This window comes from Antechinus flavipes, chromosome 2 (genome assembly GCF_016432865.1).
Source record: "Antechinus flavipes isolate AdamAnt ecotype Samford, QLD, Australia chromosome 2, AdamAnt_v2, whole genome shotgun sequence".
In the NCBI taxonomy this organism is placed as follows: Eukaryota; Metazoa; Chordata; class Mammalia; order Dasyuromorphia; family Dasyuridae; genus Antechinus; species Antechinus flavipes.
The window spans coordinates 273,792,194-273,936,372 of record NC_067399.1 but is presented as its reverse complement, the minus strand read 5'-3'; the positions used below and the strand labels follow the sequence as shown (position 1 = coordinate 273,936,372).

General features: G+C 35.6%; 1 protein-coding gene across 1 annotated transcript; it reads left to right on the top strand.

Annotated features, from left to right (window-relative positions):
• Window positions 1–53,229: 53,229 nt before the first annotated feature.
• On the top strand, window positions 53,230–136,621 carry INO80 (INO80 complex ATPase subunit). The gene is made up of 35 exons (XM_051977106.1): window positions 53,230–53,415; window positions 54,244–54,410; window positions 54,507–54,574; window positions 56,419–56,574; window positions 58,209–58,329; window positions 59,761–59,975; window positions 61,303–61,356; window positions 64,314–64,517; window positions 66,719–66,914; window positions 67,420–67,487; window positions 68,789–68,998; window positions 69,523–69,603; window positions 70,534–70,629; window positions 72,321–72,380; window positions 72,839–72,981; window positions 76,000–76,084; window positions 76,716–76,833; window positions 77,644–77,729; window positions 78,803–78,970; window positions 79,333–79,466; window positions 80,567–80,634; window positions 81,609–81,702; window positions 82,034–82,211; window positions 96,991–97,131; window positions 103,446–103,671; window positions 108,389–108,516; window positions 116,287–116,381; window positions 121,477–121,549; window positions 129,087–129,245; window positions 129,906–130,008; window positions 130,556–130,644; window positions 131,440–131,595; window positions 131,815–131,974; window positions 132,424–132,639; window positions 134,710–136,621. Exons 1-35 carry the CDS (start codon window positions 53,273–53,275, stop codon window positions 134,925–134,927), a joined length of 4,677 nt encoding a protein of 1,558 aa, XP_051833066.1. The 5' UTR covers window positions 53,230–53,272; the 3' UTR covers window positions 134,928–136,621.
• Window positions 136,622–144,179: the final 7,558 nt, after the last annotated feature.

The following is a 144,179-nucleotide window of genomic DNA, read 5'->3' as shown; positions in this document are numbered from 1 at the left end:
GCCCCCCAAACTTAGATTTCTAGCCACTAGATGCCCTTTATTAGTAAGTTAAGTCAATAAAAATGGCATATTTAGTTTATTTATTCAGTGCCATACTAATAAAACTTCTAAAAGATGCTTTTATACAATTAAAAAAAGTACTAAAGAAACTAATTACTGAGAAAATTTCCCATCATTTAAAAAAAAATTTATTGAACAATAGGTTATTCACCTCTATTGTTTCTGATTATCTCTTAATTAATCTGTTTAACCTCTTTATTATTTAAAAAATACTGAAAGGTTTTGCAAACTGCTATTATAAAATACACCCTAAGGTCTACAAGTCTAATTCCTCCTTAGTTCCTACTTTCTAAAAATTATTTACCTTGATAGTCTAGATATTTTATTTTTCCAAATGAATTTTATATTATCTTATTGGATTTAAAAAGGTATTCTTTTGATAATTTATTTAAGTCATGTTTGGTAATGGTAATTTATTGGATTAATCCTGCAGTTTTGACAAGGTTATATTCAAACATTTTCAAGTGATATTCATTAACAATATTGGTCCTTAGTTCCCTAGTGTTTTAGCTTTCCTTGGCTTGGGTATTAGGATTATATTTTTCTAATAAGACTTTTTATCAATTTTGGAGATATTTTTTCTTATATCAGTACAAATAATTTAAAAATTTTGAATTATCTTGTGAATCCATCCTGTATCTTATTTGTACATTACTATTTGCATGTTATCTCTCCTTCATTGAATTATGAGATCCTTGAGAAAGGGATTATTTTTCTGTCTTCCTTTGTACCCTAGGGACTTAATCTAATATATTGTACATTGAAGATGTTTAATAAATGCTTGTTCACTTGACAATTTAATCTTGTGTGAGTAGGGAACTGAAGGCCTATGAAATTTTCATAGATGGAAATCAAATTTGAGATACCATCAGAAGTGAAATTGCCCAGTACTCTCTAGGACAAGGAAAATAGGTAAGTTGGAACTCCCTAATCATGTGCTGGAATAGGAATGTATGTAATGAGATGAAGCGGCATGTACACACTGGGCTGCTTCCATTGAGATTCAGTCTTGCTAATTTTGAGTGACAGCTGATGTTGAAGTCAGACTCCATGTAGACAACTAGCAGTTGACTTTGGGACTGAGACCACTGGGCTTTCATGAAGTGCTGTTGTGGCTGCTATCATGCAGGTTTGACTAAAAAGTCAAAAACTTTTTATTGTAGAGCTGGTCCAGATCATTCTAGAGTCCCAAGACTGGCAACTATTGTGGCCCTTCTTAGTCTGAGAATTTGGAATAGAAGAATACTTCATTTATCATTTTTCCCCTAATTTGATTTTATATAGTTGATGGTTTGGAGCTTATGGACATACACCTCTCCCTATTGCCTTTCTACAATATACTATTATACAATACAACACATGATGTTTAGATTCCCTATCTACACTTAAAGAATTGGAAAGAAGGTAGTTTTAGGATATGGCAGGAAGTATATGTCTCTATGTAATAGTGCTGAATTTCCCCTTTTTGTTATGGTCAATAAACTATAAGGTCTCAGTATGAAGAAGATATGATTACTATGAATATTTAAGTATATATCCTTAGAGAATAAAGCTCTGATACAGGGTGGAGATTCTAGAGCAAAAGATTTAATATTTTTCATATTTTGAGCAGCATTTCCTTTAATACCCTAGATAATCTCAAACCTGGCCAGCTCAGGATTTGTCCAAGGGCCAGTGCTAGGGATTGTCCAAGGCATTTTCAAGTTAAACATCTTTTGGGAGCTAGGGGGATATTGCAGCCTTTATAAAGATTTTATCATTTATGTGGCAGGGAGGACCAAAGATCATGGTTCAAGGAGAATACTATATGTTGTATATATCTGAGAAATTGAACTTTTTCATTGGATCATTAATATGGTGACATGCTGCCTTTATATCGATTTAAAGAAGGCAGTACATGAGCCAATTTGGACTGACTACTTATACTACAAAAAATGATAAATATCATAAATACCACCTTTGTGGAATTTTGTTCCACATATCAAATGGGTCCTAGTAGCTAAACTCTAGTTCTATGTCCATTCCCAAATAAAGCCTTTTCCCATTTTTATAACAGTTGGAATTTTCAAAGCTATATAATCATCTTATTTCATCTTTACAATCCTTCTGTGAATACCACCTTTGATAAGCCAGATGAGGAAACTGAGGTTTAGAGACATTAAATGATTTGTTCAAAGTCCCACAATTATGGCAATGACAAAAACTGAAGAATTTTTATTCTTTACTGCTTCTGAGTAGCATTTTCTTGAACTACTTTTTGAGTTCTAGATTCTAAAATTGTTCTTAAGTATTTCCTCTGCTTTCTATAAAATATTTTATTTTAACCATTATATTCATATACAATAATCTATTTAGTCATTCCTTAAATGGATAGAGTACCCCCTTAATTTCTAGTTCTTTGCTTCAGTGTTACCATAAATGCATATAACTGCATTTGTTTTCTTCCCTTGATTTCTTTGGGGTATAGACCAAATAGTGGTATATTCATTAAAAAGGATATGCATACTTTAGTGCCTTTTGTGGAAAGTTTCAAACTATCTTCCAGAATGATCAGACTGATTCACAGGCCTATAAACAATGCAGTACATCTGTTTTCTGCCTATCATCTATTGTCTAAAGATGTAGCTATTATTTTTATGTTTTAAAATGTACAATTAGGCTGAAATATACAAATCATACTTGCTAGTGATTATGCTAGTGCATATCTTTTATATAAAATATTATACCGATTATTCATCCTTATCTTTTTCCTCTCTCTTAAATTCTGCTCCTACTCCTACCCTTTCTGGTATTTCTGTCTTTTCCATTTACATTACTATAGATATTTTCATATAGTTTTCTGCTACATATGTAACTTTACCATCAGTTCAAATATTATTTGATATTAGTTTTTTATGCTTGTATTAATTCAAATTTATAATTTCATGTGGTAACATAATTTAAGTCATTCTTTTAAAATTATTCTAATTTTTCAATTAACAATTTTTAAATTAATCTATCCCTTCTCTCTACTATTCCATAAACAACAACAAAAAAAAACTTCTAATCAATCCAGCCAGCTATATGGTCTGGTAAAATAAATCTTTACATGATTCGAGGCTAAAAAATTATATTGATGCATCTTTCTTTAAAGACATCACTTTTTTGGAAGGAGATTAATGATGTTTCACTCATTTTTGCATTGCTCTCCTGGTTTATCATAGTATTGATTAGAGTGCTAAAGTCCTCCAAAATTATTTTTCTTTATAATTTTATTAATAGGTACATTGTTCTCCTAATTCTGCTCATTTTGCTCTGTAATTCTTCAGAGTTCTTCCCAGTTTTCTATGAAAATGTCCATTTTATCATTTTGTCTGGCACAATGTCCCATTTCATTCATATTCCATAATTTGTTTAGCCATTCCCCAACTAATGAGCACCACCTCGGCTTTTGACCACCATGAAAAAGACTGCTATAAATATTTCTGAACATATGCTTAAAATTTTTTTCTCTAGTGTATAGGCCTAGTCATGGAGCATCTGGATTAAAGGATTTGCACAGGTTAGTATCTTTTAGAGCTTAGTTCCAAGACTACGCTTTAGAGCATCCCTCCAAGAATGGCTGAAACAGTCCACAGCTCTAACAGCTACTAAAGTACTTGTTTTCCCATACCCCATCCAAATCCCTTGTCATTTTCCTCATCATCTTTGTCAATCTGATAGGTATAAGCTGGAACCTCAAAGCTACTCTAATTAGCATATTTATATTTAGAAAATGTTTTCATATGGTTGTTGATAGCATGGATTTTTTCCTTTGAAAATTACCTGTTCAGAGATCATTGTATACAGCAACAAGAAGATTATATGATGATCAATTCTAGTGGACATGGTTCTTTTCAACAATGAGATAATCCAGTCCAGTTGCAATGATCTTGTGATGAAGAAAGCCATCTGCAATCAAAGAGAAGACTGTGGGAATTGTGGACCACAATATAGCATTTTCACTCTTTTTGTTGCTGTTTGCATTTTTTTTCTTTGTCATTTTATTTGATTTTTCTTGCACCAAGATAATTGTATAAATATGTATGCATATATTGGATTTAACATTTTTTTTACCATGTTTAACATATATTGGATTACTTGCCATCTGGGGGAGGGAGTGAGAGGAAGGTGAGGGAAAAATTGGAATACAAGGTTTTGTAAATGTTAATGTTGAAGTTATCCTTGCATATGTTTTGAAAATTAAAAAAGCTTTAATTTAAAAAACCTAACAAATAACTTAAAAAAAAAAAGGAAATGACCTGTTCATAGCCTTTGATCATTTACCTATTGAGAAATACTTCGTATTATAAATTTGAATCAGAGAAATTTGTTGCAAACATTTCCCTCCTTAGTTGTTTCTCTATTCATTAGCAAATTAAATTCATATAAAACATTTTTAATTAACTGTCAACTTTAATTTGTGATCTTCTCTATTACTTATTTAGCAATAAACTCTTCTATCCATAGATCTAAAAGGTAACTAGTCTACTTGTTCCTCTAATTTGTTTATGCTGCAACTTTTCCAAATAGATTTTGTGATATGTTGTGCTAAACATAATTTCTGCCAGGTTATTTTCAGTTTTTCCTGCACTTTTTGTCAACTGATTAAAATATTGAAGTCCTTCTGATTATATTTGAGGTCTTTGTGTTTGTGAAGACACTGTGTTTTCTGTATGTTGTATGCTTAATCTGTTCCACTGCTTTTTTAAAAATAGTATAAATCATTTTAATGATTATTTCTTCATAGTATAGTTTAAGATCTAGTCCTGATTAGACTATATCAACATCCACTTTGTTTTTTCTAATAAAAACTTTTTATTTTTCAAAGTACATGCAAAGATATTTTTTAACATTTACTTTGCAAAACCTTGTGTTCCACACCTCCCTCCTCTAGACAGCAAGCAATCCAACACAGGTCAAACAGGTGGAATTCTTCTAGCTATATTTCCACATTTATCACACTGCACAAGAAAAATTAGATCAAAAAGGGGGGGGGAAGGAGGGGGAATGAGAACAAGAAAAAAAACAAGCAAGTAAACAAGAGAAACCACCACCACCAAAGGTGAAAATACCATGTTGTGATCCACATTCAGTCTTTATAGTCCTCTTTCTGAATGTAGATGGCTCTCTCCCTCATGAGTCTATTAAAATCATCTTTCTTACTTTTTTCATTACTACACTTGAGATTCTTGACCTTTTGTGGCTCCATATATTTTTTTCTGATGCTATAAAATATTCCCTTCATAACTTGTTAGTACAACATCAAATAAATTTAGGCATATTGTAATTTTTTTCTTTTCAAACCATATGCATAATTTTCAACATTCATTCTTGCAAAACCTTGTGTTCCAAATTTTTTCTCTCTCCTTTCCACCATCCCCTCCCTTAAGACAGCAAGTAATCCAAATTAGGTTAAACATGTGGAATTCTTCTATACAAATGTCCACATTTATCATGTTGCACAAGAAAAATCAGATCAAAAATGAAAAAAAAAAAAGAGAAACAAAAAGCAAGCAAATAACAAAAGTGAAAAAGGTATATTGTGATCCATACTCAGTCCCTGTAGTCCTCTCTAGATATGAAAGATATCTCTCTAGGTATAAGGATAACATTCTGTAGGACTTGGCCCTCAGTTTCCCTCCATGTCCATGGGTTAATTACAATACAATGAAATTGTATTCACCCTGTTTTGCAGCTGCTGAATAACCTTGGGAACAAATATAGTTAAAAGAACATTGTCCTGGGTGGATTCTGGCTAACTCCACCAAGGACACGTTATCTATATACTAGAACTACCCATTCCAGGAGTACAGCTTCACTCTTGACAGACTCTGGCAGGACTGGCCCCCCTTCTGGATTTGCTCAAGTGAAGTCAATATTGCTGGCATTTAGCCTCCTTTGTTTCTTGGGCTATTTAAGTCATGATAGATCAATACCCAAATTAGAATCTCACTGATGGAGAGGACACTCTGCCTAGGACCCTATTGGTTGGGACTTGCAGAGCTGTGATCTAGGATTCTCCAGCCTGAGGTTGGGAAAGTTGGTGCTTTCCTGAATTGGTGATGCATTCTTTCTTCTCTTCCCCTCTAGTCTATGTATCTCTTTGTATTGTACTAGTTATATTAATCATAGGATGCATTTAGTGCTTTTGCTGTAAGAACTGCATTGTCAATTGTTTTCCTTTTTAAAAATAATTCATTGTTATTAAATATTTTCATGCAACCTGATATCTTAGGTCTTGTTGTGGGAGCAAGCCATTCTGTAGGAACAAATCGAAAATCTAACAGGGGGTAGATGGTTCTCTTCAATACGAGATCATTGGAACTAGCCTCAATCACTTCATTGTTGGAAAGAGCCACGTTCATCATAGTTGATCACATAATCTTGTTGCTGTATACAGTGTTCTCTTGATTCTGTTCACTTCCCTTAACATTAGTTGTCCAGGCTTTTCTGAAATCACCCGGCTGGTCATTTCTTACAGAACAATAATATTCCATAACATTCATATACCATAACTTAAGTCAGCCATTCTCCAGCTGATGGGCATCCACTCAATTTCCAGTTCCTTGCCACTATAAAAAGAGCTGCTACAAACATTTTTTGCACATGTGGGTCCCTTTCCCTCCTTTAAGATCACTTTGGGATATATAAGCCCAGTAGAAACCCTGCTGGTTTCAAAGGGTATTCATAGTTTGACAACTTTTTGAATATAGTTTCAAATTGCTCTCCAGAATGGTTGGATCCATTCACAATTCCACCAACAATGTATTCAGTGTCCCAGTTTTCCCACATCCCCTCCAACATTCATCATTATCTTTTCCTGTCATCTTAGCCAATATGTGAAGTGTGTAGTAGCACCTCAGAATTGTCTTAATTTGCATTTCTCTGATCAGTAGGGATTTAGAGCATTTTTTGGTAATTTTTAGTATATTGGCTTGACCTACCCATTAACAATATTTCTCCAATTTTTAGGTATGTATTTGTGAAGAGTACTTTGTAGTTGGATTTACATAATTGAAGAATGAATGTTGGTAGATACATTTATAGTTTATACATCCTGCAATTATTTTGAATGGAATGTCTCTATATCTTGCCACTTTATGTAATATTTTTCTTTGTGTAATATACAGAAAAGCTGATGATTTGTGTGTATTTATTTTCTTCAACTTTGTTTTTTTTTTAATTTTTATTTTTTATTTAATGATTACTTTATATTGACATTATTCCTTGCACTCCTTTCTTTTCTGATTTTTTTCCCCCTCCCTCCCTCCACCCCCTCCCCTAGATGGCAAGCAGTCCTTTATATGTTTGATATGTTGCAGTATATCCTAGATACAATATATGTTTGCAGAACCGAACAGTTCTCTTGTTGCATAGGGAGAATTGGATTCAGTTCTTCAACTTTGTTAAAGTTACTGTTAATATTTTAGTTGACTGTTTAGAATGCTTTAAGTTCACTATCATAGAATTTGAAAAAAATTGCAACAATTTTGTTTCTTTTTTCTATACTTATTACCTTAATTTATTTTTCTTGTCTTATTACTCAGAATTTCTTATACTATGTTAAGTGGTAGTGTTGATAATGGAAATTCTTGTTTTATCCCTGGTCTTATTGGAAAGACTCTAAACTTTTCTCTGTGACATGTTTACTCTTGAATCTAGACAGATATTTACTATATTTAAAAAGGTCTATTTTTATCATTTTTAATAATTAATGTAAATGGGAATTGAATTTTAATGAAAATCTTTATACCAAATTTATTATATTATAATAATATAATTTTATTTATGTTAACATAATTTATCCTGTTAATGATCTTCCTTATGTTAAATCAAACTTGAACTGATATAAACCCAATCTTGTCAGGATGTACTACATTTTTGTAGTTTACGTGTTAATATTTATCTTAAAATTGTAGTGTCAATGTTCTTTAGGGATATTTTAGGGAAAAAAAAACTTGTAGTTTTGTTTTATCTCTTCTTAGTTTAGGTATTGAGACAATATTTCTATCATGGGAAGAGATTAAAAGGGTACTTTTTAACTGAAAATAGTTCATGTAATAATACTGAAATTAATTTTTCTTTGAACATATGATAGAATTCATTTTTGTAAATCCTCTGCATCCTAGAATCTTTTTTCCTTTGGTAATTCATTCATGGCCTGTTCAATTTCTTTTTCTGATATGGAGTCAATCTAGTTGTTTTTTTGTTAATATACTTATTTTATATTTTATAATTACTTAGCTGTTCCAAGTTTATGATTTTGTTTTTAATAACTTCTTTAATTTTTTCAACTGTAGGGATTTTTCTTTTTTTATTTTTGATAAGAACTTGGTTTTTCCTCTGTTTTAAAATCACTCTAGTCATTTTTTTGTGTGTTTAAAAAAATGCCAAATAACTCTAGTTTTATTTATCAATCAATAGACTGATAAATAGGTCTTTTTGATTTCAATTCTAATTTCTTTTAATTTTCAGAATCCCCACTTTGTTGAATTTGCTTTTTAAAGTCTAGATACATTACTTGTTTTTAAAAAAATGATGAACTTTACAGGCACCATATAAGTATTTACATTAGCAGTGCTAAAGAGGAAGGGATTATATATGAAACAGTGCAATCATTCTTCACCTTGAGTCCACCATCTTTTTGTTAGGATATGAATAGTATAATTCACTGTATGTCCTCTAGAATCACGGCAAGTATTGCATTGATCAGATTTCTTAACTCTTTCACAGTTGTCTTTACAATGTTCTCCTTATATAAAATTGTTCTGCTTCTAATCACTTCACACAAGTTTTCAAAGTTTTCTCTGAAAGTGTCTCACATTTCTTATGATGAAATAATATACTTTACATTCATATGGCATAATTTGTTCAACTATTCCCCAACTGATGGATACTTTCTTTAGTTTCCAGTTTTGCCACTGATTTGCTTGATATGCCATCATTGGCTTGATTCTAATATTTTTGTACAAATGGATCCATTTCTCTTTCTTTGATTTAATTTAGAGGCCTAATAATGTTATTACTGGTTCATTGATATTTGGGGATTGTTCCAACTGCTCTCTCAAAATGCCAGACCAAAACTCCATCAATAGTGTACTAAAACATTTGCTTTCCCACTCCCTTCAACAACTGTTGTCATATTTGCCAACTTAAAGAGGATCAGGAACTTTAGATTTGTTTTAATTAGCCTTTCTCTAATTATTAGTGATTTGGAGCATTTTTTCATATGGCTGTTGACAGCTTGGATTTTTTTTTTCTTTTTGAGATCTGCCTGTTCCACATCCTTTGACCCATTCATCAACTAGAGAATGTCCCTTATTTTTCAAAATTGGAATCACTTCCTTACACAGCTTGGATATAAAGCCTTCATGAGAGAAATAACAAAAAGGTTTTTTTTCCTAATTTTTTCCTTCTAATTTAAACTGCATTGATACTATTTGTACAAATGTTTTATGTAATCAAATTTTATTTTCTGTGAACCTCTACATTCTTAATGATGACATATCCTCCTAACCATAAATTGGAAAAGTAGTTTCTTTTATGCTCTTCTAACTTGTTATGTGTATTCTTATATCCAAATTATATATCTATTTGGAACTTGTCTTGATCCATGGTGTGAGATGTCTAAACCTAATATCAAACTACTTTTCAATTTACTCAGCAGTTTTTGTTGAATATTGAATCCTTGCCCCAAAGAATATTGTCCTAATACTTTAAGACATAAGTCTCTTTAGATTTATCAAATACAATACTATGTTTGTTTGATTTTATATATTGTGAATCTTTTCTGTTCTATTGATCTATTTTTTTTTAAACTGGCACTAAATTATTTTGAAGATTAGTACTGCCTAATGTAATTTAAGATCTGGTAATTCTAGTTCTGTTGCCTTCATTATGCCCTTCATTATCCCACTTGAAATTCTAGTTTTTAATTCCTCCATATAATTTTCTTTTAAAATTTTTCTCTAGCTGAATAATCCTCTAGTAGTTTAACTGGTATTGGAAATGAATAAGTAAATTAGTTTAGGTAGTTTGGTCAGTTTGATTTAAGTCTACTCATTAGTAAGCATTTCTTAAATTATTTAAGGATGTCTTTAATTTCATAATATATTTTTTGTTTGTATTTATATAATTCCTGTTTCTTGGTGGGTAGATTCCCAAATATTTTATACATTTTGTGGTTATTTAGAATAGAATTTCTATCTTTTCCTGGTGGATTTTGCTGGTTATATATAAAAATGTTTATGATTTGTGTGGATTTATTTTATATTCTGCAACTTTTCTGAAGCTATTGTTTTTAATTAATTTTAATTGATTTTTTGGAGATCTCTAAGTAAACTATCCTATTTTTAAGAAACAGCATTTTTGTTTTCTCTTTGCTAAAGTTATTTCCTCAATTTCCATTTGTTGTCTCATAGCTATTACTAACATTTCTAGCATATCAAATATTTCCAATATTTCAATAAAAAAATTCTTGCTACATCTCATTTTAAAGGAAAGGCTAACATCTTATCTTTCTTACATATAACACTTTTTCTAGATTTACATACACATTACCATAATAAGGAAAAATATTCTTATATTTTTAATTTTTTTAACAGAATGAGTCTTATATTTTGTCAAAATCTTTTACCTACTGATGCAATTTTGTACTTTTTATTGTTCTCTTTATTAATGTTTATTTATTTATCATTTTCCTAATTTTGAACCAAGCCTGAATTCTTGTTATAAATACAATTTGGCCAATGTAAAAATTCTTTGATATGTTCCTACAAATTCTTTGTCAATAGTTAAACATTTTTTATCAACATTTATTAGAAATATTATTCCACCATTTTATTTTTTATTTGCGCAGAACTACTTTTATATATCAGTCAAGTCATCCTATCCTTCTTAAACTAAGTGATAAGTTGCTCCTCCTGACTTAACAAGGTGAGAATGTGTCTGTGACAATCAATCCAAAATTTGTAAATGTGAAGAATCTTTGCTCAATTTAAAATGTTTTAGAAAGGCATTAGAAAAAGTGAAATGACACTAGAGAGCAATCCCATTCAGAATTAACTTAGTAAGGCTCTGTGAGTTACAACATAAAATGCAGATCCAGATCCTGAAATTCAAGCCAATGGAGAGGAAAGAGTTTTTGGTTTCACTTTTCAGAATAATCTAATTGGAGTGGGGGAAGGTACAAAGGCTTTGATGTCTTGTCCACCCTGCCCTTGGTCAAAGGAGGACTTCATGAACTTTGGAGTTCTGGAGAATTCACCCTCTTCTCTTCAGAGTTCTAGGATTAGCTGGTGGCACTGTCTGCCTCAGGAGCCAAGGATAAAAGAAAGCAGACTTAAATTTCTAAAAATCCTCTAGAATAAAAACTACATCACAAGAGGAATATCATGAGCATTCAAATAACAGACTGTTTGGCTAGTGTGTTATTTTTTTTCACATAGCCTAAGCTCAATGCTACTTTCTCCTGGTCTTTGTATGTACATGAGAGACTATAAGACTTGAAGAGATGTTTTATACTAATTATTCTTACTACATTTCCATAATACATACTTTTCTAAAAGCTAACTAGGCCTGACTAACTAGTTTATATCAACTGATGTCAGGTCTGACTAACTAGTTGATATCAACTGATGATGTCAGGAAATATACCATATGAGACTTTTGAATTATCTTCTCTTAAAATTTCAACCACTCGATTATCCACTCTTTTCTTGTTCCCCACAGATATTTTTAGATCTCCATCTACCTTTAAAAACCTTCACTTGGTTCAACTATATTTTCTAATGATTTCCATGAATTTTCCCTTCCTTTTATACACACCACTTTTCCCCTAGAAAAAGCTGTCATTTCTTTTTCCATTGTCATATTTCTCACCCTTTTAAATGTCTTTTTATCTCCATCCTCATCTTCAGGTTCTTCATCTCTTTACTGCTAAATCAAACAGTCTTTTCCCAGTTCTCTGAAGCCTGACATTGGTTGACTATTCCCTCTTTCAGTTTTTTTAATACTGTCCCCTCACAAGTTTCCTTTTTCTGATCTATTCATTCTGTTTCCCTTGCTGGATTGATAGTCATGTCCCATCTGCTGCCAGTATCTATATGTATAAGGGGGCCCTGTCTTGAGCCCCCTTCTCTACTTTCTCTTTCACTGTAATCTCATTTCTATCAACCTATTCTACCAGGTCATCACATGCTTGGGGTAGAAAGACATTCTCCTAAATCACTGAAGGGTTTGAAGCCTTTTAGTCACCTTCAACCTGGTTTAGCCCATTTGCTCAGATGATTTTACCAAAATGTGGCCACTATGCATGTTAGAGCTTTCTGGAGCCACAGGTGAGAGTTGGGTGAGAAGTGGACATCAAAGGGGGATGCTGCCCTAAAAAGGGCTTGACTAGCCCTCACACCAGTGGTGTTAGTCCTTCCTGAACACCCCAAAATAGGTGGTGGGGAATGCTTGGTCAGACATTGAAAATGACTAGGTCATCCACTACTTTTTGGAACACCATCAGTCATCCTGACTTTTCTCTTGTTACTGGATGACTCTGGAAGGATGAGATTGATGGCTTTGTGTAATTTTGCATCACTTAAATCCAATTCACAAGCAAATCATGATATTACCCCATGATATCATTGGTTCTTTTAGAAATGAGGGACAAAAACTACTCTCATTACAAGTCTATATATCCAGAACTCCCGTTTCCTCTGAGTTCTAGAACTGTATCTCCAACTGTTGGGGTTCAAAGGAAACCCCCAAAAGGTTGGGGTTCTGACTAAAAGAATTTAGTAAAAAATCAAGGGGCAGCTAGATAGTGCAGTAGATAGAGCACCAGCCCTGAAGTTAGGAAGACCTGAGTTCAAATCTGACCTCAGATACTTAACATTTCCTGGCTGTGTGACCTTGGGCAAGTCACTTATCCCCAATTGCCTCAGCCAAAAAAAAAAAAAATCCAGGAGCAAGATAATTTTATAGGAAAAAGTGAAACAAGATGTAAAACCTGGCTTAGAGGTAGATTTGAGGAGTGGTCTGGTATGCACCACATCATTGTCTCAGAAACTTTATCACTGACCACAGATTGTTATCTGTTACCCACAATGTTTGTGGAACTATAGCATTCCCAAGGCCAGGGGACCTTAAGGTTATTGCTACATCTCCTCTAGAAGTTGTACTTCATCACAACTGTTTGAACATCTTAGCCTGATTCTTCTATAGGCACCTCAAACTTAGCATGTCCAAAACCAAACTCATTACCTTTCTCTCTAAACCTATACCTCTTTCTAATTTTTCTTATTTCTGGTGAAATAATTGTCATTTTCTTCTTCTTTTTTTTTTTTAAAGTCTTTTTCTTTTGTGAGGCAATTGGAGTTAAGTGTACATCACTAGCTAGGAAGTGTTGCATGTCTGAGGCTGAATTTGAACTCAGCTCTTCATGATTCCAGGACCAGAGCCCTGAACATTGTGCCATCTTGCTGCCTTGGAAGCGATTATAATTTTCTGTCATATAGATTTCCAAATCAGTTGTCACTCTCACTCAGCTGTACTCTATTTCTAAATTTTATCAGTTGCCAAATGACTTTTCTTGTAGCTGCCATGTTCTTTCAACTCATACCTTAATCTGCATTTAGCAAGCCCTCCTTCATATCAATCCAAATCACTTGCATATCCTGGCATCATCTCCCTGATGTTATGGTCCTCTTTGAGGATGAAGAACAATCTCTGTGCGTAAAGCTGAACTCCCTTCTTTCCCCTTCCTCACTTCCTTTTCCTCCCCCTGCCCACATAGGGTACCATATCCTTACCTACAGATGCTCTTAAAAGCATTTTTTTTTCTTTTGCACCTCTGAATCTTTCTAAGATACCTTGAGGTTCACTGGCTACATTTCTTTTTTTTAAGGACCAGGCCTTAAACCAAAACTAATCTTATTCTAATTGGCCACATATAGGTTCAAGGCCAAACCCATTTGATCATTGTTTGGATTTGACTCAAAGTGAATATAAATAGCTATCATTTCTGCAATGGCCAGCAATCCTGAGGGTCTTCCCCTCTCAGATTCAATGATTTAGATTTTTTTTTTTGATTAGATGAAAAAGGAGATTCTTTGCCTCAGTTGCTATCTAGCCTTACTCACTGACTTGGAGGGGGGATAGGAAGGGAGGTGTGGCCTCAATCAAACTGAGATCTATTGAAGACAGTAATTTTAAAAGGCCAAGGTCTCCCACTGCATCCAGGGCCATATCCAGTAATCTTGATTCATTCTCTAGATGTTCAGATGACCTGCTATTTTACCATGCCTCTCATGTATTATACTTGTAAATCCTTTTTTTAATCTAAGATTTTGCATTTCTTCCAATGAAGAGTAATCTTATTTGACTTAATATTCTAGTTTGTCAAAGTATGTCAGTTACTTCTTCTAATTTTGTTTAATAACTACCCCATCTAAGCCTTTCTCCAAGCCATTGAGCAAAATGTTATACAGCACAAAGTCAATCAGAGATTCCTGGGGTACTGTACTGGAGAAGTACTTTCAAGGTTAAATTGAACCATTGGCTACTCTTTGAGACCAGTCATTCAGAGTTTCCAATCTCCTATTATCTAAAATAATTATTTCCAAACCTTTTTAATTGCATTCCCTAACAGTACAAATTTTGAATAAACATTCCCAACTAGTTATAATTATCTATAAATTATTTATGTGTTAAATTATGTACGTTATAAAATTTACACAAAAATAGACATTTTAAAAAAGAATGAATAAAAGATGAAATAATATTTGGTCCTACAGTCAATAGGGAGCCAGAAAAGTTTGCTGAGTAAGGATGTAACTGAGTCAGACTTACATTTTAGAAATATCAAGTTAGCAGCTAAATCAAGATAAACTGAAGTGAATTAAAGGAGACTAATTAAAAAGTTATTATAACAGTACAAGTGAGAGATGAGAGTAGTGATTGTAAGATGGATAAAGCAACTGATTTGATATATGGAGTGAATGAGAGTAAAAAGTTGGGAATGATAGCAGTTATGAACCTGGGTGACTAGAAAAATGGCTATGCGCTTAGTAGAATCAAGTTAATTTAGAAGTTATGGTTTGCTGCTCAGCAAAGCATAATCCACTGCTCAATCCTGTTCAATTCATTCTGACCCAAAACTGAAATGTTATAAGTACCTATCACAGTTATGAAGTGATCTTAGAAAGAGGGTGTAGGGGCACTATGGAGAAGTAATGGTGGAAAAATTTTACCTGCACAGTTACTCAGGTGTATAGGTCTCAATTAGGTTATAACCACCCAAAGTGACCATATTCACAGCCATTGGAGGCTTGCTTAGGAGGTGCTGCTGAAGACTGTTTTGTGATAATAAGTAAAGTAGATAGTGTAGCTGTGTTGGAGACAAAACATCACAGGAGGTGCAACTCATTTTCCCATCTTTTACCTGGGTTATCACATACCTCTTGGGTGCCGCTCACTAGATCACTAGTCTACCATAAAACCCTTCATTTTTCCCACAGAACTTGCACAACAAACTTCTGCAAATTTTTTTTAACAGTTTAAGCAAATTTTATCTACAGCTTATAGCATTTTTCTAATCAAACCATGTAGAAATTCCATCAAATAAATAGGGAGAAGTATTAGATTACCTTAATGATGTTGTTATCAAGCCTTCCTTTTTTAAATACTCACTAGCCAATTTCTCTTTTTAATTTAGTTTTACCTTGATTAGCAAGAATCTATTTCTTCCTTCCACTTCCCTACCACTAAGAAAAATACAAAAGCAAAAGCAAAACAAAAAAATCACTATGTAATAGTCTAGAAAAAAAATTTCCACATTATCTAGCTCTTTAAAAATGGGTTCTAGAAGTGATGTGAAACTCCTATAGAAAACAAAGTGACCCAGAAAATCATGACTATGTTATGTTTTATTGTATTTTCATTTATTTGTTTAAGCATTTCAAAATTACATTTTAATCTCACTGGACCCACTCAGGAGTTTTGTGGACTGCTTGCAGCCAGTAGGATCATGTTTAAAACTTTTATTGTAGAATGTTTCCAGGGACTGAAATCAAACTCTTTGATTTATAGTTTATAGATTTCATTCTTTTCCCTTTTTGAAAATGAGGTATCTATCTACCTTGTTCCAAAACTTCTGTTCTCTTAAAGATCACTGACATTCACTCTTTGGTTTTTTGAAAGAGATCACAATGGTTGGCAAGAATTAATACCTGACTAAAGGTGAACTTTAAAAAAAAAAAAAGGAGCCAGTAAGTAGTTGATTCATTTTTGAAGAAGGATTAGTATGATATCAGGGCAACAGCTATGCTCAAATACATAATACTGGCAAGATATTGACTCACAAAGACCCAAGGAACAAAATTTTTGATGATCTCAAATATTTGGTTTTTGAAGTGAGAGATACTGGTGAACAGAATGATAATTGTATTTTTCTTAAATTCTAGTGCTTTACTGAAAATGTTCAGGGTACAATAGTGCTTTACTGAAAATGTTCAGGGTACAAACCCTGATCCTCAATAAGATACTCCATGTTCAAAAAAATGGGAGACCATGAATGAAGCTTATGTTAATGTTAACTTCTAATAGTTCATTTGTTTCATCTCTTCTGTGTTGGTTTTTTTACCAAAAGGTTAAAAAACAAACATACAAACTAAATACTGAAAGGCCTTTTTTTGGTCCAGCATCAATAAGTCTGTCACATTTACAATCTGAGCGAAATCATGATTTGAGTATTGACAAATGATTAAAAGAAACTGTCAATAAACAGATTCTAAGAAGCACTGAAAGACAGAAAAAAAAAAGCTTGGAGGCCATTTGCATTATTATATCTGTCTGAAAAGTCAAGATGCTCAAGAATCCCAAGTCTGAACTGAACTTTTTGTGATAGTGGTGGTTCTGAAAAACTTACTAGAGATGAAATAGACAATATAGAATGATAAACAGGCAGCATCAATTTGGCAATCTAAAATAAAAATTGATAAAGGTTGGAAATAAACAAACATTCATATCATAAAAAATTTCTGGCAGTACGACAGCTAGATGGCATAGTGATTAGAGTATCAGCCTTGAAGTCAGAAGGACCTGTATTCAACTCCAGCCTTAGACACAACCAGTAGCTGTGTGACCTTAGACAAGTGACTTAACCTCAATTGCCTTACCAAAGGGGGAAAAATTTTCTGGCAATGGCTAAGTATAGCTGACACTCCTTTTGGTACCCCAATTGCATTAGACAAATTAAAAGACCAAAGGCAACTTAGATTGCAAGGACAAAAGGCCATCTTACTGTCTTATTACGTATCCACTAAACCATCTGCCATTTTTGTTCTGCATACTTGGCCACTTTTCAGTAACTTCCTCAAGTGCCTGGTTGTTTGTTATAGTTTAATTACTTTTTGTTTTTGTTCTTTTGTTTAAATGTAAAGTTGAATAATCTGACCATTTCATAAAAGTCCTTGTATATGAATCTCTATCTAGTCTGAACATTTTCCTTTCAATTCTCAGTTTAAAAATTACTTAATTAAAATGTTTAATGTACACTCGGTGCCAATTTTGTTTCATGTAGAATCTATACAGTTTTCTTGTATTCATGAATGAAGGAAGCATTTATTAAGAATACTCATAAAAAACTTATAAATCATAAAAAATATTGCACTAATCACTAAGGAGAAAAATCAGTCTCTTCTTTTAAGGAACTCACACTTCAATGGAGACAACATACATGAACAGTCAGTTTCAAGCCAAATGGAAAATTTACATGGTCCTTAGGGTTCAATGACAAAGCAGATAGTAATTGTTGTTGTTGTGTACATCTCTGTGACTCCTTTTGGGATTTTCTTGGCAAAGATATGGTAGTGGTTTGCCATTTCCTTCTCCAGCTCATTTTATTGTGACAGTAACTTACTTTTCTGACTCTTCAGTAGCCATGACTAGCTGCAGTACTTGCCAGATCAGTGGCCAGGCTGCATGTCCACAGGATTTGTTTTACAAGATAATGGCTGAAGGCACTGGGCTAGAAGCATTACTCTTCCCAAGGCTCTTCAGTTCAGAGTCCTAGAGTGTCTCGATCACGGTTTTTGGGGAGATCACAGTCAAGGTGGTTTGACTGACTGGTGCAGGCTGCCTCCTGTCTCTCCCTGAGGATGTCTGACTGCTTTAGCTAGGCTAGTTTGCCTGCCAGTTGGGTAGCACTTGGTGAAGATGGCCAATCTGAGAAGGCTGGGCTAGAGGCAGGGCCATTAGTGAGGAGAGGGTTAGCAGGAGAAAACTTCTTCCAGGGCTCTTGTTCCCATCTTCTTCTTAATGGCAGATGATCAGTGGCTGCTGTTGGTGAAAAGAAAAGGAGGGCTCCTTTTCTATAATAACTTCTTCCCTCAATGTTGTCTACAGAAACCGAAATGGAAGCAGATTGGTTGGTTGGTGGTTCCCAAGGCTCTTGGATTCAGGATCCTGTGCTATCTCAATCAGAGTATTGGTGAGAAAAAAAAAAATAAAGGAGTAATAATGTATAACGAGTAGGCTGGAGCCAAACAGTGACATGCTTTAAATGTATTTTATCCTAGAGAAACTGAAACAAGGTTTTTTAAACAAGGTGGTAGCATAGACTATATGTTAGGAAAAAGCCTTAGGCAGCTGTGTGAAATATGGATTAGAGGAGGCTAGAAACTTGAGGCAGGGAGAGCAATTAGATGGGTGATAAGGGCCTGTACTGAGGTAGTTAGTTGTGAAGCATATGGAAAGGAGATGGATAAGAAAGATGTTATTTTCCAAATCCAAGTAGAAGTTGTACCTAAATGGATTTTCTTCTTCTTACCTACAGAAAACTAAAAAAGAAAGTAATGTGATTCTTTCTAGTACTGTTATTTCATCCACACATAAAACTTATAAGCTCCATCTGACAAATTCTTGCATGGATTATTAGTAGTTCAAAGAACACTATCATAGAGGTTGTAGATTTCACTTTTTAGCTTAGCAATCTAAATTTATTTAGTATATTCCTACTATACTTCTCTATCTTTTACACCCACATATATCATAACCACAAACTACCCTACATTTTCCCATACAAGTGTCTCCCATAAGTGCCATTAAATTCTTTATTCATTTTTTGGGTAATTAACAAAAATCTATTTTCTCTCAAAAAGAAAAAAACAACTTTTGCATAACATGTTCATAGTTAATATAAATCGGGTACACTATCTATGTAACTGGAAAATTCTCCCAGACATAAAGTACTCTGTAATATGTGTCTGTGTGTGTATTCAGCTAGTGGATATATACACATATACATATGTATATGTGTATATATCCACTAGCTGAATCAAAATCTCAACTAGATTCCATCTGTCCTACTACACTCAGATGTCTAAAACTGTCAGGCCTCTATTTATCTATAAGTAATTTTTCTCATCATATAATGTTTTCTACAAGATTTCTTTTTGCTTATTAGCTCAACACAGGCTGACCTTCCTAGAAATATACTACTCTCTAATTTCCCTAAATGTATATTGACAATTCCTTCTAAATCTTACCAACTATGATTGCCCCCAGAAAACAAATCTATCCTCTAAGGATCCTGAGGAACTCCTGGGACAGAGAACGCACAGGGAATCCTCTCCTAGGGACAGATATTTATAAATCCTGCACTTATCCAATAAACAAGGCAGCTCCCCCTCTGTTGTTGTTAGGCTTTAACTTGTATTTTTCAATAGTTTTCTAATGTTTATCTTTACCTGGCTGCCTTGTTGTCTGTGCACTAATGATCTGGAATTTAATATTTAAATGGATCTGAGATCTCAACCATGTGAATACTCCTCCAGATGAAAACAATCTATGCCATGTCTTCTCAACATGTGCAGTAAATCCACTCAAGATTTACCCGATGTCCTAGAGACCTTCTTTTGACTCTTCAAATTTCAGGGAGAGCAGTGCAGCACCTGGGTTAACAGCTCTTATTATCACAACATAATTGGTCTACTTCCTTTTGCAGTCACAAATATCCTTGATAACTTTTTTATAGTCAGTTCTTGCATATGAGATTGCATATCAAGCATAGGTAACCTATGCTTGGTAACAGATAAGAGTTCTCATCTTTTGTCTTTCCAAATAGAGTTGTTAGAATTACACAATCCTGATGTTAGAAGAGTTCGAAAAGGCCTTCTAATCCAAACAGAAATTGAACAGGCATTCAATCAACATAAAAAATAAGCAGCAGTCCAGCTTTTATTTGGAAAAAGCAACCCATTCCATTTTTGCATGGTCTTTATTTTTAACAAACTTTTCCTTGTATCTGGACTTATTTCTACTCACATTGCTCCTAGTTCTGGGTCCAAGAACACATTCCCTACCCCCCCCCCCTCACTTTTCCACACAACAGCCATTTAAAGACCTGTCAGTTATCATAGCCCTCTCTAATCTTTTCTAAGCTAACATCCCTACTTCCTTCAACTGATTTTGCATGTCAAGATTTTGATATCTTTCACTATTCTTTCCTCTAGATGTTCTCCAGATTATCAATTTTTAAAAATTTTGTAATTTGTATGGTGTTCAATTGAACACTATATGGGCTTACCAGGAAAAACAACTGTGAGATTATCATCTCTTTAATCCTGAAGGCTATACCTCTTTTAATGCAGTCTAAAATGGCAAGCATTTTTTTTTTCTATCTTATCCTAATGCTGACTTGTACTGAATTGTTAAATAGTTATAACCTCCTCAATTTTGTGCTGGGGAAAACTGATTTTTAAAAAAATGATCACATATAATAGCTTAAATTATCCCTGTCAAATTTATTTTTAAATAGCTTTTTATTTTCAAAATACATGCAAAGATAGTCTCCAACATTTACTGTTGCAAAACCTTGTATTCCAAATTTTTCTCCTTTGTTCCCCTATCCTTTTCCCTAGACAATAAGTAATCCAATGTATGTTAAACATGTATAATTCTTCTATACATATCTCCAAATTTGTCATGCTGCAGAAGAAAAATCTGATCAAAAAGAAAAAAAAGTGAGGAAAAAAAAAAAACCAAACAAAAAGGTGAAAAACCCATGCTATGATCCATCTTCCGTCCTCATAGTTCTTTCCCTGGATGCAGATGGCTTGCTCCATCACAAGCCTATTGGAATTGGCCTGAATCACCTCACTGTTGAAGAGTCATATCTATCAAAGTTGATCATCACATAATCATCTTGTTGCTGTACAATGTCCTCTTGGTTCTATTCATTTCACTCAACATCAGTTCATGTAAGTCTCTCCAAGCCTTTCTAAAATCATCCTGCTGATGGTTTCTTATAACAACAATAAACTATAACACTTATATCCCAAAACTGTCCCTATCAAATTTCATCTTAAATTTGATTCAATGACCTATATTCTTTTTGGACTGTGTTTCTGTCATCTAATAAGTTTGCTAGAGCTCTCTGTTCCTGACTTGTGCCAGCTTAGTTTCCAGCTTATTCCCTTATTCCTGGGTCCTTCCATCTGGCTTGTGAATTCATTTATAATAAAGAATAAATAATAATAAATAATAAGTTCAGGAGAACTTATTTTCCTTGGATACAGAAATATCATGCCCTCAATAGCCAATGTAAGTTCTTGTACACCATTTTCTTTGGATAGAGGAGATAGAAATAGAGCAATTCCCAAACAATCAAAGTCTCTCCATATCATATGTGCAATTAAATTCCAGTCCACTAATTTCAATTAAACATAAATTTAATAAAAACTGTTTGAAGTAAAAAAAAGTTAGGATAACAGATTATACTCATGGAGTCCACAATCTAACAAGAGAATATGATATACAAAGTAATACACGTTAAATGCATAATTTTAAACAAGCATTTTGTGGAATGCAAGAGAAGAAAGGCCATTACTAATTAGAGGAGGTAGCATTTGAGATGAGTTCTAACAAATAGGTATAAATTCAAAGAAGTAGAGAATCCTAGGCCTAAGAACAGTATTGACAAAGATTCAAAAATGAAGAAATATTCAGCATGTGTGGAGGATAAAGTGTGTTTCAATAGGGGTGGCATCTAGAAAAGCTAAATGAAAGAAAACTGGAAAGACAGGGCCATAACCAGGTGTGTAGGAGGCCTCTGAGGCCAGGAGAATACTTTTGTTAGAAAAACAACATATTTAACACCTCTCAGCAGGGCAATAACACCAGATGCTGAAGTAGATATAAAATTTAGGTCAGATATCCCTAACCTCATGGAATTGAAGGGCAAAAATACACCAACAGACAGCTAGATTGTACAATTCTCCATAATAAAAACATTCGATAGTTGCAAATAAAAATGCTATTTCAGTCCATGAAGGAAGATAATTGATGATTGGGGGGAGGGAGAGAATTAATGAAGTCATTTAGAGGGGGTGGCATTAAAGTTGGGCTTTTTAAAGGCTCAATTATGGGATAATAAGTGTAAAGGACCTTAGAAGACAGAAAATCTAACCTAATCATTTTACAGATTAAGAAAACGCAGGCACAGAGAGTTTGAATAATACTAGTAAAGTAAGCCAGAATTTGAATCCAGGTTTTTCTGATTCCAAATCTAGGGTTCTTTCCACTCTATCTGAAGAAGCACATTCTGAGCATTTACAAGCAGCTTGAGAAAGTCTGGGGAAAAACAGGACAGGAATGAAGAAGAAAGAAAAGACTGGGGAAAAACAAGGTAATACTTGCTGATTGCATGAATTTTCCACACTAAGCAATGGAGAATCACTTAGGACCTTGTCAGAGCAATGACATGATTTACCAGTTCAACATCACTACACATATGGATGACTAGTGTGGCTGGAAGGAGAGTGCAGAGGTGGAAAGACAGAATAGTCCAGGGAAACATTTAACTAGGATGATGCCAATGAGTTTAAAATTAAGGAAATGCTTATGAAAATCCTGTGGAGGTAGAACTGATTGGATTTTCTAAGTATTTATAAAGATAAAGAGAAAAAATAATAATTTAAAAAATTCCTAAAACCCACAACCAGTATTTCAAACATAGGATACTAAGTGGTTGATGTTGAGATGGGCAAAAAGTGAAGTTAGAAAGAGTATCTGGGAGATAAGTTTGACTTTGGCCACCTGGTATCTATAGGGTTGAAGACACACTTGTGTATAGAAGTTCTGCAGACTGTGAGAGATAAGGTGTAGAGCACATGAGGAATCATGGCCATCTGGGGGAGGAGGTAAAGGGAGGGAGGGGAAAAGTCGGAATAGAAGTGAGTACAAGGGATAATGTTGAAAAAAAATTACCCAGGCATGGGTTCTGTCAATAAAAAGTTATAATAAAAAAATAAAATAAATAAATAAAAATAAAATAAAAAAAGAAAAGAGATGTTAAACTCTCAGCATAAATCAGAGATGTAGGACTCCTGGCATGTCTCTCCAAAATCATTGTTAGGTTAGGAAAAGAATGAAATGGAACACAAGTCTCCTCACAGGCTGGGGCTGAACCACATTATTTGCACTATTTTGAGTTCCTACTCTTTGGTCAATCATTTTCTAAAGCTACTGGTTAGAAAAGAGGTGTCTAATACATTGTTGGTGGAATTGTGAATACATCCAGCCATTCTGGAGAGCAATTTGGAACTACTCAAAAAGTTATCAAACTGTGCATACCCTTTGATCCAGCAGTGTTTCTACTGGGTTTATACCCCAAACAGATACTAAAGAAGGGAAAGGGACTTGTATGTGTCAAAATGTTTGTGGCAGCCCTGTTTGTAGTGGCTAGAAGCTGGAAAATGAATGGATGCCATCAATTGGAGAATGGTTGGGTAAATTGTGATATATGAACGTGATGGAATATTATGGTTCTGTAAGAAATGACCAGCAGGATGAATATAGAGAGGCTTGGAGAGATTTACATGAACTGATGCTGAGTGAAATGAGCAGAACCAGGAGATCATTATATATCTCAACAACAATACTGTATGAGGATGTATTCTGATGGAAGTGGATTTCTTCGATAAAGAGAGCTAAACTCAGTTTCAGATCAAGGATGGACAGAAGCAGCTACACCCAAAGAAAGAACACTGGGAAATGAATGTAAACTGTTTGCATTTTTGTTTTTCCCCCCATATTTTTACTTTCTGAATCCAATTCTTCCTGTGCAACAAGAGAACTGTTCAGTTCTGCACACATATATTCTATCTAGGATATACTGTGATATATTTAACATGTACAGGACTGCTTGCCATCTGGGGGAGGAGGTAAAGGAGGGAGGGGAAAAGTCGGAATAGAAGTGAGTGCAAGGGATAATGTTGAAAAAAAATTACCCAGGCATGGGTTCTGTCAATAAAAAGTTATAATGAATAAATAAATAAATAAATAAATAAATAAAAAGAAGAGAGATGTCAAACTCTCAGCATAAAGCTCTCAGAACTTCTCAATACAGACAGAAGCAAATCAAAATGTAATTGGGAAATGTTTTAACAAAATAAATAAAAATTCAACTTAGATAATTCAATTTGTGATATTCTAAGTCAATGTATATCTTGCAAGGATCTGTTTCTATTTGAGTTTGACATCCTTTGGTTAAAAATAGAGTTGAAAATGAAATAAAATGAAGTTATCTGAAGTGTAGAAAAGGAAAAAAAAAGTCAGTGTTTTCCAGCCTTTTGTTTAAGTATCTTGTTCCATCTGAGCTAAGCTGCTGTTTCATCACCAAAGATTTCCATGTGATTCACTATATAAGTAAAGAAATGATTCTAACTGGCTCATGAATAAGAATGAAGAAATAGCAAACTCATGCAACCTATTAGAACTATTCTACTTGACATAGTCTAACAAAAGCCCTGTTCTAAGATATGGAGCAGGAATAAGAAAATATAAGAGGGATAGAGATGGAATTGATATTGAAATAAATTAGAGTGTGATCTGGTTAAACTCTTGTTTTAAAACTTTTTATCAGAAGACACTGTTAGTTCAGCGCTTACAAGTAATTTCTTCAACTCTGCCTTTGTTGCATCACTTAAAAGTATTCCCCAGGCATGTAATATTAAGAAGTAAGGAAAAGAGCAACTGAAGTCATTTTCTTCATCCCAAATATCTGAATAGTCCTGGGTCAAACTCTGTGGTCAATGTGTATTGGCACTGGCCTCACAAGTGGTCTGTATGTTGGTCTGTAGTTATTTTAGAAAAAAATTACTTACCTGACATTGTTCATAGCTCAATTAAAAATCAGATTGATTTAACAAAAACAGTACAGCATAATGGATTGTTAGATTTTGAGTAAAGAAGATCTAGATTCAAATCCTACCTCAGACATTTATTAATCTGTAATAATGGGCAAGTCACTTAACCTCTCTCAGCCTTGGTCTTCTCATCTGTAAGACAAAAATAATAATATCTGTAACTTTTACTTTACAGGGTTATTGTATGGACTGGATGAGAAATAGACAGACTATTTTAAGTGCTGTAAAGTGTCATCTATTTTTTGGCATCAAGAATCTTGGACTGATATGGTATATGAATGTAATGGAATTATTCCATAAGAAATGACAAGTAGGCTAATTTCAGAAAAGCCTGGACTTACATGAAGTGATACTTAGTGAAAGAACCAAATGAACAATATACACTGTACAGTGAGATTATGTGATGATCAACTATGACAGGCTTAGTTCTTTTCAGCAATAGTGATTGAAGACAATTCCAATAGACATGGTATGGAAAATACCATCTGAATTGAGAGAGAAATATAGAGACTGAATGTGTATTGAAGCAAAGTGGATCTTAGAAAGAAAAGAATCTTGGACTGAGAGGGTAGCTAGGTGGCACAGTTGAAATTGCATCGGCCTTATGGTCAGAGGGATCTGAATTCAAATCCAGACTCAACTTATTACTGTATAACCCAAGGTAAGACACTTAACACTGAATGCCTCCCAAAAATCCCCAAAGACGACATAAGAGTAAGATTGAAATGGATCTTTTGATCTGCCTTAGAAAGGGCTTACTAGGTAAATTTTGAAAGTTATCTATTCTTATGGCTAAGGATGATTTAGAATTATTATTGCATGAAGCAGACCCTCTCAGTCAAAAGCAGAGCAGATCGCATCCAAATATATGGACTAAACTTGAATGGCATCAGGGGATAGACGGACAACAGGGCATATGAATATTAACTTTTTATTTAGCTTGCCAGCTTCTTATTATCGATTCATCAGATATATCATTTCATATTTATATAATTAAAATAGAGAACTAAAGTAACTAGCAAATTAATTCAGGAAAGCCAGTTCCTTAGGCTAGCCTCACGAGCTTATAATCTAGTAGGACAGAGTATACAAATATAATGATAAAATCTACAGGTAGAATATGTTAAAAGTATAAAAGTAAAAAGTATAAAAGTATAATTGGGGTCTAAAAAAGGAAAGATTATTTTTGACAGTGGATTAGAAAATGCTTAATCAGGAAGTTACAAATAAATAGAATTCTGAAAGATACATACAACTTCTACTGGTGGAAAAGAAGGAACTATAGGGTTGAAGTCATAAGCTAGTTTGGATTTGATCTATAAGCAAAAAATAGTCCTTATAGGTTCTGGAGTAACAGTTTAACATCATGGAAGTGGCATTTTAACAAGATTAACCCAGCAGCAATCTGCAGAACAGATTTGTGGAAGGGAAAACAAAAATCAGGAAGACTAGCAAAAAGACCATTGCAGTAAACCAGGTATCAGATGACTTTTACTGTTATAATCTAAATTGGCCAATTTCAATTTGTGAAATACCTAAAAGAGCGAGAAATTAAGTAATATTTCATTTGAAAAATCAAATATTACTAAAATTAAACAAAACCCAATTCTTTCTTCTTTAAACTGTGAATTCTATATTCCAAGTTCATTGCTCCTCTAATGCATCCTACAATTTCTAGACCCCAGGCAGGAATTTAAAATAGCCTCCTCAAAGGCTATCTTTCTAGGTCAGAGATTAGTTGTTATACCTTTGGAGTTCAGTTATTGCTAGGAAAAGGCACCATACTGTAAATATTAAAATTAGAGAAGAGTTGATCAATTCCAGGTGGAGTATGGTACCATAGAGTGATGTAGAATTAAAAATAGGCATCTTTTTTGGACTGGGTCATTAAAAGAATAAAATGAGTTCTATTTTGGACACAGTAAATTTCAGATAACATTGGTACACTAAAATGGATGTCCCATAATCAATCAGAAATTAAGGTATGGAAAACTATAACCTTAACCTTAATTTTATTTAAGAATGATTTAGGCTGTGCAAGAAAGGGTTAAATTGTGCCATGGTTATAGAAATGAATGTCGTTCACATCATAAATTATTTCTTACCAAAAGTTTCTGAAGTTGGTTTGAATTTTCTGTTGATAAAAGGGTTGGCTATCTCTCAGATTCAAGAATCTGAAGTTCTTGGCACTTGTGGGGATTACCATTCAGAGGTCTACTTATCTCACCAAGTTCCTGTAAAGTTAAATGAAACCAGAGCAGTTATGTGTTATTACTTCCTGACTATCCCACTGACACCTGTATTACAGAATACACTGGGATAGCCCCACAGGCTCTGGAGCCTATAAGGGCTTGAAGCAACAGGAAGCTAGTCAGACCTGATTTCCCATATCCTTTCCATTATCAAATGACATATGTAAAGGATTTAGGACTAGAACTAGAATTTCATTAGTATTAGAAATTTGTAGGTGAGAAAATTCCTCTATCAATGCAGATTGGACCTTCTCTGCAATTAATCTCAGTTAATTGCTTTGTGCACTGGAACCCAGGTTTTCCCGGTTTGGAGACCAAGCTATCTATCATGCTGGGAGGCAAAGTGGAAGGAGTTCCAGGACTGAAGTCAATCAAACTCATCTTTCTGAGTTCAAACCTAACCATAAACACTTACTAGCGTGTGATTACGGGCAAGTCACCATCTTCCTCAGTTTCTTCGTCTGCAAAATGAGGTGGAAAAGAAAATGGCAAATCACTCCAGTATCTTTGCCAAGAAAATTCCAAATGAGATCCAAAAAGTATGAGAGAGCTTAAAAACGACAGAGCAACAGTTATTGTCTGCTAGCCCCTGATAATACATATAATGCCTTTTAAACATATTAAAGCATTATCTAACTGGTATATAGTTGCATTAGTATTATCCTGGCATGGAACTGCAATGTTGAAGATCTCACCTTATTATATTAGCTGGTTGACCCTGGTCAAGTCACTTAACAATACTCCCTAGCACTTATCTCATGAGGTTCCTATTAAGAGCAAATTAAATAACAGAGATAAAAGCAATAAATATATAGCAGTTATGTCTTATTACCTGACTGACCCCTGCGTTATGAAATCCAAAGGGAACCTTGGGTCCACAGGGATGACCCCAAAAGCTCTGGTAGCTAAACATCACTTAAGACTACAAGGAGCAAACAGACCGGAAACTCTTCTTACTTTCCCAACAAATGTAAAGCCCACAGAATCAAATAGAGTCGGGGAAAGAGAGGAAAGGGGGAAATATCTCCGTTGCTCTAATATTCCAAAGACTTTTTGCCTCTAGCTGACATCACTTCCGGTCACAGGACTCCTCCCTCGGCAGTTGCCGAAGCTGTGAACTCTCGCGACATCTGTTAGCGCGAGATCTGCTGGCTCACCCTGGCTACGTCCTCCTCCTCCCCGCAGCCTTTCGGCAATCTCCGCCAGTCCCAGCCCCAACCAATCTGTAAACCGATAACATTGATCAGGATCACCTCGAACCCCGATCTGCGAGGGGCGTCAGGCGGCGGTAGTGGAGCGCGAGCTGTGCGAAGCGGGTAGCCGTGGCCGTGACGGCTGGCACGGAGCGAGCGGCGGGCAGGGGGCGCGGGAGGGGCGACGACGTGTTGGGCGAGCGGCGGCTCGATTGTTCAGGCCTGGCCATGGCGCCTCTCCTCCCCCCCGCCATGGCTCCCCGTGTCCCTGCTCCGCTCCTCTCAGTGAGTGAAAGTGGCCGCCGCCGCCGCCGGCCCAGCGCCCGCAGCCGCCTCAGCGCCGCCGCCATCTTGGGGTCCCAGGAGCCGCTGAGCGAGGGAGCGAGGAGCGTCCGCGCCCAGCGCATTCACCGAGCCGCGGCCCCAGCGAGCGAGCGGCGGCGCCACCATCGGCGGGGCGACCCCCCCCTCGGCCCCCGCCCGCACTCCACTCACTCCCCCCCCTCCGCCGCCGCCGCGGCTGCGGCGGCGGGGCCCGGCGGCCGGAGGTGAGTCCGCTAGGCGTGGGCAGGCGGCCTGGGGGGCGTAGGCCGCACTGCACCCCCCCTCCGCGGGCAGCTACAGGGCCGCGTCTTAAAGGGGCCGTCGCCCCCAGCCCTGGGGTTTTGGGGAGGGGGGAGAGGATGGGAGGTTAGGAAGATGGGGCGTGGATACTTTTGCTGTCTGTGAGACTTCCACACCCGAGACTTTGCCCTTTCCTACCTCCCCCCTCCGGGGACCCGAGGGTCACGCGGTGACCCCGGCGACCGCGAAGGTCCGTGGGGCGCCCACACGTGGGGAGTGTATTGGACCGAGCGCACGTGGGACCCGGTGGGGCGGTGTCGGTCTAACACGTGTGTGGGCGCTAGGGCGGGGGGGAGGGGGGGTGCAGCGCATCGGGCTGGAAGAGATAGTAGGGGGTCCCTGGCTGAGGCGAGCAAAGGGTTCGGATGCCATCCCAATTTAAAGTCGTGTTTCCCCCCCCCCCCCCCCCAGGCCTTGTCATGTGTCACTTCATGAGGGCCCATCGGGACCTGGGCGCGCAGATGGTTGGGGCATAGGGTGGGGGGTGGGCTCCGGGCTCCCACGTGTGCAGGTTTAGTCGCGAGTGACGCCCCCTCACGTCGCTTAGCCCGATTCGGGGTATCTCTGCAAGTGTCATTGTATTTTGACATTCCTTCCTGTGTTGGCTGGTGAAAACTAAACTACTTCCGTTGTCACGGAGGGTGGAAGCCCCCTACAGTTTAGAAAGGATAGGAGCCCTAGGAGGGGCCCACTTGAGCGGAGCAGTGCTGGCATTCCCTCCTCGTGGCTCGTTTCTAAGTTTGTTTCCTTATTAAACCCTGGAGTGGGGGGAGGGAAATTTTAACGTTGACCATATTGATATGGACAACATCGTGAATGACTTTTATGATTTCCTTCCTCGAGGGAATTTAACCTCCCTTTGACTTGGCAGTTTGTTCTTTGGATTGGAAGTCGTGATCTCTCAAATAACTGAAGCTAATAATAGCGTTTCTATAGTGCTCTGGAGTTTGCAAAGCTATTTACATAAATTAACTCATTTAGTCCTCGATGCCTGGTGAGGTAGGCTCTCTATGATCATTCCTATTTTGCATATTGGAATATTGAGTCACAGAGAAATTAAGTTCTTGCTCAGGGGCGTAACATTGGTCTAAGAGAGGATATGAACTCAATTCTTAATCGACTCTAATTCCCAACCTCATCTGTTAGGCAATCTGAGCTGTTTCTCAGACCTTTTCATCCCTACCCAAAAAACAAGCACAGTAGAATTCAAGATCCTCTTTGTTCTTTGTTTATCTTCTGCATTTCAAGCATTTGTTAAGCCCCTTCCAGGTGCATGATCCTGAACACTTTCCAATTTTGCTTTACCATTTACCTCTCATAGAATTTTCGATGAAACATTTATTTAGTTGTGTAAGCAACTCCTAATTGAAAAACTTCTCTGTAAAATCTTAGGACTGACTAGACATATTCACAATTAATAGAGTATTTGGGGTCGAGCCAGGTGAAAACATTATTATAAAAGAGTAGCAAATTTCTCCAAACACAGACTGCACACATGAGATTGTGAACTCATCCTAATCAGCAACCTTTTAGTCACTGTATATGATAGTAGTGGGCTAAAGAGTTGGCAGAGACCTAAGAAGTCATCCGTTCTTTGAAACCAGGATCCATGAAGGGCAAAAGCTTCCCCAAGGTCTACCAACTAGCTAGTTAGTGTCTGAGACTGGATTTGAACCCAGATCTTCCTAGGTTTTTTAGACAAGTATTTCATGGAAAAATAGTGAAATGGAGAAAATTTTTTTAATGTGGGACAGAAGTCTAGGTTTAACATTACTTAAAAGAAATTAGGAGTCCAACAAATTGAAAAAACATCTTGCAAGAAATTGTTTGTAATGAGAAGTTCTTCAAATATTACCCAATTTACTGGGCTCTTGATGTTTAAAAGTGACCAATAGGGAAATACTTGTTATGTTTCCTTTATAATAGAAGATAACGGTGTATTATGGGATCATGGATACTGAGTGAAAGAAAACTCAGGCCATCCAGTCCTTGTCCATGATTTAGAAAATTGTTGTGGGGAGGGGACAAGTGAAATGCTAATGTCAGATAAGCAGTAAGTATCAGAGGTAGAGTGTGAACTTAGTCATCTGTCTTGGACCTAGCTATACCTTGTTGCTCATGTTATCTTCTGAAGTAGATGGATTAGATATGTTAGATAATTGATAAATAATGGGGTCTTTTATAGCTAGTTGATAAAGATAAATCATTGGAACAATAGGATGTGGACATTAATTTGTGAAAGAATATAAGATATGGAATCATTGACATTTAATAATGTGTGGTGCAATGGACTATCATAATAACTGACATCCTTGGGATGACCATAGGGGACTTCAGAGGTTGTAGAGATGAGTGATTCACTCAAATCTCTAAAATGTCAGGGTTGGAGCAGATGATCTTTAAGCTCCCCTTTAGCTCTGATTCTTTAAAGACCTCATTTTAGGATTATTGCTTTAGTTGCTGGCAGTCTTTCTGTTTCAAATCTTTTCCCCCCTCCAGTCTATCCTCCACTGTCAAATTGATCTTTTTAAAAATGTAAAACTGACCATCTCCCTTTTTTCTCTCTTCCCCCCACTTCTACTTCCTCTCCCACATGCCCACATACCCACCCACCTTCCTACACTTATCATTCAATAAACTCCAGTGGCAATTTATTACCTTCACAATCATATATAAAATCTATCTTTGGTATTCAGAGCCCTTCATACCCTTATTTTCTACCTTTACAATCTTCTTACACTGTGTTCAATGTCCTATATGCAGTGATACTGGCCTCCTTGTTCTTCCTCACAGAAGGCATTCCATCTATTGAATCATTGGCTGTCCTCCCTGAAATTCTTTCCTTCCTGATCTTTTTCCTTCCTTCAAGTTCCAGCTAAAGTCCCACCTTCTACAGGAAGCATTTCCTGATCCTCCTGAATTCTGGTGCCTTCTCTTTGTTGATTATCTTCACTTTATCCTGTATATTTTTTATCCATAGTTGTTTATATGTTGTTAGATAGTGAACCTTTTGAGAGTAGATACTATCTTACCTTTCTTGTATCCCCAACACTTAGCACAGTAATTGGCGCATGGTGCCAGGTATTGAGGAATACTTGTTAATGTTCATTTCTGGATGTTCCCACCCACTCAGAATTAAATCCTTTCTTGTAACAAAGAAAAACAGTTAAGCAATAATAACCTCTACAGTGACTTCATTGGACAATGCTACAATGTTCAACATAACCTTTCTTGCCAAGAGAAAATAGGCATATTTCATTATTTGTTTTCTGAGACCAAAATTGATCAATAGTTACACAAAGATCTACCTCTTTTTGGTATTCTTTTTATTAGATCATTATAGTTATTATTTAGATTGTTCTCTTAGTTGAACTGATTTTTCTCTGCATCAATTTATGCAGATCTGATGTTTCTCTGAATTCCCAGTTCACTATTTTATAGTACATAATAATCTTTCAATTCATATTCCCCAATTTGTTCGTTCATTCCCCCAATCATGAGCACCTACTTTGTTTCCACATTTTTGCTACTACTGTGAATATTTTCACATACTCTGAAACTTTCCTGTCTTTTTCTTCCTTGAGGTGTGTACGCAGTAAAGATATATGTGTGCCAAAAAGATGTTAATTTAGACAGTTTTTTCTTTCCAGAATAGTTAGAGTAATTCACTACTTTACCAACAGTGTATTAGCATGTCTTATTTTTCCACTGTTCCTTTAGGTTAATGGCTATTTTTTCTCACCTTTGCCAATTTATTGAGTCTGAAGTGAAATCTCAAAAGTTCTTATAATTTGTACTTCTTTTATTTCCTTTGATATGTGCTTTTCTATAGTCATTAATAGTTTGTAGTTCTTGTTTTGAAAACTTTGTTTTACTGCTTATCTGGATAAAGCTCTTGGTCTTTTATATTTTAGTAAATTTTTATAAATCCTAGATGTCAGACTTCTATTAACACTATTTGCTACAGTAATTTTGTTCCTCTCATCTATATGCACTGACTTTATTTGTGCAAAATGTTTTTTTAGTTAGGGAGATAGTGAATTCATGCTTTAAAATCAGAAGATTTGTTGAAGTAGTTGAACTCTGAGTCCAAATTAAGGTGTGAGTGGATGATTTTTTTTATATAACTTGATACTTCCAACCTCCCATCTAGAAAGTCTTCTCTTATATCAAAGAATAAAAAGGGTGCACATCAATCTAGCCTGAAAATGCAGTACTCTACATCCATAGTCCTGAACCTTTGAAAAGATAGAGAATTCTTAATATATAGTTGTGAAAGGTACCACGGAAATTCGTTACTTTCTCCTTTACCAGACAACCTCTGGAGATGACACCAAACTCTTGGGAATCCTGGGTCAGTAGGAATAACTGCTGAAAGGTCTTCTGTAACTAACTGAACTAACAGTACAATGTAAAATATTTGTTACTAGTATTCCCAAAGTATAATGGTGAGTTTAGGCAAAAAACAAACTATTTTTCAATCAATTAATAAATATTGATCAAATGCCAGGTCTTATACTGAGTACTAGGGATAGAAAAAGAAGGAAAAGACAATTTCTGTCTTCTTGGACTTCGCAATTTAAGGAGGTAATAACATGGAACATATTCAAAGCAAGCTATATGTAAGAAACTAATTAATGGAGGAAAGTTTGGAATAAGGAGAGTCAGGGAGGGCTTTCTGCATAATGTGAGATTTTGGTTGGGATGTAAAAGAAGCCAGGACATTGCCTCTGTGCCTCTGACAAAAACCAGAGAAAATGCCCAGAACCAAGAAATGGAGTGTCTTCTTCATGGATCAACCAAAAGGCCAGTGTCACTAATTCAATGAGCACATGTAAGGTATAAGATGACTGGAAAGGTAGGAGGGGGCTACACTGTGAAGGGCTTTGAATAGAGCAATTTATATTTGTTGGGGACAATGGGGAACCAATGGAATTTATTGAATAGGAGAGTGACATGATCAATTCTATGCTTTAGGAAAATCACGGATTAGAGTGTGGAGAGACCCTCCCAGAGCAGGCTATTAGAGTGTGAGGTAGTGAGAGCCTGCACTAAAGGGATGGCAGTGTCAGAGGAGAAAAGGGGCTGTGTCCAAGAGAATAGGGAAGGTGAAGAGGTGGGGTAGAGGGAAAGATAACGAATTTTGTTTTATACATACTCATTTTTAACATGTCTTTTGAATTTCAAGGTAAGATGTTTAAAAGTCAATTGGAGTTGTGAGGTTGAGAGCCAAGAGATAGGTAGATTTGAGAATCACTGACATATAGATGGTAATTAAATCCATGGGAGCCCATGAAATCACCAAGTGAAATAGTGTATAGAGAAAGAGAAAAGAAGAGGGCCCAGGCTAGATCCCTAAGAGACAACTGATTAGAAAGTGTGATCTGGAGGAGGATCCAGCTAATGAGACAGAAGGGTAAGTAAACTTGGTAGGAAAATGGGGAGAGAATGGGATCCACAATACCTAGAGAAAAGAGTTATCAAGGAGGAGGGAGTTAGCAAAAGTGTCAAAGACTGCAGAGAGATCAAGGAGAATGAGGATTGTGCAAAGGACTTTGGGTTTGGCAACTAAGAGGTCATTAGTAATTTTGAAGACAGGAGGTTTTGGTTGGAATACTAAGGCCAAAAGGCAGATTAAAAGGGATTAAGAAGAGAGAGGAGAGAAAGTTGAAGGCACCTATTCTAGGTATCTGTTAAGCATTTGTGAAAAAAAGGAATTGGAAATAAAACCAAAATTATAATTGGGCAAACTAGTTCTGCTTCTATACCTAAACCTACTTCATCTCAGTAAAAACATAATGAATCTGAAGAAGTTTCAAAGATTAATAGCTGAATTTATGGAATAATTTACAAAGATTTCCCAAATGCTTTCTGTGAGATAGGCTCTACATACAGGTAGTATCATCCCTATTTTATGGCATTGTCCATATTGAACCAGAAGCCAAAAACATCCTGGGTCTGAAAGAATTTATCTCTTCTATCAGCATTATACAATATTTATCCAGTCAGTCTCTCCTTCCTCCCCTTTCTCCCCTCCCTCTCCCCCCACTCCCCCCCCCCCCCCCGGGACAATTGGGGTTAAGTGACTAGTCCAGGGCCACACAGCTAGGAAGTGTGAAGTGTCTGAGGTCAGATTTGAACTCAGGTCCTCCTGACTATAGGGCGGGTGCTCTATCCACTGCACCAACTAGCTGCTCCCCAGTCAGTCTTAATAAGCATCTGTCATGTGGTTTTACACTATATATTCTATATTCTTTTTTAAAAATATTTTATTTTATTTTATAATAACTTTATATTGACAAAATCCATGCCAGGGTAATTTTTTACAACATTATCCCTTGCACTCGCTTCTGTTCCAATGCTTCTATATATTCTTAAATATGCTTCTATACTTGGGTCAAAAAGTCAAGTGTTTACAGCAATATTTGAAATCAGGTCTTCCTGTTCCAAGCCTACTAATCCAGTGTCACCTAGCTGCCTTTATGTTCCTACTAAAATCTTTCTTTCTTTGTCCTAAAATATGTCCTATTTGTCCATATTGAATTGTCCTAAATATGTCCTAAAAACATCTATATGTCAGTGATGTTCAAAAGACATGTTAAAAATGAATATGTATAAAACAAAATGTGCACTTTGCAGGGATACAGACACAAGGCATGAAATAACAGGTGCTCTCCTGGAGCATACTTTCTTTTTTTTTTTTTTTTTTTTTTTTTAATTTTATTTTTTATTTTCAAAACATGTAAGGATAATTTTTTTCTTTTTTTTTTAAATTTTTATTTAATAATTACTTTATATTGACACTCGTTTCTGTTCCAATTTTTTTTCCCTCCCTCCCTCCACCCCCTCCCCTAGATGGCAAGCAGTCCTTTATATGTTGGATATGTTGCAGTATATCCTAGATACAATATATGTTTGCAGAATCGAACAGTTCTCTTGTTGCATAGGGAGAATTGGATTCAGAAGGTATAAATAACCCGGGAAGAAAAACAAAAATGCAGATAGTTCACATTCGTTTCCCAGTGTTCTTTCTTTGGGTGTAGCTGCTTTTGTCCGTCATTTATCAATTGAAACTCAGGTCTCTTTGTCAAAGAAATCCACTTCCATCAAAATATGTCCTCATACAATATCGTTGTCGAAGTGTATAATGATCTCCTGGTTCTGCTCATTTCACTTAGCATCAGTTCATGTAAGTCTCGCCAGTCCTCTCTGTATTCATCCTGCTGGTCATTTCTTACAGAACAATAATATTCCATAACATTCATATACCACAATTTACCCAGCCATTCTCCAATTGATGGGCATCCATTCATTTTCCAGTTTCTAGCCACTACAAACAGGGCTGCTACAAACATTTTGGCACATACAGGTCCCTTTCCCTTCTTTAGTATTTCTTTGGGATATAAGCCCAATAGAAACACGGAGCATACTTTCTTAAAGGGGAAATGTTTTATACATACATAAATCTATACAGAACAAACACAATACAATGTAAGAAAGAAAGATTTTCTGAAAAGATAAATGATGGATCTAGACAAGAGATTTGGTTAGTGACCAGATATTAGACCCTTCCCTTCTTTACTTGCCTACCTTTAGTGATTGACTTGGTAGCACTCACCCTTCTCCTCTAAGAAAGGGGTTAAGATAGCAAGATTAGGAAGGAGGTCCCTTTGTTTTAATGGTAGTTATTCAAACAAATGGTGTGGTAATTTGGTTACTTACCTAGTCTAAAAAAAATTCCAAGCTGTATTTTTAAGTACTGTGATTAAATGTTAACCAAAAAAGGTTTCTTGGACCTTATCTGAGAGTTAAGTTTTCAGATGCCTTGAACTGGCATGAGGGATTTCTCTCCAAACTAGAAATGGGTTGGATATAGATTAATGTTAAATAAAACCATTTCTAGCAGATGCAAACTTAGAAACAGTATTAGAGTATAAACAGTATTGGAATACAGTGAGACTATCTTTTTTCTTCAACCCTGGGCAAGTATATTTTCTTCTCTCAGATTTAGTTAACAAGTATTTATTAAGTAACTCCTATGTGGCAGGCATTGTGTCAAGCTCTGGTACAATACAATACAAAGAAAGCCAAATAAGAATGCCTGCTCTCAAGGAGCTCACAGCCTAATTGGGGAGTCAACTTGCAAACTACTGTGTACAAACAAGATATATACAAGATAGATTGAAGGTAATCTTAGAGGGAAGGCACTAAGATCAAAGGATACTGGGAAAGGCATCTTGCAGAAGGTAAAACTTTAGCCTAGGCTTTGAAGAAATACAGAAGGTAGAGATGAGGAGAAAACCAATTTAGGTATGGGGGACAACCAATGAAAAAGCTCAGTGCAGGAGGTTGAGTGGCTCAGGGGAAGAAAAGGAAGGAAACCAGTATTAATGGATTGCAAAGGATTTATGAAGAGGGGGGTAAAGTGAAAGAAAACTAGAAAGGTAGGAAAGGAGCAGGTTACAAAGGACTTTTAAGAGTAAACCATAAATATTAGTGTTCTGTAAGAAATGACCAGAGGACGAATACAGAGAGGCTTGGAGAGACTTACATGAACTGATGCTAAGTGAAATGAGCAGAACCAGGAGATCACTTTACACTTCAACAACGATATTGTATGAGGATGTATTCTGATGGAAGTGGATTTCTTTGACAAAGACTCAGTTTCAATTGATAAATGATGGACAGAAGCAGCTACACCCAAAGAAAGAACACTGGGAAACGAATGTGAACTATTTGCATTTTTGTTTTTCTTTCCGAGTTGTTTTTACCTTCTGAATCCAATTTTCCCTGTGCAACAAGAGAACTGCTCGGTTCTGCACATGTATATTGTATCTAGGATATACTGCAACATATTTAACATATATAGGACTGCTTGCCATCTAGGGGAGGGGGTGGAGGGAGGGAGGGGAAAAAAAATCGGAACAGAAACGAGTGCAAGGGATAATGTTGTAAAAAAAATTACCCTGGCATGGATTCTGTCAATATAAAGTTATTATAAAATAAAATAAAATATTAAAAAAAAAGAGTAAACCATAGTTTATGTCCTGAAGGTTATAGTTATAGGAAGACCCTGGAATTTATTGAGTGGGGGAAGGGTAACATGATCAGACCCGTACTTTTAGGAAGATCAGTAGTGTGAAAGGGGGGAACAGATAAAAATTGTAGGGGGTGAAAGTGAGGAATTAGGAATGACAACTCAACTGATTAGAGTGTGGGTTACTGTGAGGATGGTAGTATTCTCAACTATAATAAAGAAGATAGGGAATAGGAAAGATTTTGAAAGTCGAAAAGTGAGTTCAGTTTTGAACAGGTTGAATTTAAGATGTCCCATGGTTCTCTATGAATGTAAACATTCCTTATAGTCTCTTCTGTTGGATTTTCATTCAGGTCGCTTCCATTAATTTTGGATATTCCCCTTGGTACTACCCTGGACTTTTCTTCTCCTTCTTTAATATTTTATTTGATATCTTGATCAGTTTTCCTTTTTGCAATTATCATTTTTATGTAGAAGATTCAGATATACTTGTCCAGCCTTAACCTTTCTGCTGACCTCCATCTGCCTATTGGACAATTCAAACTAGATAATTGGACAGATAGATCTAAAAGAAGAACTAGGATAATATAGTATCATGAAAAGCTAGAGAGAAAAGAGCATCAAGAGTGAGCAGCAATGTCAAAGACTGAAGAGAAATCAAGCAGGCTGAGGATTGGGGAAAAAAAGACCCTTAGATTTGGCAATTAGATCATTAGCGACTCAAAACAAAAACAAAATAATAAAGCTAGCTTGTAAAAGAGTTTTTTTTAAAAAGTCTTTTCATTGTCCATTTTAGCCATGTAAGTTGTTCTCCTAATTCTTCTCACTTTCACTCTTGTTTTATCATTTTATATAATACTTACCAGGTTTGTGTGAATCCATTTTTTGTGTCTTTTTTTTTTATAGCACAATAACATTCCAATGTATTTGTGTGCTAAAATTTATTTAATAATTACCCAATTGTCAAGTACCTATTTTTGTTTTTCATTTTTTGCTACAATAAAAATGCCATTATGTATATTTTTTATGTACTTCCTAATCCTATTCTGGTCTGACTTTGACCTTTTTAGAGGTGGGGCATATTGCTAGTAGTGGTATCTTTAGGTCAAAGGGTATGAGTGATATTGGGGATATTTGGAAATTGCTTTCCAGAATACTCAGTGCAATTCACAACTCCTACCTATGAATTTGTGTTCCTATCTTCCCATAGTTCCTCTATCAATTGTCATTTTTCTTTTTTTTCTTTTCTTTTCTTTTTTTTTTTTTGTTTGTTTGTTTGTTTGTTTGTTAATCTGATGGGTGTGAAGTTGGGTGTGAAAAGTTTTTTTTTAATTTGTATTTTCTCACTTGTTTTTTAGAACTTTTTAAATATAGTTGTTGATACCTTGCATTTCTTCTCCCCTCCCTCTTTCCAAGTTTTATACTTTCTTACTATCTTAATAGCTTTTTGATTTTCAAAATACAGGCAAAGATGGTTTCAAACATTCAAGGTTTGCAAAAATCTTTTGTTCCAAATTTTTCTCCCTTCTTCCTCTTTACTCTTCCTGTAGTAAATAATCCAATATAGGTTAAATGTGTTTACATTTCTTTTGAAAAAATTTCATATTGTTTCATTTGATGAGTTAACCTTATTAATTTGTTATCAGTTCTCTACATACTTTGACTATCAGATCTTTGTTAAAGAAATTCACTGCTACAGGATAAGTTTCTTTATGACACAAATATACTTAACAAAAATTTCAGCATAATAGAAATACTTCTAAATTAAAGGTACTATAAGTAAATTAGGAGAATAAGGTATAGTCTACTTCTCAGATCTGTGCAGCAGGGAGGAATTTATGGCCAAAGAAGAACTAGAGAACATTATGAAATGCAAAATGGATAATTTTGACTACATTAATTTAAAAAAGATTTTGCACAGACAAAACCAATGAAGTCAAGATTAGAAGGGAAGTAGAAAGCCAGGAAAGAATTTTCACATCCATTGTTTCTGATAAAGATCTCATTTCTAAAATATATAGAGAATTGAGAATTGACTCAAACTTATAAATACAAGCCATTCTCCAGTTGATAATTAATCAAAAAATATGAACAGGCAATTTTCAGATGAAGAAATGGCCATTTCTTGTCATGAAAAAATCCTCTAAATCACCATTCATCAGAGAAATGCCAATTAAGACAATTCTGAAGTACCACTTCACATGTCTCAGACAGGCTAAGGATGACAGAAAAAGATAATGATAAATGTTAGGGGGGATGTGGGAAAACCTGAAACACTGCTACATTGTTGGTAAAATTGTGAAATGATCCAGCCATTCTGGAAAAAATTTTAAAACTATGCCCAAAGGGTTATTAAACTGTGGATACCCTTTGATCCAGCAGTACCACTACTAGATCTTTATCCCAAAAAAATCATAAAAAGGACCCAAGTGTACAAATATAGCAGCCCTTTTTGTTAGTGACAAGGAACTGGAAACTGAGTGGATGTCTCTTAATTGGGGAATGGCTGAATAAGTTATGGTATATGAATATAATGAAATATTATTCTATAAGAAATTATGAATAGACTGATTTCAGAAAAATCTGCAAAGAATTATATGAACTGATGCTAAATGAAGTGAGCAGAACCAAGAGAAAATTCTGCACAAAACAAGATGATTATGTGATGATCAACTGGCTCTTTTCAACAATGAGGTGATTCAAGACAATTCCAGTAGATATGGAATGGAAAAAGCCATCTGTACCCATAGAATTATGGAGATTAAATGTGGATCAACCATCTGTACCCATAGAATTATGGAGATTAAATGTGGATCAAAAACATTAGTATTTTCACCTTTTTTCTTGTTTCGCCCCTCCTTTTTTCTCTTTTGATCTGATTTTTCTTGCACAGCAAGATGAATGGGGAGATATGTTTAGAAGAATTCCACATGTTTAACATGTATTGGATTGCTTCCTGTCTAGGGGAGGGAGGCAAAGGAAAAGAGAAAAATTTGGAACACAAAGTTTTGCAAAGAGGAATATTGAAAACTATCTTTACATGTTTCTGGAAAAATAATAAATTTTTAAAAAGTAATGACCTACATCATTTGAACTTGGACTGCATTAAGAAATTTTAGTGTGTAGAGCCAAAGGAGTACTCTTTCTTCGGTATAGGCATACCTCAGTTTCTTGTACTTTGCTTTACTGCATTTCAGAGATGGTGGATTTTTTGTTTGCTTTTTTATTTGTTTGTTTGTTTTTAACAAATTGAGGAATTGTGGCAGCCCTGTATTGAACAAATCACTTGGGGCCATTTTTCCAAGAGCAGATGCTCACACTGTCTCTGTGTCACATTTTGGTAATTCTCACAATGTTTCAATCTTTTCATCATTATATCTGCTGTGGGGATCTGTGATGGGTCTTTGATATTACTATTGTCATTGTTTTGGGGTGCCATGAACCAGGCCCATATAATATAGGGAACTAACTCGGGATAAATGTTGAATTCACCCACAGGACAGTTCTCTCTCACTGTCTCCTCAGGCCTTCCCATTTCTCTGAGACACAACAATATTGAAATTAGGCCAGTTATTAACTGTTATTAACCTTCTGCAATGGCCTCTGAGTGTTAGGATGAAAGGGAGAGTCAATTGATGTGGCAGATATCATTTTTGTCTGACAAACTGCCACCCCAACCTGCAGCAATCATCATTCTTACCAATTAGCAATCACCAGCTCTGAAGCAAGACTCTCTACCAACAAAAAGATTATGATTTACTGAAGGCTCAAGTGATGATTAATCCATCATCTTTTTTTTTTTTTTTTTAAGCAATAAAGTATTTTTCAATTAAGGTACTTTTTTTTTTTTAGACATAATACTATTCTGCCCTTAATAGATTATAGTGTGGTGATGAACAGAATTTTTATATGCTCTAGAAAGCCAAAAAATTCATGTGATTCACTTTAGTTTGATATTTGCTTTATTTCTGTGGTCTAGCATTGAACCTTCAACATATTCAAGGTATGCCTGTATTAGTCCTGATCAGACTACATTTATAGTGTTGGAGTTTTGAGGTTTCTTTGGTTTTGTTTGGGTTTTGCCTTTTTTTTTTTTTTTTTTTTTAATTTCTGTGCCTATTGTTAGTTTTGAGTGTCCCTTTTTTAAAAGGATATTGATACAAATTGAAATGTGTTTAGCAAAAGATAACTCCAGTGGTGGTAGTCCTCAGGTTAATGCCATAGGATATTGCCTTGAAGGGAATAAAGATGTTTAACTGGAAGAAAAGAAATTCTCTTCCCACCAAATTAATCCTGCTGCTATATTTCTAAGTATATTCAACATAACTCAGAACTAATTCATACTATTACAGTTAATTCCAAGGAGACAAATTCTTTATAAAAATATAGATTTTAAGTGTTGGAAAGGAATTTGGGAACCATCTGGTCCAAACGCTACCAGAAAAAGTTTTCCTACAACTAATAATCATCCACAGTGAGGAAGAATCTCCTAAGAGATTTCACTTTGAGATAGCCCTAATTGTTTGAAAGTTTTTCCTTAAATCAAGTCTAAATTTGTCTGTTTGCAACTCATCTCCCATATGGGGAAATTTGTTCCTGGAAGGCCAGGCCATATCCCTGCAAGTGGATAAATTGTTCTACCATCAGTACTTCTACTATGAGTATCCTGGTCTTCTGCAATAAGATCTAAGGTAACATGGAGCTGGAGGCAATCAGCTACTTTAGCGAGAAAGAGGAGCTCTCATTCTAGGAGATGATGGCCAGTCTGACCTTCTGCAGCCAAAAAGAGGTGTTGATTATTTGTGATGAGCATGAGGCTGTCCTCCAGGACATCTTGAAACACTGACAAAAATATGATCCTGTTTAAAAAGGATTTTCAGGGCATAATAATGTGCCATCTATGCCAAAGCTTATCCTGGATGTAAGATAGTTTTAGACTCATGCAGCAGAATCAGGAGGACTTTGATGTTGTGATTACCGATTCCTCAGATCCCATGGCTGCTGCCAACAGCTTGTTCAAAGAGAATCATCAGTGGTTGAAGATAGTGCTCCCTCAAGTGATCATGTTCTCTGCTTCAGGATGGGTGCCAGTAGTTGGATCTGATTAATCAGTTCTGTAAGCAGTGCTTGGGACCTTTCATAGAGCACAAAGCCAATATGGCACTGGCATAGGTGGGAACAATACAGTAGACACTACATAGAACACAGACTCACTTAGGCTTTACTTTGCCAGAATTTGCCTGCAAGGCCCTGAACAGTGTCTGAGGATAGCAGAATGCCCCTTCTGCTATTCTCAGAAACTTTAAGCTAAAAGTACTCACTTGGGATGCCTTCTTCTCCCTTTACCCCAAAATAATTAAACATCTTTTATTTATCATTCATATCATTTATCAAGTGTTATCAAACCTTAAGATATTTTCAAGTGCTCCCTGTGCCGGTCAAAGGATAGTGCAAGGTCTTATCTTTGTCCTGTCAATTGTCATTCATTAATATTTACACCTTTGTACTGAATGCTTATCCCTTCTAATTGACCTCTCTCTGAACAATGTATTTGTAACTGGAAAACAAAACAGAGAAAAAAGTATTGAATATCTAGATCTATACTAGGGTGGTCTCTTAATTTTTGATAGGGATATATTGGTAAGTGTTTTAACAAAGGGTGGGTAAGATGTATAGCAGGGTATACTTTTAAGTTTAATCTTTATTAATAATTTCACCATCATTTTCTTAAGTCTAGAGAATCAGTAGAATAATAGAGCAAACCCTTATTTGTAGTTAGCCGATTTTGAAAGTGTTAATGATTACACTGAATAATTTAAGTAGGTCCTACCTCCAGGACACACTTGAATATAAGTAGGTAGTTTTTGAAGGTATGGGTTTAGAGGAACATTCTAGCAACAACACTAGTTTTCTCTAATAGAAAAGTCATTAAAAGATATAAGTAGGTCTCAGAAAAGGATAGCAGACAATTAAAAACCATATTAAAAAAGAACTCATTCTTTGAAAAAGTATATAGTAGAAGAGTCCCATGGTTTTATTCCATACCTTTGTTATTGTTGTTGAGATTTTTGAAAGATGGGTGTACTAATGTTTGGTTGGGTAGAATGGAAAATTAGTACAACCATTCCCAAAAAAAGTGCGGAATTATGCAAATAAAATGTATATGGCTGTGCATCCATATCTTTTGACCCAGAGATTCTACTCCTATGCATAATCTTCAAAGTGGTAATTGTTAAAATAATTATAGCAGCACCGTTTTTTTTTTGTTTGTTTGTTTGTTTTTGATTTTTTTTTTTTTGTAATAGCAAAGGACTGGAAACAAAGATTCCATCTGTTGGAAAATGGCCAAAGAAATGGTGATATATGACTGTAATTGAATTTTATTAGATTATAAGAAAGATGAAAACAAAGAAACATGGAAAGATTCACATAAACTGATTCAAAGTGAAGTAGACAGTGAAGAAAACATTTTACACAGTGCCAACAAATAGTGGTTTGTGGAAAGAACCAAATAAATGTTGATAACCACAACTGAAAATTGAAAAACTATAAACTTGGCCCCACTGAAGTGATATAAGAAGATAGCTCCTCTTCCCCTTCCAGTGGAGGGGATAAGGGCCACTCAGGTGTGATTTTTGCCAATTTCCCCTCTCCTCTTTTTTTTTCTGTTACTATTTTTAGAAAAAAATTTTTAAAGGATGATTCTTTGGGAAGGAAGAGAGATAGGAATACAGAGGGGAAATGTAGGCAGTGTAAAAAGAAATTATATCATTAAGATAATTTTTAAAAAACTATAGTGCATTACACTATAACATTTTTACATATGTTGTCTCTGTTGATCCTTAAAACAACCCAATAAAGTATTATAAATATTAGATTAATTTTGCAGATGAGGTAACTGAAGTTTAAAGAGCCAGTTACTTCCCTAAGATTCACAGTTCCTAAATGATAGAGTTCAGATTCGAATATTCTCGGTATACTTATGTCATTGTTCACCAAAGCAACACTGCCTTACCATAGAGTACATAGATTTAAAAATTATTAGAGCTGAAATGGACCTTCATAATCTTTGAGTTAAACCTCCTCTTGATTTTAATTTATGCACTTTGTTGTTATATCTGTTCTCAAATATGTCTCTTCGCTCAACTTGGTGTCCCTTCCTTTGTAACAAAAATAGGAAGAAGAAAGAAAAACCAAAGTACCCATTGATTTATCTGACAGTATATACAATACTTCATCAAGATAAGTAGAAGGAAGATAACATTTTCTCAACTCACTCTTCTAGGATTAAACTCGGTCATTATTTAAAAGCATTTTGTTTTGTGGTGGTTCTTAACGTTGTTATAACCAATACTCTTTATCTTTCTTATGAGGAGACTAAGGGTCCAGAAACGTTAAAGGATCATAAGTTATAGCTGGAAGGAACCATAAAAGATCATTTAGTTCAACCCCTTCATTTTACAGATTGAACAAATGAAGCCCTAGAAGTGAAGTGACTTGTTTTGAGTCTAGTTAAGGTAGTAAATGGCAGCCGTGACTGCCGTGTTATTATATCCCTTGTCTATGTGATTAAAAGCTGAGGATTTTTTTATATATAGTCAAACTTCACAGATTTGCATGTGGTTTATGTATGTCCTTAGAATAGATGTTCAATATTGGACTAAAAATATAATTAGGAAAATAAGTAGATTTTAGTACACAGCTGGATAGTTTTTAAAAGAATACTTAGATGGTCCACTTTTCTTCAATGTCTATATTACTATTCTATTCCATCCTAGTTAACATTAATAAATGGATCATTGTATTGGCATTGATGAGTATCCAATATCAGTGGCTTTTTGTGTGTGATAATTAGTACATTACATTAATGTTAAGTGTCTGTTATGTGCTAAGCACTGTAATCAGTGCTGGGGATACAAATAAAATATATATATATAATCTGTCTTCAAGCAGCTTGCAGTCTAAGGGCAATTAAAACATAACCACAAAAGAAGGAACCTCGAAGAGGGGCCTGATGACCCAGTTGATACATAATTGCTTTATTTCAATTCTCTACTGCCACAAGTGCTTATATATTTATTTTAGTATTTATGAGACTTTTCTTTTGATCTTTGTCTTGAAGTACAAGACCAGCAATTTAATCTCTGATGAAAGGCTATGGATATTTTAGTTACTTTTAAAGCAAAATTGCAAAATCTCTTCTACAATGGTAGGCCAGATAAATAGCTCCACCACCAGTGTGTTATTAATATGCTTCTCCAACATGTATTATTTCCATTTTTTGTCATCTTTTGCATTTGATGAATGTTTTGGTTTTTATTTCTCTTATTGTTATTAGTGATTTGGGGCAATCTTTCATATAGTTGTCAGTATATTTCTGTTAGTTCTCTATGTGACTTGGATGGAATCTGTTTGGAAATCAGATTATTTGAAAGCAGACGATTTTTCTCTCCCCTACCCACCCACCCCCTCCCAACTGCTTGGTTGCCTTCTGCTTTATTCCTGGGAGGGATGGACAAACTGAGGTTTGAATATTGATTCTTTTAGAATTGGTCATTATATTGGTAAGTTTTAGTAATGTATATTTTTTCTTCTTTTAAAAATTCTTGGTTATTAAGTGATAGCTCAGCAGGTAGGAAAGGGTTGAAAGATATATTCAAAAATAAAATTAATAGGGGCAGCTAGGTGGCGCAATGGATAGAGTACCAGCCTTGATGTCAGGAGGACCTAAGTTCAAATGTGGCCTCAGACACTTAACACTTCCTAGCTGTGTGACCTTGGGCAAGTCACTTAACCCCAGTTGCCTCAGCAAAAAAAAAAGAAAAGAAAAATAAAACTAATGTTAAGACAAAAGCTAGCAGTAATTTTTTTAAAAGACAAAAGTTATAAGATAAAATATGTAAATGGTGAGAATCATTGCAAAAAAATTAAAGCATGAGTTTCCCTCATACCTATCAAAGTATCAAAGATAAAAAAGAAAATTGATAAAATGGGAATGTTGATGGGGCTGTGGAGAGCTAGATACATTAATTCACTATTGGTGGAGCTATGAATTGATCCAACTGTTAGGTGAAAAAATTAGAATCATGAAAGAGAAATAAATTTTTCATATTCTTGAGCCAAATATCTCACTATGATAATTCAATGTGGTTTAATCCAAGGTTATTTGTGTTAAAATACTATTGTGTAATAGCTAATAAGCAAACTGATAAATAAGTGAAATGCAATGTTGGTTAGTGGTTTTTTCAATCATATCTGACTTTGTGACCTCATTTGGGGTTTTCTTGGCAAAGATCCTGGAGTGATTTGTAGGTTTCTTTCTCCAGTTTTTTTTACAGATGAGGAAACTGAGGTTAAATGACTTGCCCTGGACTGAGCAATATCTGAGACTGGATTTGAGTTCACAAAGTTAATTATCTCTAACTTAAGGTCCAGCATTCACTGTCACATCGTTGCTCTTTGAATGGAATATTACTATGTGGTAAAGAATGATTAAGAATAATTTAGAGAAAATATAGGAAGATAGTTTGCATCAAGCTGTTTTGCAGTTTTGGTTGAGAACTATCAAAATAAAACAGTTTTTAAGGACATAAAAATAGCTTTCTGACTTTGTTCATTTAGCTGTAACCTATTTTAATATTCATTTTTAGTATTTTCCCTGCATTCATTTCCTTTCCTCAGTATACCTAGATGGATTTGAGTTTACTAGCAATTAAGGGAATAAGTATTGTTTCTCTCACCATTGCCACCCTCTTAAAAAAATTTAATCTATTCCTCCTATAGTTGCCTTCTCCTTTCAGCAAAAACAAACCAACAACAGTAACAACAAAATAAATATATTGCATAGTCTGACAAAACAAATTCTCACATTAGATGTGTCCAGAAATTTATCTTTTATTATTTGAGATTATATAATAATGAAGATTATGACTCAAGGCTGCCATGTAGTGTGCTTTATTTTTAGTTTTTACCAATAACTAGTAATTTATATTTTCAGAATACTTGTCTTAAATCTGTCAAGGATAATAGAGGGTATATGCTGACCAGGGGTTAAGAATGACAAGTTTAGTTCCTAAGGAGCCTATGATATAATAAACATTTTATAACAACGTAACATAAAAAAGTCTAAAATTTAGAAAATAATGCTAGTGGAAAGGTGTAAATAATGGTTTCTTGAACTGTGGCTTACATTTTATTCAACTAATATTGGAAAACAGAAATTTGAACTAAGCCATGTTTGAAAATTTTAGATTCCCTATGGATATGGATATTACTACCTGTCAAAGAAACTCTTTTATAGAGATAATAAACAATAAATCCATTTGGATCAGATCAGAAAACTCAGATCCATACTGGAAAGTGATTGCTATGCAATAATAGCTAAACTAGATCTATGGGCAAAAAAAAAATACAAATTTAAGTTAATATGAGAAAAGATAGGTGGTGTGTTTTTTATATAATTTCTTTTTGTTTGTGGATGAACAATTAAAACTAGGGCTACTGTTTTTTGAAAATGGGCTGTTTTTATTGATTAAAACACCTCCCCCCCCTTATTTTTTCCCTCCAAAGTAACTGCTGTATTAGCACAAAGGTAAAAATTTTAGCATACAATAAAGTTCTGATGTTGGTTGTCTGAATATAACTTTCTTCTGCCAGCCCCCTATTATCCCAACTCCCAAGCCAGTATTCATATTTGTGATTCCCATTTTGTTGTTTGCAAACTCTAAGTAATTTGTCACAATGATCTAAGGGGTTCATAATAAAAATCTTTGATGGTTTTAAGCAGTAAATAAATAATGAGTATTATGTTGGAATCATTGGTCTAGAGTGGGGAAATAAATTTTGTTGTGGATGTGATTCTAAGATCACTCATTCTTTTAATCCATGGTGCATGCCACTTCTTTATTTTAATATTTAAGGAATCTGTAATTTAGTCCAAGTTTCTCTTTTTTACTGATAATATAACTTGATGCCTTTAAAGAGAATCTTTCTTTGTTCTTAGGACCACAAATGAAGGTACAACACTGAACTTAAGCTGTTCTAGTTTGGGAGGATCTATCAGAATTTGTATTTCATTCATATAGCATTCTTTAGGATCTACATCAAATAAGGCATTAGAGAATTTTGACTGGAGGCCAGTACCATTCACTGTCAGACCCCTTCCCCCCCCAAAAAAAAATTCTCAAAACAGTTTCCTTCACATCACTCTTATACTCAAAAATCTTCAATGATAGTGCTTTTCTTTTTTTTTTAATCTTAATTTCTTTTTTTTAGTCTATCCCTCCCACAATAGTTCCCCCTCTGAGACATTTAAAGACAATAAAGTCCTCAATACATAGACATAATATATAGATACATAGTTCATCAAGATAAGTTCCCATATTAATAGTGGTCAGAAATGTATGTTTCTTCATTTGAAATAGCATGTTTAATCTGTGTTATTTTAGATTCATTTCATTGATCAGAGTTCTGAAGTCTTACAAGTTATTTTTCTTTGTAATGTTATCAGTGTATAAATTGTTCTTAGTTCTTCTTTTTCTCTGTATCTGTTCATAAAAGGGCCAGACATGCTTGTAAGTCAAATTTGCAATATATATTTATTAGCCAATCAAGTATTTATTAATCATCTACTAAGTGCTACACACTATGTTAGGCATTGAAGATATAAATACAGAGAAATGAGACCACAAGTATAGCCAATACTCGTCATTCATAATAATCATGTTCTATAAAGTTGAGGCAAACACTGAATTAGTAGTGAATATTAAACCATTACTCTTGGGGAAATAAGAAAACAGGTTCATTTGAACCTCCAGTCACCAACATTTACTTGAGCATTTTCTAGAGTAGCCTTACATACAGATTGGTAAATTTTCTCTTCCTTCCTTTTTTCTTTTGTTGATTTCATTAACATTGAAATCAACAGCACTCTTAACTCCTGCTTGAAGGAAACTTATCTAATACATCTCCTCAATGAGTCACATTACAACCTTGTGCTTAGGAACATTAGAAAATACTTCCATCTTCTGCTTATGGCTTATTTTAAAAAGAGAAATCAACAAAAAGCACAAAAAACGTGACACTAGACTACAAAAAGATAATTGTTTACAGTATGAGAAATGAAACAAGAAGGCAGAACATTGCCTTGTTTAACTTCCACTGGGAATATATTGGAAAACTGCATGTGTTCCTGAATGAATACCAAAATGCCACAAATATTGATTCTGAAATTGCAAATAAATTTTAGTGAATAGGTAGATTTGTAAATCTAGAATCTTTGAATGATAAGCAATGACTGTTAATATTAAAATGTAGCATAAATGTGAAATGAATGAATACAAATATCTAAAAAGTTAATATGAAATATTTTGGAAAGGAGTGCTTAATGTAGAAGATTGTGATAGAGCTTTGTCTTAAAAGAATGAGAGATTCTATGAGGCAGATGATAAGCAGGGAGTGCATTCTAGGCATGCAAGACAGCCAGTTCAAAAGCTCAGTGATGGGAGATGGAGTGGTTTTGTGTGTGTGTGTGTGTGTGTAATTAGAAAATCAGTTTGGCTGGATCCCAGGGTGAGCAAGGAGTAATCCTATACAATGGAGAAATAGGTTTGGAAGGTCTTTTAAAATTCAACAGGAATTTATATTTGATTCTAGGGACAAGGGGAATACATTGGAATTAATTAGGGGAATGATGTGGTCAGATCTTTATTTAAACCAGAGGTGGGGAACCTTTTTTCTGCCAAGGGCCACTTTGGATATTTTTAACATCATTCGGGCACCATACAAAATTATCAACTTAGAGAACTCAAGCAGTAGGAAGTTGCTGTACCTAACTTTCAGCTCCTCACTCGCAGTTGCCTTGGCAGGGCCTGACCAAATGATTTTGCAGGGCTCATATGGCCCCTTGGCCAGACATTCCCCACACCTGACCTAAGAAGAAATTTTGGGCAGCAGTATATAGGAATAGACTGGAGTAATAAGAGAGTTGAAGCAGGTAGAACACTTAAGATGCTTTGCAATAAACTGCATAAGAGGTAATGAGGGCCTAAAACTATAGCAGTATGAATAGAAAGAATAGGTTAGATTTTAAAGATAGAAAGGGGAAAAGAGTAAGATTTTGCAGCTGTTTGGACATGTGAGGAGTGAGAATGAGTTCTGGTTAATGCTGAAATTGTGAACCTAGAAGACTTAAAGGATGATAGTTTCTTAAACTAAAATAAAGGCATAAAGGGATAATAGAGGATTTCCTAATCATGATGTAGTCTGGTGCGTCTTCTGTTTGAAAGAGTTGAGGGGAACAAGAGTTGGAAGCCCTGTCTTTCTTCCTTTCACTGTACTAGCTCCTCAGGCTGTTTTTTAATTCATGTTACAGAGAACAAATGATAAAAATAAATATATATAATTTTAGATTATGGCCTGGTGGTGTTTATAAATGCTTATTGTATGAAATAATTGTCTTGAATTTCTTCTTTGATGAAGAGAAAAAAGAAGAGAGGAAGAGGAGAAGCTAAGAATTAGGGAGTCTATTGTGACAATAATATTATATGAATATAACATTAAAGTTTACTGAAAATTTTCTAGATTATAGGTTAGCCTTAGAAAACACATTGATTTGAATTTTAGAAATTGAGAGTGTCAGTTCCCCAAATCTCATTCAGTTGTGAAACATCTTAAAAATCATTAACACCAAGAGAACATCTTTGGGGTATTAGCACTTAGCTAATCTAAATTTAATAAAAATGTAGAATTAAGAACATTTAACAGTTAATTTTAATGTACTTCCTTCATAACCCTCATGTGATAGAGATAGTTCAAATATTGTTATTTCCATTTTATTAATAAGAAAACTGAGGCTGTAAAACAAGTTAATGATGGTCATCTAGTCAGTCAACAAACATGTTTTTTTTTAAATTTTTTTTTTATGTGATAGCACTGACAACCTGGTGCCTCGGTATTATTTTTCTACATACTTACCTTGGGCATATTTTAGATTCAGTTCTAGACCATAGCAAGATAAAGTGAATCATGTGAATTTTTTGATTTCCCAGTGCATGTAAAATATTTGTTTATCATTATGTTGTAATTAAGGGTGTTGTACTATTAATTGAAAAACATTTTAGTGCTTTAAAAAATGGTAATCATCTGAGTCTTCGGTGAGTCATTATTTTTTTGTTGGTAGAAGGTCTTGCCTCAATCCTGATGGTTGCTAACTTGTAAGAGTGATGGTTGCTGAAGGTTGGGGTAGTAGCAGTTTGTTAAAATAAGACAAAAATGACATCTACCACATCAATTATCTCTCCCTTTCATCCTAACACTTAGAGGCCATTGTAGAGTTATTAATTGGCCTAATTTCAGTATTGTTGTGTCTCAGGGAATTGGGGAGACCTGAGGAGACTGAGAGAAAACTGTCCAATGGGTGGAGCAGTCAGAACACATTCAACTTGTATCCACTGAGTCAACTCCCCATCTTATATGGGTCTGGCACATGGCACCTCAAAATAATGACAATAGTAACATTGATCACTGATCACAGATTTCCACAGCAGATATAATAATGATGAAAAGTTTGAAGTATTATGAGAATTACAAAATGTGATACAGACACCTGCTGTTGGAAAAATGGTCCCAGTAGACTTCCTCAACACAGGGTTGCCACAAACCTTTAGGTTTTTTTTTAACGTACTGTCTGTGAAGTACAGTAAAATGAAGCACAAGAAAATGAGGTATGCCTGATTGCAGGGGGGAAAATCAGTACCTGATAAGGAATGGTGTGAATGTAAAAAGAAAAGAATGAATTGTGTATTAGAATATTTCACCTTTTATTCATTATCTTCATTTAATAGCTGTGCGATCAGAGACCTCTGTGCATGAGGAGAAATTTGTTCTATGGCCTCGGAGCTGGGTGCCGGGGATGATGGCGGCTGCCCAGAGCTGGCTAAGCCCCTCTATCTTCAGTACCTGGAGAGGGCCCTGCGATTGGACCAGTTCTTGCGACAGACATCGGCCATCTTCAATAGGAATATCTCTAGGTATGCATATCTAGTTTAGTTAGGATGGATTGCCATCATATCTAGTTTTCTTTCAGACTGTGGTTTATCACTTGTGTTTTAAAATATGTAAATTTTGTTTTAAGCCCCCAGACACTTCTGAGAGGTAGTAGTATTTTTAGTCAATGTGTGACAGAAAAACATGTTAGAAAGAAGCATCTTTATATGCTCTTTGAAGCTGCAAAGCAGTTGTTTTATGCCATCCTTTAGAGACTGAAGAAGAACCCTGACCTTGATTGTGCTTGGGTGGCAGGAGAATGTTCCATTGAAAACCTTTTCTGTACTTCTAATTGCATTTAACCTCTTGGCTCCTGCTCAGCTTCCTTCTGAAAGGATACAATAGTATTAAAATTTCATCATGTTTCTTGTTTAGCATTTTCATTTTTGGTGCTCATTGATGGCATTATTTGTAATAAAATTACTACTTTATGATTTGTAAAAGAAATGGTAAAGTGGATAGAGAATTGGCCTTGAAGACAAGAAGACTTAGATTCTTCTAGTGCTGCCCCAAACACATCCTGTCTGTGTTAACCCTAGCAGATCACTCAGTATCTCAATATTTTTGGCAAGGACGATTCTAAGCTGAAGGAAAAGTGCTTATTTGCATTGTAGAAGGAACTTCATCACACAGGAGTTATATGTATCAATGAAATCCCTATTTTAATATAAAAACAATATCTGTCAGCTGACTTTAATAAGAATTTCTTATGTGCAGTCCCTAGACTGGGCAGTGGTTTGCCTTGCTAGTATCTAATTATTAACATTTCTCAGCTTTGATTGTGGACTTAACCTTCTTCATCTTCTTAACAGTGATGACAGTGAAGATGGACTGGATGATAACCCTTTGTTGCCTCAGTCTGGAGATCCCTTAATACAAGTTAAGGAAGAACCCCCAAACTCTTTGCTTGGGGAAACCTCTGGAGCAAGCAATTCTGGAATGTTAAATACATATTCCCTGAATGGAGTCCTACAGTCAGGTCAGTCTGTGGCTTAATGTCTTTCCTGAATCTAGAACTGTCCTTGTAAATCGATTTATTATTTTATTTTGCTGTTCTTTGTGTTTCTTTACACAGAGCCAAAATCTGAGAAAGGAAATTTATATAACTTCTCCAAGCTGAAGAAAAGCAGAAAATGGCTGAAGGTAAGGGTTGAGATGATAGAGGAAAGCAGCATTTATAAATAAGGATAACCAAGTTTGACTATTGAAAAAAAAAAAGAATTAAAAGGCTTAAAAGATGGGATTTGTTCACTTGGATTCATTTTCCAAGATAAATTCTCTTTAAGGCAAGCATTAGATTTGGGAAGAAATTTTAATAGGGGTTTGAAAAATGCTAGTCTACTTTTCTCTGGTCACTGAGATTATATTAATATTTTCTTGATTACATATAATACCTTCCCTCTCAATGTCAAGTGGTTGACATTATTTAATGTATAATAATAGCCTTTTGGTTCATAGATTTAGAGCTGGCAGGGATTGTAGAGGTCACTGACTCCAACTCTCCTTCCATTTTATAAAGGAGGAAATTAAGGACTAGATCGAGCATGTTACTTTTCCAAACTCAGGTCCCTGATTCCAAGTGCTCTTGCTGCCCTTTAAGTGTCTTGGTGCATTGAGTTTTAATTATCATACTCCTTTTCCTTTTCCTTTTCCTTTTTTTTTCCCCTGCTAAACTTAACATCAAATAAAAGTAACATTTCCATATAGATCAGAAAATAGAGAATTGGAACTGATTTTCCATTATATAGAGCTTACTTTTTAACAGATTAAACCCCTGTTTCAAAATTGTCTTGCTTATCTATTTTCTTCTGACTTTCTGTTTATTACTCTTTTCGGGGGAAAGACATCTAGTTCACCTTAACTTCTACCCTTTTCTTGCATTTGAAAAGAAAGAAAAACAAAATACTTCTAAGGAATGTGTACAGTTAAGCAAAATAAATTGTCCCATTGGCTAGACCTACTAATATATTTCATTCTACATCCATCACCTTTCTCAAAAGTGGATAGCTTGCTTCATCAGTCTTCTAATTATGGTTGTTAATTTCATTAATCAGAATTCATGCGTCTTTCAGAGTTGTTTTTCTTTATAATAGTAGTATTGGAGAAATTATTACCTGGGTTCTGCTCACTTCACTCTTGTCGGTTCATATAAGTTTTCCCAGATTCTTTTGATCATTTTTTATGTTGTAATAATAACATATTACATATATTACATATTATTATGTATTATATAGTTACAGATTGCTTCTTAGAATGACTGGATCAATTCACTGTGCAGTTAAAAGTCTTGATAAAGTTTATTTGCTGGCCTTTTCAACATTAAATCATTTATTGACCCACCATGTTGCTGGTATTGTGCCAAGTTCTGGAAGCCCAAAGTGAAAAAATGCTATTGTCTCTTCCTTCAAGGATTTTACATTCATTCAGGAGAGATAACATACATTTATAAAACAATTATAAAATAATATACAGAATAAATATAAGGTTATTTGATGATGGAAGGTTCTAGCAGCCTTAAGGGAAAAGAAGAGGCTTCATATCAAAGGTGGCACTAGAGCTGAACTTTGAAAGAAACTAAGAGTTCTGAAGAGATGGAGACGGAGTTGAAGAAAAAATGAATTCCAGGCATATGGGGTTGCCAGTTCAAATATACTGAGCCAAGAGATCTGTGAGGAGCAATAAGCCAGCTAGTTTAGCTGACAGTGGAGTATATGAAGGATGGTAATACATGTATGGTGCTGGAGAGATAGGTTGGGGCCAGCTTATGAAAGACTTTCCTTTTCCAGAAAAATTGGAATGATTTTTGTGATTGCAATAAAATCCTCAACTCAAATCCATATATATTCATTTATTAAGTGTGTAGTATATGCAAGTCTCTGGGATTTTTCCAACATTTCCCATTCTCCAGGGGTATATGGAAAAGTTTTGGAGTTTAATCAGTATATAAGTACTTCCCATTCCTACTTATATACCCCTCTCCTCTCCAGGGCATTTTGCTCAGTGATGAATCTAGTGACACAGACTCTCCAAGTGAAGAAGATGGTGACGATGAAATCAACCTCACCAGAGAGGAGCTCCACAATATGCTGAGGTTGCACAAATACAAGAAACTACACCAGAATAAGTATAGCAAGGACAAGGAGGTGAGCTCAAAGTAGAATTCTCTGCTCTTAGCAAGCAATCTCTGGTCTAGATTGTATCTTAATTGTCTTAACATTTAAAAAAAAATTTTTTTTAAATCCAAAACTTCAAGCATTATATCTCAAAGTATGTTATCATCCTTCAAGATAAGTCCTTTTTCTTCATGTATTTGCCAGCTATGAAGTATCTCATCTGAATAAGATACCAGTACTCTGGATCACATTTTATACTTTTATTAGAAGTGGCTTAATATATGTTTGCCACTAACCTAGAGATGGTGGCCTAAACAGTATATTCAAAATCAGTCAAGTGGTAGCTCCATCAGAAAGTTCAGAGAACACTGAAAAACCCATTGAAGTCTACAAAGGTATTAGAGAGGTGTTTTAATCTATCCATTGTACTTCAAGCTTTGGCTATTCTCTTTGTAAAATGGTATTTCCAAAGTAAGTTTGGAAATTGTATTCTGTCCTGAGGCTCTTAGTTTTTGAAATAAAAAGTTTTCTTTATTGATTATTTGCTAAATAGAAAATGTGTTTTGTGGCAAATTAGCTTTGCTATTCCTTGGGTCTGAGTCTCTAATCATTTATAGCTTATTAGAATAAATATAGCCTTTGGAGGAAAAAAACAACACAAAAAGCAAATTACATGTGACATAACCATTTCACTGATTAAAGGAATATTTCTGCACTATATCCAGTAAGAAAAAATTAGTCATTATCTATTAACAGAGATTCTGTAGAAGCATGTGATTATTTAATACTTAGCTGGTCTAACCTATTTAAAAGTAGCTTTTAAGACTTGAAGTTGCATATTTATGATAGCAGGACAAAGGAAGGAGGAGAAACCAGAATCTCCACATAAAGGAGCATGACATAGGAAAAAGGTACAATAAAAGGTGGGAAAAGTTCAAACCACTTCCCCCCCAAAAAAAAGAAGATGAAGCAGAGCATCAAGGCAACTGCAAAAACCACATTCTTTTCCCTTGGGAATTGCTAGATCGTCAAGATGTAATGGTCTCCTTATCTACAAGGGTCCCAGCTATACAAACCTAGTGCAGACTGTCTGGCACTTGTCTGGACTCCCAAGGACACACAGAGTCCAGTTTGGGATGCCAACAATAAATCATGTCAACCAAAGGGAGATGGGGGGAGGAGTTGGATTCATCCCTGACAAAATCAGAGTCTCTTTCATGCTTCAGGTCTAGTGTTTCTGGAAAATATGACATCTCAAAAAGACAAGTTAAGTGATCCCTTAACAGCCCTTAACATTTCTCCTGTTAACATTTTTGTTGATATTAAGGAAGAAAAGATCTCTAAACAAATAAGCTATAGTTCTCACACTGAAGCCCCAGGACTAAGCCAAACATTTCTGAAACAGCAGCATTAAGAATTTTCCTCTTCTAGACTGTTTCTAGCATTTTGCTGTAAACTTAACTTCTTTCTTCATATTTATGTAAATTATGGCATTATTGAGTTACTTCAAATGACAATAGAAGACAGTTGTCTTGAAGATTTTAAGCATTACGTTGATAGCTTTCTATATTGAAGAGTTTGTACTTTTTAAACCTTAGCTGTTTAAATTAAAGATTTAATTGTGTTTAGAAAATAGCCAAATCAATCTCACTATCTTTTTTCAGTTGCAACAATACCAGTACTATAGTGCAGGACTACTTTCCACATATGACCCTTTTTATGAGCAGCAGCGGCATGTACTTGGACCCAAGAAAAAGAAATTCAAAGAGGAAAAAAAATTGAAAGGCAAGTATCCATACTCATTTTCTCATTTTTATCTTGTACTCTTTAACTTGAGTTCCTTGGGGAAGAAAATTAAAATAAATACCTATCTTCTCCATAAGTGTTCCATATCCACAGTCTGTCCTTGGAAGGATATGTTACTCTAGCCTTGGTAAGTCATTTTGTGTTTGACCTGCTAATCTTGTTCTGTGATTTATTCAGTTTTAAATATCATAAATGTATTGAAAATGTTCTCACGTATTAGTTTTTAGTCTTCTGTATAAGTAGTTTACAGAATATGCATAGTTATTTTATGTTGTGATATTAGAAAAATCTCTATGTCCAACATTTGAGGAAGAGCTGAATAAATTATAGTATATTGGTACTGTATAGCTATCCCTTCCATATGTCAGGGGTTAGGGGGATGGTACCTCCACAACCTGGAAAATCCACATAAAATGTCCTTCCTACCAGATGAAAAGTCTGAAATATTATGGCATTAAAAGATAAAATATGTTAATGTTATACAATACTATACATTTTATGCATTTCTGAATTCCAGATTTTTTCTATGTCGTCTGATGGTCTTCATGGGTGTCTATTGAAATTCAAACATTTCCCGTTTAATTTCTTATGCCAAACCATAACATGTCAAAATCCTTATGGGGAAAGTTGTGATGTGGAAAGGATAACTGTAGAGTGATAACTATTGTAACATGAAATGAAGAATGCAAAGAAATAATGAAAAGACTTAAATGATTACCACCTGATGATTCTCATTGGGAATGTTGTGGTTGTGTTTTTGCCAGGAAATGTGGTTTCCTTTCTTAATTGAACCCTTAGCAGCTGGAAATCTGGAAGGAAACAGGAAGAGAAGGTTATGAACTATCTATGTGAAGCAGATTTCATTTCACTAAAAGTCTGAACTCAAAAAATGAAGGCTATTTTCAGACATCTTCCCTTATTTATTCTTTTCCACATGACTCTTGTTTTTCTCCTTGACTTTTCCTCATCGTTTTTCCACTCCACACACTTTTGTTTCTTACTCTTAAATGTTCTACTGAAGTTTTGATTTATTGCCAATCAGATCTTTTTTTTCCCTCTTATGACTGTCAGTTCCTGTTATTCACCCGATGTTCCCACCAGGTTGAATAAATCCTTTCCTGATGACTGACTGATTTGAAATTAATATTCCTTAAGCTTCCTTTTTTTAGTATGTAGTCTGTATTTTTTATTCACTTAAACAGAAGGCAGAAGAATTTTTATTTTCCAGGTTACTAAGTTCTTCCTCTTGGAATGACTATGAGTTTGATGTGAATACAAATATTAGTCACAGTTGGAAAAGAGGTTTCAAGCTTCATCCTTCAGATGAAAAAATATTGCTTTGGATTTCTTACCTGTGTGTAAGTGAAAGAGGAAGAACCATAGCTTTATAACAATGTCTCCCCTTTATAGCCAAGTTGAAAAAAGTGAAGAAAAAGAGACGGCGGGATGAAGAACTTTCTTCTGAGGAATCTCCACGGCGCCACCATCACCAGACCAAAGTCTTTGCCAAGTTCTCCCATGATGCTCCTCTCCCTGGCTCAAAGAAGAAACACTTATCCATCGAGCAGCTGAATGCTCGTCGTCGGAAAGTGTGGCTTAGCATTGTGAAAAAGGAACTACCAAAGGTGAGTGATCTTAACCTCCTGCACATGAGATGAGGAGACAAGTGAGAAGATGTTAAATCAGTGTGAGTACAGCAGAAAGAGACAAGAAAGTCAGGTTTCCTCACAAGGAAGGGGAAATTTTGTTTTGTAAATTGAAAAAATTGTGGAAGAATTATCAGCTCTTCTTTTTAGGTTTGGGTCTGAAGGTTTAATATTTACTCTCATGTGTGGCTTGCCTTTCTTTAATGGGAAAGAAGACCTAGGTTCTATGTTGACTATATGTAAACACTTTAAGGAAAAATTGAGAGATTTTGACAGCATCTTGATAATGATACCAAAGGAGCAGGGAGAAAGCCAGATGATGATTTTTGTAGAGGACTTGAAAATATCTTGATAGTCTTGAACAATGACAAAGATAGAAGAATGTTAAAAAATCAAAACAGTGATGCTGAGTGTTCAACCTTTTCATTTTAAGAGAGGGCAATATAGAATTTGAAAGGAGCAATTACCATTTTAAAAGAAGTCAAACATCCCTAAATAAATGAGATGAGAATAGTCTTTAAGGGTCTCCAAGTTGGATTCTCTTCTTGGAATTTCTAGATATGTGGGGACAGCTGTACAATAACTTATGTATGCCATTCAATTATTCTTTTTTCTTTTGTTCTTCCATACACTATATATGAAATCAAACCTTAATGTGAGACTAGTAAGGAGGGGAAGGGGGTTGTGGTGAAGGAGATGAGGCTGGAGAACTTTAGGAAAATCCACAAGGTAGGAAAGGAATACTAAACTGACAAGCCACATTACTAGCTCATCATCGTAGACTAGTTTTAACTTAGATGATGGCAGGCATTGAATGGGATCTGTTGATATTAGCAACCACCTTCTTAGATTGGCCACAAAGTAGAAACCCAGGGCAGCACTGAATGAATAGTTCTAGCAGATTTGTCCCGTGATTCCTTACAAAGTAAGTTTGAAGAGAGTGGATTCTGAACAAGATTAGAAAAAAGGCACACATAGAATTTGAGGATAAAGAGAAAAGAAATCAATCTTTTTTTTCCCTTTCTTTTTTTAGATTCTACAAATATTATAACTTAGATTCTTTATATGACTCTACCAAAAGCTTGATGTTTAAAAAAAAAAAAAAAAACTAAAATTCTGGCCTTTCTTATTTTGATAGTAGTTTAATGTTTATTAACAGCTTCTAGTGTAATGCTGAAATTGGAGCTCTCTTTCAGTTTCAATAAGAAGTCTTTGAGGATTAGCTACTTTACTTTTTGTTTTGTAAGATAATTTTTTTCTGGAAAAAAGTTGATCCTAAGTGATGTGTTCTTCATTTAAATTTTAGGCCAACAAGCAGAAAGCTTCAGCCCGTAACTTATTTCTCACTAATAGCCGAAAGGTAAGCTTGAGTTTTTATTCTTTTGGCATGTTTTATGTTATGATTAAAATCTTATCCCCTTGATCTATCCTATCTATGTCTCCTTGGTTCTGTTGTCTTTTTGCTGATTAACTTATTCATATCTCTCTCTTTTTTTTTTTTTTTAAAGAATGTGTTTTCCAATCGGTAAATAAGGTTTTCTTGGAATTTTGGTCTGTGGGACAATTTTTATCCTCTAGTTAAAGCTTTGACTCTAGTACAAAGGATCAGCAACCCTTTTGGTTTCTTTAGCATTGTTCAGTATACTTCTCTGTTCGGAAGGGACATTAAAAGATTCAGTTCAGATCAGCAAACTTTGCTTTAATGTTTTAAACTAGTATTTCAGAGAACCAATCTGCATCAATTGATAGAGTACATTTTTTTTATTATCCATAAGGCAAAGAAAATAGAATGAGCATTTTTATTTTTAAAAAAATCATAATAATTTTCTATCAGTTGATTCACCTAGTCCTTTTAGTGTTTAAAATAAAAAAAAAGAATTAGTGATCATTGTTCTTGAGTCAGTACTATCGAGTCTAAGTTTCAGTTTTATGCCTCAGTTCAGCAATAATAGCCCTGATTGTGACTTGACTTTTCTCTTTCTCTTTCCCCAATCTCATCCTTTTTTGATAATCAACTCAGCTTCATGTTGTCTGTTCCTCTAGAAAGCTTTTTCTCTTGGAACTATTGCCATTCATTACTTGACAAAGTTTTACTCTGAATTATTTCCTTCAACTGCTTAAACTTGTACTAGCATGTTGGTGAAGGGAGCTTCCAGAAGTCACAATCATGCAAACTATATACATATTATCTGATTTTAACTAATCCTTCTCAGCAGCAAGGCAATCCTCTCATCCATTCCTAAATGATTCCTTCTATTACTCCCCAAAGAAGCCATTCCATCTTTTCTCTTTTTGCTTTAGGCTTCCCAAAACTTTCCCTCCCCATTCTCAGTTGAGGCCTTCTTAGTTTATTGAGAAAATTAAGACCATTTGTGTTTAGCTCTCTTCATCAAATCCCTTGACAACATCCTCCACGGTCTCTCTGTTTTCTGTAGTCTCTGATAACCTCTTCTTGCCACACCAAGCCCTTTCTAAGAATCCTTTATTCCATCATCTTTCATCTTTTTCAGCAGATGACTGCCTCAGTCAACCTTTCTCTTTTGTATTTATGTCTCTGGTTTATACATTCTTGGGGCATATAAGAGGCACTTAATAAATTTTTCTGTAATCATTCATTTTCTCTACCCACTTATCTTCACCAGATACTCCCAAACTTTCATCCTCTGTTTCCTCCCTTTTTCTTTCCTAGAAAAAGCTCAACTTCCTGTCCTGTTACTATCAATCAAAACTCTCCTCTCTAAAAATACCAGGGACTTTTTAATAAATCTCATTTCTCCTTTTCCTCTTGTCCTCTCTTTTACATTTGATCCTATTGATCAGTTTTCGAGATATCTTCTCTGGTTTTTTGTGATATTGCTGTTCTTATTTTTGTCCTCTTTGTTTGACTGTGCTTTCCACACTTTGAATTCAGGGTATCCTTTCTATTTCTGGAGATCTTTTACCTTTTCACTCTCCTTATAATACTTCATTGGTCCTCTTTGACTGAGAAAAGGCCTCATTCTCAGAAGATGAGTAGACTGTAGGGAAGGGATGTGTGGGATTAAGGAGAGCCAGTTATCTGAGACCCGCTCTTGACATAGTGACTTTTTTTGGGGGGAGGGAGGGAGGGTGTTAAGTGACTTGCCCAGGGTCACACAGCTAGGAACTGTTAAGTGTCTGAGGGCAAATTTGAACTCAGGTCCTCCTAACTTCAGGGTTGATGCTCTATCCACTGTGCCACCTTGCTGCCCCATAGTGGCATTTTTAAAAAGTTTTAGTTGGGATGGAGACAAGACACCACTGATACCTGTTCTTTTCTTTGTCCTCATCAGTTTCCAGGATTTGAATTATATTTCTGCGGAAGAATTACCCATTTACTTTCGAACATTTCAAACTCGATGTCCTGAAATCATTTAAAAATGTATAAAACAGATTTTAATGTCTTTCCCCAAAATTTTGCTCTTCTAAACTTTAAGTTTCTCTGGAAGGTACTACTGTTCTCCCATTCTCCCATGTTCATAATCTATAGGCATTATCTTTGACTACTCATCTTTCCTCACTCTGCATATCCTTTTAATCATCAAATCTTACTGTAACTATAAACCCAATCCTTTTTCTCTCTTCATCATTTTAATTCAAGTCTTCATCATCTCTCATCTAGATTATAACAGTAATCTAATTCGTTTCCCCACTATTGAAAGTCTTTTTATTCAGTTCCATCCTATGTGTTGCTGCTAAAGTGATTATCTCCCTCTCCCAGATTGCCTTGTATGTAACTACCTTATTTTTAGTTTTTATATAATATCATTTGCATAGTCATAGTTTTGTCCTTAGTGCTTGTAACCCCAGGTCTAATACCTAAGAACTTGGAATTGCATAGATATTTAGTAAGTGCTTGTTAATGATTGATGGATGCTTCTCTCTATATTCTTTATTTACCATGTTCCTCTTCTACATTTCCTCTCTTAGATTTGACTGCCATGACTATGGCACTGTCTATTTTACACTGTCTATTGGGTGCTTAAATTCTACTTAATTTATCAACCCCAACCCTTCCAAAAGCAAGATATTACCTGAACTATTCCATTAACTGTTACATCCCCTCAATGATTATAACCCTCCCCCCACTTTTTTTTTCTTTTTTTTAGTATTCCAGAGTATCTTGTTTGATAATGGAGCAACACAAGATGAATATGCTAATATTTAAGTGATGTTATTTATAATGAATATGCATAGAATGCTTGTGTTTTCATTAAAATCCATGTTTATTATACAGGGAGAACAGATGTATAGCATTTTGGGTTTTTCTGCTATTTTGACTCTTTCTATCTTTCACAGCTTGCTCACCAATGTATGAGGGAAGTACGACGGGCTGCCATCCAAGCTCAGAAGAACTGTAAGGAAACCCTACCACGAGCTCGCCGCCTCACAAAGGAAATGCTTTTGTACTGGAAGAAATATGAAAAGGTGGAGAAGGAACACCGTAAACGTGCTGAGAAGGAAGCCCTGGAGCAGCGTAAGCTAGATGAAGAGATGAGGGAGGTAGGATGAAGTCTTAGCAAGCTCTCTTTCTACTACTAGGTCAAGATTGCTCATTTATTTCATTGATTCTAAATTGAACTTGCCATATTATTAAATTTTCCTTTGTAAGAAGCATGATTTTTCTTTAGATTTTAGTAAGTGTGATTATTGGTAATGTTGCAAGATAAAGTCCATTTAAATGTTTTTGTGCTTTAATTAGGCTGTTCCTTTTAATCTTTATGTTTCCTTTACCACAACCCTCATGCTTACAATCTAGATGGGGAATTGGCTTGATTGAAGTGTTACAGTGCTATCAGTTGCTATTTGGATCTACTAGACAGGCAGAATGCCAGTCCAAGTCAGGTGTCTTTTGTCTCCCCTGCTCATCTATGTTATTCATTCTGTAGGCTACACATTTCCTGAGTCTATAGCTAGCAGAACTGAATTGGGATATACATGTGGTGCTATGTGTATACTCAGAGTAGGGAGTAGAAGTATGGCTATAGCCAGTAAACAGAAAGAAGGGATGTACTAGGAAACTATGAAGAGAGAACCTTGAGACATTCTCTGGTGTGAGCATCCAGTTTTCATGTGTTACAATTGCTGCCCATTTGGAACTTCAAGAAATATTTTAAATTTAGCAGTGTAATTCAAAGCCTTGATACAGTTTAGATTGTGACATTTCTCCCAATTGTCCTTACATTTACATTGAAAATTTGTAGGAATAGCATTTATCTCTTGAACTAAAGTCTTTTTTTCTTTAAAATTCAAATATAGCTGTTTTTAATATTTATTATTATCTTAATAAACATATGATTTTTCACTTATTCAAGGAGTATGCTTTCTTGATAAAGCTATAAGAAGAAGTTATTTTTATATGCTTTCATTCTGAAAAGTCCATCTCACCCAAGCACTTTAGTGTTGCCGTGGTCATCCTATAATAAACACCAAGATATTCTTCAATTCTGATGCTTAATTTTTTTATTTCAGTCTTATTTTCCTTTCTGTTCATCTTGTCCTGTCCTCCAATTTGTGTTAGTCTACTTGAAAAACAATTTTATTTACTAAGCTGGTCTTGATTGTTCTTAGTGATTTCATAGCAGGTTGGATTTAGATTGCCCAAATTAAACATTTTTTACAGACATTGTTTTGAGTTTTTTTTTTTTAGGTAATGCTGGAAGGTCTCAGCTTCAAGAAGAATCCTGTTTCTTTGAGAGAACTTTTGCCCTTAGAATTAAGTCTTGTCATTGAGATTCAGAAGACTTGAAAATTCTTAGCTATTTGATAGAGCTTTCAGTATTCAGCTTTTGGTAGCACATCTCTGTTGTTTATCATAAAAATTACTGTGATTAATACTCTTCAGAATTGAAAGTTACAGCTAAAATGGCTCAGTTGGCAGAATGGCAGAGTTCAACTTCAATAGATATGGGTTTAAATCCTAATTTTAACACTTAACTAGCTTTGTGACTTAATTTCTCATGCTTTGGGCATTTCCCTAGCACTTATATGCTAGGTCAGACTATGTTAACTTGGTGGAGTGGGATCCTACTCAAAAGTTCTTCTTGTTGGCAAAATCATGGAGTCTGCTTAAAATGTGTTGTATGTAACACACAGAAACCAGCTATGTTGGTATTTGTGATGTAGCCTTTGGTTTCTTTTTATATTTGTTTGTAATAATCACTGTTAAGTGCATAGTTGTTAGCACATTTGTCTGAGACCTAGGCTTGGCTATTTCACTTTTTAATTTTATGTCCTTAGGCATACCTTTTGGGTCCCAGTTTTCTCATGTATACAATGAGTATATTCAATGAGATAATCTCTTGGAAAGTCCTTTAATACCATCAAGTTGAGTGATGGGGCAGGAATTCTTGTTTTTGTGTTTTAATTCATAGTAATAATAGTATTAGTAAGTATCACAAGCAAACAGTAAGATAAGCATTTCAGACAGAAGTCTCATTGATGAATGCAAAGATTATGTTACACTTTTTTTAAAAAAGGCAAATTTAGGATTCCTTACACTTCTGAGCAAAGGCAATTCTATAAAAATTAAAATCAGAATTGTGGATTTCAACCTTTTTGCATGTATGTTTGACTGGACTTAAAAGATACACCATGAAAAATTAAATAATCTAAGCTTTGATGTTTTCTTATTACTAGTTTTGAGATATCCAAGTGAAAAATAAACTAAGTATCTTTTGTTTGTTTACATTTTTTTAAATTAGGCTAAAAGACAACAACGTAAATTAAACTTCCTCATCACCCAGACAGAATTGTACGCCCATTTTATGAGTCGCAAACGAGATATGGGACATGATGGAATACAGGAAGAGATCTTGCGAAAACTGGAGGACAGTTCCATACAGAGACAAATAGACATTGGTGGAGGGGTCGTAGTTAACATCACCCAAGAGGATTATGGTGAGACCTGTGCCAGGAACTATAAAAAGTTTGAATAATGGCCTAGTGCAAAGCTTTTTCAACTGTAGGTCATGGTGCTGTATTGGGTGCCATATGGGGGTTGTAAAGTTTTGGGTCTATAAATGTTTGATTTTTAAAACACTCAGTCACATAAAATTTTGGGGAGCAAATAAGGTGGTCTAGCAAGTGAGAAAAGTTTGAGAAGTCCTGGCTCAGAGTATTATAGAAATAGTATCGAATTGGATGTCAGCCCTGCCCACTAATTCTGGGGCCTTAGTTAAGTCACTTAATGAGCTTAGTCATTGTTTTTCTTCATCTTTTTCCAGTGGAGTCATTGAATTAATGTTCTCCAGGAGTACTTTCAGTTCTGATTTGTTTATGAAGTGGCTATACTATTTGAACAGGAATTGCATATAGTAGAAACACCAGGGCATGTGTGTTTGTATGAATGCTTCTTTTAAAAGTAACCTACTTTTTAAAATGTTGTATGGGTTTTTTATTTTAGATAGCAACTACTACAAAGCCCAAGCCCTGAAAAATGCTGAAGATGCTTACCAGATTCACCAAGCTCGGGTGAGTCTTATAGGTTAAAAAAAAAGAGTGACCCATGAAAGAACTTTGTAACTGAGCATTTGTTGGTCACATTTTCAATGAAAGATTCTAAACATCTTCTTTATCCTATCTCAGTCAAGTTCACTATTTGCTTTTGGAAAATTAAGAAAGTAGGACAGCAAAGGAAAAAGTAATCCCATGGTCAAGTTGTGGGGGTATCTTTATTGAAGTTAGTCCTGTTTTCCATTTTTTTGTCCCATTGTATTAATGTAGAAAACAATTCACTATGGTTCACTGCATTACAGCAAGAGGGTCCCTGGGCTTGGGTGAAGGGGAAATTCTTTATTCACACTCATCACTAACTCAAATTTTACATTTCCATGCATTATTTTTTTTTAACAGTCTAAAAGAGAAAACTGCCAAAGGGTCCATGACACCAAAAAGTTAAGAATCCCTGCATTAGAACAGATTTGGTTGTCAAGAGAGCATTATGGTGATTCAGATTTTTTGTTGTCCTGATTCTTATTAAATTACTTTGTGCTTTAATTTTCCCTGTACAAAGTAGAGTTGTTACTCATGAGACACCATTCTTACTGTATGGTGGTGACATAATATCTACAAATTTTTCTTGGAAATACTGAAGTCAAAGTAAGAGAGAAAGATATTTTATTTTATTTTTTTTTTTTTATAATAAATTTTATTTTATTTAATAATAACTTCGCATTGACAGAATCCATGCCAGGATAATTTCTACACGACATTATCCCTTGCAATCACTTATGTTTCGAGAAAGATATTTTAAAACTCCATGCTGGAATATTTTAGTATCCTAGGTTATCATAGGATTATATTATAGGTGAAATTATATTAGGCTGATAATGATTTTCTGTTGTTTAAGTAAATGAACTCTCTTTGTGTGGCTTCTAAGATTTAGTTCTTGAGTTCTTAACTTTTGTTTCATGAATCTTTTAGCAAATCAGATCATACCTATGGATCCTGTCTCAGAATAATGTTTTGACATACTAAACTATACAGGATTACAGATGAACCAAAGATAATGAAATGCAGTTATCAAGATATTTAAAAATCAAGTTCATAGACCTCCCACCTCTCCCCCAGTTAAGAACCCTTTATTTAGGTATTGTGCTATTTTACCAAATTATTAAGTATAACAAGTAATATTGAGGTAGAGATTCAGTTTATATGGGATTTAAAAAATATATTTTCATTGTATTTTTTTCTCAGTATTTCATGGAGTACTGTTATTACTTTAAGACTTTTGCTACCCTTTTTACCTATTTTTAATTTTTTTTATTTTCCAGACAAGGTCATTTGACGAAGATGCAAAAGAGAGCCGGGCAGCAGCCTTACGGGCTGCAAATAAATCAGGCACTGGATTTGGGGAGAGTTATAGTCTGGCAAACCCATCAATTCGAGCTGGGGAGGATATTCCACAGCCCACAATTTTTAATGGCAAATTGAAAGGCTATCAGCTGAAAGGCATGAATTGGTTGGCCAATCTGTATGAGCAGGTGAATTTAAGAGCTGTGGCACCCTTTGTACCTGCTTTCTTAAAGTCAGTCATTGACCCAGGTGATTGAGAAGTGAGCACGAGGAAACAATTTTAGATTTAAACCCTTTTACAAATATTTTTGTCTTTTAATTTTACAAGAAACAGTGGTAGCTAACCCCCTAAAATTATATCTGACTTCTTTATGAAAATGAATCTCGTACAAGCTGTGTTCTACTTGAGAGATTTAAGATGTTTGTTTTCATCCATTTTGGGTGGGTGTAGTAAACACAACTTTATGCTCATTTGCTCATATTAGATAAATGATTAAAGATTTGGTGAATATACTAAATCTCTTATATACTCTGGTGTTTAGTTATAGCTGTATGAATACATGCTAGGGATGGTTATTCCTATACACATTTCCATGGGACGTTGTCCCTACTATCTTGGGTAGTTAACTTTTGTAATATCTTAAATATTAGTGTAGATTGTCTAGGAAAATAGTGACTCTGTGTTGGGTTTTTGTTATTGTTGTCTTTTCAGGGCATTAATGGAATTCTGGCTGATGAGATGGGCCTTGGTAAAACAGTACAAAGCATTGCCCTCTTGGCACATCTTGCTGAAGTAGGTGACCTCAGTTTCTTTATCTTTTGCTTCTTTCTATCTGCTTTATGCTTCCATCCAACTGGACTAATATCCCTGACCCTGAATGTATTCTCTGTTCTTAGTTTTCTGTCTCTTGTGTCTTTGTGCATACACACTGCTGTTCCTTGTCCCTGAATTCCTACTACCCGCTATTTTTCAATAAAACATATTGATACATCTCATTTTGACAAAATTATATAATTCCCAATAAATGGTCTCTCCAAACAAGCTACATTTCTTAAAACAATTAGTTTTTCAACAATTAACAGAAAAGCCCTTTAACTTGGATTGTATGGTAGTAACATTGACTGTTTCATGTAATGACCAATTTAATTATATCCATGTTTTAAACAGTTCTATATAAACATAATCATGAGATATGCAGTTCTTCTGGTTTTATTTTTTCATTACTTCATACAAGATCCCATATTTTTGATTTATTTGTCATCTTAATGGTAAAATAATATTCCATTATTTTGAAATTTATAAAAAGATGGATTTTTAGATTTTACAATCATAAGATCTTTGCTAAAATCAAAAGTACTAATAGGGTAGTGAAGTCAGTCTTTTCTCACTGCATTATATTTGAACTGAATGGTTTTATAGCAAAGTATGTTAACTGTTATTTTCTGCTAATTAATCAAGGCTATAAAAATTAAATGGATTTTGTTACAAGGCCACATTAGACAATTTGTAATCTAAACAACATACTTGTGGAACAGCATTGTATTCTTAAAAGGAATTCTGTTGACTAACTCTTTTGAAATCCTATTGTAACATTTTTGTTACAATCTATACTTACTGCTGTAGAACTATTCTTATTTATCATAATCTCTATTAAATGGTTTAAGTAGTTGTAAGAATTATAAGAATACTATTGACTAAACCAGTCTTTTGTTGTTGTTGCAGAGAGAGAGCATTTGGGGACCTTTCTTAATCATTTCCCCTGCTTCTACACTCAATAACTGGCATCAAGAATTTTCAAGATTTGTGCCTAAATTTAAGGTAATTAATGTCTTTTTTGTGGATTCTAAAGAACTTATTTATTTTCCATAATTAATTTTATCACATGACCAACTGGTTTAAATAGAGGACATCCCATTTATTCTGTTGCTATCAACACAGTCTCAAAAGACCTAAAGGACTCTCACACATATGTCAGTCTCCCTTTAGACTATTTTTAGGAGAGAGTGGAGAAGGTGTACAAACTGAAGAGAATCTGAGTGAATGATAAAACATTAAGTGCTTACTATGTGCCAGGCACTTTAATAAGTGGTAGGGGTACAAATATAAGGAAGTAAGATGGCCCCCTGCTTTCAAGTACTTATATTCTACTGAAGGAAGATAACACTGAAAGGGGAGCTAGAAGGTAGTGCATGGCAGATTCTTGCATAGGAAATGTCCAAAAGTCTGATGCTGGGCAACTTATTTCAAAAGCACACTTCTCAGAACACGGGGTGATTCTAATGTCAGAATTCATAGTACCCTCTAAAGGAGGGAGCTAGGAATGGTGGCCTGGGTGCAAGCAACATGGTGACCTGACATTCATGGGTGGTAATTTGCTGAGTTCTGTGAAATAATCACATCATTGAAGTCATAGCTTCATTGAATTGTCTTAAGGAAAAAAAAAAAAAGCTGAGATGTCCCAAGAGTCACTTGTGTATTTTATTCCTATTTTTGAACTTCAAAGTTAAAAGCCCTTCTATTTTCTAGAAAACTTTGATTTCACAGGTGTCAAACATGAAATGTAAATTTATATAAATGCCACAACATATTAGCTATATATGAGATAGATGTTAATGCTATTTTTTTAAATAACTTTTTATTGATAGAACCCATGTCAGAGTAATTTTTTACAGCATTATCCCTTGCACTCACTTCTGTTACAATTTTTCCCCTCCCTCCCTCCACCCCCTCCCCCAGTTACAGTATATCCTAGATACAATATATGTGTGCAGAACCGAACAGTTCTCTTGTTGCACAGGAGAATTGGATTCAGAAGGTAAAAATAACTTGGGAAGAAAAACAAAAATGCAAGCAGTTTATATTCATTTCTCAGTGTTCTTTTTTTGGGTGTAGCTGCTTCTGTCCATCTTTGATCAATTGAAACTGAATTAGCTCTCTTAATCGAAGAGATCCACTTCCATCAGAATACATCCTCAAACAGTATCATTGTTGAGGTATATAATGATCTCCTGGTTCTGCTCATTTCACTTAATGCTATTTTTGTTGGAATTTCAGCTCGTAGAAGGTAGAACCTGTTTTGTATTTTATGTGATAAACAGCAAGTGCTATATGTCTTTAAAAATATCTACTATGCCACTCAAGAGCTTTCAGTTGTTCCTTTACTGTCCAGTAGATGGAAGTATTATACTTTGTAATTCTAGTATTATTCTTAAAATTATTCTGAGACTCTCCCTCTTTATTGATCTAAATGACTTAGGACTAAAAATGTCTTACATTTCATGTTTAGATTTCTCTAGCTGGTCTGCTTGAACTTTTTTGTTGTTTATCAAAGCCAAAAAAGTCCTTGGTATCTTACAAGAGGATATGCTTAGATGTAGACATTGCCCATAAAAATTTTCATCTAAATGAGCATTTAATGTATTTATGGAGTGGTTTACATTCATTCTCTTAGCTTATTCCATATTCTAAAGATATTATTGGAAAAAATAATCTCATTAATGACTTTGCAGGTGCTGCCATATTGGGGTAATCCTCATGATAGAAAAGTCATCAGGAAATTCTGGAGTCAGGTAACAATCAACTTACCCTTGCTATGCATGCATTAGCCCCAAAATACATTCAAAATATTACAGCTAATATTTAAACTCTGAATGTACAATTTTAGGCATTTTACAAAAATTTTACTTTCTTTTCTTCCATACTTTTGATCTTGGAGAGATTAACCAGGCTTGACACAATAGGATAGGATTAAGCAGGAGCCTTTCTTTTTCAAATTAGTTGAATTCAATACCTCAATTTCTAATGAATAATAGTGACTACTTTTAAGCAGTTTAATCTCATTTCTTTTATTCTTTGTTGTCCTACTTGTAATGAGAGAGCTAGACTCCTACTGTGTGACTCCTTCCCTTTTACCACTTTTTAAAAAGTTCTTCCCTGAATTTGTTTCCATGAAGAAAGTTCATCCTCCAAACACTTTACCTTAAGGATTGTCAGATGTCTCTTTATCCTTTTCCTTTTGTGTTTGCAGAAGACCCTCTACACTCAGGATGCTCATTTCCATGTGGTGATTACCAGCTACCAGCTGGTAGTTCAGGATGTGAAGTACTTCCAGCGGGTAAAATGGCAGTACATGGTATTAGATGAGGCCCAAGCTCTCAAGAGTAGTTCCAGGTAACACAAGGGGTAGAAACTTAGCCTTTGTAGAGAGTTAGCTGCATAGATTCTGACCAAAAACAAAAAAAACAAAAAAATCTCAGATCTGAGAACTTTTAGAATGTGTGTTTCATGCCTGGGTGTCAGTCTTGTACCTGCATAAAGAGTAAATGATAATTAGGATGGAACATGCATACTGATGCTGGGCTTTTCATGACTTCTTCCTCTTTATTATATATTTCATAACTGTCTTATTTAACAATCAGTTCTATTTGTTCTCATATAGTGGTGTTCAGGGAGTACTGCTTTCTATACAGAAAATCTCTTTTCTGTTTTATCTTTAGGATTTCTTGTTCGATTGCAATTGCTGAAAGGAGTGAGATAAAAAAAGTCTAATTGAAGTAAAAGCCTGTGTTGTATAGAAAAATACTCTTTTGTTTCCAGAAGATTTCTTGGAGGGGGAGGGGGGAAGGGAGGTTCAAGAACACTAAATATCATCTAAGTTGTTTTTCTTTTTCTCTTTTAAAAAACTAATGTTTAAGATACAATGTTACCACAGTAGTCCAAACAGATGAATCCAAAAATACATCGCATATAAGGACTTGGATTAATAGTAGTTTAGATGTTCCTATTATATATCATAAGTATGACTTTTTTGCTGAGGCAATTGGGGATAAGTGACTTGCCCAGAGTCACATAGCCAGGAAATGGCAAGTGTTTTTGAAAAGACAAGTTATCAAATGTAGATAACTACAATGTAGAACTGAATAACTGAAAGGTTCTCCCACAATAAAAGGTGAAAACATTGTCATCCTCATGGCAGAAATGTAAAGGTCAAAAATGATTGGGTGTTATTAGCATTGTCAGATATGATGAATACATTGGCTGTTTTTGTTAAATGTCTTTTTTGTAGCAAGAAACATTTCAGTTTAGGAATTGTAGCAATTGATGAAAAGATGAGAGGAATCAGTAAAAACCTTTTAAAAAATTAGCATAGAAAAATAAAAATAACTTACTATTTTGGGTAAAAAAGGATCAGGTATTACACTACCATCCCATTAACTAACAGGTTAGTAAATTTCAAAAGGAAACCTAAGAAGATATTTGGAACCACATCTCACAGTATTTAGCAAACAATTCTAACTGGTAAGAACTGTTGGAAAAAACTAAAATATTTCAGTTGCAGATGCAGAAATAAGTTTTTATTAAATAAATAGAAGATACATAGGAACAAGGTGATGTATAAATTTGTTTAAAGATTATGAATTAGACTTATGATTTTTTTTGTATTATACTTTATTTTAATCTTACATTGCAACATTATAAAAATTTACCGTTTATTGGGGCATAATACCCCAACAAATCCAGAAAAGCATAAATATACCCTTTTTAGACTATAATATAACAAAAATAAAGGATCTTTGAATCATAGATAAGATTAATTGAAAACTAAATCTAATTTTTTTTTTACATGAATTTTTTTTTAATTATAGCTTTTTATTTTCAAAATGTATACATGGATAATTTTCAACATTCACCCTTACAAAACCTTGTATTCCTGTTTTTCTCCCTCTTCCCTACCCCTAAATGGCAAGTGATCCAGTATATATATTGAATGTGCAATTCTTCTATACATATTTCCACAAATATACTGCACAAGAAAAATCAGATCAAAAGGGGACAGAAAGAGAAAGAAAACAAGCAAATAACAACAAGAAGAGTGAAAATACTCTGTAGTCCAAATTCAGTTCCCACAGTCCTCTCTCTGGGTGCAGGTGGCCCTCTTCATCATAAAATCATTTAGTCTTATGATTTCATCAGTATAAATGACTCCCAAGACAGACAATGCTATCTACTAATTCAAGGAGATTTTAGAGAATTGACTAAAACAAAAAGTGTCATATATAGGACCTTAAGACTCCTACATGTGACCTGAAACATATTGAAATGTAATTGGAAAATTTTAATAGAATAAATGAATTTAGGGTAATACATAAATTATAAAATAATTTACCTGTGGGCACATAATATATGTTAGAGGTTGGACTTGAGTCTAGATTTTTCTGACTTTAATACCAACTCTATCCTCTCTATACCATAATTCTCTTGATTACATAAAAATTAAAATTTTGTTTATAGCAAAAAAGAGTATGTCGATCAAAATAAAGTTTTGCAAAGAATTTTACAACAAATACCAAAGTTTAAAAACAAAAATTTGGTCAAGGACAAAAGCAAATCTAATGAGAAACATTCAAACCATTTGAACAGTTCTGATAAAAAGAAATAAACATGTAAATAGCCACTTGAAAAAACGTTTACCCTCATTTATAAATAAAATTTTTAAGGTTCTACCCATTAAAATGATCAAATCATGACTTTTTTTTTTACACTATTTTCCACACGCATACATTGGTGATATTTTTATAGCCCTATTTGCCACAGATAAGTGAATTCTGGTGCAGTCACTTATTAGAAAATCTTTTCGGAAGGTTTGTCTCATGGAAGAAACATGCAAAAAAATTCCATTTAACATTTCATTCTTAGTAATAATTTGCCTTCCTAGGAAAGACCCCAATTTTTTCCTATCCTATGGCTCAAGTGTCATCTCAGAATGGTCTCCTTGTGGTTTTCTTTTGTCAAGCAGTATTTTTATTGATGTCTTTTGTTCTTGTATCAGCTCATTTCCCTCACCCAAGCAACCAGCTCACCTTGTAACAAAGACTAAAAAAAGAAATGGGATGGGGCTTGGTCAGGAAGGAGTTGAGCAAAACTATGTGTCATCTAAGTATGACAATATATGCCATGTCCCACATCCCTAGTTCCCCATCTCTGAGAAGAAGGATGAGGAAAATGCATTTTCAGGACTTGAGGCAATTCAGAGACCAAAGCTGATCAGAAGAGTATATTCACATGCTTTTTTGATGGTTTAGTACTTCAGTAGAGTGAAACAGAATGTGAATTTAATTTTGCAAGTTGCAGTTAAGAATTAAAAAGTAGACTGCATTAACTGAAGTCTGTGATTTTTCTCTTTGGCAGTGTTCGGTGGAAAATCCTCTTGCAGTTCCAGTGTCGAAATCGCCTTCTGCTCACTGGAACCCCTATTCAGAACACCATGGCTGAGGTGGGCACCAGATAGGAACAGAAATGTCTGGATTCATTAGTACAGCATCTAAATATTGTAACATGCTCACTGCCTTCTGTCACATTATAGTCTTAAATGAAGGAAAAATATCCCTTCCATGGCATTGCCTCTCTGCCCTCTCTCTCCCATACATCTCTCTTTTCCTCAGTAAAGGTGGTATGGGTGGATAATTCACTTTACTTTCACTTACTTAACTGTATTGATTTTCTTCATATCTGTTCTGTACAAACTTAAATGAGTATTTATTGTTTCCATATTAGAATGAAAATTCATTGAGAGATGGGGTTTTGTTTTTCTTACAAATATTGTATACCCAGCATTCTGTACAATAGCTGTACTTTTTTCATAAAGAGAAATTGATTCCTTTCTATAATAAATCAGACATGAGCAAACACTGGTATATTTTTAAACCTGGAAATATGCTCTAGTGCATATAACCTTCATATAACTTATCCTCAGAGAGGGAAACACACTTAGAAAGCCTGTGGTCTGTACTGAAATGAATGCATACTATCCACATGGTACCTATTGGCACTGAACAAACTTTAAGATGTTTTGTTAAAAAGCACTTGTCTCTTTTTTTGATAGTAATTCTTTATTTTACTCCTAGCTTTGGGCTCTGCTACATTTCATTATGCCAACATTGTTTGATTCCCATGAAGAATTTAATGAGTGGTTTTCCAAGGACATTGAAAGCCATGCTGAAAACAAATCTGCCATTGATGAGAGTAAGTTATTGATAATGGATCTTCTCATTTTTTCTTAATCAATGTAAGGAACCTTGTATTTGTAGAACTTTTTTCCTCCTTCAAATTGAGTCATTGTGAAGAATCCTTTTTATCCTTATACAAGGGAAAAGAACTATAAGGTTTTTCTCCATATATTCATTGTTACATTCTTAAGTAAACAATATTAAGACAAAAGATTGTAGTTTTTTTGAAGAGTATGGTATATTTTCTTTTTTTTTTCTGTTTATTTCCCTCTATCCCAAGCACAATAGTAGATAGTTAATAAATGTTTTTTGATTGATGCTCCTGTTTCATGGTGGCAGCAAGGATCCTTTATTCCAAAGAAAAGGAGGAAAAATAGCCTTCCTCTTTGATTCTTCATTGATTATCATGGCCATTTGTGCTGTCTCATGATTTATAAACCATGGCATCCACCAACAAATTAAAGCTAAGTGAAGAAAATATATTAACTAGGCAAAATCCAGGAGTAAAATATCTCATACTAATTAGATTCTTATTACGTGAGTGAACTTCCTTTGGTAGCACATTTAGAACATTGAGCAGATTAGAGAAGAATATGTGGGTGTAAAAGTCTAAAAGTCTTTTTTTCCCCTCAGAAGAGATCATAACAAAATATAGGCACATTACTAAAGGAACTATAGAAATTTTATATCCTTTTACGGTGAATTTTTAGTCTGAAGCCAAGCATTGTATGAATAATGGTCCAGGTAGTGAGAGGAACATCCTTGTGTTTTTCTCCTTGTGCTAACTCAAAATTCTGTGCTGTTGGGGTGTGATCTGTCATTTCAGATCAGTTGTCTAGGTTACACATGATCTTGAAGCCATTTATGTTGAGGAGAATCAAGAAGGATGTGGAAAATGAATTGTCAGACAAGGTGAGGAAAGAACATTTTGGGGTACCCTTCCTCTTTCCTTCCATAGCATTACCCCTCTGCCTTCTCTCCTACATATCTTTCTTTTTCTCAGTAAAAAGCATGTAGATAATTCACTTTGTCCTTACTAACTTAAACTGTGTTCATTTTCTTCATATTTATTCTATATACATACTTACATGAGTATTTGTTATTGTCATATTAGAATGCACATTCTTGAGAGTTGGAGTTGCTTTATTTTTTTAATTTTTATACCCAGAATTTTGTACAATATCTGTACTAAAAGACAGCTGGGTAGCTCAGTGGATAGAGCATTGTGCCTTGAGTCAGGAAGACCAGAGTTCAAATCCCACTTCCAAACATTTACTAACTATAAAACCTTAAACAAGTTACTTAACTTCAGTTGCCTCAGTAAAATGGGAATAATAGCAGCACCTAGCCCCTTCAGGTTTATTATAAGGATTAAATGAGATAATATTTATAAAGTGCTTGGCATATAGTAACCACTGAATACTGTTTATTTCCCTCTATCCCAAGCACAATAGTAAATAGTTAATAAATGTTTTTTGATTGATGCTCCTGTTTCATGGTGGCAGCAACGATCCTTTATTCCAAAGAAAAGGAGGAAAAGTAGCCTTTCTCTTCCATTCTTCATTGATTATCATGGCTATTTGTGCTGTCTCATGACTTATAAACCATGGCATCCACCAACAAATTAAGCTAAGTGAAGAAAATATGCTAACTAGGCAAAATCTAGGAGTAAAATATCTCATACTAACAGATTATTACATGAGTAAACTTATGACTCTTTGTGCCACATTGTCTCTCTTCTAGATTATCCTTAACCCAGATACTGATGAATTTTGACATAAAGAATATTGGAATAGAAGAAAGTAGGGTTATTATCTTTAAAAAAAATTTTTTTTGCTGCTATTCTAAATCACAAAATTAGAATTATATTGAATATTTCTTTCTGACATATTCTGGTTTAAGTTTTTGTGACCTTTATTCTGCTATTGATCTCTTAGGAAACAGGGGTATGTCTACATCTTATTAATTTCCTTGCTCTTTTTCAGATTGAGATTTGGATGTATTGCCAATTGACCAGTAGACAGAAACTGCTGTATCAGGCTCTAAAGAACAAAATTTCTATTGAAGATCTGTTGCAATCCTCAATGGGCTCTACCCAGCAAGCACAGAATACCACCAGTAGCCTCATGAATCTGGTCATGCAATTCAGGAAGGTAAGACCTGCTTAGTACTTGGACCAACTATCCCTAAAAGTCAATCGGCTAATTTCACACATCAAACCATATAGTTTTTTATAAACAGAGCTTTAAGATTTGTAAACACACTCTAAACTTTATAAGGTAACTCTGGAGATTGAGTAGTGCCCTAATTCTAGTATAGATACAAGGCCTTATGTTTATGACAAATATTTCATTGAGAGGGAATGGAAAAAAATGATGACTATAAATGGGAGTCACTAAATATTGAAATTTTCTTTTTCTACTGTTTACCTGAATGATAATATAATATAATATAATTTTCAATATAATGTGGCAACTTCATATTTGGCTATTTTTTGTTTCATTGCTTTTTTCAGGTGTGTAATCATCCAGAGCTCTTTGAACGGCAAGAAACATGGTCCCCATTTCATATCACTCTAGAGCCATATGAGATTTCCAAGTTTATTTATCGTCATGGACAGATCAGGGTCTTTAATCATTCCCGGGACAGGTCAGCAAATACCAAACTCTTGTTTACTTACCATTTTTTTTTTTTTAAATGGATTATGCTTTTCTGGGATTTAGGATTCAAATCATAATTCTTTCAGATCAGGGCATACTCATGAAACATGTATGTGGTATGTATGCAAAAGAAACCAGATGGCGCATCTTTATGCACTTATCTTGAAAAATCTTTATGATTGTTTCTAGCATATGCATGTATGTGTATGTGTGTCTGTCTGTCCTTGGCAAAATGTAGTCTTGTCACTAAATAAATAACTTACTGTGTTCAAGAAATAGCGTTCGTACTTTCCTGTGTTTTTTCTGTCCTGTGAGCACTATTTGAGTTCCATTAAATGAATTTAGTTTCTCTTGAGAATAATAGTGATAGAGTAATAGGGTAAAAATGTAATTGGTCATAGAACAGATGAAAATGATATTTTAGCGCATGTTGTCTACCATATATATTCTGGAATAAAGAATTGAGTGGAAAGAAATTTTGAATTTTTTCCCCTTTCCCCTTGGTATGTCATAAAGAATAATTTACCTTCTTTCAAAAGAAGTGCATTCTTTGTGAGGGATTGAGGAAACTCTTTTTATAAAGGAAAAAATAGATATATTGTTTACAAAAGCAGGTAGTAGTATACTTATAACCAATTATCTGCCTTAGTTTACTGAAACCAAGATTCAAACATGTTGCTTGGATACAGTTTGCATTTTCTAACCATGACAACACTTGGCTATTAATTTATCTAAAGTAATTGTGAATAACAGACCTAAGATACTTTTAAACACAGGTTCTAATACTTTCAGGTCTGGGATTATGTTCTTCCAAAATATAGTACAGAAACAAGAAAAAAAATTTTTTTTTTTCTGTCCTGGTGTCAAGTATATTTTCTTTTCTAAATAGTTTTTATTCTTTGAACTTCATGCAGTTTTTTCCTACTTAATGAAAACAGCAAGTTACTATGCTCTAGCGTCTGGTACCTCAAGTTCCTGGAAGTGGGAACATAGGAGAACCTAAAAATATTTTGTAGTTTGAGGAATCTAGTAGCTTAGTAACCTAAGGTTGAGATTTTACGTTTTGTTTTAAACTGTTTTGTTTTGTAGGTGGTTAAGAGTTCTTCTTTCACCTTTTGCACCAGACTATATCCAACAGTCTCTCTTCCACAGGAAGGGTAGGTATTTTGTTGTTAAATATAAAGGCATTTGAAGGGTTTCTCAGTATATTAGCTATTTTATTTAATAAGTATTAAGAAAAATATAAAGATAGACTTCTCTGTTGAAAAGATTTGGCTTAGTTCCTTGGCCTGTGATTGCTCAATTTGATTAGTTTGCTATCATTTTTTTTAAACCTTCTTTAAAATAGTTAAGTAATCTTAAGGGAGAGAATGTGAGGTAAAATATTCCATTTAATTCATTTCCTGATTTATTGGCATGGCATGGCTTTGTTGTTGACTATCTTTGCATTGTCTTATATAAATCAATCAATTTCCCTTAGGAAAATTTAGATTTTTATATTCATTCCATTAAATTTTAAAATGTTTTATATCCTTTGCTTGTCATGAAATACTTTCCAACAAATACCTAGGCTTAAATTTCCATAACAAGAATGAAATCTTACCTATTACATTTATCCAATTATAGGCTATGATTTTTCCCAAAAATCTGAATTCTGTAAAACCTGAGTGTGGTCTCCTATTACTTTGATTTTTAAATGTCATTATTCAGTTGTTTTTTAGTCATATTTAACTCTTCTGACCTCAATTGGGGTATTCTGGGCAAAGATCTTTGAACGCTAGTTTCTTCTTCAGCTCATTTTACAGATGAGGAAACTTTTAGGCAAACCATTACATGACTCCCAGGGTGACAAAGCTAGTAAGTGTCTGAGACTGAACTTGAGCTCAGATCTTCTTGACACAGCACTCGGACCACTGAACTATCCATCTACTCGTGTTTTCTCTTTAAAAGTCCTCTTTGGAAGACCTTACCCTATAAATGAAAGATAACCCATGTTTGAATCATTATGGTAGACAGAAATCCTAACATGTCCTAATTCTTAGGATCCAAATTTTAGCAAGATAACTTGGTGTCCTTTGCTCCATGATTTCAGCTCACTGTTGGAATTAACCCCCTCAATTTGTTCCTCCAGGTGTTAATGAAGAAAGCTGTTTCTCTTTCCTTCGATTTATTGATGTGTCTCCTGCAGAGATGGCAAACCTCATGCTTCAGGGACTTTTGGCAAGGTAAACAAAATTTGCCTGCTTGATTAACGAAAGGTGAATTGGAAAGTTGGTTAGCTAAAAAAAAAATTTTTAAATACCGTGTCATAATTCATATATAGATTTCATGTAAAATCAATCTATCCTTTTTATTTTCTTGGCCCTCTCATTTTTATTCCTTAAAAAATTACCAGCTAACATGGAAGTAGAAAATAATCAGGTGTGTTTTTAAAATTTTTGTCCTTCACAAGTGAGATGTATTCATGTGCAGCACACTGTGAGGTTTAGTCATCATGAAGCCTCGAAGCCTCTCCTTGGAGCGCTGAATAAGCACGTCTGCTGTGGTTTATTTCAGATGGTTAGCTCTTTTCCTGTCTCTGAAAGCCTCCTACAGGCTCCATCAGCTGCGTTCCTGGGGAGACCCACAAGGGGAGAGCCAGCAGAATCCACGACATCTGAGGAATAAGGATTTCCTTCTTGGGGTTGATTTTCCCCTCTCCTTTCCCAACCTTTCCAGCTGCACCTTGTTACAGGTAAGCCACAGTGGTGACCACTCCTCTGAGCTTAAGGGAAGCAAGGAATCAGACATGGTTCTGTCTGGATGTAGGCACACTGTGTCTGGAGCTGCTCACAAGCTTGCTCCAGTGTTATGGCAGGAAGACTTAAGAGGATGACAGGTAGTTATGGATGAGAACAAAAATAAAAATTTGTATCTTAAAGGAGCCAGCTCTTGTTCTAGCTTTGTGACCTGCTGGTATTACTGCAAAGGCAATTAGGGGACACAGTGGATGGAGCCCTATGCCTGGATTTGGGAAGACTACCTTAGACACTTGACTCGCTGTGAGACCATGGACTTAGCTGCTGCTTCTTCTTTTTTTTTTTTTTTTTTTTTTTTTAAATTATAGCTTTTTATTCACAAAACATGCATGGGCAATTTTTCATCATTGGCCCTTGCCAAACCTTCTGTTCCAACTTTTTCCCTCTTTCCCCCCATCCCCTCCCCTAGATGGCAGGCAGTGCAATACATGGACTTAACTTCTTTTTGCCTTAGTTTCCTCATCAGTAAAATGGGGGGTGATCATAATAGCACCTGTCTTATAGGATTTTTTGTGAGTATCAAATGAAATTATACTTGTCAAGCACCTTGCATACCTTAATGTACTACATAAATATAATATTGTTATCTTAGGTGAAAGATCTTGGCTTTCTGTAGTCACTCTAATGGATCATTGTGTTACCTCTTTCCCTCATTTCCAAAGTAATTACTTCTTTTTAGGATAATGTCTTTCTCAGAATGAGGACAATGTGTGTGATAATGAACTACATTTTTAGTTTTCAGCAGTATTTTACATTCCTGTAGCATTTTAAATTTGATCATTACTTTGCCATCATCTTTTGTTATTCGTAGTGAGTCAAACAAAATATCACCCCTATTTACAGGGTAAAAAAACTTATGACAGAGTATGAGTGAAGTGAGTTAAGTAAGTCAAGGCAATCAGTAGAAGGGCTTAAAGATAAAAACTTAGAACTTCTGAGTTGATGAGTTTTCTGAACCCATTGATGAATGAATGAATGAGTCTAGATAATTGAATATTTGCTTTTCATTAACTATAAGGAATTTTTGATGTTTTGAAACAAATGGAAGGAATGGTGTTCTGGTTAAAGAAAATGGTAAATTTTACCTAGCGTTATCAGTAGATTTTGCCAATCCTTAAAAATTGCATTGATGAAGTTTTCATCAGTATTTAACTTGATCCTGTTTGAGCTCAGGTTCTCCACCTTGCTGTCATCTTCCTTTCTTACTTTTCTAGTCTTATTACATTTTATTCCCCAACATGTGTTTTGTGATCAGCTGTTGCTATTCTTCACATGTGATACTTGATCTTCAGAATCTATGCCTTTTTACTGTCCCATCCCTAGAAGGCTCTTCTTCTGCCTCCTGACTCCCTGGGTCTCCTTCAAGATTCAGTTCAGATAATCTTATCCAATACCTATAAGTGTGTTGATGGCAGAGAATAATTTATTGTTGTCTTTATATAACTGACTGTCTTGCCAACAGTGGAGCAGCAGAGGTAGCACATAGGATAGAGCACTGTCTGAAATCAGGATGACTAGTCTTTCTGAACTCAAATCTGACTTCAGACATTTTCTAACTATATGACCCATAATACTTAATCCTTTTTGCCTCAGATCTTCATCTATAAAATGAGCTGGAGAAGGAAATGGCAAACCATTCTGCCAAGAAAACTCCAAATTATGTCACAGAGTCAAACATGACTAAATAACAATAAAATCTTGCAAATAGTAGATGTTTAAGAAATGTTTTTCTATTTGTTTAGCATATATTGGATTGCTTGCCATCTAGGGGAGGGGTGGGGGGAACAAGGAGAAAATCTGAAATTCAGGGCTATGCAAGGGTTAATGTTGTCAAATTATCCGTGCATATGTTTTGAAAATAAAAAGCTTTAAAAATAAAAATAAAAGATTCAGCTCAGGGGCAGCTAGGTGGTGCAGTGGATAGAGCACCAGCCCTGAAGTCAGGAAGACCTGAGTTCAAATCTGACCTCAGGTGCTTAACACTTTCTAGCTGTGGGATCCTGGGCAAGTCACTTAACCCCAAATGCATCAGCAAAAAGCAGGAAAAAAGAGAAAAGAAAAATTCAGCTCAAGTGCCACCTGTTATAAAAGGCCTTACCCAGGTCCCCTTCTCTTCCTTTACTAATGGTGTGTTGACTCTGAAATAATCTCTTATATACACTTTCACATGGAAATAAAGGGAGTCTTCATTAAAAGTTATTTTAATAACTCATTTCCCTTCTTAAAATGTGAGGCTGAGGCAAAGGCTGTGTTTTTGTTTTTAATTTGTGCATGGTGCCTAGCATATAGTAACCAGTTAATAAATGTGTTTTTGTTGTTTATTGTCATTATAGCAAAGCTTTATCAACTTTGGTAGGAATTCCCAACTCCTGGTAATATTTCACAAACCTGAATAAACTATCATTTAGGTGTGAGTCAGAGTCTTTTTTTTTTTTTTTTTTTTTTGCTGCTTCTAACAGGCTGTGGGGACTACAGGGTTTGTGTGAAGTTTTTAAGATCAGAAACAGGACAAGTATCCTTTTCTATTCATCTTCCAAACACAATCCATAACATATGCCTGGAATTTTTACTTATATACCTATATAGGATCGTGATGTCTCTGGTCTTTTTTTCTAGAAATATGCTGAAAATTCTGCTATTGCTTGAAGCAAGCAGATCTGAAAAATCTCAGGACTATTCTCAGACATTTTACTTGGCAATACTATGTGATAAGGTCCATTTTGTTTATTTAGGGAAGTCAAAAAGAGCATTTCTTTCCTATTTTCTATATCTTATGCTCAGAGTGACAATTTTCTAACTGATCCTATTTATTTTCATGTGAAAGTGTAATGGGTAAGTAGGGAAGTGATTTAGAAAATTTTCTGAATATTTAATATTCCATTTCTCTTTGGAAAGAGAGGTTTGATATATGCTTCATTATGTCATGATATTTATGGAGTCAGAAGTTCTATTGGATATGATGAAGAGATATACGTAAGGAATGTCAATAAGAAACTCATAAATCTGATGCATTTTGGGGCATTTGTTCCCCACTTTCCTCTTTTCCCTAAATTTAACCAGTCAGTCTCATTTCTAGTCACTTTGCCACTTAAGGTAATAATATTTTCTTAATATATAATAAAAGTCATTTTATGATTAAAATAAAATAAGTACTCACTAAATAAAGATAGATGATTTTAGTTAAAAATTAATGTTCTACTTTTTATAGTGAATTGGTAAAACTTAACTGAATTCCAATAATCTAGTTCTTCTCTAGGCCTTAGGTTACATTTGTGCATTTTCCTCTTCTTGCTGCTTAAAGGAATCTTATCTTTTGAGTCCCAGTCTTCTTTTTTTCATTTGGCCTTCTTTGACTTTCTGAAAGATCTTTACTTCTTCTGGTCCCTTTTCCTGAACTAAAAGCTTTTTCTCATATTCTTAATGCACCTCTAATCATTCGTTATTCATTGCCTCTTTTGAAATTAAGTGCCTTCTCTAGGAAGTCTTCCTGGATTAATTTATCCTAACACTAATGATACTTTTACTGGTTTTGTCCTTAATATTTTAAAAGTGTATTTGCTTCATATGTTTCTTTTGTATTTAAAGAGATTTTTATGTGTGTTAGATACTCTTCCCTGCAGCACCCCAAATTAGATCGATACTTCTGCACCAAAGCTCTTGTCTTCTATTTCCTAGAATAGGAACCTTTATAGTTCCTATATATATATATAAAGGTTCTAAGTAAATATTGTAAACCTTTATTGAACACAAGATTGGAGAGACTTGTTCTTTATCCTTTTAAAATGAGGTAGTCATCTGAAGAGTTCATGAGTTCCATCTTGTCCCATTGGTTTCACCATCTTGTTGTTATTAAGTCTAGGGGTTAGGATTATAATGCAGAAAGAAAATTGGAGTTGACTTCCAGCATATTCTGATGTCTCCAAGAGGGGAACTCCCATTGTTGAATTTATAAGGTTTTTTTTCATAGCCCTTTAGTACATTCCCTGTTAAGGACATCAGTGTTTGAATTCAGCCAGCATTGTGAGATTGTGACAGATATTTAATTAATTGGATGAGCAATCTGCTGGTATAATCTCTAACTAAATTGTACTGAAAATTGAAAATGGAATCTAAAAAGTTGTTTAGCTGGAGTGCCCATTGCCATTTATTTTTATTCACCTTTAGTTTTCTTTCCAATTGTTTTAATTTGTCATGTCCTCAGTTCATTGGTTATTCAATATGTTTATTGATTTATTTAGTCTGCTAAGTTACAAGTTGTCATTTGTTAATTTTTCAGTTATGTCTGATTCTTTGTGAACTTTTGGGGTTTTCTTGGCAAAGACACTGGAATGTTTTGCCATTTCCAGCTGATTTTACACCTGAGGAAACTGAGATAAATAGATTTAAGTGTCTTGTGCACATTTATATAGCTGTTGTCAGGAGCCAGATTTGAAATTCTTCCTGACTCCAGGCCTACACTCTCCATTTTGCCTCCTAGTTACAAGTACCAGAGCTGTGTTTCTTTGGATTTTTTTTTCCTGCATTATCATCATCAGCAACAAACATTTATCTATCTGGTGAATACTACACATGTATAACACCATGCTAAATGCTCTACATTTTGAGGGAGATAATATTTAATGTTTCAAAACTCAGATTATAGTTCACAGGATTGTAGATAGAGCTGGAAGAGATCTCAGACGATGTCTAGTCCAATTTCCTCATTTTCCAGATGAGATCATTGATGTTTACAGAAGGTGAGTGATGTTCTTCCCCAAGGACATTCAGGTAATAGATAAAAAACCAGAATTTGAACCTATGTCCTTTGTTGTGTACATCAGTTAATTCTAACATCAAGCTCTCTTTTTGGCTAAGCTAGATGATGTTTACATTATTTGTTCTTGTGCCTGGGTCTTAATATCTATCTATTTCAGTTTCCTCAGCTATAAAATGGAGATAATGATGGTACCCCTATTTTCCAAGGTTGTCCTAAGAATGATCAAATGAATTATTTGTAAAGCATTTAGCACATTTCCTTCTTTCCAATCTCCTTTTTCCCTCCCGTGCTTAAATGAATGAATAACCTGAGTTTCTGGTTGAATATATAATTGAGTCCCTAGAATCTAAGGATGGTTTATGATTCCGTTCAAACCAAATCATCAGGGAGTAAGTGATTGAGAGGAAAGAAAATGGATGTGTGTATGTTAGATCATCGGTTAAAAAAGTTCAGACTTGGAGATAGGTTCTGATCTATATTTAGAAGAGTAATTTGGTAGGTAGAAAAAAGTAAAATCCTATAGGTTTAGAGCCAACAGTAGTTCTAGAGATAATTTAATCCAAGGCCTTCATTTTATAGATGAGAAAACTAAAGCCCCCAAATTAAATGACTCTGGATCACACAAAACTTCAGGTCCCATATCTCCTGGAGGCTTTGAGTATGTTCAGCAAAGTTCTTTTATACCAGCACCAAAGGGACTTCTTTACATATCCATTGTTGTACCTGGTGACTTTCTTTATACATTGGAAGGCTAAACAAGAGCACAATGTTAATTAAAGGGATGGTTTGTAGGATTTATAAAGACAGATTGAAGGTTGGAGTTTGGAAATACGGTGAAATGACTGGACCATCTTAAGAAACCTATGTAAGTGTTATGTAAGGAGGTTATTTTAGTTTTTTTCTTTTTTTGAAATACATATTATATCCAATATATATATACATATTTATACAGTTATCTTGTTGCACAAGAAAAATCAGATCAAGAAGAAAAAAAAATTGAGAAAGAAAACAAAATGCAAGTAAATAAAAGCAGAGAGAGAGAGAATGCTATGCTGTGTTCTACACTCTGTTGCCACAGTTCTCTCTTTGGATGTAGATGGCTTTCTTCATCACTGCACAGGTGGACCTGGTTTGAATCATCTCATTGTTGGAAAGAGCCACGTCCATCAGAATTGATCATTGTGTAGTCTTGTTGCCATGTTTAATGGTCCCCTGGTAATGCTAATTTCACTTAGCATCAGTTCATGTAAGTCTCTCCAGGCCTCTTAAATCATCCTGTTGGTCATTTCTTACAGAACAATAATATTCCATAATATTCATATTCATAATTTATTCAGCCATTTTCTAACTGATGGGCATCCACTCGGTTTCCAGTTTCTGGCCACTACAAAAAGGGTTGCCACAAACATTTTTGCACATGTGGTCCCTTCCCCTTATAAGGAGGTTATTGACCAGTTGTGGTTGGTTTCTGTAGAAGACAAAATGTGTTTAATATATTTCAGAGTTTGGTTTGAAATAAGGAAATATATGTAATTGATATAATTAAAGAATGAGGTGAAGCATTATTGCAAAAAGGATTATTGACAAATAATGAAATTCTCCAACTGGCTCCTCTTTGAAGTTAAGATTGTCCTGATTGGAGCAGTGCAGTGGATACAGTACCAACCCTGGAGTTAGGAGAACCTGAGTTCAAATGTGGCCTCAGACACTCAATACTTACAGGGTCACAGACCCTGGACAAGTCACTTAACCGAATTGCCTCCAAAAAAAAAAAATGTTTGTCCTGATTTCATTAAGCCTCAGACTTCTATAGATTTGTTTTTCTACTCTGTTCCCACCTTCCCCTCCCCCTACATATATCCTTCTCCCTTAGAATCATCACAGGAAAATTGAAAAGGATGAAGGAATGCCTGTTTCTCCAACTGTTGTGTACAGTTGGAAGTCAATTGAGTTAGGCTACATCAGTGTATACACCTGGGCAGGTACCATACATAAATGGCCATTGATTTGAGCACAGCATTGAATAGGCTAAGCTGATTGCATTTGGCCTCTGCTCCCCATAAGATCTCTGACATAAGTTCCCTTCCTTTTTTTTTTTTTTAATTAGTATTTAATTATGAACTTTTTTTGATGTGCAAAATAACAAACTTAACTAATGTATGCAATCCTAAACAATCATTGCTTTAATAGTTGTTCAGGGCATTCCTCCAGCTGAACTTTTTGACGGGTAAAAAACTTTAATAAATTTTTGGCTGGAAGTCAGAAAGATAAGGTACTTATGCCCAGACCTCAAGAAGTGAGCTTTAAAAAAAATTTTTTTTCCCCAAATACATGTAAAAGCTTTTTTTTTTTTTTTTTTTTTTTTTTTTTTTGCTGAGGCAATTAGGGTTAAGTGACTTGCCCAGGGTCAAATAAAAGCAATTTTTAAGCTTCATGTTTTACAATTTTCTATTCCAAATTCTCTTCTTTCCTCCCTTCTTTCCTCTTTCATTGAGAAGGCAAACAATTTGAGAATGATTACATATGTGCAGTTACACAAAACATATTTCTGTATATATAGTCATGTTGTGAAAGAAAATACAGACCAAAAATATAAAATTGAAAAAAACTCAGTAGGCTTCAATATATATTCAGATTCCATTAATTCTTTCTCTTAGAGTTGATAGCATTTTTCATTTGTAGGTTTTTCAGAATTGTCTTGGATCTTTGTGTTATTGAGGATAGTTATTTATGTTACTATAAGTTATTTATAGTTAATCATTGTACAGTATTACTGTTGTCGTGTACAGAGTCCTTCTGATTCTGCTCACTTTACTCAAACTGTCCGTTTAAGTCTTTCCATGTTCTGTAGCCATAGAGCTCCACCTTCCTTCACATTTTTTTTCCATTGATTCCCTTAAAATTCTTGAATTTTTATTCTTCTACATGAATTTTGTTACTATTTTTTTCTAGCTCTATAAAATAACTTTTTGGTTGTTTGATTGATATGGCATTGAATAAACATATCAATTTAGATAAAACTGTCATTTTAAATTATATTGACTGAGTCTACCCAGGAGCAGTTATTATTTTTGCATTTGTTTAGATCTGACTTTATTTGTGTGGAAGGTGTTTTGTCTTTGTGTTCTTATAGTTCCTGGGTTTGTCTTGGCAGATAAATGGCCCATCTTTTTAAACTAGAATTTTCCTGGTGGTGTTTTATGGCTATAAACCATGGAACAACCACCTCTCTCAAGAATAACGAGCAATAAAGAATCACAGGGTGGTCACAGGATTACATTTTATTACCAACAGAGACCTGTCTGCAAGAGGGAACTATAAAGGAACTGCATAATAGGTAATCCAGATGAGTCATTCTTGTAGCAAGTTGTAAGTAGATAGATAGGTCAGATGCTACACATAAAATGATAATAAACCTAGAAAAAGGCCTCCAATACATTGAGTAGATACACTTTGGAATATTTATTAAATAACTAGCAAGGAAAGGAAACCAGATTGTAGAGGAATTTTAAAATGTACATGCAAGATTTGGTTAGTTATTTTTATTTTATCCTGGAAGCAGTAGTGAGCCACTCAGGTCACATGGAGAGTAGGTAGCAAACAAAGTCAAGATTTGAATTCAGGTCCTCAGTTCCAAATTTGGTGTACTTTCTCATGTGCCATAGAGTTGAGCTGTTAAAAAGAGAAAAAAATATAGAAAGCAGGTATAGATTAAGGAGATGACAGGATCCAAAAAAAAAGTTTTATAGGTATGGTGGAGAGTTAAGCATTCCTGTAGGTGCAGAGAAAGAACCAGGAGATAAAGAGAGATTGATGACAAGAAAATTGTTTTTAATGCTTTTAATTCTGTGAAAATTGCATTGGATCTGTTGTGGAATCAATTTAGTGAGTGTAATCTCTGGGATAGTAACTTTCTTCCAATAAAGTCGTGTATTTGGGACTAGAAAGAACCCCAAAGTTCTTTTATCAAACTACTTCATTTTACATATCTGGAAACTGTTTTGGGTCTTTTCCCCACTTCACAAAGGTGCATTCTATCTGGAAATTCACAAGAATGTGTTCTATACTGATAGCAAATTTATGATGAAACTCAATCATTTAAACTTTTAAGATCAACAAAATGTTTTGGCTTGGTTCAATCTCTGTAGTATTTGAAATATGTTGGACCTTTTGAGATTGACCTATTTTTTTATACTTTGTTAGATTTTTTTTTTAAGAGGAAATTCCTTATTCTGAGAAAAGATATTTAAAAAAAACTATTTCAGCTTATAGTTTTTATGACTATTATAAGTACTTGCTCCAATTTGACTACAGCAATTTTTTTTGTCTGTATCTCAATAGTTTATGCCATTTTTGACTCACACCATTCACTGACTCAATCAGAATAATATTTGTATATATGTAACAAAAGGAAAACAAAACAAGACAAGACAAAACAGAACATTGTCATGGGCCCAACAGAACATTGGGAGGATTCAAAATATATATATAAAATAATAAATTATCATTTCAAGAAAGGATATGTAATAGTAGAAGAAATTAAATTCATGAGTGTCCACTTTGTCTTTATTTCCTTGTAGGTTGTCCTTTTGTTCTCTACTGCATACTTTTTTTCCTCCTTTTATCCTTCCCATATCCCTCCTCCCCTAAGAAAACTTTATATAAAAATTGTTATCCTTGATGAAAATTTGAAACAGGAATTACAGATTTCTTTAACAGCTTAATTTTTATAATCACAATTGATTGGAAGATATAGATAATACATTGTGTATTTTATTTTTTCTGTGTGTAGATTATATTTTCTTCACTCCTTAGAAACATTTTATTGATGCTCCCTCTCCCCAGTAATGTCACTTTCTAGTAACCTCTCACCTGGTAGCACTCTCTCTTTTAACAGGACAGCTTAATTAAGCAAACAAAACTAGCTTATTGATCATGTCATTGGCGACTTTCTCATTCCATGCAATTCTAATAGAAGGAGAAACATGTTTTCTGAAGTTTTGTTTGGTCTCTGCATTGATCTGAGTTCTATTTCATTGTTGTTTTGCTTTATATTGTTTGTCACTGTATAAGTTATTTTCTTGGTTCAACTTATTTCACTCTATATCAGTTCATCCAATTCTTAACAAGTTACTCTCAATTTATTTCTCATAGCACAATAAGATTCCATTACATCCACATACCATACCTTATTTGGCTATTCAGTGGACACCGAATTTTTAGAAATAATGGTTGTACCCATGGAATTTTTGAGAGAAGATGTAAAAAAGTGGGCTAAGGATAGAGTTCAGGGTTACATCCACACAAAAGATGTTAATTGAGTAGAAGAATGTAAGAAGAGATGAGTGTTATGAAAACACAAAGAAAGGATATCTTAAAGAGAGTGGTCAACAATGGCACAGGCTACAAAGAGAATACTGCTTTTCATAGGTGAGAGTCATTAGTTTTGGAAAGGATTGTCTCAGCAGATCTTGAAGTCAGAAGCCAGATTGCAGGAAACTAAGAAATGTTATTTATGAGGAAGTAAAATGGAGGCAATGCAGACAAAAAAGATGACTTTTTCTAAGAGTTTACTTTTGAAAGAGAAAACCTAGAATGATCTTTGAGGGGATGCAGGGTCAGGCAAAGATTTCTTCAGAATGAAGATCTTTGGATATTGCTAGTATAGAAATGGCTGCTCTGAATTTATGAATTATATTTTGTTGTGGAAGTATGGGATGGGGGGGACAGTTTGGGAGTGATATATGATAGGGAGAATCTAGGAAAACAAATAGTATGGTATAATGGATAGAGCACTAAATCTGGAATCAGGAGATCTCTGTTCACATTCTACTTCAGTTATTTGACCGGCTGGGTGTTGTCTCTAGAGCAGTCCCTTCACCTTGCTGTACCTCAGTTTGCTTAGCTTTAAAATTATTGGGTTGTTCTTAATGGCCTCTAATATACCTTCAGTTCTTAATCTCTGATTCTAGAATTGGTGTACATCAGTGAAGGTACAGTTGAGATCAGATAACAAATTTGTGACAGACTTAGGCAGCATGGTTATGTGACTTCAGTTTAGTACTTCATGAGAAGAACCCTAAAAGATAAATGGTGATGATTGTATATGAACAGCTATTCAATGAGATAGCCTTAAACTGGATAACTGTCATGGCAAGATAGTTAAGTTTAGAGGAGAGATGATGGCCTGGCAAAGCTAAGGGGGATTAAAGTGAATAGTAGTTGTGTTCAAAACAAAGTGTTAGTTAAAGAGAAATGAGACAAAGGAAGATATGAAAAGGGTGCTCATTGAAAATATTTGGTTCATTCTGTTTTAAACAATGAAATCCACATAAGTTTTAAGAGATGGTAACATGAATTTGAATCCTGGACTTTTTGATTTATTACCTTTTTACTCTTGATAAAGATATTTACCCTCAGAGCCTTTGTGTCTTCTTTAATAAAAGGTATTCATTTTAAGAATCTATTATATACAGAACTCTGCACTTAGAACTGGAGGAAATCCAAAATTAAAATGTAATGCTATTTTTATTTTTGTGGAGTTTATGGTCTGTTTCTTTAGAAGAATATAATAGTACACAAAAAATTCATGATAATCATCTTTAAGAGCCAGTATGATACAATGAATACAGAGCAGAATTCAAGTTCTGCTTCTGATAGGTACTGGTTTTGTGATCTTGGGCAAGTCATTTAACTTAATACCTCCAAACAGTTCTTAAGATTATAAGTTGGAGACCAATTGTCTACCTCTATGAATTGAACAAACTACCTCATTATGAGTTTCTATATCGATAGAATCAGTGGGTCCAAGATACCCTTAATTGGAACTGTCAAATGAGCTATAAAAACTATGTGTATAGGGATAGCTAGGTGTTGTGGTGGATAGAGCACCAGCCCTGAAATCAGGAGGATCTGAATTCAAATCTAGCCTTTAGACACTTAACACTTCCTAGCTGTGTGATCCTTGACAAGTCATTTAACCCCAATTGCCTCAGCCCCCCCCCCAAAAAAAAAAAAAAAAAAAAAACAAAAAACCCTGTGTACAGTTATACACAGCAATACCACTGCAAAGTCTGTATCCCAATTAAAGAAAATTGGGAAAGGACCTATATGTACAATACAAAAATATTTACAGCAGCTTTTTTTGTGATATCGAAGAATTGGAAATTGAGAAGGTACTGGAGATGAGCAAATTGGAAACTAACTAAACAGGTTGTAGTATATAATTGTGATGGCTATAAGTAATGAGCAGAATGCTTTCAGAAAAACCTGAAAATATTTAAATGAGCAGAATCAGGAGAACATTGTACACAGGAACAGTTATATTGAATGATGGTTAACTGTGAATGATTTGGCTAATGCCACATAGGTGTCCTTGCTGAAACATAAATGTCACCCTCATTTGTCAATCAGTTAACTTTTGTTAACTTTTCTCTAATTCTAGAAATTTTATTATTAGGGGAAATTATACAAAACGATCATAGTTTCTTTTTCTGATAGTAGAAAGTGGAGTAGCTTTGTTTATATTCCTGAAGTACATTTATATGTTTGGGAATTTTTATAGAGGGTGTATATAAGCAATTCCCAAAATTCAATTTCAGAAATATTATTTAGAAGGATAAAATTAAGAGTATAGGGCAAGCAGCTAGGTGGTGCAGTGGGATAGAATGCTGTATCTAGAGTCAGGAAAATTCATCTTTAATTCAAATTTGGCTTCAGACATTTACTAGCTATGTAATCCTGGACAAGTAACTTTACCCTGTTTGCCTTAGTTTCCTCATCTGTAAAATGAGCTGGAGAGTAACAAATCATTCTAGTATCTTTGCCAAGAAAACCTCAAAAAAGGTCACAAAGAATCAGGCATGACTGAAAAATGACTAAACAACAAAATTAAATGCAGTTTTTGTGAGTCAATAGCCACTTCCCCCACAGATACCCTAGTTTCCCCCTTGTTTGTTTCCTTGAGTAATGATTACAGGGTTTAGATGAGATGGATGGAATTTAGTAGTTCTATGCTTTCTGATAAGAAATAGGACCACTAGACCTTGCCACCTGTACTATCCTCTGCCTCTTCCCACAACTGTCATTTAAGTAGCTTAAGGACTTTTGGGCCCTACTGTTCATTTTCTATCACATCTGCTGGACAGTTGGGTCTTTGGACTTATTTTGTAGCTAAGCTTCCTTGTATATGCTATCTCTTCAATGAGAGACAGTATACCTTTGTCTGGTATTTGGGCCTTACTAAACACATAATAAGAAGTGCTTTTTCATTCATTTATTGAAACTGATGTCTATCCTTACTCTTCCCCTGTACATTGTACGTAATCAGCTTATTCTCAGAGAAAATAAGAGTTGTTTAGTGAGGTGCTCATCCCCTTTTCCTGTACCTTGCACACATTTTTAGTTTTGTCCTCTTACAACAGAAAAAAATGTATATGGTTCCTTGCCTCTCTCCGCCACTTCTTTTCCTCTTGTACTATCATCTGGGGTAACAGGAGTATAATTTTCTGTCAGCAATACAGATGCTCAAGTCCTGACATTTCCCCTTACTGTCCTTGGTAAGCGATCTCAGGTCACACAGTTCCTAGACTTTATTCTGTAACTTTATCTGGATCCCCCTCCTGTGGATTTGAATCTGGGCTGCTGGGAAGCTCTTTTTCCACTGTATCTCTTATACCTTGCCCCAACCCTGCAGTGAATATTTAATTTGAATTCCGTGTGACAGGGTTCAAGGAGGGACAGTTCTCATATGACAGAATTGGAGTTGATACACGAGTCAGGAAACTGAGACCTAGACTTCAGACATGGTTTAATGGGCATCCATAAGTATTTTGGTTCTTAGGGCCTTTTAAGTCATTTTCTTAAAAATGACTACCTCTCTTGTGAAGGCAGAATTTCTCACTCTGTTGTATGTTTTTTATTATTTACTTCCCAGTCTCACCATTGAGAAGTTGAGGGAGAAATAAACCTCAGCACACAGTGGTGTGTTTTTTGTTTGTTTGTTTGTTTGTTTAATATATACATTTTAATATGTAAATTTAAGTTTCTTTTAGTACTAATTGCCTCACACCCTCAACACACCCTCCTGCCCTACAATGGAATGATAAGACATCATGAGAATGGGAAGAGATAATGGGTCACCAATAGCTGCAAGTGACTGATTTATAACTGAATTGCATCATCTATGATACAATCCTCTCTCTAACTGAAGTGTAGACCATAGTTGCTAGGTTTTGAACAAAAGTAATAATGAATTTGCTTTGCCCACCCAGAGTATTTGAAGAAACTTGTCATTAGGATATATAGTTGCCTATTATGTCTAGTATGAAAGAATAATGTTACCATGTGGTGTTAGGGACTAAGAAAGATTCTTAAAAATCAGTGTTAAGAAGAAAGCAAATGGGGTTACTGATTGAACTATTCTGAGGAGAGCAGAGTATCCAGAGAATTTGTTATACACTATGTGCTATGCCTTTTGTCTCAAGGAATCATAAGAGCCTAAACGTCATATAGGAATTGGATTTCCTAAGAGACTACACTCTTTACATGTTTTTCATTAGAAGAGTAAATTCTACCAATTGAGGATTTAAAGCTCCAAGTTCAAAAATGTTGAGACAGGTTTCCCCTGTAGTACCATACTTTGTGTACTTGTATACCATCACCATATAGAAAGGGTTTCCTATTATTATCCCTAATCCTAGATACAAACGAGAGAGAGATTGTTGAATAGATTTTTTGGTCTGGTTTCTCATGAAGAACTATAGTATTGGGGAGAAATAAGTCTGGAAATATGTGTATTTATACAACCCTTTTTTCTTAGTTCTTGGTTTTATAAATAAGTCATAGAAGGGTTGTTTTTTAATTTTTTTTCGACATTTAAAGACATAGGGAATCTTATAATGAAGCAACTTGAGGAGATCTGGCCTGAGTGGCATTAACTTTCACTTTTTATTTTTTAGTCTCTAGTGTTCAGCAGCCACTGTAAAGCAGTGAGTGGTTATTCAGATCAAGTCATCTACCAGCGAAGATCCGCTACCTCCTTGATTCGATGCTGCCAGGTCACCGAGCTGCCGTCTTTTTTATGTGTGGCCAGCCCAAGAGTAAGTGCTACAAAGGGAAGAGACAAAATAGATGGTACTAAGAAATTGGGATCTGCTTCCTCTACATAACTTTAAATTATATAGTTTTAAGAAACTTGTATATTTCTTTATATTTAAAAAAAAGCAAGTAGCTTCTAGGTCTAGGTCCCAAAACATAGAGCTTTGCCATTTTTAATTATGTTGGTATGGTGAAAGCGTGAGATAGACAGAGGTGCCCTCCCTTCTTCTGACCAAGTCTTTGCTTTACATCTCCTTTCCTTCACCCTAGGGCTCTAAACTACAATGGAAACCAGCCATCTGTCAGGTGGATTATCACCCAACAGCAGGGCCAGGGGCAGGGGGATATTTGAAGAGGAGAGAGAGCCGTTTGTCACCTGCATTGAGGTTTTTGAGGGTTTGTAGAGGGAGGGAGCTGGCTAAGAGGGGGAGATTTGATCTGGCCTTATCGCCTCCACTCCATCTCCAAACAACAAAAGGAAATACAACACTCCAGCATCAAGAAACTTCTCAGCCTGGCGTGTCCTGGCTCTGCAGAGCTAGGCTGTGGTCTGACAAGTGTGCTCAGTTTGAGCAAAGACTGTCGCACCACTGCCCTTATTTCCCTGCTCTCCTGATCCTACCCTAGGTTGATAGTGGTTAGATTCTATTGTGGTTTCCATTTTGGCCAACTGTTCTGATCCCGTCTTAATACCCTGTTTATCAAAAGGTGGTGTTTCAGTGACTGCTGACAGTATCACTTCTGAAGCTTTCCTCCACATGTTGAAACCATTTACTTTCCTTTTGTCCCTTCCCCACCTCCACTCCTCTGGGGTCCTCTTGTTCAAAAGTTAAACAAGGCCCTCTTTTTGCACTTAGTTTCATAAGCTAAATGGTATCCTGGCCCAGTCTGCTGCAGAGTTTGATTATCATTCCAAACATTATACTATTGCATCCTGTAATAAGACATTAAAAAAAAAAAAAACTATGTATAAAATCCTTACTAATTAAAAAAGTACCACTTTCTCAAATAGGTAAGATATATGTATAGACCTGGCTAAATTAACAAAGACAATATTTTACTTCCTGTGAAGAAGGATGTGGAAAATGGAAGAAAACCTGACTTTTAAATCTCAAAGAATAAGGGTTATATCTGCCAGGGGTCTTTGTCTTATTTTATTGTTAATGGGCATCTTTCTGGGAGAAAAAAATACTTGTTTTTCCTCATTCTGATCTCTCCCTTTAGTAATCTCACTTGTTGGAATATAGTAGTGGAAGAACCTGATTTGACTCCAGGGATCTATTAGGATTTATGTCCCTCCTTCAATGAATTCTGAAAGTTAATATCCATTTCCCTTCATCTTGAAAGGAGAAGAATTATATGTCTTCCTTTTGACCCTTACATATATATACTATACTTTGTGAACGTAGTTCTTTTGCCAACAAGTATAGCTTTATTTTTGGTTGAAACTGAAAGAAGTTTAGAGTGTGGATATGTAATTTTATTCCATCCATTCTGAAGCTCAGAAGCTTGAATTGCTCTCTGGCCTCTCAATTATCTGGTTGAATAAGTTCCCACCCTGCCTATGTGTTGCAAGTATACATAAGAACACAGTAAGGAGGAAATTCATGTTCAGGGAGATAGTTTTCAAGGCAAATATATTCCCTTTGTTTTATAATTCCAGTAAAAAAAAAAATTAACAGCCTCTATTATTTTTGTGTTTATGGACTTGAAAAGTCCTTGTTTGTTACCTTAAAGACATCCAGAAGTTTCTTGCAGCCACCTGCTCTCAAGGAGCGTCGTCTTCCCCCCTCCCTCCTTTTCACACACAAATTTACACACACCTTAAGTGTACTAGTGTCTTGACTTCAGATGAACCAGGAATAAGGACATCTGCTTCCAATTAGCCTGAACTACAATGCCTGGTGTCTGCTGTTTGCTTAAAGGGCAATAAACCCCCAGCATTCATGGAGAAGTAATAATAGTCATAAATCTACAGTGGTAGGCAGGGAGCAGAAGAAAGTTCTTATATTTAGCTGAGCTTTTCTCTTTCCCTCCCTCTGCAATCTAATCTGTGTTTATAAACGTTGTCTCATACAGCATGGACGGTTAAACCTGTAAATATAGATAATTATGCTGTGGTATCTGGGGGTGGAAGAGTTGTGAATAACCCTCTGCAATTTGGGATCAGATGTCTTCTTGAAGAGCTCTTCTTGGCCAAGCCTATAGCTATAAGTATGGGTTTCTGAGAACTTCATCTTGAATCAATTTGCCATCCTATTCATGAAGGGAAAGAAAACTTTTATTTCTCTTGCTATCATCTCAATTCTAATGTGGACATGAGCAAAATAAACTTTCTGATCTTTGCATTGGACCTAGAGAATTAGATCAAAAAGAGTTTTTCTGCTAAAGATGTCAATGGAAAATGACCTTTTCATTGAGGAAAAAGTTGTACCATTGGCAATAAGTCCCACAATGTTAACAAAAGAACTGAGGCATCACTTTACCAAGCTTGGATCCTTCATGCTTAGAGAGCGAGAGCAGGAAGATGCCCATCTTTTAGATTAGACGCACTAAATGCTTGAGAGAATGTCCCATGATAGGTGCTATAATTTGGGAGATTAATGAAGCATGAGACAAGGCTAGATCATATATGGCAAAAAGACTTGTATATATCCATTTAGAGAATGTGTAGTTTGATACTTCATGCTTCAGCTCCCCCAGCTTCTGAGCAGTCTAGAAGGCAATTTGGCAGTAATGAGACAAGTGATGTCTTTCAAAGTTACTGGTTGCTTATAAAAAAGGAGCGGGGGTGGAGGGGTTAGTTCTGGTAGAAATAAACATGAGCAGCTTCTTTTTCTTTTTGGCCCCCATATTTGCATTACTTAAGCACCCATTGAAAGCCTTTAGGAAAATTACAGAACAATTTGTTGGTGTGAGCTGAGGTATTGATTGAACCTTTCTAGTTGACCTGGCTTCCAGTGATTTTTCATGTATTCTAATTCCTAGCTTCTGACCAAATAAGTTTATCAAAATACAACTGTTCCTAAGAGTTTTGTCCTGCATATCTCCATATCCTCAGCACATTAAAGTGCAAATTGGAAGATTAGTATTGATTGTAAGTGGACAAATTACTAAAAGCTTATTGCCCTGTAGCTGAAAATGAGAGTTATAAGGGTTAGATCAGGCATGGGAACCTTTGGATTCTTCTTCATGTTGTCCAAACTTCCTGCATTACACTTACATTCCAACATTTGATTTCTTTTCATCTTGGGAGTGTGAGTGGTGTTTCATTTCTATTACTACTAAAGCACTAGTGATGAAGGTTATTAATCATTGCTAAAATTTAAATAGTGTTTTGAGATCCCAAAGCATTTTACAAACATTAGCTCATCCGATCTTTACAACAATCCGATGAGTTTTTTGGGAGGGTAACACTTGGAAGCAGGATTTGCCACACTGGTATGTCTTCTTGTTCCACCACCAGTTTTGGATCTATTTCCCCTGAAGCCTCTCTTTAGGGCATATTAATTGTTATGACCTATAAGTCACAGGTGTGAGCCACTGCTAGCAGGTTGTCAGTGTTGCCTTAAACTCAGAGGCCCACTTTTAGAATGCGTTAGTCATTATTTTGCCGTTACTAAATTTCAGTTTGGAAAAAAAGCAACAATTTGGAAGCATGGAATTCCTCTTCAGATTAAAAGAGTAAACGTGATAGAGTTAGTATGGCCTACTGAGAGGTTTTATTGGGGTTGCCATTTCTGTAGAGGATCTTAATGTCTGTAGTTTTCTTGCTTGGCTATAGGTGGCACTGCTACCTAATAGATCTTATTATGATCTATCTCTAAAACTTTATTCTGTAATTACTGCATAGGACATTACTGAATGTTTCTCTTAACTCATTTTCTTCAAATCCATAATGATGCCAAATAGTCTCATAGCCTATATAAGCTTCTTATTTTACCTGTTTATGTTCTTGAATCCCAAAAGTTAGTAGGTAGAAGCCTCTTCAACCCATATGTATAAAAGTATGTACTTACAGTATCTCTTTGGAGATGGCAAGGAATTGAAAGCTGAGGAGGTCCCCAATAATTAGAGGATGGCTAGGCAAGTTACTGCATATTCATATATCAGCACTATTTTGCTGTAGGAAATAAGGAAGAACACAGCTTCAATGTAAGCTGAGAAGGCATGTGTAAATTGATCCTGAAAGAAATGAGCAAACCAAGAAAAGAATTTAAATAATAACAATCTTAATGTAAAGATAATTTTACTTGAAAAGCTTAAAATCTCTGATCAACACAATTACTTTTCATGATGAAACTTAATGCTACCTCTTGATAGAGGAGTGATGGACTAAAACTGTACATATTTATAACAATAACAAGCTTTTATTGCTGTTATTATTGGAGATTTTTTCATTTGATGTTTTTTGTTTTATGTTCTTTTTGTTTGTTTATTGCTTTTTCAGTAATGGGGGTGGGGGAATGCTTGTAGAACAGAGAATGGAAGGAGGAAAAACAGATTTTTCCTTTGAAAATATGATAATATCTAAGGTATGAAAAGTTTATGGAGCAGTAGAAAGTTTTTTTTATTTTTTATTTTTTTTATTTTTTAAAATTTTATTTTATTTAATAATAACTTTGAATTGACAGAATCCATGCCAGGGTAATTTTTTACAACATTATCCCTTGCACTCGCTTATGTTTAGTTTTTTCCCCTCCACCCCCCCCCAAGATGGCAAGCAGTCCTATATATGTTAAATATGTTGCAGTATATCCTAGATATAATACATATTTGCAGAACCAAACAGTTTCCTGTTGCATAGGGAGAATTGGATTCAGAAGGTAAAAATAACTCGGGAAGAAAATCAAAAATGCAAATAGTTCACATTCGTTTCCCAGTGTTCCTTCTTTGGGTGTAGCTGTTTCTGTCCAACATTTATCCATTGGAACTCAGTTAGGTCTCTTTGTCATAGAAATCCACTTCCATCAGAATACATCCTCATACAATATCGTTGTCGAAGTGTATAATGATCTCCTGGTTCTGCTCATCTCACTTAGCATCAGTCCATGTAGGTCTCTCCAAGCCTCTCTGTATTCATCCTGTTGGTCATTTCTTACAGAACAATAATATTCCATAACATTCATATACCACAATTTACCCAGCCATTCTCCAATTGATGGGCATCCATTCATTTTCCAGTTTCTAGCCAGCAGTAGAAAGTTCTTCTACACTACTCAGACTATTTTATTAGTAGGTAGAAACTATTAACTCACTCTATTGCACTTTAGTAATTTAGTATTTCCTGTGGTCCCCTTTTTCTGGTCCCTTTCTTGGAAGAAGATGTAAGTATAAATCTGACTGGGAGTTAGTGAGGGACATTGTTTGAATCAGTTATCGATTTCACAGAATAACTCTTTAGCCTTCTATTAGTTTGGACAGTAGTGATAATCATGAGCTCTGGCTTTTTACAAAAGTCAGGCTTGTCTCCTAAAACTAGCATGTTATGACAGACTTCACAGCCATCCAAATTACGTGATTGTTTGGCTCATTCACTGCCTTCTATTCAGTCACTAGCAAGTATTGAAAACTATGATGGGAGTGAGTTAAGAGAGCTGAGAATGGTTAAAGCTTATGTTCCTGATTTGACAGAACCACCTTGCCCAGTTGGATGAAAACTTTCCGATCTGTTGGTATAAGTCTAGTGGAAAGATAGGGAGTTGGAACATATCTAAATCACACTTGTGTTTTAGCCAGGAAATGAACCGGTTAGTCTATTAAAGGAGGGGGCTGATTCCCAGCGTGAGTTCCTGAAAAAAAAAAGGAAAAAAAAAAGACTGGCTCCCTTATCTTTTGTTTCTTCCTCTTTGTTGTTTCAGTAAACAGCCTGGCAAAGGAGGTAAAAAGTGTCAGCACACTTTGGATAATTTGGCTGTAAAATATTTTTAAAAAATAAACTAGAGAAACAGCAAGGCCAGCCATTGACCAAAGAAAGCCTTGTCAACGACAAAATTGCTAAAGGAAATTGCAGAATACACAAAACTAGAATTTGTTTAAATTTGTTAAGACGTGACCAGGCTGGATTATGAGGGGGCAGATCTCTTACCTGAGAAAGATCAAAACAATTAATTGTCAAGGGAAAACTCTGGTTGTCAAAAGGCAAGATTGATTACTTCAGTTGTAGGTCTGCTGAATGAAAACCATCAGCCCCAGGACTTGTACATAGTGGTTTTACTTGTAAATTTCAGTTTCCCAAAGAAACATTGTTTGTGGAAGGAGTGAATGAACCATCTTGTGTGTGTGTGTGTATGTGTGTGTGTGCCCTTTTCTGTAGGTTACAGCAGTGCCATTGGATTCCTATTGCAATGATCGAAGTGCAGAGTATGAGCGCCGAGTCCTAAAAGAAGGAGGAAGCCTGGCTGCAAAGCAATGCTTACTGAATGGAGCACCTGAGCTGGCTATGGATTGGCTGAATCGACCCTCTCAGTTTTTCCCACAGCCGCCAGGAGGATTGTGGAGCATCAGACCTCAGAATGGCTGGTCTTTCATTAGGATTCCAGGTAGGTTTTGGATTCTCTTTTGGAATAAGTTCAGGAAGGGATTTCTGCTTACTCTTTTATTCCTTCCTTTTTCCCCAATGAGAATAGATGGTTTCTCTTTTATCAATATCTCTTGCAGAAATATGGGAGTAGTACTCCTTAAAACATGCATATTAGTCTTATATCACATCTGTCCAAAAGAATATATGTGACTTAAAATACATCTGTAGGACTATATATCTGATATCTATATCTAATGAGAATATAAGCCTGAGTACAGGTTCTTATGAGAAAAATATGTAATGTAAATCTTTGCTTAAATTTTCTTTTGAGGGGTCCACAGTGATTGAAGTATGGAGAAAGCTATTTCATACTATACACAGGAGTATTAATAAGGTGACTATAGGAAGCCTAAAGCAAGTGCCATGTGGAGTTTGGTTGCGTGAATGAGAATGTCGTCATTCAGCAAATTGCCTGGCCAGAGCAGCATAAACAGTGTCCTGCACGAAGCCCTAGAGATCTGAATGATAACAAAGAGGAAAAACAGGGTGTTCTGTGCCAAAATGCTAGCAGATTCCCAGACCCCCTGGGGTCAAGGTCAAGGGTTTACAGGAAACTAGGTTTATAGATTGCTTCACTGAAGTTCAGTGAGACTGCTTAGAAAGACACTGCATACAGATGGGTAGCAGACAAAGTACCTCCTCCACCTGCTAAGAGACACTGGAGAAATTATACCAGGTTTGGTCTTTGCAACCTCTCTTAACTGCCAGCGTGAGACCTTTGTTAGTAAAGTTAAGCTCATTGAGCTTTGGAAAAGAGATTTGTTTTTTAGTTTTATCAGAAATCAAAGAGATTATGTTTAAGAAAAGTATTTGTTCTTTGGAGAGGACATTTGATTTGAACTTAGTAGACTTGCAGTCAGCTTCTCCCTTCTATACTTTATGGCTTGGTGGCCTTTAGCAAATCACCTACTTTGCCCAAACCTCAGTAATCCCATCTGGAAACTATAGCTGATACAGTCTACTTCCATATCTCTCTTTTTGGGATATTTATATAACTTTGTCTGTAGCTCTCATAGAATATAACACAATGTATTGCACATGCTTTGTAAATCTCTAATTTCATTGGTACAAATACTTCCACTGATATAGATCACAACTCTTCTTTGTCTTGTTGGACATCTTCGTGAAATGCTATAGCCAGAAAACGAATCACCTGGTAGCAAGCCTTCTGGTGAAGAGCCAATTGAGAGTCACTTAGACTGTTTCTTAGAAGGCACTTGGTCCCTACTCAGATTGGTTTAAGATCTTCCACATTTTCATTGGCATAATTTTTGAGATTCCAGAGTTACCTCCATGCTTTAGGAAGGACATCACACATAGTTCTGAATGAATGGAATTCATTTAATATTGTTTTCTTGAGTACCCAAAGCCTTTTCTTCCCCTTTGCTCTAAGTTTTGTCAATGATCTGAGGGGCTTTGTGTGGAAATCTAATAACCTCTGTCAGCTTTTTTTAGGTTTTAGCTTAGTGAATAGTTTACCTGGGAATTAGGTGGCCTTTGAGACACATGAACACATTGATTTGTGGAATACAAGTTGAAGTGAAAAGGAAAAGCCAGAGTGTAAAGGTAGTCATACTACAAGTTTGAATGGAGGAACAGAGTTCAGCAAGGATGAAAAGCTAAAAAAGGTGAGCCTTGTAGATGAGTACTAAATGAAACAGTTTCTCCCTTCCCTTTTCCTTGTGCTCCCTCTTTGACTCCCACGTTCCCAGTATAGGGGTAACAGTTCCATTGCTGGCGCTGTGGGAATCTCTTGTGGCTTTTCCTGTTCTTTGAAAGAAAAATGAGCCTTGTTTAAATGGCAGGAAGCGTCTGAGTTCTTTTAGCATCGATAAAAAGTACCGGCTTCACTGGCTGTTTACTGTGAGAGCCAGCTAGCTCCTCACTGATCCTATTGTGCTTTGCAGACTACTAGGGGGGTCGCTGGGACCTGAGCTTTATCTTTCTTTCCTCTATACTTTTGCATTTTCTATTTCCTTGGGAAGGGTCAGAATTTCATTAGATTTACTGGGAGGTTAGCCAGAGTCTCCTTAGGCTTACAAGCTGAATGAGTCTCCACTTTCCATCTGTAAGCAATCTAATGCTCCCTCAAAAGTTGAAGGGTTGCTATTTAAAACATGACTATTTTAATGCTTTGGGATTATCCTCATTCTGTTCTTTTACTGATCAAGACCTTACTGAATGAACAATGAAACTTATTTTTAATGTACTGCAACATTGTGTTGTTAGCTAACATAGGCTAAACGATTTCTGAGAGATGTTTGTGTCCAGGTTTCATCTATCCAACCAACCTGTTGTATTAGACACTGTGCTTCTGCAAGTTTATTGCATGCCTCCTCAGCGCCAGAAGGGGCTCTTGAATCATAAAAGCTTGCCTAGCACTTGAAAATTTTTATGTACTGCATATCAAGTCTCAGAGACCACAGATAAATGCTACCTCTTTCTATCTAGAAACTTGTTCAGTACATTGTCAGCATTTTTTTTTTTATCTCAAGTAGCAGCATCTGATTTCTGACTAGTATATAACCTTTGAATTCTTGTATTTTGTAAATTATATGTTTTTTAAGATTTTAGTTTTGTTCATCTTAGAAATTACTTGTGGGAATATTTCTTAGATATGATCAGAGAGTTAAAATCCATTTCAGTCCATCTCCTTTCATACAGTGAAGAGTCATTAATACTCTGATGTGAACACTTTCTACTCCCATCATTAGTTATGGTTTTACCTTTACAGGTTTCATTCATGCCCTCATCTATCTTTGTAACTGTAGTTTATTAGTTTGTGTGTGTGTGTGTGTGTATGTGTTTGTGAGAGACACAAGGGGGGGAGAGAGGGAGAAAGAGAGGGAGAGCTCTCAAGGGGAAGGAATGGCTAGAGAACTAGAGAAAGCTTTTGAACCTTGATTTAGTGATAAATTTTGCTTCTTTACTAAGTGTAGTTTTAAAACAAAATACAGATTTAAAATATCTCCTCCTGTGACTATGAACAGACAAAGAAGACAACTAGTTGGAGAGCTCCATGGAGAATATCCTTCAGATTTCTAAGTGAGACATAAAAAAACTCCTGTATTATGTGTTTTCTCACATTGTGAAGCTAGAGCTGTTAGCTGCTGGTCAGAGCAGGGAATCAAGGCAATTTAGTAAAGCTGAATGAAGCAATCAAGCTACATAAAAAATCCCAAAATTATTAGGAAATAGTACTGTTGTCTGAACTGGGTATAGAAAGTATACATACAGACTTGCCTCGGAAATTGTCAGGCCATAGGATAGCATGGAGCTCTGCTCCGCAACATTTTAGTAATCTAAGCAAGACCAAGCAAAGAGTTTTTAAAAAGGTCTTTATATGTGTGAGCAGGAGGGACTAGTAGAGGAAAATATGGTCTAGTAACATTCTGAAGGTGAAAAAGGCAGGCTTATAGGGCAGAGGAGTCAACATCCAGGGTTGAAAGTGGTTTTGATTTGTGATGGTACTGTCAGTACATCCATTCTTGTTCGATTTATACAATAATTGTACACTTGGCAAATAGTGGTGAGAATGAAGAAAGGAATACCGAGAACTGTCAGATTGTTCTCAGTAACCACCCCCTCTTTAGTACTGAATTTTCCAACATGAGTGGAAGCTTTGGGTTCAAGCCCAAATGTTGAGAGTGATCAGTGTATTTTTCTGAACATTCCTTTTTCTTTCAGATTGTAATTATCTGTATACTCTATCCTTCCTCTTTATACTCCCCTTCTAGTCTCTTCCCGGTCTCCCCCTTCCCCCCAGTGGCAGTGCATTGTTCATGGCATGTTTATGGACCCAGTCTACAAACAGGAAACTCTCCTTCCTGAAGTATTATGGCTGTTGAGTGATGCTGAAGAATAGGAGATGAGAAATTAAGACTTGGTTGTTCTTAAAAGTTCCCCAGCCAAAAATACTTCTTCAGAAGAATTTAGAAGAGAGAAAGAAGCCTCATCTTAGTGGGTAGAAGCATGTTGACTCAGAGAGAGTCTTTCTAACCAAACCAAATAAGTCTTTGATATCCGCCTTTAGAGATCCCATGGGAATCAGGGTGACAGCCCAATATACTTGTCAAATTATATCTTACAATAAATTATGTTTGTTAGCTTAAAAGGCTGCCCTTTTGAATCTTTGGGTAAAGGGAAGAAAATGTACATTTCTTGGTATATTAGGATATTTGAAAATGAGTGAGGGCAGTATTTATTTCTTTGTGTTTACATACTGCCAGAATATAAACTATTTAACCACAAGGCTTTGTTTAACAGAACTAGATGTCTGGAGTCAGAACGATAATGTTATTTGTGACAAAAAGAAGACAGTTCTTTTAGGCCAATTAAACAACATGACAATCATGGTGTACAGGTGACTTTTGGCTTGGAATCAATCAGCCTTACTAATTACCTCTGAGAGAATCTGAGGAGAGACAAGGAAACTTGGGCACTGCAGGTATCCAGCAGGGTGAGAACCTTGGATCTTCTTTCCCTTTTAGGAAATGCATTGGTGGCATGGACAACAGTGCTTGGCAAATTTTTTCTTCAGAGCATTTCTCTATTCAGTACTCCCTTGGAATAAGCTTCTTTATTATAGTGATCTTGGCTGCAACTAGCTTTCCAACCATGAATTTCTCTACTCCTCTTAAAGAGTGTCTCCCCCATCCCCTTTTTCTTCTTCCCAGGCAAGGAAAGCCTCATCACTGACAGTGGAAAGCTGTATGCCCTTGATGTTCTCCTGACTCGGCTCAAGTCTCAAGGACACAGGGTCCTTATCTACTCCCAGATGACCAGGATGATAGACCTATTGGAGGTAGGAGAGGACATTGGGGACAGGCTAGTTTGTCATTTTGCTTGTTTGGATCAGGTGTGTATTGGCATTATTCTAAAGCCCCCAAAACTCCTCTCTGATCTTTAGAAGTACAAATAGTGGAAGGAGTTCTTAGTGTGAGAGTATACAAGGGAATTTTATTTTATTTATTATATTTATGCAGAAAAACACATCAATCCCCTACGCTTCATCTGACTTCCAAATAGAATTGGGACCCTAGACTGTGCCTGAGAAGTCCTTTGATTTTTTTTTGTGGGAAAACTTAGTTTTGGACTGACTCCCTAATTTAAAATTTAAGAGACTTTCTCAGCCTGATTGATGGGTTGGAACTATAATCCATCAAGAACATGGCATATTTGCTTCTTGCACTTGTTAAAACTCTATTCATTAGTATTAAAACTCTCATCATTACCTTCTGTTGACAGAAATGTATTCTCAGGGACAATGGAGAACAAAAAACAGGCAACAGAGGAAACTAAAAATGAAGAAAAATAAAGATAAATCATTCACACACAGGCAGCATGGCAGAGTTGGAGAGCCACTGACATAAAGGCTAGAGCAGTGGGGCTCAGAATATAAATGTTCTCATCCACATTTTTTATTTATTTATTTGTTTGTTTACTTTCTGAATCAGAGGATCAAGTCTTTAATTAATGAAAATCAAAGGGTAACAATAAAAAGGACTTCTTTGAACTTTGATTTTATTGACTTTTACACCAAGTTCACGTAAATTATTAAGTAGCAAAAGTCGAAATCTGATTAATTTTAATGAAACAGTCTTGGTTCTGGAGAACTGAAACTTTTCCCTTCAAGTAGTGAAATAATGATACAGGATGCAAATGTGGCATTGATTATCCCCCCAAAAAAAAATGGTCACTGTTGATTTGCTTTGCTTTAATATTCTCTTCCATTGAAAGGTTCACTGTGGGGAATGGGCTATTAAGAGAAATAACTGGTGTAAACAAAGGGCAGACTACTTTTTTAAAAAATATATAGCTAATAAATTCAGTGACAAATTCCTTTTAAATTATCTGACAAGTTTAATTATGTACATAACATTATACATAACAAATTTCATTTATAGACAATTTAGTGAACAAATCTTAAATAGTATATAAACTAGTGAAGTGTCTCTTAAGAGCAAGATTCTGTCCTGTGCTGTGAGTTGCACATTTAAGTATTAGTTTTATTGAAGGCTTATGCAAAGACAGTCCAAAAAAATGGCCAACAGAGTCTCTTAGTATAATTCTACAAAGGTAGTTTCATTGTCCACAACAATATAAGTTGCCTACTTTAGTGAGCTTCCTCTTGAACAAATCATTCTTGCCACTAAGTATGTCATATAGAGAGTTAGAAGTGTAATATTACAGTGATTTGCAGCTATTATGAGTTGTAATGATCCATTTCAGGGAATTTAGGGAAATGATAGTAGTCTCTTTCCAAGGTGAAATCAAGAGCAGATAAAATCCAAAAAATGAGTCATGAAATCACAAAAGTTGGTTTCAGTATTAATTGTACAAAATAGAACATAAACCCAGAAAACTCAAAGCATACTCTTCTGATTGTAGGAAAAATCCTAGGCATAGAAATGAATGTAAGTAGTTAGGACAGAACTGATTCTTCATCATAACACTTCATTTAGTTCAGGGCTTTTTATTTTTTTTTTCATTCTTGATTCCTTTTAGCCCAAGAAATTTTTACATCATCCTGGGCATATAGATATTTAAAATAGTTACACAAATCAAACATTTATTGATAATAAATCATAAAGAAATTTATTTTAAAACGATTTTTTGGTATACATAGAATTTTATTATTTATTAAATACAAAAAGCAAATTTGTGTACTAATCAAATGAATATTTATTTTTACATAAAGAATTAAATCTTGGTGGAATATTTGATACCTTTTATTGTTGCCAAATTTTTTGTGATCCCCATATTCAGTTATGTGACCCTACATGGGGTTGCTATCCACAGTTTAAGAAGCTTTGATTTAATGTATTGCATATAGAAGAAGCTTCATATAACCATAGTACTATCACTTTGGAGTCCTGAGGTGTGGAGAAAATGGCGGTCCCTGAATGGACAAGACACTGAGCTACAGATTTAGACCCAAGCCCCAGCTATCCATAATATCTGTTTTCATTTTTGAATTGGCTACAAGTCAGAAAATTAAGGCAACTTTTTCTAGATGATTATTAGTGCCTTTCCCTGGTATCTTTGGATAATCCTAAATCAGGAGAAAATAAAATATATATGGCCTAAATTTTGCAATTGATGGTATAATCTGTCTTTAACATGCATTCCCAGAGCTGAAGCTAGAAAATGTTGCAACCTGTTGACAGTCAAGACCATTAATATCCGTATGTCCAGTCCATCCCTTCTATGAGTATTAGTTCCGTATTACCATTTTCTATTAAATGTTTCATTCAGTTTGAGACTCAGATATCTCAGACTCAGCTTGCCCAAAACAGATGATGATTTGTTTCCCCTACAAATCAAACTTGTCGATTTCTGTGGAAGTTATTATTGGTTGTTCCAATTTCCCAACTTTATAACCTCAGCATTACCCTTGACTTTGCCAACCTCCTTATCCCATATATCTAATCATTTGCCAAATTTTAACATTGCTACTACTATAAATTCTTATATTTTCCCCCTTTTTTTGCTCATTAGATTCCCTGCCTCATCTCTCCTCACTCCAATCCATCTTGTATACTGCTGCAAAAGTACTTTTCCTTAAATATAGATTTGACCATGTATCTTCCTTAATTTATAAGTTCCTTTTTAAAACCCTCTACTACCTGACTTCAGCCTGTCTTTCCAATCTCAATAAGACATTAACTTCCACACTCTGCAATCTAGTATACTTGACCACCTTTCTCTTTCTCATGTTTTCTATCTCTGTGCAATTCCTGTTGCGCCCTATCCTGTGCCTAGAATGTATTCCTTCCTCATCCCCATTTAAGTCTCACCATCTACATAAGCCTTTCCTGATATACCCTACCTCCCATATGCTAAAGCCATTTCTCCCCTTCAACAGCATCTTTTATTTAACTACTGTGTATTTATTTTCATTTTGTTTATATTTTTGTATATACTCGTCTCCCTCATCAAATAGTGTGAATCTTTTGAGAGAAGTAATTTTTTGATTTTTTTTTTGGTATTATACCCAGCAGAGTACCTGACACACAGTATTTAATAGATGCTCATAGATGTGGTCATTTGTACAAAATGTCAGTACAATGTCAGTACAAATGTACTGAAAAATTTAAGAACTCTACTTTATAAGACTGTGGTCTAATTTCTACAGGACTCTGTCCTTCTTTAACATGCAATTTCCTAAATATTTTTTGATATTTAAAATGGTTTAGCCAATTTAGCCATCTTTCTTATTAGTGTTCTTCTTTGTTAATATAAGAGAGTCTTTCTTTGTTGGTTAGTTAGTAGGTTAGGAAGCAGAAAAATGGAGTATAACCAGATACAGTACCAAGTATTTGTTAAGTATTCAATAAATAACTGATAGTTTGCTGAAATGTAATAGTTCATACTGTAAAATGATTTATTAGTTTGTGGTACTTGATATAGTGTTCAGTCATATTGGATCCCCACGTTTATCTTAAAAATGAAATGACATCTGTAGTAGAGACTTCATATTGTGTACATGTCCTTCAGGTGTAATTCAAGAATTATGTCATGTCAAAGTTTCAGGTTTGTAGAGTTCAGTTATCGTTGGATAAACTTCAAAATCGGTACCCTGTCTTAACATTCTTTATCCTTAAAGTCACCATTATCAGAATTACTTTCACTTTTGATATTCTGTATATTCAGTATCAAAAGAGAGAATAATTAATTATTCTATGTAAAATAAGAGATAGCTTTAAAACATCTATCAATCCCTTCCTTTCCATTTTGATATGTGGCTGAGTTTTATAGCTTCACTCTCTGTTTCACTCAAGAGAACTAGAAGACAGTCAAGACCAATTTTAGTATCTATTTTTGTTGTTGTTCTTTAAGGAAGCTCTACACAGTAGACATTTTTATCTTGTTTTCTGGACATGTAGTAAATGACCTACATATCCTCCTTTGGCCTATGAGTGCTAGAATTTATGTTAAACTGTATACTTGTATAAACTTCTCTTTTAGTGGAAATTAGATAACATTGCTGAATTATATTGGTGCTACAGAGTATGGTCTTTCTATTTACAAGCCCTCTAATTCTTAGTGTGTCCCAAGAGTGTAGGAAATTATTAGGTAGTATTTGACTGATTAGCAGATGTTATCATATGTAACAATTACTATTGTTAATGTTGCATTTACGGTTTTTTTGAGTACCTATAATATCATAATTGGACTGCGTTCAATAAAGTGTTCCCACTCTGGTCGCCTAATATTTTTGTCTATCTGGTATCAATTAGCAGATGGTTACTCAATTCCAGGACTAAGCAACTGTTATAAAGTATTTTATAATGCCCGACTTAAAACTGACACATCTTGAAATAAAAAAACTCAAAAATTAAATCTAGAGAGTCACAGGTAACCAAATTTAAGACGGATTAAGAAGATTGTTATCTATACAGTCACCTGCAAAAATGCCTTATTATGGTAATTGGGGATTCATCACAATAGTACTTCTCTTCTATGGGCCTAATGGCTCTTTGTTTATCTATTTTAATTTTGGAAGCTTTAGATCTGAATGAATGGAAATGCTAGACACGTTAGAATACAGATTTGGGTCACTCAAAGCTGGGGTTTTCATTGGAGTTTAGAAATGACAGAAAGAAATTGATCAACTGAGCATTTAGGGTGAAGAAATCAGGAAGACTAGTTTAAAAAGGAGGACTTTGATATAGCTAGAATTTCATAAAATCTAGAATAGGGGCCTTAAAGGTCATAGCGTCTTGACAACTTTGTTTCATACATGAAGTAACTGAGATATTCAGAGAAATTAAATGATTTGCAGAGAGGTCATATGACTATCTGATGGAAGAGCTTAGATCTAGAATAGGTGATCTGATTCTGATGTGACATTAGAAAGTAGCTGAAGCTTTTAGAGTTTATTCTTTATCCATCAGCTTCCCTGATGTTGTATGAAGTCAATACTGTAGAATAATGAAAAAAAACAGTGAATTTTAGAGCCAAGAAATGTGAGTTCTGATTATAGCTCCACAACTAATAGATTAGTTGGCTTTGGCTAAAAATTTCTAGCCTCACTTTTTCTCTTGTATAAAATTAACAGATTAAACCACATGAACTCCTTAAGATCTCTTTCTGTGTCTCGTGTCCCTAAATTTTTTCCTTAGACTGTGAAACTGATTGAGCACTGGCTAGTTGCTCTCTGATTTTTAATTTCCTTTATTTCTCAATGTCTAGCTTTCTATTGTTCTTTGACATTCTTTACTAAAATGGAGTATAAATTTTACTAAGCCTTCTAAAAATCCCTTTGATCCCTTGGGTGGAAAAATAAAGGCTTGATGGAGTGAACAGAGAGTATTGACTTCTATTGCCTCAGTAACAGATTCTTCTACATTCAGACTGGCTTCATTATTGCCCTGGGTTAATAACCCTGGTTTTGGGACCTTGGTGGCTGAATGATATTCACAGCAAGGTTTTCCAGAAGATTCATTCATAAGTACTCTCTTGAGATTAGTTCTACTTAAAAAGAAAAAAAGTATAACGGGGCAGAGGTTCTTAACCTTTTATAAATCATGGATTTCTTTAGCAATCTGATGAAGCCTATGGATTCTTCAGAATAATATTTTTAAATGCATAAAATAATAGAATTGCAGTGAAAACCAATTATATTGAAATAAAATTATCAGAGTAATATTTTTTTCTTTTTAAGTTCAAATCCTTTATTATCTTTTTCAAAGTCTTGTCTCATTTCCTGGGGCCTGGTTAACTTAATTTTTTTTTTTAAGTTTTTATTGACAGAGCTCGTGCCTGGGTAGTTTTTTTTTACATTATCCCTTGCACTCACTTCTGTTCCGACATCTCCCCTCTCTCCCTTTGCCCCCTCCCCCAGATGGCAAGCAGTCCTATACAAGTTAAATATGTCACCTTATCCTAGATACAATATATGTGTGCAGAACTGAACAGTTCTCTTGTTGCACAGGAAGAATTGGATTCAGAAGGTAAAAATAACCTGGGAAGAAAGGCAAAAATGCAAGCAGTTTACATTCATTTCCCAGTGAGAAATGGGTGTAGCTGCTTCTGTCCATCCTTGATCAATTGAAACTGAATTAGATCTCTTTGTCGAAGAGATCCACTTCCATCAGAATACATCTTCATACAGTATCGTTGTTGAGGTATATAATGATCTCCTGGTTCTGCTCATTTCACTTAGCATCAGTTTTTGTAAGTCTCTCCAGGCCTCTCTGCATTCATCCTGCTGGTCATTTCTTACAGAACAATAATATTCCATTACATTCATATACCACAATTTAGAGTATTAATTTTTAAAACAGGTTTACAGATCTCAGGTTAAGTTAAGAATACTTGATTTTAGGGGAAAGCACAAGGTTCTGCAAGGGATCAGACATGATATATCCAAAGATTCCATGGCCTGAATGACTGTAGCTCCTTTTGTTGCTTCATTTCTAGGTATTAGTCAACCTCTGGATTAGCTACCAAAATGGTGAGCTTCTGAAGGCTACAAAGATATCATGTCCCCTATTATCCCCCATATCCCTTTTAATTTACAATATCCTGTTTCACCTCCGCTATTCTTAAATCCATTAAAAAATTAGGCCACTGAATGCCAGTTTAATATTTATTTTAAAAAAACGAAAACAAGTATCTCCTAAAGGTAGAAATGGAATTGTCTTATTTGATTGGTCGATCTCAGAGCTTTTTGGATGCCTTTAAATTCTCAATAATGTAGCCCAAAGACCAGCTCAGAGTGAAGAATGGAGAAATGGGATACTTCATTAAAAAAAAAAGAATTGATTATTTAGAAAAAATGAGAAAGCTTTGGAAATTTATCCTGATGCTTAGACTTCCCATCATCCATCACACATGTTATGAATGAACAAAGCACAAAACAGGGGGCTTAATATCTTTAATCATGATTTACTGGGTTAAAAAGAAACACAATGGATTGTATGACTGCAGCTGAGATCAATATAGCTAGTAGTTCCCTTTCTAAGGTGAGATACTTGCGGCTTTGCCCGTGGTTGATGACAACATTTTAGAGTTCTTTAACAGCTGGGGTTTGGAAACTGGGAAAAGAGAACTTTTCACTTAGTTAGGAAGAGTAGTTTGTTACAATATGAAACAACCAGAACTGGGGTGATCTCCTCCCTCACCCAGCTTTACCATCACTTCCTTCCAAGTAGACTCGATAGCAGTGGCCACAAGCCAGTATTCTGGGTTCTCATGCTCTCTACCCTTCCCCTAACCAAACTAAGGGCATTGTCCTGGCTGCAGTTTATGGTACTGTGGAGGTGAGGCAAAAATTTCTACTTGCAGCTCTTCTAGCCATTTCCATGGTTACAAAAAATGTCATTGATAACATGGTTCATGATAAATGATATTAGAACTTAACAGAAATTCTTATGTGCGGTGTTTAATGCTTTCTCTTTTCTCCCTGCTCCTTTCTCTTTTCTTCCATCTCTCAGTTTGGTTTTTCTAATTTCTAAGGATTATCACCAACTCCAATATGGAAAGGGGAAATGGTTGATTTTTTATAAGATTTGGAGTTGAGTAATTTAGACTAAGCCTCACTGTGTTATCTGACTCCCTTTGGCAGGAATACATGGTTTACAGGAAGCATACATACATGAGGCTGGATGGTTCGTCCAAGATCTCAGAGAGACGAGACATGGTAGCTGATTTTCAGAACAGGTAACCAGAATGGAAACATTAAAAGTTCCATGTTTTTATAGTTTATGTTGGTTTTCCTCTATGATTGGGAAAAATGGATCAAAAAAGTTTTAAAGGTGCTGTACGCATCTACATTATTCAGCAAATAAAGTTTGCTCATCACTCTCAGATATAATTCCCACTATCTAATGGTAACCAAATCATTTTTGTACTAATGCACATGGGGAAGCTCTATATAAGGAGAAAAGCATGAAAAAATTTTTGTGCTTGAATAATACCTTTTTACTCAACAAATGAATATTGTTTAGTCATTGATGAAAATAATTTCAATTTCAATCAAGAATGCCAACCCCTTCTTTTCTCCAGAGCACAAGAGAGCATGACACATTGCAGTGATCGGAAGCTAATTCAATAGTAAATTGTTAGTTTCAGTTATCTATCATCTGTTAACCTGTGAAATTTGAAATACTGCTTATTGAATATTGATAGTTTACAAGGGCCATAATTAATCTAAGTGAGAGTTCTTACTTCAATAAACAATGCCTGGTTTCTGCTCTTACTAACATTAGAACCAAGTGCCTCAAGTAGCAAATCTATTGAACTCTACATTCCATAGAACAAAGAATGAAGAAATAGATCCAGAAATTAGAAAAATTAATAACAAATGTGAACTGCTTTTTCCCTTTGGATGACCTTTCAATAAAATTTGGCTCTAAAAATTATCAAAGAGAAAGGATCAGAGCATAGTTACTTAGGTGTGTGTATTGAATTATCTTTATTTGCCTGATTATAAACTCACTTTTAAAATGGGAAAAAGATTTAGTAGAGTTGAAAAAAATAGGTCAGCTCTCCCTATTGCTAACTTCAACAATTTTGACATGTCGCCATTTTGAACACTCATCATACCCCTAAGTTAGCATTCCTGAAAGAAATAACATGTTTCTTTAGGTTCTTGTGTGCTAGACTTCCATGCTTTTTCAAAGGTGCCATTAAAAGTTTGTGACCTTTGCCATTAAGCAGTAGACATTCATACTCCATTTGTACACTTGACTTATTTCCTGGTGTCCAGTGTTGTGTAATTGAATCCCTATTTCATTGTGATATGTTGATTTTTAAATGAATTGACCTTTTGCAAATCCAGTTGCAGATATTGACTGATCTTTTAACTGATAAATTCCATAAAACTGGGTTTTGGAAGACCTAACTATAGTATATTCTTCAGTGACCTGACTGGGAAATCACTGACATAACTTTGAGATTAGTAGCATGTATCCTTCAAGTTACTCTAATGTCAATAGTGAAGTAAAAATGAACAACTTTTAGTGCTTTCTATTAAAGTTTTAGCATTTTCTCTATTTGTGACATCATCTGATCAATAAATTGATCATGAGGGAGAAATGTATTGGGATTTGTTTGTATTTTCCTAAATTTGCTAAGAAAAACCTTGTTTGCAGCTGAAAGTTCCAGATTCCTCAGGGAACAATAGGCCTATTAACTAATCATTTAGCCTCAACATAGTCATACTGTGTACAGTAAACAAAATAACACCACAGAGACTTTGACGAGTGCATTTTTTTCAGGCCTTCTGAAAAAATGATCAGTTCCTTCTTATTTAATATTGAGATCCTATCTGGTAATCTAGGTTCTAAGGTCATAATTATGACTAGGAAACAATTTGTAGTTTCTTATCTATAATGTCTGAGCTCCTGAGAAATTCAATGCTGAACACAAGTTTTTCTCATTGGGGAGAGGATCTTCAGCTTAAATGACTTTGTTTTTGTTATTGTTTTGGTTTTGGCAAAGCAATTGGGGCTAAGTGACTTGCCCAGGGTCACACAGTTAAGAAGTGTTAAGTAAGTCTGAAGTTGGATTTAAACTTACCTCAAGACTGGTGCTCTATTCACTAAGCTAAATGATTATACCAACTCAATACAAATAGAGAAAACTCTTAAAAATAAAAATATATTTTGGAAGAGGAAAAGACCTTCCTTATCAAATACTTAAAAAATAATGAAGATACAACAAAGGAAAAATTAGTTTCAAGCTCTTAGGGAATAAAGGTCAATTAGGGTAAACAATAATTATTACAAAAGACATCCCTGCATATGAGATTTATTTAAAGGGAGATGGGAAGGATGTCCTTCCAGGAAAAAGTAGGACTGAGTCTAAAGGATATTTGACCAGGATGTCCTGACTAAGCAATATTAAGAACATGTGACCAGCATTTCAGAATAAAAACATTTCTATATAATCCTGCTTTAGACTTCTTTCCCCTTCTTCTCATCCCCTAACATTTATAAAATACATCTCTTAGAACATTTTGTAAGACCATAAACTATTAAAAGCATATGACACATTTTGTTTTGCCATAATAATTTGAGTGTTCACATTGTATAGAATATGTGATAATAATCATGACTTGAGCACTTTTGGTAAATAGCACAAGCCCTTGTTAGGTTTCATCACTGTCATGCCTTCGATCTTTTTTATTCTTCCTATGACCTGTAAGACAAGAAGTTTAAAACTGTTCCAGAAGTTCTCCCTATATTCCTTGTTTTGCCTCTAGAGGGCATCCAAGCAATCACATTGTCCTGTGGGATTCTTTTATTCCCCAGTGAAGTATAAATTTCTGTGTGTCTAATTAGATGTTTCACAAGAATATACCATGGTTGTTGATGACAAGATAAAATGGAAAGAGGGAATTTTTTCAAAGTCCTGGAGAGCAAATTCGGAGTATTGGATATTTCAGCAAAGTATAACATTACTGCATAATTTGACATGTACTTGCCTCACAGAGTTCATTTGTGAAATGATTGGTTTGGACTTAATGAATTCTAAGGCTTTTTCTAGGTTCTATGATAAACATGTATCTTAAACATATGAAGTTCATTATCTTAGAACATGAATTGTTAACCTGGTGTTTATGAATTTGTTTGGCTTAAAAAATGTAATTTTTTAAAAGTCTATGTATTTTTATCTCATGCATTTAAAAACACTATTCTGAGAAAAGTCTATAAGCATTTTTAGATTGCCAAAAGGTTCCATTCTACAGATTGGAAACTCCCATCTTAGAGGAATTTTTTCCTATGTTGACTTTCTTAGCTAGCTTAGCTTTTAATCCTGGCTCCCTTACATTTTATCACTATATTTTCTATGTATTGGCAGTTCCAAAATTACAAATTCACTATAAAGTCAAACGGCAAGGATTGGAAATTTTACTTTCTAGACTACCCATCTACCATCTCTCCCCATTACTACCACTAAAGATTTTTCTCTCTTTCTCTTCCCTTTTCATTTCCCTAGGTCATCTCCCTCCTATAAGCCAATCTTCCTACTCATTCTCCTAGTATTACCCTATTCACATTCCAGTCCCATCAAGTACTTCCTCCCTTACTGACCTCTGATCTCTGACCCTAGCGTCCCTGGTGTCTTCAAAGGAACCACTATAGACTGTCTTCCCTGACCACACAGGGATAACGTGCACCTCCTTTCCCAGTAGCCAACTACTTTAATCATCATAGTATTCTTGACTTCCTACCTCTCACACCATATGCAAGATCCCACACATCAAAGTCATTGGGAGAGGGGTCCTGTGTGTAGTATTTAGGGGTCTGCAAGTTCTCTTCATGATAAAGTTATGTTCCTGGAAGAGTAAGACTCATTTTCTTTAGCATTATAGGTACTAATAATATGTACTTCAGCTAGAACATCTTTAAGCTAGCTAGGAGCCTAATCATTCGGAACCATTTTCCTATAAAAACTCAAATGACCCACCTTTTGCAAGTTGGAACTTGATAGTATTAGCCTTTTAGTTATATTATCTTCCCTTTGCCTTAAATAATTTGATTCTTTGGAAACAATAACATTTTTAAATTAGCATTTTACATTTTTTTGTTGTTGTTCAGAGATGGAAGGCAGACAGAACTTTGTAAATCATAATCTGGAAAAGACTTCTAGAAATGATCCTGCCTCCAAAAGCAGTATTGTATCAGAAAGAGGGTAGAACAAATAGGTAGAAGATCTGGGACCCAGTTCCGACTCTGCCACTAATTCTTCATTTTCTTCAAAATTTCTTCACTATTGGGTCCCAATTTATCCATGTGTAAAAATGACAAAGTTGTTGAAAGTGATATCTAGGAGGTTCCTCACAACTTTTCAAATATTGTTTTTCTGTGATTCTACTTTCTTGCGGGCAAGATTGTATTTAATCCTCTGCAAGTAGGGGCCAGATTGGATTAGCAATGAATCTGGTTGCTTTACTAACTGGGATTTCTGTGAATTGGGTCGTTCTTCTGTAGGGAAATTCAGATCTAAAGAAGTCTAAGGATAGAAAGAACACTAGATTTGAAATCACAAGATTTAAATTTAAGTCCTGATTCTGAAATTTGATATCTATATAACTTGGGCAAATAACTTGGTCTTCCTGGACTTGGTTTCCTCACTTGTAAAACGATTGGTTTGGACTAGACAGCTTTCTAGTTGTAAATAAAACTATTTTCCTATAATCCTGGATAAGATGATATAGCCAAATTCTTATATCGACTGAAATATCCTTATTTTTTCAATAATAGGATCTAATTTCTTGGGAAATTTTGTGAGTTGAGTTTTTTCTTTTCTTTTTCCACTCAAGTCGAGTCATTTGTTCTGGTGAAAATATGAAAAAAAAATGTAAAGGCATTTATATATTAAGGGATGAAGATGTAGATTTTTCCTTGCAAAAATGGTAGTTGCTTCTAAGATCATGTTAACACAAATGAATCTAATTTCTGCAGTGTGCAAAGCAAATGTTTTTCAACAGAAAGGGGGTATACCATCTTGTAAAGGGAACTTTGGTTTGGGACCATACACTCACATCCCAATCAGAACAAGGATTAACGTTTTGATATCCTACTTTTAAAAATTTGCCATCATATAGTAGAAACAGAAGTTGGATTACAAAATTTGTAGCTGAAAAGTAACTGAAAAATGATATAATCTAAACCCCCTTTTACAGAAATAGAAATTTCCCTTTAACATTTGCTAAGACACATTCAGTTCTATTCTGCTGCTTCTCTTTATTTTAGATACGTTTTCCTTTTCACACTAATTTTTAGTACTATATATTTCTTTTTATCAGGAATGATATCTTTGTATTCCTGTTAAGCACAAGAGCTGGAGGACTGGGTATCAACCTCACTGCTGCAGATACAGTAAGTAACTAGAATGAGATCAGATCTTTCTTGAGAATATTGTAAACAACATTTTTGGCACCTGTTTCCTATGTGTCCCATGACTTTTCTACTTCTTGTTTATTTATTTTTTTGAAAGAATATTAATTATTTAGCTGTGATTTTTGAATTATCCTTTTGGAGTTTTTCATCTATGTTTAAAATTCTTAATCAGTTACTTAGTTTTCAAATTTAAAAATAAACAAATTTCCCCATTTGTTTACCAGAAGCTTTGCCTGACATTCTTAGGACCTTCAGAGTCACAGGCTTTTTGTTTGTTTATTTGTTTGGGGTTTTTTAAAACACTCAACAAGAATTTATTAAATTCTACTATATGCCAGGAGCTAAGATGTGCTAGATGCTAAGAATACAAAGACAAAAATGAGAAAGTCCCTAACTTAAGGAGCTTACATTCTTTTCTGTGTTTGTGTGTCTTTCTCTCTCTCTCTCTCTTTTTTTTTTTTTTTTTTTTTTTTTTTTGGCTACATTTTTCTATTTAATATTTTACTTTTTTCCCCAATTACATTTAAAACAATTTTTAACATTTGTTTTTAAAACAAAGTATTCTTTAATCTTTATTCAGAAACAATTAATTCTTCTGGATAGCATTTTTTTATTATAAATCCTTCAGAGTTGTCTTGGATCAGTGTATTGCTGAGAATAGCAAAGTCATTCACCTTACATTATTGCTATAACTTTGTACACAGTACATTTTACTTTGCATCAGCCCGCAGAAGTCTTTCCAAGTTTTTCTGAGAGCATCCTGCTCATCATTTCTTATAGTACAGGAGTATTTCATCACAATCACATACCACAATTTATTCAACCATTCCACAGTTGATGTCCATTCTCTCAGTTTCTAATTCTTTGCCCTGAGAAAAGAACTGCTTTGTAAGTATTTTTGTACATAAAGGTCTTTTAAAGAGCTTACTTTTTTTTTTTTTTTTTTGAGAAAGAGAATATTTACATTGGGGTGTGTGTGTGTGTAAAAATAAATAGATTATTTGAAGGGGGTAGAGAAAGCAAGGCAGTAGTAGCTGCTTGGGGAAAGAAAAAAGGCTTCAGGTAGAATATGGAGGTTGGCAGAATTTTAAAGGAAACTAGAGATTAAGAACCTGGGTAAAGAGATACATTCCAATTATGAGGACAATAAATAGAAAAGTACATTTTCTGGAAAGATCAATAAAGAGACTGTAGAATATATATGAAGGGACATAATGTATAATAAGGCTAGAAAGTTAAGTTGGAGCCAGTTTGTGAGGAGTTTTAAATGTCAGAAAGAATTGCTGTTTGATCCTAAAGGCAGCAACAAACTTCTGGTGTTTTATGAAATGGGTACAATATAATGAAATCTTGTTATTTAGAATAATGTCATTGGTAGATGTGGAAGATAGACTGGAAAAGGATAAAGACCTGAAGAAAGATGATGAAGCAGGAGGCTTTTTGCTTATACTAAAGTGATAATCAAATAAGTATAGAGAAGGGGAGATCCTAAAAGGTATTATAGAGGTGGAACTTGTGAGACTGCAAGTGAACATTGAAATGAGGGTGAATTATGCCACCACAGACAAAAATAGTAAAGTCAGAAATGGGAGCAAATTTGGGAAAAATAAATGGCCACAATTCTATGTCACTGTTAAATTAATAAATCATTTTATTATCACAATAACCCTGTGCAACTAAGAGTAACCATTTTTTGTTACAAGAGGAGTAGTTTGTAACTTCCCCATGTTACATGGTTAGCAATTATCAGATCTAAACTCAGATTTCTCATAATTATAATCTAGGGTTCTCTGGACAGAATGAATTTAAGAAGTTAATAGGATACCGAAGTGGAAATGTCCTCAAGGAAATTTGGACATGCAAGTCCTCACCAACAATGAATCTACTTTCTTTTTACAAAAACACTGACTGATCACCTTCTGGTTGAAATTGTAGATAGCAAGACTTAGAACTGGTGACTTTTGGAAGTACTCTTTTTCCAACTGGCTTCATGGTCCAAGAAGACATCATTTAGGCACAGAAATACTTTTTAAAGGGAATAGTTATGGATGTTAAAATACATCTTCATGAAATGCAGTCACTATATTTTAAAATTTTATCTAATAATTACCACCATCTAGACAGTAGCAAAGCATTACATGTATTTTTATGGAATTTAGCAAGACTGAAATTAGTCAGCCAATAAATTAATATTTAATTTCCACGGGTAGACATAAGAGTTTGCAATTTCCCCTCTATATTTGGAAAATGTGATCAGCTTAATCATCTTCAGAGACAAATATCAGTGCTAGGATTAGCAATGAATTAATATGCAAAAGATCTTAGTGAGCTCTTGTACTTTAAAAAAAAAAGTGCTTATATTCTCAAAGATCTCACCATTTACTTTGTGACTATCCTAACTTATAACCAACCTCCAAAATTTTTTTTAAAAAGCAAATACAATTCCCCATTAATAAAACATTTAATATGTTGTTGTTGAACTATAAGTCAAAAGTTCTCCCTAACCTTTATTTTTTTGTGCATCAGGTATTAAAGATTCCCACCTGTTTTCTCAAATTTGCTTATTCTTTAGTAATTAATTAAAGTAAATGAGAATGCAAAATATTCCTAATTTTAAAAGTTCTTAATATTTTGCTCATTCGGGAGTTTCAGTTTCCTCAGTAAAAAAAAAAAAGAATTGATTTAGTTGTAACTCAACTCTATATATGCTTTCTACTTCTCTTTACTCTTTCTACTTCTATAGAAATCATGGATAATCTTATATTAGGAGATCTGTACAGAGGTTAATAGACTTTTACAAAGTGAGATGTAAAAATCATCTGAACCAAATATGAAGGGGTTAGAAAAGGATGTGGAAACCAAATTATTTGAAAAGGAAAAAGGGGGACCTTGTGAGAAATGGATGGACATTTATTTGGTTTCCAACTTAAGAAAATTAAATTGGAGAAATGAAACTTAAATTAGAAAATTGAAACCCACAAGGACATCAAAGAATAATCAAGGGGTGAAGGTTTTCTTCCCCCAAAAGAATGTAAGAATATAAACTCCTTGGGGGTATGGATTGGGTTTTGTAATCTGGGGTGGTAGCCTGAGATTTGAAAAGAACATTTTGTTCTTTGTTTCTAGCCCCCCACTGTTATCCTCTCCCTTCTAGAACACAAGCTTCTTGGAGGCAGGGATCGGCCATGTAAGCCATGTAATTCAAGATGGAGATTCAGGATGTAATATCCAATTAATGGGGTATCAGAGGAGGGACTTGTGCTTCTGGGCTGAAAATAAAAATAAAAACTAAAAATGGGAACTGAGTTTTTTAATTATCTATTTGCCCCATAGAGGAGGCCTGTCTATTCTCTGTATCATTTTAAATGTGAACTTAAAATATTAAAAAAGATTATATGAATTAATATAAAGTGAGCAAAATCAGAACTACTCATATATACAGTTGCTACCAAGCAGTCAAACTGATGAAATGGGAATCTTTCCCTTCTCAATTTTATTCTATTACTAAAAAGTACAGAGAGTTCTAGAGGAACATCACAGATTTCACAATCTTGAACTAAGAGAATAGATATTGTTCTCCTATTAAAATATAACTTGCTTTTTTTGCAGTGGGAGAGGGGTAGATATGAAGCAAGGGGGCTATGGATAAAGAATGTTGCATCCTTTGAGAGGTTGCTGGTTATAAATTGGTTTTGCTTAACTGTTTTTGGTGTTTTGTGAGCTTTTTTCTTTTAGCTATAAAGGAGGATTCAATACAGATTGAAAATTCTTTTGGGAAGTAGCTTCTATTAAAAGAAAAGGCATGAATTTTGAAAATAACATATTTTCAAAATAAAATTTCAATTAAGAAAAAAACTCTCTGCCCTCATACTTCAGCTTCTTTTAGACATCTCCCTAATTCACAGTCACATGCCATTATTTTTGCCTTTCTATGTGAGACTAAATTCTTGTCTGTAAATGTTTTCAGGAGAGTCCCCCAAAGATTAATATTAGCAGATGAGAAAAATCAGGACAATTGTTTAATCCTACTATATTCTTATCTGTCATTGTCATCTTTCCTTTTAGAGTATGTTAGACTGCCAATATACTCTGAGATTCCTAATATACTTGTGCCCATTATAGTTGTCTGCTGCTGATCTTCATAATTGAAATCACCCTCCCTTTTAATATAGTTTCCTAGATTCTATAGTTTTGTAAGAGAGTTCCCAAGTAATTAGTGGCATGGACCAAAAATTAAGGAAAACCATTGTGGGAGGGAAGGGGGAAGGGGGCTGTATTCTTCTAGCTCCCCACTCCATGCTACTTATTCCAATGTTCTTTACATTAAAAATGTTTTTCTTAATTTGTGTTGTTCCCCACAAATCCTCTTTTCTTTTTACCAAGTTGCAGAGAAAGATGAGAAGGAGGAAATGATTTTCTGTTCAGTTTAGGGGAGATGGCATTTGGCATCAAATAATTTAAAATGAACTTTTGGAACATGGGCTCATTTGTAAGCTGGTTGCTCCCTGAAGGAGTGAAACACTTGAGACTTTGAGTACTATTACTCACTTATTATTACTCAAATATTATTACTTTCTGATTGAGCTCAGTAACGCCCCAAAAAGTCAGGTTTTATTTTCATCTTAGTATAATTTGTCCTGAATTTTCTTCTTGGAGCTGCAGTTCAGCTTTGGAATATCCATAGAAACACTTAGGAACTTACTTTAAATCATTGGGCAGAAGTAATATCTCATAAATTTGTTCATGTTTGTAAATAGATGTTCTCATACATGGTTATCTGACATGTATTTGACAGTTATTTCAATTCTTTGGATTTTAATTTATGGAAATTTTCCTTACAATTCTTCTGTTTTTCTTGGGTTTATCCTTCCTAAAGTAGGAATAGCTGTAGGAACAATCCACTGTTTTTATTTTGATGGCAGATTCAGTCTGAGTGTTTACACTTTGAAGAAGAATGAGAAATCTGTCTCTAGGATGATGATAAGTGTAGTGGTGTGCCCGTGGGCATTCCAATGTTGATTTTTAAGCCTCATGAGGAATAAAGCTGCCTCCCATTCCCCTGGAAAAAGTAGTTCCTCATTCTAGGTGTTTGCGCCAGCTTTTTTTGGTGGTTCTATCATTTCCCTGTTCTTTATCTCACACATAAAATCTTTGTTCTTTCTGGGGACCCCGTTACAAGGTTCTTCCCTCTTTCTGTTTACAACTTGTGGAAGATGCTGTTAATGTGTTTCCTCTTAGTCATCGCTTGGCCAAGCTCTACAGATTGAACTACTTTAATCTTTCCTAGTTAAGTCAGTCTCTATAGTCCTCTAATTGTTGTTTGTTCTTCTTTGGAATTTCTCCCTGATGTCTATAAACCTGAGTGCTATGTACAACTATTGATAGGCACTGTCTAACCCTTTCTATAGCATGATTTAATTCCCTGACAGCATATATCTGTTTTCCTTTCTGGCCCCTCTGAATCCACCCTCTGATTTTATGTATACTTATATGCTCAGAGAGAGAGAGAGAGAGAGAATAAGTGTGAGAGTGTGTTTAAAGTTATTTTTCCTAAAAGAGTAAATCTGAATTTTTATAAACTGAAGCCTGGTTTGTTTTCTTGTATCCCTTGTTTCCTGACCTCTAAGGTCATTTTTATTAACTACATTTTATTTTACTAAATTAGAATTACATACCTGGGGCTATGATCTTATGATCTATGCATTAAATGTAGCTTAAGGATGAGTCAGTGTTTGAGTGCCATGAGACTTTGTGGGAAAAAATGTAAATATTCAGTAAGCAAATATGAAGTGATTCAGCATGTATGATTCTCCATTATGGATTCATGTGCCCTGTCATTCAAGTGTGTCACAAGAGTCTAATTTTCACAATATGTAATTATTTAGGTCTTCTGAGTGAAGGTATCCTGGCTTAATAAACCTAATTAGCTAGCTGTATCTTGTCTATTTTTTCCTGTGACTTAGACTAAATATGAGAATATGTTTCATCTCCCTAATAAGGCTCTGAATTAGTGTATGACGTTCCTGTTTACTGTATTTTTACCTCCTCTAAACTGGGTGAAGTGTTACATTAATTGGAGGGAAAGGATTATAAGAAAAACAGGGTCCATCATGGAAACTAATTGTTGGTTGGCACACATTTTCAGGGTCCATCCAGTTCTAGCCAAACCCCTTTGGTTCAGATGATCCATCAGTTAATCAAGTACTTTTAAAAAACATTTTCTATATGCCCAAATTGCTAGACCCTGTAAGGAACAGGAAGGAAATACGGTCTCAGTCCTCTAAGGAACTTACAACCTAAATAGGTAAACAATCTGAAGTCAAGAATGAGACAATTCACTTTATAATTTGAATCTTAATCCTATTAGATTGGATTGTAAGGAATTCAGGGGGGGGAAAGGGAAGCTATTATGTGTAATTGGAAAAAGTTTAAAAGGAAGGTGGTGTTTGTACTATACCTTGAATAATAGAAGTGGAATTTGATAACAGGCAAAGTATATGGAGAATATCTTGAGCAAAGGCATTTACAAATTATAAGAATGTGACATTGAAGAAACCATTTTTACTAGAAGGTTAGCTCTATGTAGAAAAGTGATAGAAATTGAAATTGAATAGGTAAGAAGCTGTTATAGAGGGCCCAGGAAGCATTGCATTTTCTGTAATGTGATAGAAGTGTTTTAGAAAAAGCATATTGGTTGCAGTTTACAAATTGATTGGACTCATAAGTATAGCTAGAAAGCTGTTACTATTATCTAAACATGAGGTGAAAAGGGCCTGGATTAGAATGATACTTGTGGGAATAAGGAAGGAATGGATATTTTCCAAAAGAAAAATTAATTATCAGGACTTTGGAAAAGCTTGGGTACAAAAGACAGAGATAGGAAAGTTCTGAACCAGATCTCTCCCAGAGAGTCCTTTCTGGTTGGTTTTAGCCTTATAGGATATGGATAGCAAGCTATCAGTTTTCGAATTCCCTTGGAAATGCAATGTTTTTTCAGCAGTAATAGGTATGCCCCAGATTCCTGAAGCTCACTTTCCCCTCATCTTAAGTAAATCCAATAAAGGTGAACTGAGGTACAGACTCCAAGCAAGAGACATCTAGGATCTTCAAGACAGGGAAATCACCTGTAATAAAACAGTCCTAGAAATATCAGAACTAGTATTGACTAATATGGCATCAGTTTCATATTAATGATTTAATTATCATAGAACTTTTGCTTTTGGACCCCATACTATATTTCTTTGGCAGAGAGGGAGAGATTACTCTTTTATACTTGATTTTTTTATGCTAGAAACCCTGAATGAAGACAAAAACATCGCCCTACTGGATGATGGGGGTGGGAGTGTGTAGGATTGGAAATTGGCAAGACCTGTCAAGGGTTATCAATATGATATAAAGAGGATTTGACTTCAAGAAGGGACAAAGACCCAGATGACTGAATGTATAGTTCTCAGAATTCCTGGTCCTGCCATTTGGTGGGGCTTCCCTGGGGCTACACTGTTATCCTTCTGTGCAGGTGATCTTCTATGATAGTGACTGGAACCCTACAGTGGACCAACAGGCTATGGACCGAGCTCACCGGCTGGGTCAGACAAAGCAGGTGACTGTATACCGACTCATCTGCAAGGGCACCATTGAGGAGCGTATTCTACAAAGGGCCAATGAAAAGAGTGAGGTAAGCACATGAACATAGTCTCTGAGAAAAGGAACTGGGCTGGTAATGGAGGAAATTGCAATGAGAAGGTGTTTACTTGTGCTAAGATTGTCAAGAGGCATAACTGGTGGGAAAGAGGCTGCAGTTTCTTTGACAGTAGGTCATTTGAAGTGAAAGTCATGGCTGAGACGTCATCCTGTTGCTCTACTCACCAAAATTATCTCTAGATTCTTCTAAGTGAGTCTCTTCCCCGAGAATTAAAGGGAGCCTTTCGACAGGCCGATTCTGAAGTACTGACTTTAAGATGGAAAGAGTTCTTCATGATTAAAATGTTCACACATTTGGCCTCTGTAATTATCAGTTCAGTGAAGTGCAAGCTCTGAAAAATTGCCTAATTTTGATTGCCTCCTCCACATTAATCTATCTCTGGAGCACTCTGCCAGGCTGCAGATTCCCCAAAGAATTGTTACTGCTGACTTTTTCATTGTGAATGTTGGGACTGATATCTATCAAGTGGCAATGCCAGGTAGAGAGTCAAGATTCTGGCTCAGTAGATGTGTAATTTGGGTGAGCCAGAAGTATCAAGAACATCCCCTTAAGGCAGCTTGAGAAGAATTTATATATCTCCCATGTTGAATTGAATTAGCCTGAGAGTAAAATATTGCCTTTGATTTGTTGTAGATCCAGCAGATGGTGATCTCAGGTGGGAATTTCAAACCAGACACCTTAAAACCCAAAGAAGTGGTTAGTCTTCTACTAGACGATGACGAACTGGAGAAGAAATGTACGTGCCCCAAGCCTTAACTGGTGCCTCTTCCTTTTGGAAATTTTTCCACAATATATGTGTGTGTGTGCTTTTCTTCCTCCATACTTCAACTGTGCTTTCTTGTGCACAAGTACCAGAAAATTGGAGTGCTGAGTAGAAAGAAGGAAGGGAAGACCCAAAAGTTATAGAGAGTTGAGTTCAAGGACCCAAGTTTTTAGCTGTATATTTTAATCTTTGGCTTATTTTTACTGGAACCAGGTTACCAAAGGTGGGAGAAAATATTCAGATTTGGAATTACAGAGCATAATAGCCTTACTTGTGGATTATGGTGATTCAAATCAGATACATCTTTTAAGGCATCTGAAGGTCCATTCTCAATAGGCATTTAGCAGATTTAGATGTAAGGCATATATCTAATGAATCACCCAATTGAATGGTGAACTTAATTTTATTTATTTTGAGATGCTACATCTATACAAAAGTAAGAAATCAGATTTTATATGTGGAGTGTGGCTACTATAGACAAGATAATTATTCATCCTATCTTATTTGTGTTTCTTGGTAGTGAGGCTTCGGCAAGAGGAGAAACGACAGCAAGAAGAAACCAACAGAGTGAAGGAGCGCAAACGGAAAAGGGAAAAATATGCAGAAAAGGTACATCAAGCAGAAGATGGGGGAAAAGGGGTCAGAAAGCACCAGACCTATCTATTAAGTGACTTGCAGCAACAGATTCACTTTTTTTGGTCATGGTGAAATGCAATGGTATGCAGTGTTGACGAGAATAGTTGATGTTTGGTATTCAGTGGCTGTCACATTGATGTTTTTGTTTCTATTACACAATATGCTAAAGATGGGAAAGATCCCCATTAGTGGTATCAAACTCAAATAGAGACAGAGACCACCAAACTGAACCTGTGGACCACACAGTTGACTAAGAAAACTACATTTTAACATTATCTATGTTCTATTGCTTTTTATTTATTTTTTAAAAAATATTTCTGAGCCCTGGCCTAATAAGCCATTTGTTTGACACTTGTTATCTAGGTTCACTTTATCATATGTAATGCAATCAACTTGCAGTATTGGGTTAATGTGTGGACCCAAAGTGTACTTTCTGATCTCGGATTTCCTTTCTGATCCAAGCCCTATGGAGTTTGGTTCTTTGGGTGCAGTGGTGTCTTCAGCTCCTCCAGTACTTGTTAAGAAAGAAGTTATGAAGAAAATTATTTCAGAGCATAATTAAGAGCAGCAGCCTTTTATTTTCTTCTTTGTAGATGCTTTTTAAATTCTTAAATTTTAGTTCTTAAAACAGCTTTTCATCTCTGTAGTGCTGAAATATTCTCTATGGATCTCGGTATGGTTTTCCCTTAATTTGATTGGCCCACTGTCAGATTTTCAGGAAGTTCCTTTGTTTGATATGTTTTAATGTTTCTTTGCTTATGTTTCCAGAAAAAGAAAGAAGATGAGCTGGATGGTAAAAGGAGGAAGGAGGGAGCCAACCTAGTGATTCCTTTTGTTCCTTCTGCTGATAATTCCAATCTCTCTGCTGATGGGGATGATTCTTTCATTAGTGTGGACTCTGCCATGCCCAGCCCTTTCAGTGAGGTGAGCTCTTTCTAATCTGCGGTCACAGACCCTTCAATTCAGAATAGGATAGACTATGTCCAACACTCGTGGCATCTTTTGCTGTGCTTAAAGTTCACCTTCTGTGTAGTCTCACATCCCCAGAACCAAACAAAGTCCAGGAGGAGCTTTGTTGGAGTCACTTTAAAGACTGATCTCATGTGGGTTGTGAGCTTAGATTGTCTCTTCTCTTACCTGCAGATTTCCATCAGTAGTGAACTACATACTGGTTCCATCCCTCCTGATGAGAGCAGCAGTGATATGTTGGTCATTGTCGACGACCCAGCTTCCTCAGCACCTCAGTCCCGTGCTACCAATTCTCCTGCTTCCATCACAGGCTCTGTCTCAGACACCATGAATGGTAAGCAGAGTTTCTGTATTGTATAACATGCCATACTCAGTGCCAGTGGTCTCTCACAGCTGACACATTAGTGTATTGCCCTTGAGTCCCATACTGTTTCTGTGTTTATTGTTTAATCCTCCCACTTTTTGATTTTGGTCAGGTTTAGATTTTCCTCACTTTGGGAGCTATGATCTTGTACTCATTATCTCTTGGGGAAGTCTGGTCTTTTTATATTTCAAAGTAAGAAATCAGTCTTATGTGTCCCAGAATACAGAATGTCATTTTAACTGTGACTGAGAATGTCTATTTATTCCTCAGTTTCCCACCCCTATTAAATGGAAATAAATTCTTCCATAGGATTCAGAAACCAAATATAAATATCCCCTGGACCAGCTTTCCCTATCAGTGCAGAGTCACTCCATGGCTTTAGAAATTAAATGTTTTCTCTTTTCCCCTTGTTCCCACAGGAATTTCTCTTCAGGAAATGCCAGCTACAGGGCGTGGCCACTCAGGCCGAAGTCGGGGCCGCCCCAAAGGTTCAGGCAGCACCTCAAAAGGAGCAGGGAAAGGCAGGAGCCGGAAATCCACAGCAGGCAGTGCAGCTGCAATGGCTGGGGCCAAAGCAGGGGCTGCAGCCGCATCAGCAGCAGCCTATGCAGCATACGGGTACAATGTGTCTAAAGGTATGGCACAGCTAGTGGATTGAAGTTCCAGGCCCTGGGGTTAGGCTAGGAATGGAAACTAGAAAAGCTTGGGCCTCAGGTTTGAGCACTACAGAAAACAGGTTAGGGAAATCCCTCTCTGCCCCAGTGAGGAAGGAAGTGCCCATTTGTCAGGCTCCAGATTGGAGATGTCTCTTCACACTGCAATGCAGGATCCTAGTGTGCAAAAGATAATGTCTTAGTTGTTGTAGGTGCTTAATAAGTGCTTTTTATTTGATGGATTGAAATGCTTTTGAAGTTCTTCTTGAACCAGTACTTCTTACTTGAGTACACACTCTCCAGATAAGAACTATTTGTTAACTTTTAAGTCCCTTGCAGTGGAAAAAATAGAGTTCTGAGCAGGAATTCTATAAATATTCTGATACTTTTTATTCTAGAATTGATTTTGAAAGATTGTTCCTTGCCAGACCCAGAACAGGCGCTCTTTGAGTGAAAATATGTATAATGGTAATAATGTCAGCCTAATCAAGCTTAGATTCTTGAAGTGTCAACCAGTGCGTCATTTACTGAACAATTACTCAGAACCTGGGAGAAACTCTTTTATTGAACAAGTATTTATTGAGAACCTGCTTTGTAGTAAGCTTTGAAACTAACATTGTGAAGAACATTAAGCAATATAATATACTTCTTATGCCTACTAGAAGCTTAGACCCTAAAGATGGAAAGACAAGATAAACATATATGAGTAGATAAGTGACAATACAAGGCAGTACGTTATGTAGGGAAAATAAGACACAAAAACAGTAAATGCTTCAGAAGTTGTAAGGATGAATGGGACTTGAACCAAGTATAAGGTAAGGTATACCCTAGGAGGAGGATTAGGCAAATTGCATTTTGGAAAACAAGTAGCTATCTGATATGGTTAGTTTGGCTGTGGTGAGACTTTCATAGGGGGTAATAGGAAATAAAGTTATAAAAAGTGAAAGTAGGCCTCTTAAATAAGACCTTTAATGCCAAAGTAAGAAATTTGTTTTAGCCTAATAATTTTAATGGCAAGTTTTTAAGATTTTTAAGCCAAGGGAATAACATAATGAAAATAATTGAAAAAGATTAACAGTTGCATATGGAATAAATTGAAGATGATAGAAATTGAGTGGTCATCAAGACCTGTTTGGGGGGCTTATGTTCAATAGTCCTATCATGAAGGCTTGAACTCCGTTGGTGCTGTGGAAATGAAAGAGATAGGATGGAGATGAGAACTATGGAAGGTACAATCCGTAGAATAGTAATACTAGCTTGGAGGTGGGGGAGGAAACACCAAATGGGAAAGGGAGTTGTCAAAGATAGACTTGATGTTTAGATCCCTCTGCTGGCTGCTATAGATATCTAAGCACAGCTCTGACCCTCAAAGAGCTTATTATATTTTTTTATGAGGAAGAAATTAACATTTAAAATAATTAGAGAGGTTGGGGGGAAAGTGAGAGGCGGAAGGAGGGAGTGGCCAGCCCCAGTACAATGAGAAGTGACTAAGAGTAGATCCAAAATCTAGAAAAACTTCATAGAAGAAAGGGAGACTTAAGCTTGAGCCTTGAAATGTGGATTGAATTTTAGAAAGGTAGAAAATGTGAACAGGCATTGCAGGTAAGGAGAACAGCACAGACAAAAATGGACAGTAGTCAGGCATGATATTCTCTAGATTTCCTGTTGGAAGAAAGGAAGATCTGTTGTAATGGGTCTGCTAGTCCCTCACATTCTCTTAGAAATGTATAACCAAGGAAGTACATTTAAAATCTTAGAATATTTACTGAAATTGTCATATACAAATTCAACTTTCTCCCATTCTACTTACAGTGTGTCCTGCTTTGCCTATGGGCATTGAACTAAGATTCAATATTAGGTATATTGTGTATAAATTAGCTTTGTTTTTCCTTTTAAAGAGCTGATGCCTAATTCTATCCAGGGAGTAATGTTCATCACATGAGAATGTATCTAGGGAAGGCAAGCATGACTAAGATTTCTAACAGAAAGGTAACTTGAGTGGTATGTGGGACTGATTTTTTATTTTCTCTTGCTTTCTCTCCTTGTCTCTAGGAATCTCTGCCAGTAGCCCTCTACAAACATCACTCATTCGACCAGCTGGACTTGCTGACTTTGGACCTTCAAGCGCCTCTTCTCCCTTGAGCTCACCTTTGAGCAAGGGAAATAGTGTCCCTGGGACTCCCAAAAGCCTCAATGTTACCAGCAACCTGACCCCTGACCCATTGATTCGGAAACAGGGCAAAGGACCTAATCCCCCTGGGGGACGATAACCACCTTGGGCCTCTCAAGCTTTTTTTTCTACCAAACTGGGGCCCCATGCCCTTCCTGCCAATTGATGGCTCTGGATGATTGCCCTCTTTGGCATCCCGCATCCCCAGGGAGGGAATGGAGGTGAATAATCACAGCACAGTGAGGACAGGCAGGTGGCGGATATGAGCACTTTCATCACCTGTTTCTCAAAATGATCCCTTTCAGGATGCCTATAAGAAGAGGTCCCAGAGGCAGGAATCAATCCACCACATCTCAAATGAACTTTACAGCCAAGTCTTAAACCTCTCACTGGGAAAGGGCCATGTTTCATTGCTACCCTCAATCCCACAAACTTTTGTTCTTCCTGCCTCTACCCCTCTTGCTATTCTCTACCCCCTCAAGATGGAGTGGGCTCTACCTGAGACTCTTAGAGATTCGGTGTCCAGCCTCCCAAGTCCCCTGGAGGATCGGTGGGAAGGTGCAACCTTCTGCCCCTGGGCATATGCCTTCTAAAGAAGCACAGGGTACAGCGAGTAGGTCCTGTGCCTGTGAGGAGTGTTCCACGGAGATTTTCTGAAAGGGCAAAAAGGAGGAAATCATGTATTTAGCCTCCTCATTACCACAGCTTAGTCCATATAAATGATCTCTAAGGGACCTCCCTCCTAAGGTCACCAGAAACTCCTCTTTGGCCAGAGATAACTCTGCTGTTGCACGGTCCTGCCCTCAAAATGGCAGCATGATAGGAGTTGAGCATTGAGTACCAGAGGAGGTGGCAGGGGCATAGGTTAGGTGAGAGTGACCAGGGGAAAGTATGAGGTGCTGAAGTAGCATTTCCTTTGGGCCTTCTTTGCCTAGTCCCCCTGGAGAAAAGGGCTATAGACCTTCTGTTTCCCTGTGCAGAGCGGTGGTCTCCCATTGTACTCCCACTGTCCGTGGACAGTCTTCATCGCACCCTCTTGTTCATTCCTAGTAATCTCTAGCTCTATCGCAAGCCCCTAGCAGCATCAGCAGCTCCCACCCAAGGGACCGACAAGAGGCCAGTAATGAGAACAGGGTCATCCAAATCAGGCTCCCTCACTGATCCTCTCCCAGACTCCCTCTACCCACCCTGAATGCACAGTCTCCCCATCCCTTACCCTTTTATCCCCTGCTTGGCTGTATGCACTGTCTGTATTGCACTGAGAAAGGGAGGGACATCGGGAGTGGGGTGGGAAGGGAGAAAAGGAGGAGATCCCCATACTGACACCTCACAGCCCAGGGACTGACCAGTCTGGACATTCTGGCTCTCTGACAGAGGGTGGAAAGAGGAATGGTCTTTGCTGTGACCATGAAAGATGGTTTTCCTGCCTGCCTCCCAGCCTGATGTCTCAGCGTGAAGCAGGTGCTTCCAGGCGGCTCAGCCTCTAATTTGCACACCTGAAAATCGCGGAATTGAGTTTAGTTAGATTGATTTTAAAGCCCTTTTTTGGGAGGGGAGTGGGGGTGAAGGGGAATCGTTTAACTTAAATCATTAAGACTCCCCTGCCTAACCCAGACTCCCGTGTACAGATGCTATTTAGAGGGAATCAGAAAAATGCCAAGCCTTTTTTTCTCTTTGAATGTGCTGTCTATTTTTATAACTGAACTTGTACATATGTATAAAGAGAGACACATCTTTCTTTTACTAACTGGAGAAAAATCTTAAATAAAATGGAGTGAGATAATTTTATGTAAATTGGGATCTCTGTGGTTTGTGAGCTACCTTTCCTTCAGGAATCAAAGTTCTATGTGGGTGTGGTTGGAAGACAAAACTGGCAAGTGGAGAACCCAGCACTGTTCTTATGTTACAAGAGAAGGAGGTTTATGTGACAAAGAATGGATTATGAGTGCTCCTTCAGTGTGTGTGTGTGTGTGTAATTGGGCCCAGTTAAGTCATTACCTCATGCCTGGGGCTTTTGGTGTGTGGGTCTTCCAAATACCACCTAAGACTTTTAGTTATAGTTTGGTTATAATTCTGGATCCCAAGAACCCAATGAGAATTTACTCAAATCCAACGAAACAGTTTTGTCATATTAATAAGTTATATTTTAATAATCACACTGTGCCAATGTCAGATCTCCAGCCAATGAAAAACTTAGAGCACCAGTATCTACAAAAGCTAGGTGAAGTTGGTTTATATATGTGACATAAAGCAAAACAGTTATTTGTACATCGAGAGATCTATTTATAGTAATCACCTTTTGATTTAGGAAGTAGAGAGGAAAAACAGTTCTGGTGCCTTGTATTTGTCTAAAAAAAGCATTTCTTAAACCAGACACTAGAAATATAAGTACAAAGAATGAAAACCATGAAATTAGTGCCAGCAATTCTACTATTTCAATGACCTTCATTATGCCAATTTGGATAAGAAAAAAATTATTGTACCACGGCTGATGCTGTTACAGTATCTTCCTTCCCCTCTCCCCAGCCATTAAATCATTGACATTTTGAAAACTCTCCCAAATCTCCTTGGCTTTCCTCTTTCCCAGAACTAAGAGAAAACATTCCCTCCTCCTATTAGCAGCAATGGCAGAGATGAGGTAGCTGACTGCACAGCTGCAATGATATTAATCATGCTTTTGCCATTTCTGAAGAGTGTCTCTGACCTTTGGCCATCAATGGAAGAGGAGCTTTTTGACCAAGGTCTTAGAGATCTGGCTTCAGAATTCTCTTATTCCATTCTGGTCTCTGACAACTCTTTATAAAATGTCGTTTGTCCTCTCCAGCTTCCATCCCAGCTAAAATCTGGATTTGTGTGGTTTCCTAGGCTTCTGCTGAGATAGGCCCCTCTCTGGGGAGCTGATCCCATCAGAGGACCCAGATTCAACTGGTGAGTGGGCTGAAAACCTACCCGTCCTGAGAGAGGTGATGGTAATAAACATATCTTCTCATTTTCTTCCCTTTCCTTTCAGCCCCAGTAGAAACATCTAAGTTTTCCAGAATTAGTGCTGTAGCAACACCTTTGTGATGGATTTTGTAATGAGCCCAGAATCTTAAAGGTGAATGCTTCATTCTTTTTTCTTTTTTTTTTTTTTTTACACAAAGCTATTTTTAATACTCTGGGGTAAACCTCATAGGAATAAAAAATACTGGGAGGGGGTAGACTCCTCACTCCCAGGAATGGCCTGAAGGAAGCAGAGGTGGAGGGTGAGGGGGAGTATGCACAGAGGAAAGCCACTGCCATCAGTTTGGGGCCCTGTGAGCACTACAAGAGGAGGCAAGTGCACTACGGGACTGGCTCTGGGCACACAGTTGATGGGCAAGAGAGATGGGCATGAGCCATAGGCTTACCTGGATTCATCCTTCTCAGTAGCCTTTTTCTGCTTCTGTTGCATGATCTCCAAGTCCCTCTGCTTTCGGCAGCAGCAGAGAGACATCATCCTGGTGTCTCTCTTTGTCTGAGTCTCTTTGCTTTTTTCATGTTCTGGCGGGCAAGCTCATACTGGTTACTGCAGGTCATGGTGATGACAGCAGATCTGGCTTAACTCACTGGTGTCCCTCCATTCTTTCAAGAAACATTCATTGAGTAGTCCAAGGTACTCTGCATTCACTGGAAATACAAATAGAAATGCTTGAAATTCAATAGAGAGAAAAAACAGATATATGAAGAGTTTCTACAAAAGAGATAACATTAGGCAACACATAGATCCAAGTCCAAAGTTGGAATGTCAAAGTCAAATAGGATCCTTGATCTGGACTTAAGCATGCTTGTCAGCTGCAAATTGATGTTAGGGGTTTTTGTTTGCTTTTTTATAATTTTTATTTTTCCCAGTTACTTGTAAAAAAATAGCCTATGTACATTCATTTTTTTTCATATTTCCTTATGAATCATGTTGGGAGAGAAAAATCAGAACAAAAGGGGGAAAGCACAAGAGGAACAATAAAAACAAAAAAGTGATCATAGTAAGTGTATTGATTTACATTCAGTATCTATATTATGGATATAGATGGTGATTTCTATTCGAAGTTTATTGAGATTGCCTTGGATCACTGAAAAAGAACCAAATTTGTCATAATTGATCATCATACAATCTTTCTGTTGCTGTGTATAATGTTTTTTCTGGTCCCTTCATGTAATCAATTCATGTAAATCTTTCCAGGTCTTTCTAAATGACATTTTAAAATGTGAAATTATGCCCTATGTTTATTATTTTTATAATATATCCTGTTTATATTTTCAGTCTGATTCAGGCCACACTCTGGAGTGTTGTAGACCCAGCTGGCCTTATGTTTGACACCTCTAATCCAAGGCAAAGTGCTATGAAAGAATTTTGAGGAAGAGATTACTTTCAATCCTCTTCTAGATACCCTTATAAGTCGATCCCCTCTTCCGTTTTGCCCATCTATCTTCCAAGTCTGATAATAGATCCCCACTCTGCTCCAGTCCAGTCAGACTATTTCCTGACCCTTCCAAGGATCTCAGATCAAACAGCTCAGTTCTGACATGGGTGGCCTGTTAACCTCCCCTAACTAGAAGAGTAAAAGGAGTAAGCAATGTAGTGCATGATATTCTATTATCTCCTACCTCCAGATTCCTTCAAGAAACCTAATTTCTCTAGTCCTGAATGCTCTGGCAATTTTTTTGTCTACTGTTTCTTTGAATATGTATTACTCTAGTAGAATGCATTTGGGGGTCTTTTCTATTTGTATCCCTGGCACTTTTGGCCCATAGTACATGCTTAATGAATAATATTTGTTGCTTGGCCTTCACTTGGAAATTGAAGGAGGTGAGAAGTTTCAACAGATGAAAATAGAGGTAAGTGATTAAGATCCATCTCAGAGATGCAGGCAGAATGAGAAATAAGATGAGAATGTGGAATTATAATAAAGGTCCAGTTTGATGGAATGTGGTATCTGAAAAGGGAACTAACACAAGAAAGGACCAGACGTAATCGATGCCAGATTATGGAAGGCTTCCAAAACTGTTAGACTTGATATAGTAGATAACAATCATAAAAGGTTTTGAATGGAGGAATGACCAATCAGAATGATGCTTTAAGACAATCTTTGATAAAGGGTGGAATTGAAGAGGAGATGGATTAGAGGCAAGAGAGCAAATTTATAATATGAAGTCTATTTGGGTAGAAACAGTGCCCCAGTTTAGGCTATAGGGAGACAGATATAGACTACATTTAGTGGGAATGGAAGGCATGGAATCCATTTGAGTAATGTTGCCTAAAATGAATCGGCAAGATTTGGATGTGAGGGATAGAGATGGAAAGATGAAAAGTGACTCCTGTGTGGCTGGGAAAACACTATACAGAAAGAGCCATTAGAGAAAGGGGCAGGTGTGGGGAGGGAAACAAGTACAGGTAAAGAAATCCAGCAAGCAATAGGATATATGACTGGAACCTGTGGTAAGGAAGACACTGATTTAGGAGTCAGTTGCAGAAGTGAGCTCAACCATAAACCTAGTCCCTAACTGCCACTCATCACTTTCTAGTCCCCACACAGAGATTTTGTGCTTTCACTACACAAAAAATTTACTCTAGATCATTCATTCCACAAGCATTTATTAAGTACTTACTGTGTGCAAGATAATGTACTAGAAGCCAGGAATGCAAATAAGAAAACAGGGGCGGGGGAACCCTCCTGCCTTGAAGAGTTTATATTGGAGGTCCTGGGCTGCAGGTCTAAATAGACTTGATCATACCTAGAAAGATTTCCTCAGTTTACTGTTGTCCTGAAAACATGCTTGAACCCTGGCTCACACTCCCAAACACACTAGTTTAAATGGAAATGGTTTGCTTCTAGGCCAGTTCTAAGGGGGAAAAGAAAAAAAAAAAAAAGCCCTTGAATTAGCCCATCCACCAGGTCAATTTTCCCAGTAGCCTCCAGGTGAGTCACCTGGGGATAAGAACCAACACCAACTCCTTCAGCTGGCTTTTTTTTTTTCTTCTGCATGAAGTTAAAGTCCTGAATTCTGACCTGCCATCTGTGACTTCCAGTACAGGGTACTTGATCTTAGCCAGGAAGCCATGTCATTTGGGGATCATATATTATTAGCTCTGTCTGACTAACATAACCGGGAAGGAAGGCTGCCTCAGAGTTTTGTTGTTGTTTTTCTTTTGCTCTTATTCTCCTGCCCTAAGAGAGGCAAACAACTTCTCAGGGAGCCGAGTGGCCCAATCTGTGAAAGCCTAAGTCCCTTAAATTGCTGCCTAAGATTACCCACCTGACAAGTTTCCATTCTTAATGATTTTTCCCCCAGTTACCTTGACATCGTCTGTCAGAGGGTGATGATGTCAGGATAAGCTTAATAGCAGCCTGACATGAAGGGAAGCTTTTCCCCTAAGGACCCAAACAACAATAGGTGAAGCTTCCCTGACTTTGGGAGTAGGAGAGACTCTGTTTTGAGTTTCCCTTTTCCCAAGATCCAAAGCATCTTTCCACCTTTAAGGTGGCTTGCCTCTGGCTCATCCTCAATTCCTTCCTTTAATATGAGGGAATTTGAGGCCTTTAGGGGTATAATCCAGCCAATTGTTAATTTTTCAGTGGGAACATTTACACTTCAGAAAATGACAAACACTATAGATCAGGGCTTGATTTGCCATTTTGCTGATTGTCTAGACTTAAGAATGTGAGGGAGAAAATAGTAGCAATACAGATTAAATTCGGAGTATTTCCCCCCTTTTGCTCGTCCTCAGCTCCCTAGAGAATCAGTTGTTAAACATTTCCCAGCATACCACTGCCACTCTCTATTCTGCTTACCACCCTCTGGACATTCTCCAGTTTAGGAGTGTGTTTCTCAAGCTGTAGTACCCAGAAGTGAACACAACATTCCAGTTGTGGCCTGAACAGGGCATCTCTTCCTAGTTGCTGTGCCAGTCTCTGTCTGCCACATTATATTGCCGAGTCAATCAAACTTGCAGTCCCTTAAAATCTCCCTATCTTTTTTTATTTTCTAATTTTTATATTGTTTACCCATCTTTTTCAAACAAAAAGCTTTGTCTAATTATTGCCTCGTTTGGCTTATAATTGTCAAGTTGATTTTTTGAGGGTCCCTACTGTAAAGACTTTGCATGACTTCCTATTGAATTTCATCATACTAGAGAGATTTAAACGTTGTAACTTTTCCAGATCTTTTTTGTTAAGATGTAACTTTGGTTTACAACATGTTCGCTCTCCCCCACCTCAGGTTTATGTAATCTGCAAATCTGCATACGGGCATACCCAGCTATGCCTTTCTTCAAGACCACTAAAAAAGTTAAATACACAAAGCCAAGGACAGCTCCTCAGGGCACGACACTAGAGACCTCCAGACAAATAGGCAAGGAACCCATAATGACTCTCCTTTGAATCTGGCCATTCAACTAGGTCTCAATCCATCTAGTATGTAACTCTCTAGAATGAATCTCTTTCCCTCGGGTCTCTGTTCCCAGAGAACCAGGATAAATCCTTGCTTTGCATGTGGCAAAGACTCACTTCTGCACCTTTGCATAATTCCTGGGGGATGCGCTAGGAAATGACTAGGATAGCACTACAGAATAAGGCCATGAATTTTCACCTGACCATCACCCCAAACTAATTGCGTATGTATGGGTGGATGGGTGTTTGACCCTGGTATGATGCTCCTAAGAGAGCCTATGTAGCTTAGAGGAATTGCTCAATCCCAACTCAGGAAAGTTCCTAGTCTGATTGATTAGTTTGAATGTAACTGATGTGAAGGAGGATAGACGCTGATCCTGGAGCAGTAAGCCCACAGTCCAATCAACTGAGTGTGGACTGTTCCTTGAATCCTGGAGCAGACTGGACAGACAGTTAATGTTTTTAGCTGCCCCAAACCCTCAAAGACCCTGCATGGCCAAATTTCCCTATAGCCAAGGGTGACCCCCTTTAGTCAATAAATTTTTGTTAAGCACCTACTGCGCTAAGTATCATGTTGTTATTGTGGTTTTTGTCCTTCATTCACAAAGAGGACTGATGATGTCACTGGATAATGTCATGACTTATGTGTGATAAGCACAAATACAAAGATTAAAAAAAAAAAAAGCAAAAACTAAAAACAGTCCCTTGTTCTCAGGCAGGTAACAGTCTAATGGAAGAAAACATCATGCAGACAACTATGCACAAACTATAAATACACATACATACATACAGGATAACTTGGATAGAATTAACTGTAAACATCAAAATGTTATCTTTGGGAATTTTTTTTTAATCTATTTTGGGCATCTTTCTAAAAGACATTTCAAAAAAAAAATCCATATAAATAAATAAATAAAATATGCTTTACATTTCTCTGCCTTCTTAAGCAAAGGAAAAAGATCTGTAGGTTTTAGTGAGCCACAAGTTTAATATGAATGTACAGGTAAGTTAGTAGTTTAAAAAAAAAAAAGAAAAGAAAAGCAGGCTCCATTAAGAGAAGATAGTTTCCAGGAAAAGGAGGTTATAATCCCATAGTCCTCAGCCCTAGTCAAAATTGGTGTGGGCCACTATGTGCAGCGTGAGGTACCAGAAGTGTTATAAGATAGAAAACATTCAGAGGAAAAGATGTTAATAAGTTCTCAAGATCATGTCATATGAGAGCAGTTAAAATATCTGGACATGGTGAACTGGAGAACAGTTGGCTTGGTGGGGAACAACCTTCACATATTTGAATGGCGGCCTTTTGGACAAAGTATTAGACTTGTTTTTCTTCTTCTTCAAAGGTCAGAACTCAGGCAATTCAAAACCACCAGGTTTTGCCTCACTCAGGGCAGTGCTTCTGCCCTTAACAGGGAGATTACATAAGGACCTCTTTTGGAGATAGGGTTTGGACTGGAAAAAGGCAAAAAATCGGATATTTCTTCCAACTCTGAGGTTCTCTGACTTAGGGATCCAGAGTATAATGGACCCTTTGCTTGATGCCATGGAGTCATCATTATATCAATTACATTATAGTGTAATACAGCATTTTCCTTTGAGACCATTTGCCCTTAACACTCAAGAACCCCAAGATGCTCTGCTTTTTTTGTATTTCTGTGACCTCATGTGTCCATCATTCAGTGGGCTTCACTACAGCAGTTTGATTCCCTTCTGGCTCAGCTATCAGCTTCTTGTATTTGAGTTTAAAATAACAATACATTATTGTTATTTCTTGACTCCAAGACAGAGGTTGAGATATCATGTATAAAGACAGCATCTATATTGCTTATTTCCTCCTTCTGGGCAGGAGGTTTGGAAGCAGAGTCTATCTGGGCCCCAAATCTGGTACTAATACTTACTAGCTCATGCTTTTCTTCCTGGAAGAAACTAAAGTCTCCCTTGAAGAA

Bases quoted from the DNA above. Each gene is read 5' to 3' on its own strand.
- INO80 (XM_051977106.1), top strand. From the start codon at position 53,273: ATGGCCTCGGAGCTGGGTGCCGGGGATGATGGCGGCTGCCCAGAGCTG. The intron at 68,999-69,522 runs GTGAATTTAAGA...TTGTCTTTTCAG, and splicing joins TGGCCAATCTGTATGAGCAG to GGCATTAATGGAATTCTGGC. The intron at 69,604-70,533 runs GTAGGTGACCTC...TTGTTGTTGCAG, and splicing joins TCTTGGCACATCTTGCTGAA to AGAGAGAGCATTTGGGGACC.